This window comes from Rosa rugosa, chromosome 3, assembly GCF_958449725.1.
Source record: "Rosa rugosa chromosome 3, drRosRugo1.1, whole genome shotgun sequence".
Lineage (NCBI taxonomy): Eukaryota > Viridiplantae > Streptophyta > Magnoliopsida > Rosales > Rosaceae > Rosa > Rosa rugosa.
The window spans coordinates 21,320,554-21,463,727 of NC_084822.1; the positions used below are offsets into that span (position 1 = coordinate 21,320,554).

General features: G+C 38.1%; 10 protein-coding genes and 1 long non-coding RNA gene across 16 annotated transcripts; 7 read left to right on the forward strand and 4 right to left on the reverse strand.

Moving 5' to 3' along the window:
- Window positions 1–4,107: 4,107 nt before the first annotated feature.
- On the reverse strand, window positions 4,108–7,705 carry LOC133736400 (heat shock 70 kDa protein, mitochondrial). Its single transcript, XM_062163875.1, has 6 exons — window positions 7,546–7,705; window positions 6,728–6,792; window positions 6,539–6,617; window positions 5,875–6,441; window positions 5,172–5,792; window positions 4,108–4,948 (listed from the first exon to the last, which is right to left on the reverse strand). Exons 1-6 carry the CDS (start codon window positions 7,618–7,620, stop codon window positions 4,325–4,327), a joined length of 2,031 nt encoding a protein of 676 aa, XP_062019859.1. The 5' UTR covers window positions 7,621–7,705; the 3' UTR covers window positions 4,108–4,324.
- Window positions 7,706–15,637: 7,932 nt separating this feature from the next.
- Window positions 15,638–20,455, reverse strand: LOC133738323 (uncharacterized). The gene is made up of 6 exons (XM_062165839.1): window positions 20,191–20,455; window positions 18,977–20,066; window positions 17,252–17,331; window positions 16,501–16,765; window positions 16,104–16,389; window positions 15,638–16,016 (listed from the first exon to the last, which is right to left on the reverse strand). The coding sequence occupies exons 2-5, from the start codon at window positions 19,734–19,736 to the stop codon at window positions 16,124–16,126; spliced, it is 1,371 nt and encodes a 456-aa protein (XP_062021823.1). The 5' UTR covers window positions 19,737–20,066; window positions 20,191–20,455; the 3' UTR covers window positions 15,638–16,016; window positions 16,104–16,123.
- A 7,737-nt stretch (window positions 20,456–28,192) lies between these two features.
- On the forward strand, window positions 28,193–32,033 carry LOC133741458 (transcription initiation factor TFIID subunit 10-like). The gene is made up of 6 exons (XM_062169352.1): window positions 28,193–28,384; window positions 28,480–28,544; window positions 30,850–30,912; window positions 31,206–31,263; window positions 31,357–31,407; window positions 31,796–32,033. The coding sequence occupies exons 1-6, from the start codon at window positions 28,280–28,282 to the stop codon at window positions 31,874–31,876; spliced, it is 423 nt and encodes a 140-aa protein (XP_062025336.1). The 5' UTR covers window positions 28,193–28,279; the 3' UTR covers window positions 31,877–32,033.
- An 873-nt stretch (window positions 32,034–32,906) lies between these two features.
- Window positions 32,907–34,053, forward strand: LOC133736207 (uncharacterized). The gene is made up of 2 exons (XM_062163651.1): window positions 32,907–33,282; window positions 33,377–34,053. The coding sequence occupies exons 1-2, from the start codon at window positions 32,971–32,973 to the stop codon at window positions 33,983–33,985; spliced, it is 921 nt and encodes a 306-aa protein (XP_062019635.1). The 5' UTR covers window positions 32,907–32,970; the 3' UTR covers window positions 33,986–34,053.
- On the forward strand, window positions 34,006–35,274 carry LOC133737427 (uncharacterized). The gene is made up of 2 exons (XM_062164979.1): window positions 34,006–34,010; window positions 34,131–35,274. The coding sequence occupies exons 1-2, from the start codon at window positions 34,006–34,008 to the stop codon at window positions 35,212–35,214; spliced, it is 1,089 nt and encodes a 362-aa protein (XP_062020963.1). The 3' UTR covers window positions 35,215–35,274.
- Window positions 35,275–39,518: 4,244 nt separating this feature from the next.
- On the forward strand, window positions 39,519–43,601 carry LOC133738681 (glutamate receptor 2.8-like). The gene is made up of 5 exons (XM_062166262.1): window positions 39,519–40,094; window positions 40,190–41,541; window positions 41,942–42,254; window positions 42,377–42,783; window positions 42,902–43,601. Exons 1-5 carry the CDS (start codon window positions 39,827–39,829, stop codon window positions 43,394–43,396), a joined length of 2,835 nt encoding a protein of 944 aa, XP_062022246.1. The 5' UTR covers window positions 39,519–39,826; the 3' UTR covers window positions 43,397–43,601.
- A 14,061-nt stretch (window positions 43,602–57,662) lies between these two features.
- Window positions 57,663–60,449, reverse strand: LOC133736368 (uncharacterized). The gene is made up of 4 exons (XR_009859522.1): window positions 60,068–60,449; window positions 59,423–59,484; window positions 58,273–58,358; window positions 57,663–57,793 (listed from the first exon to the last, which is right to left on the reverse strand). It is a non-coding gene; the product is annotated as an uncharacterized LOC133736368 (long non-coding RNA).
- A 3,574-nt stretch (window positions 60,450–64,023) lies between these two features.
- Window positions 64,024–69,407, forward strand: LOC133739704 (paired amphipathic helix protein Sin3-like 2). 4 transcript variants are annotated; one of them, XM_062167493.1, is made up of 16 exons: window positions 64,024–64,148; window positions 64,245–64,326; window positions 64,695–64,838; window positions 64,934–65,197; window positions 65,290–65,553; window positions 65,646–65,820; window positions 65,912–66,010; window positions 66,112–66,282; window positions 66,380–66,677; window positions 67,174–67,310; window positions 67,533–67,608; window positions 67,755–67,936; window positions 68,017–68,109; window positions 68,189–68,343; window positions 68,626–68,753; window positions 68,856–69,407. In XM_062167493.1, the coding sequence occupies exons 1-16, from the start codon at window positions 64,139–64,141 to the stop codon at window positions 69,068–69,070; spliced, it is 2,493 nt and encodes an 830-aa protein (XP_062023477.1). In that variant the 5' UTR covers window positions 64,024–64,138; the 3' UTR covers window positions 69,071–69,407. The 4 variants fall into 4 exon arrangements, 3 of the variants coding, with proteins under 3 accessions (XP_062023477.1, XP_062023479.1, XP_062023478.1); XM_062167494.1 differs by having other exon boundaries at window positions 64,090–64,148; window positions 64,560–64,838; XR_009860761.1 differs by lacking the exon at window positions 68,856–69,407 and having other exon boundaries at window positions 68,017–68,095.
- A 1,800-nt stretch (window positions 69,408–71,207) lies between these two features.
- On the reverse strand, window positions 71,208–81,045 carry LOC133737428 (glutamate receptor 2.8-like). Its single transcript, XM_062164980.1, has 6 exons — window positions 80,713–81,045; window positions 79,039–80,387; window positions 77,573–77,885; window positions 77,044–77,450; window positions 76,395–76,940; window positions 71,208–71,264 (listed from the first exon to the last, which is right to left on the reverse strand). Exons 1-6 carry the CDS (start codon window positions 80,984–80,986, stop codon window positions 71,208–71,210), a joined length of 2,946 nt encoding a protein of 981 aa, XP_062020964.1. The 5' UTR covers window positions 80,987–81,045.
- Window positions 81,046–86,018: 4,973 nt separating this feature from the next.
- LOC133740082 (glutamate receptor 2.7-like) lies at window positions 86,019–90,430 on the forward strand. 2 transcript variants are annotated; one of them, XM_062167941.1, is made up of 5 exons: window positions 86,019–86,359; window positions 87,475–88,811; window positions 88,901–89,216; window positions 89,306–89,712; window positions 89,795–90,430. In XM_062167941.1, the coding sequence occupies exons 1-5, from the start codon at window positions 86,083–86,085 to the stop codon at window positions 90,326–90,328; spliced, it is 2,871 nt and encodes a 956-aa protein (XP_062023925.1). In that variant the 5' UTR covers window positions 86,019–86,082; the 3' UTR covers window positions 90,329–90,430. The 2 variants fall into 2 exon arrangements, with proteins under 2 accessions (XP_062023925.1, XP_062023926.1); XM_062167942.1 differs by having other exon boundaries at window positions 86,220–86,359; window positions 87,179–88,811.
- A 15,896-nt stretch (window positions 90,431–106,326) lies between these two features.
- Window positions 106,327–117,946, forward strand: LOC133735941 (glutamate receptor 2.1-like). 2 transcript variants are annotated; one of them, XM_062163382.1, is made up of 5 exons: window positions 106,327–106,801; window positions 114,767–116,115; window positions 116,209–116,545; window positions 116,880–117,286; window positions 117,392–117,946. In XM_062163382.1, exons 1-5 carry the CDS (start codon window positions 106,402–106,404, stop codon window positions 117,845–117,847), a joined length of 2,949 nt encoding a protein of 982 aa, XP_062019366.1. In that variant the 5' UTR covers window positions 106,327–106,401; the 3' UTR covers window positions 117,848–117,946. The 2 variants fall into 2 exon arrangements, with proteins under 2 accessions (XP_062019366.1, XP_062019367.1); XM_062163383.1 differs by having other exon boundaries at window positions 116,230–116,545.
- Window positions 117,947–143,174: the final 25,228 nt, after the last annotated feature.

Genomic DNA, 143,174 nt, shown 5'->3' on the forward strand with positions numbered 1-143,174 from the left:
CTTCTCTTATTCTTTTTTTGGTTGGATGGAGGCCAAAGCGGCCTAACAAAAAAGAAACTTAGCTCAGACGGCTAGAACAGTCCTACTTCTGGTAGTGTCACACAAGTCATCAAGCAGAATATCCCTGACTTGTGGAAGAGGGTGCTCAAGATAGTTTATGCAGAAATCATCCTCCAAGCAACATTTGGATAAACCATCGGCAACCATATTTTCTTCCCTATAGATATGGTGTATATCGGTTTCCAAGAAGAGACTAAGATAAGCTCTGCAACTTTTCAGAATAGAACAGAAAGGATGGAGTTTATCAGTTCCCTTAATCAAGAGAAGCATTAGGGTCTCAGAATCACACTCCACAACAATTTTCCCTCTAAATCTCTCAGAGGTCATTTTTAAACCAATGAGCATCCCCCAAGTTTCAGCCTCAATCACTTGGCCAACACCGAGGCTAGCATAGAAGCCACAAATCCAATTTCTTTTGTTATCTCTCAAAACACCACCAGCTCCTATACGACAAGACTGAGCTTTCCTAGCCCCATCAACATTGAGTTTGAACCAACCATCATCTTGACACTTCCACTTCAGCTCAATGATAGAAAAAATCAATTCATCATTCTTTTTTCCTTGAGCAGATTGCCATTCAGATGTGGCATCCACTATAATTTTCCACGGTGTAAATGGCATTTTAAATTCTTCATAAAAAATTGACTTATTTCTCAATTTCCACAAATACCAGCATGTATATATGAAGATGCTATTCCACTGCAAACCATTATAGCAATAATCATTGCAGTGAATATTTGCTGCAAACCAGCCCCACCAATTAAGGCTAAGAGCTCGACTTATCTTGTCCAAACAAATGACCTTTCTCCACACCTCCATAGCTCTAGAACAGTCCGTAAGGAGATGAATAAAAGTTTCTGGGTACTTGTGACAAATAGGGCAAGTAGACACAGTAGTAAAACATCTCTTAGTCCTCTCCACATTAGTTAAAAAATTTCCATGGGACACAAGCCAAGCAAAAGTTTTGAGTTTGGGAGGAATAGAAATACTCCAAATGCACTTCCATTTATAACTGGAGAATTCTTCCTCCTTAATAAGGGCAAGGTAAGCTGACTTGACAGAAAATTTCCCATTTGACCCTTCACCCCAAATTCTCATATCAGGACCACTATTCAAAAAACCAACAGGAATGCTGAGAATCTGGTTAACAATATCAGCATTAAAGTGACTCTTAAGAAAATTCACATCCCATCCATCTTGGTTCCAAGTATTACTAACCTTGAATTGAGAATCTATGGTAGTAGGGCCTCAAACATAACCAGCAAGATGGCCACAATGTAGCCATTTATCAAACCAGAAAGAGATTCTTTGACCATCGCCGACCCGCCAAATTAAACCCTTTCGTAATAACTCCACACCAAAAGTGATGCTCCTCCAAGTACTCGAACATCTAGATGGATTTTTGTAAGTAGGGTCAAGGCATGAATCTTTCTTCAAATACTTCATCTGTAAGACATCCTGCCACATTCCTTCTCCAGGTTGCATCAACCTCCAGCCAATTTTAGAGAGCATGGCTTGATTCATCATTGATGTCTTTTTAATACCAAGAACACCAACACTTTTAGGTCTGCAGATTAGGTCCCAATTAGCAAGGTGAACCTTCTTGTGCCCTTCAGTACTACCCCAAAGGAAGTCTCTATTAAGCTTATCAAGAGTTTCATGTGTAGACTTCGGTAACTTTGCAGTTTGCATTGTGTAGATGGGAATTGTGGAAGACACAGCCTGAATCAGTGTGAGTCTACCTGCCATATTTAGCACCTTACTTTTCCATCCAGCCAATCTGTTTTGAACATTCTCAACAACAGAGGCATAAGTGTGTTTAGTTATTCTAGAGTGAATCAATGGCATCCCCAGATACTTACCCATATCCGTAGTTAGAGTAGAGCCACAAAGTCTGCTAATTGCCAAAGCTTTTGCATTAGCCACATTAGGAGAACAATATAGAACTGATTTTTCAAAACTCACCTCTTGTCCAGAAAGTTCACAAAATAAGTCAAAACACTTTTTTAGAACTTTAGCCTGGCTGCTGCTAGCCTCAGAAAAAAGGATCAAATCATCTGCAAAGAATAGATGTGAGATAAAAGGACCGGAACCAGAAGCCCTCACTGGTTTCCACTGGCCAACATCAACTGCAGATTTAATTAGATGTGAAAGTTTTTTCATGCATAAAACAAAAAGATAAGGTGAAAGTGGGTCACCTTACCTAATACCTCTTGAAGCAGTGAAATTATCAGTTCACCATTTAAACAAACCTAGAAGCTAGTTGTAGTGATACAACTCATTACCAATTTAACAATTTCATATGGGATCAGGGCTTCATGAAGGACCTCCTCAATGAATTGCCAAATATTTAGTCTATCGTAAGCCTTTGAAAGATCAATTTTCCAAGCAAGAAACCCTTTATTGCCCACAGAGTGCTTGTATTTGTGAAGAACTTCTTAAGCAATGATAACATTATCAGAGATATGCCTTCCCAGAACAAAGCTAGCTTGATTAGGACTAATGATCGAGTTTCCTCAAGAAGGGTCTGATCCTAGCAACCACAACTTTTGAAATTACTTTATAAAGGGTGTTGCATAAACTAATGAGACGAAATAAGGCCATATTCTGGGGGCTTAAGGTTTTAGGAACAAGTGTGATTAAAGTATGATTGAGGCCAGAAGGGATGATCCCAGAAGAGAACGTACATTTCACCAAACCAATGATTTCATTACTACAAAGGTTCCAATGTTTTTGATAAAAAATTGCAGGAAAGCCATCAGCACCAGGGGATTTTAAGCCACCAATACTAAACAAAGCACTTTGAATCTCCGTATCGGAGACCCCTCTCTTCAACCATAAATTATCATGGTCATCAAGGGAAGGAAATAAATAAGCTAGGAATAACAAACCTAGACATTCTAGATGAGGAGTGAGAAAAGAGTTTTTGGATAACCTGAAGCAATGGTTTTTAAGGTGGTAGCTTCAGTACAGAGGACACCATTATCATCCAATAACCCCTCCACTTTTTTCCTTCTTCTAACCATAGTAGTAAGGTGAAAGAAACTAGTATTCCTATCACCCTCTTTCAACCACTTATCACGAGATTTTTGCTGCCAAAACATCGCTTCCTGGTCTCTAATTGTTTCATATTCTCTGATCAACTGCTCTTCAAGTTGTAGAAGAAAAGGATTATTGTTATGAGCCAAGGCGCATTGAATACCATTTAACCGAGCAAGGAGTCTTCTTTTCTTTCTAAAAACGTTCCCAAAAACATTCGAATTCCAAACTTTTAGAGCACCTGCAATATGAGACATCTTCTGCTGTAAATCACCTGCATGATTGCTCCACTGACCATTTATAAACTCAGTATAATCAGTATGTTTCAACCACATGGCTTGGAATCTGAAAGGCCTGAGGTTAGGATCCATATGCACATTAGAAGAAAGCTACAAAAGGATAGGGCAATGATCAGACTTCACCTTAGGGAGGTGATGGACAAAGCCTTCAGGAAAAGCCAATCTCCAATCTCCATTGCAGAAAGCTCTGTCCAGCCTCTCTTTTACACGTCCACTAATCCAAGTAAAGTTAGGACCTTGAAACCCAAGATCCAACATAGCACAGTTGTTAACCCGTCGTCTTAAGCCTCCAAACTTACCAATAACGGAGCCACCCTTCTTCTCTTATTCTCTTCACCTTTCTTTTGTTCATTCTTAGGACCCATTCTAGACCCATTTTCCCATTTTCTCTAGGATTCCTTCATAATCCATGAAGGGCGATCACTAACCATCGCCATCGTCAGATCAAATTATTTTGGATTTCTCTCATTTCCCCTCTCTTCTTTACGTTTTACAATGTCTTCTACGACCAGATTGCGAGTTAAGAAAATAGGTTACCCTAGCCCCATTTCTTTGTAAATACGAAAAGTGCTATATAACACCATAGACTAATCCGAGTATAGCATTCATAGTTTCGTACAGAATAAGTGACAATCTGGAACAGCCAGATAGAGTAATCCGAGTATAACACCATTCACAAACCAGGTGGATTGAATTAAGAACATTCACATAAGTCTAAATGTCAAACCTATTTCTTATTATGTTTTGTTCTTAACCAGTGAACAAATCACTACCACAAAATTTTCAATTAGTTCAAAAGACACAGGAAGTAAATAGATAACACCTCCTAATACATGAAACTCCAACACTTAGATACAGAAACCGACAAAAGAGAAGTCTGCGAGCATGAAAAACTCAGAAATATCATCTGAATCACTCGCGAGCACTCACTTCTTCACCTCTTCATAATCTGCCTCGGGAGCTTGGTCACCACCCTGTGAACCTCCAGATGATGAGTCACCGCCGGAACCACGAGACATATGCTCTCCTATCTTCGATACAGCTTTGTTAGCAGCATCAAGTTTTGCCTTGATTTCATCAACACTATCGCCTGTGGTGGCCGTTCTCAAATCTGCAATTGCATCCTCAATTTCTTTAGCAACCTCACTTGGAACCTTGTCTCGGTACTCATTCAAGCTCTTCTCAATACTGTATATGGTTGTGTCGGCACTGTTCTTGATATCAATGAGGGCTTTCCTTTCCTGATCCTTCTGAGCATGCAGCTCTGCTTCCTTGACCATCCGGTCAATCTCATCTGGCGTAAGTCCACCAGATGAAGTGATGGTAACATTTTGCTCTTTGCCAGTGGCCTTGTCCTTGGCAGAAACGTTAACAATACCGTTGGCATCAATATCAAAAGTGACTTCAATCTGAGGCATGCCCCTTGGTGCTGGAGGAATACCTACAAGCTCAAACTCTCCAAGGAGTTTGTTGTCAGAAGCCATTTCACGTTCACCCTGTAGTACCTTGATGCCAACTTGGGTTTGGTTATCAGCTGCTGTGGAAAAGACCTGCTCAGGTATAAGCAAAATTCATGAGACCCAATATAAGATTATAGCAACATTCAGGCATAAGACAGATCCAGCTAACTAGACATTTATCTCCCAGACATTCAACTCTCATCAAAACAAATTTTCAGTAACTGAATACATAGGCACTCCTACCACAGAGTCTACCCTTCCATCATAATATAGTCTTTGATCTTATTGAACACTACATGGTTTGAGGACTGACCTGGCTCTTCTTTGTTGGAATTGTTGTGTTCTTGGTAATCAATCTGGTAAAGATGCCACCCAATGTCTCAATACCAAGAGATAAAGGAGTAACATCGAGAAGAAGCAACTCTTTGACATCACCACGAAGGATACCTCCTTGGATTGCAGCTCCCATAGCAACTGCCTCATCAGGGTTTACTCCTTTGCTTGGGCTTTTACCAAATATTTCTGTAACCACCTGTTGAACCTTGGGAACGCGAGTCATCCCTCCTACTAGAAGGACCTCATCAACATCCTTAATAGAGGTGTTGGCATCCTTCAAACAATTCTTGCACGGGGCCTTTGTCCTCTCAATCAAGTGATTCACTAGACTCTCAAATTTTGATCTGGTCAGTGTAATGTTCAGATGTTTAGCACCTGAAGAATCAGCTGTAATGAAGGGCAAGTTTATCTCAGTTTGAGATGTTGACGAAAGTTCAATCTTGGCCTTCTCAGCTGCCTCCCTAAGCCTCTGCAAAGCTAGCCTATCTTTTGAAAGATCAATACTCTCACTCCTCTTGAACTCACTCACTAAAAAGTCCAGCAAAGCATTGTCAAAATCCTCTCCTCCCAAAAACGTATCACCATTTGTTGCTTTCACCTGGAGAAGTGACAGTTCTTATTGCCATTTTCCAAAATAAAGAAAAGAAGGAACATTCAACTCAATAACAAACTATGCATACCTCAAAAACACCATTGGATATCTCCAGAATGGATACATCAAACGTTCCACCACCGAGATCAAATACAGCAATTAGACCTTCCTTGTTGTTCATGCCATAGGAAAGTGCAGCAGCAGTTGGCTCATTTATGATTCTCTGTACATCTAGGCCTGCAATTCTTCCGGCATCCTTTGTTGCTTGCCTCTGGGCATCATTGAAATAGGCTGGAACAGTAATCACGGCTTTTGAGACACTCTTTCCAAGGTATGCCTCTGCAGTTTCTTTCATCTTTGTCAGAACAAAGGCTCCAATCTGGCTTGGGGAATACTGCTGTCCATTGACTTCAACCCATGCATCTCCATTTGAAGCTTTGACTATCTTGTACGGAACCATCTTCATTTCTTTTTGTGTCTGAGGATCATCAAAACGTCTACCAATCAGACGCTTGGTTCCAAAAACAGTGTTTGTTGGGTTTGTGACTGCTTGACGTTTTGCTGGAGTACCAACAAGTAGCTCTCCTTTCTGATTGAAGGCAACTACTGATGGTGTTGTCCGTGCTCCTTCAGCATTCTCAATAACTTTGGGGTTCTGCAACATTTTCACATTGATTAGACAAACCACTTGCACAAAAAGTTTTAACACGTAGTCGGTCAGGAAATCATAAGAAAATATCAATTGCCATTACCTTCCCCTCCATTACAGATACACATGAGTTGGTCGTACCCAAGTCAATCCCAATAATATCACTCCCAGCAGGTTTGGAACTGTTCAAATCATAGAATTAGCATTAGAACAAAGCCAGAAAATAAACAAAGGAAAACCAAAAACCTTCACTATTAAGAGTAACTAAATGGGCTAGGCATGTTGAAACTACCTGAAATGTCTTGCCACACTTGTCCAATTGTTACCTAAATGCGAAGACTTGGCAGAACTGGTGAACTGCACAAAGATAAAAAAAAAAAAAAAAACACAATAAATACAACTACACATCACCGTACAACTATCATATAGAGCTAGTAGCAGAGCTCCAGAACAGCCAAAGAAGTAGCATTTCCAAAAACAAACAAGGGTTCTGGTTTCAAATTAATGAATTGCAGTATACCCTTTATTCACAACTTCACACACCCAAATATCATTATAGCCCATTTCATCAATTATCCCATATCTCTGAACATAAAAGGGCCACCGCGATACAGAATTTGTTACTAATTGAAGGTAAAATGGCATAAAAATCCCATCTTGAACACAATTTACCCGTCAATAAATTCCATGTTTTAACACAAAATCAAGTATCAATCAAATATTCAATTTCTATCGACTAAAAGTCGGTCCGATTCACAATAAACAAAAGTTTTCCACTTCCTCCTTATAAGCAGCCAAAGCAAACAGTAGAAACAGATGCTACATCAAACAAATTTAAGATCTCATAGCCAAATCACACATCAGAAATTCACACAACATATAAAGAAAAAAAAATTATTCGAAATTCCCAAGGGTTATCAAAAATTGAGAAAGAGGGTACTGTAATTATCGATTCCATTTCCTCTAATCACATCAAACATACACAAAATAGCTGTGAGAAATAAACCCAAAGCAGATCAAACAGTGAAATGATCACAGCCGAGATTGAAAAAAAAAAAAAAAAGATGAAAAAGGGGGAGAGAATCTGAGAAAAGGAGGGAGGAGACGTACAGATCGGTAGGCATAAAGAGGGGCCGAAGCGAGGTCACGACGTCGCAGAGATCGGAGCAACGCAGCGGTGGCCATGGCTGCTTAGAACGGCAGAGAGAGAAGGAACACAGGAGACGACAAGAAAGAGAGGGTTAAGAGATTTAGGGTTTAGGGTTTTGTGGAGAGAGGGCCTTTTATATGTGAGGCGGAGAGTGAGTTAAAGATGGGTGTGGAACGTTCTGGATCTAGTGTGTCACTTGTTATACGACGTCGTGGGACTTTTTGTCATTTGTGGTTTCGATTTAGGCAAACGGCGTCGGTCTGTCTCGTGCTAAGTGGTAAAAGGGAGGACTTGGTTTAGCAGTGGGGCTCGTGGGCCTATTTTCCTGGATCATGTGGAACCTTTCTTCAAATTTAATGACCTCCTAGAGTCTCCCAACCAAATCCGCTTTCATTTTCTATTTCTTTAACTTTTAGGTGGTTTTATTCAGACCTCTTAATTTGCTATTTGGACATCTTTATTTTTTGCATAATTTTAAAATCAATTTTACCCCTCTACAAATATAATAAAAAAAATAAAAAAACCCTGCATCTACATCGTAGCATGCAGCTCCCCTCTTATACATTGCAGTTCTCTCTCCAATTCTCTCCCTATCGACAAAATTTAGAAAGTTAAAATTCAGACTTTGAAATAACTACTGCATCTTATTTATTTGAAATCACCATCTAATCAAAGATTAAGAAGAAGAAGAAACACGTTTTGATCAAAACTGAAAAACATGTATCATATGATCTAAGCAGTAGACGTCTCTCTTTCTCTTTAACTCTATTGTAATCCTCTCTCTATTCTCCTTCCCCTCTTCCTCACTATTCCTTCATGTCTCTCTTCTCATTTCCCTCTCTTTCTTCTTGTACCCATCTCCTAATTGGTTGTCACTGGCTCTAGGAGCTTGAGACGTTTTCATTGTTTCATCTCAAGTTTATTATTAGATTCTATAAATTATAGATTAGAAGATATTTGAAATCTTTGAATTTAAATTTATGCAATTTCAATGTCAATATATCTTTGAAATCAGAAAACAAAAACAGGGTCAAGACTAACTTTCACTGACTTTTCTCTCAACCCAAAAAGGATTGACCAAGATTCATCAAACCTAGCTGGGCAATCAAGAATTATAAGGTTCTTTAAATTGCTCCAATCGAAATCCAACTTCCACTGCATCAAGTAATGCCAAATTGTTTGAAGAAGAACACAATATGGGGTTTGAAACAAGTAATGCTAAATTGTTTGAAGAATAACATAATATGAGGCTTGAAATTGAGAGTTCAAATTAGTCGATCGTAATTACCAAAAATAGAGAAATGGTTAATCTTAAAAGATTTTTTTTTTTTTTGGTGTGCTCCCAATTGAACGTGAAAGCTAACTGGAGTCTGGAGGTGCAAAGTTTTTTTTTCTTTTATATTGGATATCGCATATATAACAGAGGTGTAAAGAGATAAAAATAGGGGTAAATCAGGAAGTTCAGTGGCAAAAAAAATGAAGAGAGGTCCAAATAGTAAATTAGGGGGTCTAAATAGACCCACCCTTAACTTTTTTAACAAAAGAAGTTATTTAATTTTTTTTCTTCCTTCCAATAAGAAAATAGACTTTCAATTTTTTTAGAGGACAATTCATTAATAGTTCAACGAGAGTACAACATAGTAAGTTGTCCTGTGTGAATGACAAAAAAAGTCACTGTCTAAGCAAGCTCACTTTTCTAGCCATAAAGTCCATTGCAGATAATCACTAAAATTTATAAAAAGCCTCAAATGACCTGGGATCTACGTGCAGACTAACGACATCTCCTTTAAGCAGAAGAGGTCAAGTCCTTCATCCATTAAAACATAAAAGGAACAAACAACAGCCCAATGCCTATTACAAAACCCTAGGCCCAATAAGAATAGTAGCAACCCTAACAATCCCAGTTCCTATTACAAAACCCTAGGCCCAATAAGAATAGTAGCAACCCTAACAATAGGTTAGGTCTAAAACCTAAGCCCAAAAGAAGGGACCATCCCTGACCCGACTTCAGCATCCTTGAGTGTTGTAGCAACACTATTTCCACTGATCATGTGTTGCATCAGTTCACATGTAGTAATACTAGTGATGGTGAGCGCTGCCTCTCGATGATTCGACGGTGAAACAAGGCACCACGTAGGGCAAAACTCTGACTGCCACTTGAGAGAGAAAAAGAAGAGAGCATGTTTGCCGGAAAAAAAAGTGTATTTTTCATTAAGTTTAAACTTTGGTACACACCTAAAGATTGATTTTAGGCTTTGGACTGGTGTTCTTGTCCAATGGTGGTTATCTACCTAGTCAATGTGTGGTGGTTGGGACCAGACAAGGTGGTTCGTTAATGGACAAATTTTAGAGTAAGATCAAAGACTTCGGCTTGGTACAAATAGGTGCGGGCGAGATTTTTGGTCTCTGATCAATGGTCAAGTTACTAAAGTGGTTGCATTGAATTGTTTGGCTGAACGGTGGAAGGGGCAGCGATATTGATTCAATGAAAATTCTCTTTTAGCCTCATTAAGCATAAAAAAGAAAATAAAACTGAAAATACATGCAAAGAATTAATGTGGCTATGATAAAAATTATGCCCAATGAAAACAGGTAAAAAAACACTGATGATACATTCAATGGGATACATCGTCCATGTAAACAAAAAAAAACAACAAGAAGATAGATCATCAATTGAAACATATCAAGCCATAGAGACCCTACTTCTAAAAAATTTAGCTCCAAAATGAGAAGATCTTTAATTAGGCTGTCACACCATTGACTTTGTCCAACCGCCCAATCTTAGTTCGCTACATGGTAATATTGCCACACTAAAGACTTGTTAATATTGCTCTATTAAAAATACAATGGTGGAAGGAAAGAGTTAATTCATTTTATACGTATTGATTAGCTTCTCTCTTAGTAACAGTCGTATCAGTTTTCTTGCATGATTTCCATAAACCTAAGAGCATCAGCAGTGAGGACCTAAATTTGGGTCCAAAAGCAAAGGAATTAGGTTGTAATGGGTCGGAAAAAAATGGACTGAAATATGCCTGAGACCCATTTGTTGGATCATATTTGGTCAAATGAAAGACCTAAATCAGTTTGGACACAAATTTCGCGCCACACCATGTGGTAAAAAATTTGCTATTGCTTGCCTTAGTTCACACTTTATAGAGTGGTCCCCACACTAATTTAAATTTTATTTTGAATAGTATGGCCCATATTCATTGCTTGATAGAATCAAACGGCCAAAAAAATAAGTCCAAAATATAAGTACCAAAAATAAGTCTTGCATCACTGCAGCACCCAATAAGAGTAAGTCTCTTTGTACGCTATTTAGATGGACTCATATCACTATTCCAGCCAATTTAGACCTAAATTTGAGTCTAAAAAGTGAGTCTCCACTAGTGGGGACTCAAATTTAGGTCCAAAAGCAAAGAAATTAGGTTGTAATGGACTCAAAAATCTGTCTGATACCCATTTGTTAGATCAGATTTGGTCCAAGGAAGGACTTGAATCAGTTTGGACTCAAATTTCGCGGCTCCCACCATGTGACAAAAAATATGTTATTGCTTGCATCAGTTCACACTTTACAGAGTGGTCCCTATACAGATTTAACTTTTGTTTCGAATTGTAAGACTAAGATTCATTGCTTGGTAGAATCAAATAGCTAAAAAATGAGTCCAAAATATAAGTCCAAAAATAAGTTTTGCACTAATGCAGCACCCAATAAAAATCAGTTTCTCTGTACACTATTCAGATGTACTCAAATCACTATGTCATCCAATTTGGACCCAAATTTGAGTCCAAAAAAGTGAGTGTCCACTGTTGATGCTCTAAGAATCTATGTCGCAGCTGCTAGCTCTTTCAAAATTACAATACGTATAATAATTGATCCTAGCCAAGTCTTTCTCATTTGCTTCCAAATTGAACATAATTTTCTGTTATTTCATGGTGATTATGGGGTGGCTTCTGTTCCTAATTCCCCATTGAGGAATCTCACAAAAAGAAGAAAAGAAATCAAAATTGAAGAAGCTTTTGTCTATGTAGCAGCGCAACTTTGGATCTTTCTTAGTGTGTTGTAGGAGTAATTTAGAGAGAGGGATATAGAATTGACTAAAAAAAAAACCTAGTTGAGCTGTTAACCTTCTCTCTCAAACCTAGGGTTAGGGTTTCTGGTTCTGCGCTTCTCCCTGTCAACAAGATGTGTTTTGTTGGTGCAATGGCTGCTAGACTAGCCTCCTCTCTTGCTATTGCTAAAGGCAAGAGATAGATTGATTTGCGACCAACGCAGGGCGAGGGTTTGCGTCAGGCAAACGTATTCTTGGTGGGTAAGCTTCTCACCGCTCGGGATTTCAAGGTCAAGTCCTTTTTGGGGATCTTTCACAACGCTTGGAGGGTTAATGGGTCGTTGTAGGTGGAGGAAGCAGAAGGGCAGAGGGTGCTCTTCACGCTGTCGGACCCGTCTGATCGTGTTCGGATCTGGCATGGGGCGCCGTGGGGATACAATCACGCACCGGTGGCACTAGCATGGTATGATGGCATCATGCCGGTGGAGAAAGTGCCTCTGACCATGGCATCATATTGGATAACTTTGCAGGGAATCCCACCGGGATTCCGGTCTGAACATGTCATGACTATGATCGGTTATACACTGGGGGATTTCCAGGAAATTGATAAGAATGCGAAGAAAGTTGGGAAGCTCCGGATTAGGGTTGAAATCCCATTGAACAAACCATTGCCATTCAAGCAGTGGTACTTGGTGGAGGATGGGCTTGAATTTCGATGCCAATTCCGATATGACAAGCTATTTGGGATATGCTCAATTTGTGGACTTATCACACATGTAGAATTGCCGTGCTTCGAGCCAGCGCTGGAGGAGGATGATGATGGAGCTGAACGTACTGTTCTGGGGGCCCAGACGGTGATGCCGGAGGTGAATGTTAGGGGCGCGTCGGTGCAAGGAGTTCTGGCGGGGTCGAGTTCTAGTAGCAACAGGTTCAATGCTGGTGTGAGTGCTAGGGTTCCAAACCCGTGCCCTCCTTTGGTATTTCGTACCCTAGATCCTGGTTCTATTGGAAAGCCATTCTTGAATGCCTTATTCCCAAGGCAAAAGCGGCAAGTTGTGGTCCGTGAGCTTCAAGAGACAGCAGGAACTCCAGAGCGCATAACTGGTAAGCGTCGGGGGCGAGAAGACAGCCTGATTATTTCTCCCAAGAAGCTGAAATTGAGTTTGGTTGTGGGCAAGAGAAATCTCATACTTGACTATGAAAATCTTGGTCTGGATCAGGCACCGGAGGTGACCCAACCTGGGAATGTGAAGCGGAAAAGAGGATGACCTATTGGTAGTGGGAATAAGTCGTCCTCTGGTGACAAGCAGTCTTGAAGAATGGTGAGGGTAAAGAGAAGAACAAGTCTCCAAAGAAGAAGCAGTTTGTGGGGAAACACTCTGTTGACACCCAAAAATCCAGCTAACAAGCCCAATTCATGCTTTAAGCCCAATTCATATTTCGAAGCAAATTACACCCGCAAACATCACGCCACGCACGTGGACCCAAGCCACATTCACGCACTTGGGGCTTACAAGAATGGGTGTGGTGTGGAAGGTAACGGAATTGCATGAGGCCCGTTATTAGTTTTAGGCTCGTTGATAATTTTGGACTTGGGACCAAAATTCGTGCCCAACGGCCTAACTCTTAATACGGGTAAGTGAAGAAGAGAGATAGCACAATTCAAGCCCAATATCTCATTAATGGGGATAAAGCCAACCAACAAGCTAAGAAACCCAAAGCCCATTGAAATAATCCTCTCACCCAAAGCCCATTGAAACCATCTTAAACTCACCACGTCCAAAACCTTGATCCCAGCAACATAACAAAATCCTAGCAGCGCAGCAGAAATCCTGGGATTGCAGTCCCAGTAGCAGATTTCAGCAGCGGGAATCCTGGAAAGGTAATCCCAGCAGCAGGATTTCTGGGATTATGATCACAGCTACACGCCAAAGACAAGGCAACAAGCTTAATGCTGCATCACACATCAACTCTCCTATAAATTAAGAGTTCTTACTATTGTGAAGGGGCATTCAGAAACAACCCCAAAGAAACCCACATGTAAAGCAAACCCAAGCAATTCCCCAATACTTATCCCAGAAATATGCAGGCAAACCCAGAAACAAAACCAAGCAGTTTCCCCCAACACCTATCCTAAAAACCCATTTCCAATCCAAAAACTCATCAACCACAATCTGAATCCAAGCTTCATGGCTGCTGCTGCAAATCTCTCATCTTCACTACAAATCATGCTTTTCTAGCTCCCACGCCACATGCATCTTGCCAAGCCTCTTTTGAAATGATCAATTCACTGCCGTGCATATACAAGGAGTTGCCGGGAAGAACACAACAGCAAGCTTCCTAGGATTCTCAGGTCCTTCGAAGTTTGCTGGGCCTAGTCTTCGCTAACTCAGACAAAGGGGATAGATTTTGGGCTCGGTCATGGTGATTTCACTGCCGTACAATCCAGATCAAAAGTGCCCCCTACACACTCTAACTTGAAAGGGAAGGAGGTAGCTCTTTTTTAAATTTCAGTATGTGGGTTAAAGCTTATGTGAGAGTGAATGGACCTCTAAGAGTCTTCTATGACGTTTCTAGCTTTTTGCTTGTACCACAATTGCGTGATTGGCAAGGAAGAGTTAGTTGAATGATTTCCTTTCCGTAGAGGGCGAGGTGTACACATTCTTAGATAGGCTTGCTTAAATGCGAGTGTCCCAGAGATTTTAATGATCTACTCTAGCTTAGATAGTTTAGTTCGGATTTTCTTGCCGAGTTTGCTTATGTAAGTTATGGTAGACTCTAGCCTATTGGCTGTTGATCTAATGAAATCAGCTTCTATTTCAAAAATTCAGAGAGAGGGATGAGAGCAATAATTATTTTAAAGAATAAATAATTTATCTATTGGAAGACAAGAGTGGTTGATTAATCTCAAATTGCTACAACTAGTAAGCCTTTGCTTTGTTTGGAGTTGGGGCCTTCTTGGCTACATCAGTTTGTCAGCATGGATTTCCATTGCGAAGTCTAGTTGGGTCAATTATCTTGTAATGATCGCCATGTTGGGGTATCGTTACAAATTGTTGTTCCACAACCCGTTGTAATCCTTTCATTATTAATGAAGTTCATTTTGATAATAATAAAAAAAAAAAAAAACTCAAATTGCTACAAGTGAGGGACAGATTTCCCCAAAATGATCTATATATGTTACTATTCTCTATGTGGTCATTCTGCCTTGGGTATTACTGGACCCCTTAACTTTTTTGAAAAGGGACTGGTGCGCTACCCTTAAGCCTTGATTAATGAGGAAAGACAGACAACATCCCGCATTTCAAAACAAAAGAAATCATCTAAAACGAAAACTAGGAATACCCAGTTTATCTCTAAAGCAAAATATTAGTAGAATTGTAGAAACATCACTGTGATAAATATATATGACAACATTCCAATGCATCCCTTTTGGGGTTAGTGAACAAATTGTAATAAAACATGCTTGAATTAATTGCGAGTGCAAAGGCTTGAGAAATGAGAATGTCTTAAACCAGAAACTCGACTTTCTCCGGGGGGGGGCTTTGATTTCTCCATTGATACTTTTCTTTTTAAGGATTTTTGCGTCACCTTTTACCATGATCTGAAAATGGCATGTGTAGAGCTTTTCTTAACCCTTCACGGAGCATCATAGCTTTAGTAACAAGAACATCTGAAGAATGGTCAATATATTTGACATAAGTAATCTTCTAACGCTAAAAGTAGACTTCCTGACTAGATAACTTGGAGGTCTCTTCTTGCTGTGTTGGAGCCTCTATCCGCCTTGTACTTTCTATGGTCGTTGTTTGAGCTTGCTGGTATGCCCTTCTTGTTGCCTGGTTCCAGCTCCTTATTCTTATGAATGAAACTGAGTTTCCCAAAAAGAACAAGAAAAAAATCTGATATTTTTATGGCATCGGTACAATTCATATTTCCGAATTAATGGTGTACCAACAAATCCCCAGCCTAAAATCTTAGCTACAATTGAAATGTCTTCGCATGAGATAATGAGGTTATCATTGAGATTTAAGTGTATAATATACAACCAAAAGGGTGGAACAAAAATACATACCACCACTACAGCAGCATTTAACATTCACATGATACAAGAGACTGTACATAATACAGGACGGTCACCAAGAAGTGAGTAAAAGAAAAAGAGGGATCATTAACCAACTAATGAAACAAAATCATTAAAAAAATAAAAAATAAAAAAAAACTATCCTCTATTGGCTTCTTTCCTCTCGCTGTCCAGTCCCCCACAAAACTCACAGAACTAGAGCAGAGTAAATGATATTAATAACCTCAACACATCTGTCCATATAGGTCATTAGAAGGTAGATAAGACCAAACCGGATGTGGAAAGCAACAAAATTATCCTGAAAAAGATTTACGACAATGATTTTAGGGAATGAATTATAATATAACATAAGCCAACTGAAGCGACAAACAAATGAGAGACATACTGCAGATATGGTCAATTTTCTCAAAGCCGAAGGTAGCCCCTTCTTTCTTGAACTCCAATTCCATGGGTTCTACTGAGAAATGACTTCCTGTTGAGGGACCAGCTTCTCCTCAAGACTCTTCTCCTTTGCCAAGTAACTATACGGGTATAAAGAGCAGGAAAACTGAAGCAGAGCAGTGCCAGAAGTAGCATAACAATGCAAAGTAACATCACATTACGGAAACCATTCTTCAACGTTGGGTCGTTTTGTCCTGTCCATGGAACTCCGCCCACATTCATGCCAAACACTGCAACAATATCTAACAAGTGTTAGTTGTTAAAAGCTTCTCACAAAAGTGGAGATACATGAGAATGTCTCCAGAAAATCCTGCAAATGAAATGTTAAAGAACAAATTTACCTCCAGTAATGATGGATAGAGGAAGGAATACGATAGAAAGGAAAGAGAGATAATATAGTTTCTTGTTTATTTGCTCAGCTTGCCAGCTGTCTAGACCAGCCTGTATTGCCGTGACACGATTTGCTATAAACCCTACATTATCCTTTAGCCTCCTCAACCGTCCAGTCAGCTCTTCAAGAGAGTTAACATCTTCACTGGAAAACCATTGTTTGGAAGAACATTTTTCTTTGACCCGAGGAAAAACTTGCTCCCCATGAGCAATCACCTGAGATCAGCAAAATAAAATGCAACAATAAGAATGTTTGTTACATAATGTTTCATACATCGAATTATAATTTTAATCCTTAGATTACCTAACACGGTTCATTGCACAATGCTTGCTAGCACTCTTTGGAGCTATAAAGAACATGAATGATATGAATACACCATTTTCAGAAAGCCCCACTGCCCATATGACTGATGGGAAAACTATCAGATGAATGGTTGATAGTGCGAATGTGAAAAAGAATATTATCTTTAAATATGTTCTAAATTTATGAAATTGGCTCTCCAAAAGGAGCTGAAGAGCAATAATTGATGTATTACAATTTGCTTTGTGCTTTGCCCCCCTTTAGTGTATGTTGTAGTATGACACAGGTAGTGCTTGTAATATTGTCACTCATTATGCAGTAATGCTTAATGTGAAATAAGTTGGAACAACTTAATTTTCTTCCTTTCACATATTATACAAAATGATGGGCTGACGAACTACCTGCAAGAGGCGCTGCAGATTTAGATGCATTTTAGGAAATCTTCTATCATCTAGCATTTGTTTCTTCAAAGCAAAACCACCTGTTGCAAATCCAACCATCAGTGAATATTAGATAGACGATTCCAAAATAAAAGTTCACTTTGTTTCTGCTTTTTGTAACACAGTATCTATATTAAAAAGGCAACAGGTAGTTGTAGAGGACCAATTAATGGTTCCAAAAGTTGGAAATGGTTTCAAGTGCAATCATATGTCACATGTAGACACATGTATAGTGTAGCAGATGCATATTCTCAAAGCATATATAAAGTTGCCATGATATGCATACCAACTAAGTTAAATAACATAAAACCAGAGCATTCTTAATGAATTATGAAACGGAACTTGTCAACTAAAACATATTCATTTGAATTATACTTTAATATATCAACCAAGTCTGATCAAGTACAGTTATCTCTACTTGATTAAGAACTAATATAACTTATATTGACAAAGACCCTGTCCTTCGGTACTTTTTGCATTCCAACAAGAGAAAATTTTCAAGTGTTCCTGTTACTATCTGGCCAATCTTCTTATTAAAAATATTCTATTAGTTTAAAAGTTCTTCGGTCAGATTACTTGCCAACTAGTGGTACTAGCTTTCCTTTAATACAGTTTCGAAAGCCTTTGTAACCAGGTTTATCATCCACAAATATCAGTAAGAATGCATAACTATAGGTAGGGGTTGGTTTACTGCAGATTGAAATGGTATATCAACCTGAACCAAGCTAATCCGGTTGAGAAACAAACAAAAAAAAGATAACCAATACCAGCAATTACCCAAGGCAACCACTTGTGTGTAAATGGTTCAGTAATCTACAATCAAATAATCCAAAAGCACACCAATAGCTTGAGATTCTTGCTCCGAAACAAAACATGTGGAACAACAATGGATCATTCAATTTATTGAAGGTACTTCAAGAGCTAAATATAATATAGATATAAAAAGTGATGAGTATTTAGTAAATTCAATGAGTACTTATGCTCAGAAAAGATACAAAAGAACAAACATAGTTGTTTATTTTTCTATATATAGACAATAGACTTAATGGTATGATCATCTGCAAAAATGTTTATGCAAGGAAAATGCCATCAGGCTTAAGAATATAACAGTCTACTTTGGTTTACAACTGACCTAAACCAAAATCTGTAATAAGTGTTGTCATTAGAGTTTGATAATCTTTCACAGCAGCACAGAAATTTTAAGTCTGCAAACTCCATGCGAGTTATTCAGTTATCCAAATATGTCTATGCAATACCGAGGCCAGCTCAAACAGTTGCTATCAAACAGGATTTCACACCAGACATTCTACCTAATATGATGTTCTATAATTGATTAATCTCAACTGTTGCTTGATCTTTATTTTTGCTACAGTTTATGTACTATGGATATAGTATAGTTATCGTACTTGAGTTTTCAAATCCTCTTCCCCAGTGATTTTGTTACTTACTGATCTCTCACCAATATTGTTGCTTACTGTGGATAAGACAATTATATATGAAGGGCAATGAAGTACAATCAAGCCTTCACCTCCTTAGAATTCCTTACAAATTAGAAGATCACTATAAGGAATTCACAAGCAAATTGTCTGAAAAGCAAATATCTATGATACGCAACAAATAGGAAGAAAAATGTGTTAAAACCAAAAATTTTTGTAAGGCAACTCGAAGGTTATAAGTGGAGCTCACCTTTATCCATCTCAAGCTCAACGGAATCCAATTCTATTTCAAGTTTAGTCACAACATCTTGGAGGTGATCAACATGCGTGTCAATAATATGAACCACAAGATTGGAGACAGATTTTGGCACAGGATTATCGGCCTCTTCAGAATGATTCATCGTCAATAAGAACTCAAGAACATGCTCCCTTATCACAATCCCACTCCTTTCCTTCTGCTCACCTCTAACATAAGAGGGACTCTCCACTCTAGGAATCTCCGAGAGAAGAGATTCGCCCACTGGCGAGAAACCCAATCTGGGGACACGGCCCAAAGACACAGTAATCACCGAGTGTTCAGTAATTCTTGCAGCAATTCTAAATGTGAAATCACTGGCAGGAGGACCTGGGGAGTTGACTCTGAATACAAGAGCCCCATCGACATGCCCACAAAAGGGTCCGTTGCTGACAAGCGAGAGAATGTCCTGTAGTTTCAAAGGCGGGCAAAGAACACCAATGAGGTGTTCTGCAGATTGAGATAGTTTCTGATTTCCTTTTGGAAGCTCTACATGATACCAACAAAACTCATTTCCTCTACCCTCTGTAAGATCCCATTCCTTATTGTAAAATTCGCCGTGCCCATCAAAAATATAGGCTTTCTTCCTCACCATGCCTCCAAAGTGGTTCCGGTAGAGATGAGGCTCTCTGCGAGGAGCCTCTGCAGACGGCTCTCTGTCCATGTCCTCTCCCTCTTCCTCTCCATTGATCTGTAGCTCATCAGCTAGCTCCATTAATCTATATACTATTCTGATATATTCACCTCAGCACTAAATTGATTCTGAAATAGATTCAAGTCTTTTCCACCAATCATATGAAATCCTACTCAACCACAATAAATTGCAGGCTTTCCAACTTCAAAACTGTATGCTTTCAATCCAATTATATAACCAATGTCTAATCTGCCCAAGTCATCTTCAACCAGACTTCCCCCAGATCAATACAGCAAAGATGCTATTAGATCCAAAAAGAACCCAAATCAATATCATTCACCAAACTTGAAACAGACCCGTTATTCCTTTTATAGAAAAGAGCAGGATTCCAAATTCACTATTCATTAATCCCTGAAAAAGAGACATCATAACCATACTCAAATTCCATGCATCCCAAGAAACCGCTAACTAACTAACATCAACAACCAGAATATAAAGAAAAGACCAAGATACTTGTGCAATGGGCAACCTTTACCTCATTGAAATCCAGCAGCAAAGTAAACCCAGATAAGAAAAAGTTCAGCAAAACCAATCCCAAAGACAGAAAACCCAGAAAAGTCGCTGAGCAGCCACAAGTTGTTGAACCATTCCAAGTAAATGAACGAATATGTTGGGAAATGAACTGCCGGAGAAAACAAGAAGACAGACACGGTTCCCCCTCTTTCTGGGAACCTTCCACCTCCAAACTCAAACTCAAACTCAAAGGGCGAGGTAATTTGTTTTTTAGTACAAAAAGAAAGGTAAGGTTACTAATATAGTGATATAAATGATATGATAACCCGATTAAAAACCTGGTTGTTTTCATCTCACATTCAGTACAGTAATTTAATAATCGTAGTTTTTGTGTTTTATTTTAGAAATTGCTATTAATCTGTGTACTGCAATTTGTTGCTTATAGGGATATTTATTTATAGAGATAAACACGGGACGATGGATTGTAGTTAGATTTTGTGAGGTGAAAAGATTGAAAATGAGGGATTCGCGGTGTGATAATGCTAAATTCAAGGAGGTTTTTCAAAACATCATTTAGCTGAAGATAATTGCGCCTCATTAATTTGCCTAGATATGGGAGGTTAAAAGTTTTTTGGAAAATTTTATTTATTTATTTATCATGTTATTAAAATTTCTTAAATTATTCAGTCTTGCTCACGTAAAAATAATTTTAAAGGACTGTGAGGGATAAATGAATATCAATCACATTAATTAAATTTAAAAGTTGACATTAATTAAATTTAAAAGTTGAAATTATACAATTATAACAACTTAAATTAAACTGCACTTTGTAACTAAAAAAAAAAAAAAATTAAACTGCACTTTGTTTTCAGCTGTTAGATTCACTTGTCTCTCATAATCTCTTTAATTTAAAACTGTTCATTTATAGCAACTTGAAACTATGCATTTATTGGTCTCTGTTTCATACCCAAAAGGGAAAAATTCGTATGGGAATTCTACTTGAACCTTTGTATCATTCCTAAACTTGAATAAGCTGAGATTTGTACAATATTATTTATGGGTTTTGCCTAAACCACGTTTGTGACTTTGGATTGATATTTGTGGCATAAGAACCAATTACATGGGTATCGTGTTCTAGAGCAGATCCGAGCAGTCAAGACTCAGGAATCTTAATCCTGTGTTGTTTATGGAGGGTTTCAGAGACATACGCTCTTGTGGTGGAAGCTCTAAGCATCTTGTCGATATTTCATTATTGATGTGGCTTCTGGTTGAGGGTGGAAGAGGTAAGAATATCTAGTGCTTGAAGGTACAAATTGGATTATGTGAGCCTGTGAGGTGCCAAATCTAGTTGCTATTTACTCCAAAAAAAAATCTAGTGGCTATTGGTTAGATACTTTTTTTTTTTTTTGAAAGATAGATAGGGGAAGCACCCCTAGTTTTGATTATTCAAGTGAGTTACTAAAGACATTAGACCTCGGAGGGGACATTAGACCTTCACTCCGGGTTACATTACAAGCTTTAATAATATCCTTATCGAGAACGTCCTGAATAATAGCAGGAGCCTTGTCTAACCAATACTCATCAACATAAGAGTAACTAGCAACATGCGCTAACCTATTGGCTACGCTGTTTGGTTCTCTAAAAATGTGCTGCACTTGTAAAGAACTGAAAGCTTGTATATAAGACTTACAATCCTCCACGAGGCGACCAATATTTGACAAATTCTCAGCTGTATGTGCAACTGCTGCTGCAAGAACTGCACAGTCACACTCTATATCTGTCACGCCCCGAATTTTGAATAATAAATTCAAATCCGAAACATGAATAATTACAATTACAAAATCCAAATCTCGAAACTTCGAGTTCATTATTACAATTCACTCTCACAAGCAATATTGTAAAGCTCAAATGAGCATAACACACCTCACAACGTACAATTGCTGTAAAACTCTAACAATTGCTCTAACCGCACGATCACCGTCCTGGTTCTCCTGTCCTGTAGGATTACCCGCTACACAATTTGAATAGTGTACCGGGAGTTGCAACAACACAAAACCCGGTAAGCTTTTTACAGCCAGTATGAGTAAACAAGAAAGAACTGTTGATTTAATAAAATACATTTCCTTTAACTCAAGTATAGAAATGTAGAAACATCACAATTACAATGATCACCACAAAACCACTTCACTTTCTCACTCTCTTATATATATAAATATTATACACTTATGAGTCACTCCCCGTTACCCTCATAAGATCACTCAACATTTGGCAGACAGACTAGAGCTCTAACTGATCGTTTCCACCTACCCGGCGCGAGGGCGTGGTTCACGATTTAATGCTATTAGTTTCCACCTACCCGGTACAAGGGCGTGGTTCACTAATAGATGCCATGGTCACCCCCGTGACCTATTGATCTCCACAGATCAATATATCTCAACAAATCAACAATTTATTGTTTCTCAACAATAAATTTAATACCTCTCACAATATTGTTGCTTTTCAACAATAAACTCAACACAACCATAACAGTACATAATATCTCACAATTTCAACAATACATATTATTTCACATAAATAATATATATATAGATAGACATTCACACAGGAATGCCCATTAATACCAACTATAGTTCATATGATTGCAAAATAAAGCAATTAATTATATTGGGTTCGTAATATGAACCACGTGAGGTTTACTCACCTCTAATCCAGCTGCGTCTTCTTAACAGCTCCATTAACAATCTCACGAATCGTCCGCCAAATAAATCCATCGATCACCTAATCCAATAATGATCTTAACTTAGCCAACAACTCAAAAGCACACATATACGGAAACCCACGGTCGGATTCTAATTTTAATGATGATCCAACGGTCAGATCGAAATTATACGATGATCCAACGGTCGGATCTGAATTTAATGATGATCCAACGGTCGGATCCTCACGGATCGCCTTTAGGATCATCCTCCAAAATTATCACGAAGACTCAGATCTTCTTGAATCACTCTAACAAACATCTCCATAAAATTATATGAAAATCCGACGGTCAGATTCTCACGAATCGCCTTCCGAATCACTATTTCTCAATTATACGAAGATCCAACGGTCGGATCTTCGCCCGTGACCTCACAAAGTCACCGGGACAGTCATACGATCAACATATCCAAAATTGAAGCAAAACCGATGGTCAGATCTTCACAGATCGTAAACCGAAGATAAACGTAAAAACGTTAAATAGTAACGTCAAAACGTAAATCCACTATTTATCAACTTTTTCTAACATGACCATGTTATATATCAAAACGCTCGTATGGATGCATAGATCATCGCCTAGATAATGAAAACTCGAAATATGGTCTGATGCGCCGCCACAAGCGGTGGTCAGTGGGCGGTCAACGCCGGTCAACCACCTCAGATGGCAAAGTGACCAACTACAAACTGGTTCAAAATGAAAGGGTGGTCGACTTTCATACCTGGAGCTAAGTCTGGTTTGGCCTAGATCGTCCTAGATCAAGCGTTGAAGTTGGATTAATCTCGTGCGTCTGATCAGATTTCAGATTAAATCAGGGACGTCGAAAAAGTCAAACCATGATCTAGCGTTCTATACACAAAATCGTGATGAAAGGCTTACATGGGGATGATCAGCATGAAGAGGAGATCACGAAAATGGGAACGATCGGCCCATGCAACGCCGGAAAAGTGGTTTTCCGGTCGGGTCGGGTTCTAGCTTCGGGGGGGCTTCGATCCACTTCTGGGGGCAGCGGCGGAGCAAGATGACACCACCAGGCGACTGGGCGTGCGGCGGCGAGTTCGGGAGGCGCCGGGTCCTGAGCTGGAGGTGGCCGGAGGGTGGTGAAAAAGCCGGGTCGGGTCGAGCTCGACCCGCCGGGTCTGAGGGTTTTCGATCGAGAGAGAGAGAGAGTCCGGGGGACTATTCCGCAAAAACAGAAAAGTTTCGTCCTTAATGAATAAATCAGAAATTTTTCCTATTTATAGAAAATTCCCAATTTTCAAATATTCATAACTTAATCATACGAACTCCGAATAATGCGTTCCACATGTCCACGAACTCGTATCGACGAGCTCTACAACTTTCATGAAGGAAGTTTTCCCAAATTTTGAACGTATAAAAAGTCAACTTTGTTGACCCCCTAAAAACGTTCGTTTTCGAAAATAAAATCGTTCGAACTAATTCCACAACTTCTCCAAGCTTCGTACTCGCTCCTACTATCGTGAAATCATTTCTAAAAATCCACGGAATTTAATTTGGATTTTTTTCCGGGGTATTACAATATCCACGTACATCATCCTATCCTTGGTGAATTGCAATGGAATCACATTCGTTGAAGGCAGCAGCCACTTTGATGAGGATAGCTTGGTCATTATGGCTTAAAAATTAACTTACCTTTGTTCATGGCCAATTTTGGCTGGAGTGTTGATAAAAGTTGGTCTTTGGTTCTAATTTAGATGAAATCAAAAACTATATGTACTAGTTATGACAAAAATTAAAGTTTGAGTATCATAGATAAAATAGAGGTTAGTTTAAGTACTATTTATAAATACCGGTAATTATTCTAAACTTTAGAAGTAAAATCATTTCAGTCTGTACTCTTTTAATTTCATCAAAAACATCCCTGCACTTTTAATTTTGATCCTATAGGTCTAATGCGTTAGTCTTCCATTAAATGAGTCTGTTAACTTACTGACGAAGCTTCTTTTTGATGATGTGTCACCTTATGATTGAATGAGTGAGTTTCACTATTAGAAGTCTATCAAGAATAAAGTTATCTAACAAATGACTCAATCATTGCTCAAATCCATGACCACTTGAATATAAGTGGCACAACAAACCACCATGCTAACCTTGCATTATTTTAAAATATCCTCAGTTTTTGCATTTATACAGGAGGATGGAGAATGCCTGCGGTGTCCCAAGGATGGAGATCCGGTCGGGTCGAGTGCACGGACTACCGAAGCAAATATGGCTTCGATGCGCTGCTGTAAGCGGCTGTTGGAGAAAGTGGAGCTCAGAAACCTCACCGGCGTAAGGAGGCACGTCAAACGAGACTGGTATGGTGGTCTAAGGTGGCCGGACGGCGATGAAATCCGCTGAGTGTTGGAGGTCGGGTATGGGAGAGAGAGTTTGAGATTAGGGTTCGACCCAAAACAGAAACTTCCCGAAATGAACTTCATAATCAATAGAGAATTCATAATCTCTGCCCATTGGAGACTCTCACAAAAGGATAGCTCAGAGGAGATTCAAACCAAGTACACCAGCTCTTAAATTGAATCTGTAATCTTCAACAATTGCTGCAGCTTCAGGTAAGTCTGTGTTCTTACATTGAGTACAATGTTCATATGCATACATTCAGTTTCATTACTTATATATGCAATGTCATCTATAAGCTTATTGTTAAGACCGTACCTTTGTTACATGCATAATGAAAAAGGTGCTGCTCTAGGTTGTTTTCCCTATACAGTGCTTTTGCGACTAAGAGAGACATTTTGGACAATGTCATGGTTGTTGGGTTTTAGTTGATGCATTATGTTAAAAGTCTCTCGAGGACAAAGATTTGGTTGCAATAGCAACAAATTGGACATGACATAGGCATATGGCAAAGTGGAATGGTGTTCTCTAGAAAATGTTAATTCGGATGGGCTTCCACTTGGAGTGGTTCAAAGGATATATACATATTGCAATCAAGCAATTTCTTTCTCGGTCCTTTGGCAGGAGCATCCTTTGCGTCACTTTGTCCCATCTCGTGGCTTACGACAAGGATGTCATTTGTCATGTTGTTGACTATGAGCACCGAAGTCTGTGTTGGAAATTTTGATTATATATTTAAAAATACTTGTGTAACTCCCAATTCATTTAAAAACTATTTACTCTAAAAACACTACTAATTTATTATGCTCATCATATTAGAGCATACTAAGGTTACGGTTGTTACAATATTTCAATAATTATTTGATTGAATTTGTCCCATATCTCTTTAAGTCTAACCATCTACTATATATATACCTATCACTTCTTGCTCTTACATACAATGAAAATTCATCATCTTTTCTAATTCTCTTCCTAGCCATTTTTCTTTTGAGTTCATACATATTTTAGAGTGAGTTTGGTTATTGATATTTTATAATGCCAAAGAAAAGAATCAAGCACTTTTAGAAGTCAAGTTTGCAAGTGTAAGCTTACAAGGATAAACAGTTGTTGTACCCTGGTAGGGCGCCATAAAACCTACACATCGAGACATTGTCTCCAAGGGGCGAAATCTACTCTTAAGGGCAGTGTTTGCAAGCCTCAACCTTAAACATTTCTCTAATCAAGTGTTCTCCACAAGTCTCATCAATCAAAGATAAGTCTTTACATTGTGTTATTTTCATCTTATTCTGGCATCATTATAAGAAATATTGTTTGTTAATAATATTATATGCTTGTGTGATTTTGTAAGAGCGTCAAAGTATGGTATAAACGCCTACCATCCATTGACTAAATTTTCTAACAGTCTGAATGTCTATTGTCAGGGGTTTACATTTCCAGATTTGCTTCTCCAATGTCACATCTTTTTTTGCTGATGGTAGTTTGTTGTTTCTTGTTGTGGATGGGATGACCCTTGGATTATGGAGGAGAATCTTCATTAGTTTGACTCATCTAGAGCTAGAATGGTTTCAGATATGTTTTTAGCTTCTGGTGTATGGAATTAACTTTTGTTAATTGATCTGTTTCCATTACATACTGTTAACAAAATTCTAGCTATTCCTCTTAGCTCATAAGTTCATGCTGATAGATGGATTTGGAATGAGGATAAGAAAAGGAAGTTCACAGTCAAGGCTACTTATCATTTAGCTACGAGCAGAATTTTGGATGAGGATCCTCATGCTGCAGCTAACCTAGTGCTGTTATCTGGAATCAAATTTGGAAAGCTCTAGTTCCGGGCAAGGTCAAGATTTGTGCATGGAAAGCTTGTTCCAATATTCTCCCTACCGCGGGCTAATGAAAGAGGTATGGATATTGATACCCAATGCCCGTTTTGTGAGGAGGAGATTCTATCACCCATTCATGCACTAAGAGATTGTCCCTATGATGCTGCTATTTTGCACTATGCTAATATTCCTAGTGCTCCTTCTACCATGAATGTTCCTAAGTGGGTCCCTTATCTCCTTTGCTTTAATACTTATGTTAATTTGGGCTACATGGAGAGACATGAATACTAAGGTGTGCGATGATGAGTTCAAACAAGCTTCTGATTAGTACCTTTGACGTTGGGTTGGTGGAAGGAGTGTAGATTGGTTTATGCATCTGCTTGTTCTGCTACCTAAGATCTAGGTCATGGGTTCGAGTCATCTATGGGGTAGGAGTGAAATCATATGATCATCTTTTAAAAAATGAAAAAAAAACATTCCAAGAATGCATAGATGGAGAGTAAGCCCTCGTTGGAATGGTGAAATTGATTGATGATGCAGCTTTTGATCTAGCTTCTAGAAGGGTTGTATTTGGTGGAGTGTTTAGGGACATGAAGGTTCATTTTTGGGAGGCTTTAGGCATTTGATGTCCATTTCTAGCTCAGCTAGACACGCTATGATGCTAGCGCTAATGACTGGGATGCAATTGACCCTTGTACATCATTTCACTCCTTTGTAAGTGGAGTTTGATCGTAAGGTTCACAACAGATTTTGGATCACTTAGAGTTGGGTTTTCTCATTCAGGACCTCAGAAGCCAATTGCAGCAAGCTTTGGTTGCAAAAACTCGATTTTGTAGGTCGTGGAGCGAGTTTAGTAGCTCATACTCTTGGTCACGAAACAAAACTAGCTTTGTTTTTCGTGAACTTTTTTAGTTTTACCCCTCCGAGTTTGGAGGATATAATTATCTTTGATTATTTTTACTAATTTATGATAATTTTGACTAAAAAGGGAAAGAGAAAGTTGAAATACAAATTTTAAACCATATAGCCATACTATACGGGTACGGGTACGGGTAGAGCGGGTTATCCACCCAATGATGAAAACTGCGATAATCCAATACGCGAGTAACTGCAGTTCAAATAAGGTCTTGAAATTCGGAATCTGGAGAGAGAGAGAGAGAGAGAGAGAAGAACCAGTGAATGAGATGAACCATAACCACCAAAGCCAGCAATCGAGCGAAGGCAGGCACGACGATGACGACGCATCTCTCTCTGAATTCCTCGCCTCCCTAATGGACTACACTCCTACCGTAACACACCCACACCACCGCTCATCAATTTCACACTCTTCCAATTTCCCGATCAAATCATAGATTTTTCTCTTCTTCTTCTTCTTCTTCTGCAGATACCCGACGAGCTTGTGGAGCATTACTTGGCCAAGAGCGGCTTCCAGTGTCCCGACGTTCGATTGTAGGTACACTCTTCTTTTCTGCAAGGTTTTCTAACTCTTCTCAATTACGGATCTCCACTGATCTAACTTATCAATTTCTGTTAGGGTTTTTTGTTTCTCCTTTTTTTTTTATTTGTTGCTATAGATGATAATGGTCTTAGGGTTTTTTGTTGGTCATAGTTGGTTTCATAGGTCAAGGGGAAAAATAATACCCAGCTTAGAAAATGAAAGCAACATCAGCAGGGAAGACTAGGATCTAAACACCCCAAGATTTAATCCAAATGAGTTAGTTAGCACCAGCAACACCATTGGTCCTCCGAGCACAAGGAAGACCGTCCCTTGATAGAACCAGAACCAAACGAGTTGGGGGCATTGGAAAGGCATATAACCTCTAAGTTCTCATTGGAAATGGTACCCATCGACCAGCTCTCCAAAAATGTTACCGTTTAGGCTGTTGACCAGGTCGAATATTACATTTTGATGATGGAAGCGAGGGCATGTTTGAGGGCAGAACAGGCTTGAGCTTCAAGTGGGGAGTTGATAGAGTGAAAGTTAGCCTTTCCATAATGATGTGACCTTGAGAATTTTGGAGAACAACTCCTAAACCTACTATCCCCTCTGTCTTCATCACATGCTCTGTTCACATTTACTTCAAATAGGGAGGAGGTGAAGGAGATCAGAGATTTAGATTAGGAGAGAAATGTGTATTAAAGTAGCAGGGTGGTGGCAGAATCTCCTTAAAAACCCCATTGCACCTAGCCTTATGTATCTCTCAAGACCCAACACAACAGCCTATAAAGTTAAGGATCCATCTCGGTCACCGATGCTCATATTGTGTGATAAGAGACTCATTACCAAACTATCAAAAGATCTGTGCTGAACTGGGGACAGTTTATAATGTATTCAACACCATCTCTTTAGGATCCATGGGAATAAGAGTAACATTTGCTGTGCTGTCTCCTCAAATCGACCTCAAAGAATGCAAGTAGGGGAGGGACTGATGAATAAGCATGCCTTATACAAGGTATCATAGGCACATGCCTGATTAAATTGAATTTTCTTTTTCTTGGGGTTTGGGGTATGGGGGAGGCTGCTGGTTCTCCAGAATCCAGATTAATTTCATGGTGATAGTGAGACAAATGGGTGGAATCTAGTTATTTGATGATTGAAGATCTTGCAGGAAATGGTAACCGGTGCAAACAGATTAATGACCATCCTTCTCATTTGGTCAAATGAGATGATCTACGTAAGGACTACCAGGCACTGCTTGGCATAGCCATAATCTTTAAAGCTTTAGAGTTGGTAATCAATTGTTGAATTGGGGCTAAAATTCCATGTCTTGGTATTAGGATCAATTAGAGAGCTCACATTAAGGAAGAAGAGAAGATTTGGCAGTATAAATAGGGAGCAGTTTACCATTCTTGAAAGGACTCCAATTAATAGACCAAACACTGACATTTCTCCCCATCCATGTATGTATATGCCATCACGATCGGATCCACCAGATGATGTCTCTTCTGGTCTTCCCTCCAATTAGGCTGCTTCAAGCCTGCGAACACCGCTTAGTGTTCATGCAGTCACAGTTTTTTGAATACCGAGCTTTGAGAATGCGGACCCATTTGCCGATTATTGGTCTTCTCCATTTTTGTTTAGCGAATAGCCCAAATCTCTAGTATAGTTCTTCCTATTATTCCCAATGGATTTTCCTCCCAGATTCATTAAGATCCCTCCAGAACTTTGCAAATGCGGAGTTGGTATAATTAGTTTGGGGGTTAGACATAATATATCTGTCTTTCCTTTTGATATTTTAAGCAATTATTCTGGACTTATTGGGGAATGAAAAGAAAATTTAAAGTAAGCAGACTTCAATATTCACCTTTTTGGAAAATACCATTAAATATTGGCAAAGTGAATTCTTGTTATAAGCAAAGTATTATTATAAACTATGCCTTTCTAGTTATTGATTCTTTAAGCACATAAAACTAGCAAAGTTGAGACATGATCTGTCTAGCAAAGTTGTATAGTTCTAGCCATAGGCAAACGTTGTTTCAGGTATGCGGTTCTCATTTTCTATCTGGGATCTTTTCCTTTTCATTTGGGCCTTTGAGATCTTATTAATGATTAAAGGGTTGTTCATTATGACTTAGGTTAGGATTGCTACTGTAGAAATCTTTTGGTATAACTTTCTGCTGTGCTGACAAATGGAAAAATACTACTATTTAGTTCTTATTTCTCTTTTTCGGTTCTATAATTTTTGAAAAGTTGTGTTAGATCTGTATTTTTTGAATATGAGTTATTGACTTGAGTTTTTTTTACCATTCACAGAATTAGGCTGGTAGCTGTTGCCACACAAAAGTTTGTCGCTGAGGTTGCAACTGATGCTCTACAGTAAGCCACTGATTTCTTTACTTTTTGCCTCGTGAGTCATGACACGAGTTCACTTGTGCACACATGCAAATTATGCACACTATATAATAAAAACCTAATCCTTCTCAGTTAGACTTCTCAGTTAGAAATGTAGGACCAAATGGCATTACCTTTTAGATGTCTCAAATATCAGAGAAGAAAAATTGTTGAACAAAAGATATTTAGTTGCACTCGTTTTTGTAGCAGTTGTAGTTAGCCAGCGCCTGAGCTGTTACAGGTTGGAAAAATATTTACATGCTTGTTCCTCTAAACAGGCAATCCAAAGCAAGACAGGCAGCAGTGGTGAAAGACAAAAGGGACAAACAGCAAAAGGTAAATAAGTTCTGGGCAGATGCTTTGTTCTTTTTTATTTTATTTTTTATTTTCTTTATATTTTGTGTAGTATTAACTTTAACATGCAAACAGGATAAGCGCCCAATATTGACTATGGAAGACCTGTCAAAGGCATTGCGTGAGGTAATCAGCATAGTATTTCAAATCACTTTAGCTTGATGGGCCAACTTTTCATGCCTTTCAGCTTCATTAATAATAGAAGATTCATAATCTTTGCTGGACTATATCAAGTGATGGAGTCCTTGATATTTTCTAATCCAAGATTTAGTTATGTCGAATTCTTGAATTTGGTTTGTATTAGAGGTCTGAATCTATAGAATCTTCAGTGCTGGTAAAGTCTTGTTAGTTGTGATTAGTTCTGAAGTGACCCACGCAAACTGATTCGAATTGCTTATGTCTACTTTGTTATTAGGATTTATCTGTAGTTTTAAGGTAAGCTTGTTTTCACTTATTGTTATTATGCTGATTTAGTTGTGTTAATTTGCTTCCCTTGTCATTCTTGATCAAGCAGTATGGCGTCAATGTGAAGCACCAAGAATATTTTGCTGACAGCCCTTCAACTGGGATGGATCCTGCATCAAGAGAGGAATAATCTGTACTTGGATTTCTTTGTTCCATGTAGTGAGATCTGTGTGGCTATAACATTACTGCTAGATGATTAGGTTATGCTCAGTCAGTATTGAAGATACTCTTGATATGAAATTCTACATTTATGTCATTATATTGCGACTTAAATACTGCAGACTGCATATCTGTTTATTTCAATGTGATGTGGAAGTCAAGACCCGAGGAAAAAAAAAAAAAAAACTGAATGTGCAGATATTTTGTTTTCGGTGAGGATGTACTCTATTCCAAAATGCATTCACTTTTATACGATTTAGGGGATCTGACCTAATGTTTGCTACTGTTTTGCTTGACAAGAAAGACATTTTCAAGTCTGAACATATTTCTGACTTCTTGTTTTCATTATCTGAATGAAGAACCCATCATTAAAAGTTTATAATACAGAAACCCTTGTACTAAGAGCATCAGCAATGGGGACCTATATTTGGGTCCAAACTCAAAATTTGAGTCCAAAGTGTAGGAATTGAGCTGCAGTGGGTCGGAAAAAATTGGACCTACTATTGCCGGAGACCCAAATGTGAGAGCAAATATGAGCCAGTCTTGGACCCAAAAAAATTTGGACCCAAATTTGTGGGACCCGCCACGTTCTGTTTGCTTATGCATGCAAGGACATGCAAGTGAGGTTTGGAGACAGAAAAGCTGCAGCACGTGGCCTATGGGATCAGAAAAAAATGGGACCCACACTTATTTGAACCCAACGGCTCTTTCTGTGTTTAATTAAAGGCCAAGATTGAATGTTTAATTCAATCTAACGGCCAGAAATAGATTCAATTAATTATATATAAATTTGTTTTACAGTTTTTTTTTTTTTTTTTTTGAGAAACGTAAAATTTTGATTTTTAATGATAAAGTAGCCGTTTTGCAACGGCTTTGTGATGAATTTTTTTTTTTTTTTTTAGTTGCAACGGTAAGTTTAGAAAAAAAAAATTAATTACTTTTTCTATATAAACTCATTTTACTTCACCATTTTTCTCACCCACTTTCACTTCTTCATTTTAGTGATCATTTGCCTCTTTCATTCATTACTCTCACTCTATTGTTCTTCAAAAAAAAAATTTCAATATGGAGAATTCTGAAAAGACAATAAGAGGGCTTGCATTCTCCGGTCCAGAAGACGACGCACTATGCAAGGCATTTTTGTATGTAAGTCAAGATTCTGCTATTGGGTCCGGGCAAACAAAGATTGTATTTTGGCAACGAATTCATGCAAAATGGGAAGAATTGTATGTTGCAGAAACAGGGCTTGTCCCAAAGAGAAATCCAGGTAGCCTCCGTTCTCGATTCAAAACTATAAAAACTCAGTGTACTAAATATGCTGCAAGAGTAACAGAGACAAAACGAAGACGGATTAGCGGTTTTACTGAAGCCGACATTGTGAGTTTTGTTCATCCACAATATTTTAATTTATCGTTCATTGTTTTTGTTTGTTAGTAATTAGTGTTGATATGTGTCTATATTTTTTTGGTAGATGGAACAAGCAAATATAAGTTTTAAAAATAAGGAGAAAACTGTGTTTGGTCATCATCATTGTTGGAGATATTTGAAAGATGCTATTACATGGAAAATTCCCGCGGAAACCAACAACAACTCACTCCATGGCAATTCATCGTCGCAGTTTACCGAAACAGAAGAAACACACACTTCACTTGATGGAGATGGAGATGAAGAGCCGCCGGTTAGTATTCCGGCCCCTAACCCCAATCAAAGGCCCATCGGGAAAAAGGCTGCAAAGAGGAAGATTATTGAAGAGGGGCAAGCTTCTGATATGGCTCAAGAACTTCGGCGATATAATAACATCATGGAAGCTGAAGCTATTAGGAAGAAAGAGAAGGACAAACATATGCTACGAGTATTTCAAGAGTCCGCAAGACGGGAAGAAGAAAAGGCAGATTTGGAGTATTTGAAAATAGATACCACCTATATGCCTCAAGAGCAGAGAGAATTCTTCGAGCATAAGAAAACTGAGATTTATAATAAAATGAGATTCCGTGGCTCCGATTCCTCAAGCTCCGGTAACCCATCAGTAACCTCAGACTTCGATACGTCATCGGACTATCATGTTGATCCGAATCCCTAGTCCATATTGAGTCTTAATATATGTTGTTTATTTTTATTGCTTATTTTATGAATTAAATAAATGGTTAATTTTGGCTGAAAGATAAATGAATTTTTATTGTGAAATTTTATATAAAACGTGTAGAATCTCAATCATTTGGCTATAGACGCTCCCTTTTTGATCGCATTCTTGAAGAGGTAACTAATGCTAACAATTACTTTCAACAGAGAGCAGATTGCAGAGGTCAACCTGGGTTTAGTCCTCATCAAAAGGTTACCGCAGCAATGAGGATGTTAGCGTATGGCAATGCTGCTGATGCGCTTGATGAATACCTTCGAATGGGAGAGAGCACTGCAAGGGAGTGTTTGAAGAAATTCTGTGACACTGTCGTGCGCATCTATGAAGCAGAATTTCTTAGAAAACCAACACAAGAGGACATTGACAGGCTCCTACGAAAAGGTGAGTCTCGTGGCTTTCCTGGTATGCTTGGTTCATTAGATTGTATGCATTGGGAATGGAAAAATTGTCCTAGTGGTTGGCAAGGACAATTTGTTGGGCATTACCACCGTCCAACTATTGGTAATGCCCAACAAATTGTCCTCGAGGCAGTAGCCTCGTATGACACTTGGATTTGGCATGCATTCTTTGGAATGCCTGGTTCCCACAATGATATATCTGTCCTGGATTGCTCTCATTTGTTTGATGAACTTGCTGAAGGTCATGGTCCTATTGTTAACTATTTTCTTAATCAAAAGCCACATACAATCGGATATTATCTTACAGATGGTATATATCCCGCATGGGGTACGATTGTGAAATCAATATCTCAGCCTCAAACTAGAAAGCTCAAGTACTTTGCTACTAAACAAGAAAAATATCGCAAGGACGTGGAGAGAGCTTTTGGGGTTCTCCAAGCTCGATTTGCTATTATAAAGGGACCTGCTCGAACTTGGCAGTTAGATTTTCTTGGCAAGATAATGAAGACATGTATAATTTTACACAACATGATTGTTGAAGATGAACGTCCATCAGAGGAAGTATCATTATGTGATGTGCCCGAAAATAGTACGAGAAGGAATGAAGAAGATGAGTACGAATCTCTACCCGATGCTGAAGATGTGCATCGACTTCCAGCGGACTTAGATGTTTTCTTGGCTCGTTACACTCAGCTCAGGAGTAGCCGACGCCACGACGAACTCAAACAAGATCTTATTGATCATTTATGGAATCTTAGAGGCGGTCGACCTTAAGCAGTTCTCATTTTTCAAGTGTATTATTGTTTTTATTAGTGTTGGTTGTGTTATGTTTCTTTAAATAAAATAGGCGCAAGGACGGCCTCCTAGCTTAAGCGGGTTTCGGTCCTCGTTTTTTTTTATATTGTAATGAATAAATTTAATGAATGTTATGTTTAATGTTTGATGATTAACTTTTATTTATACTAATTTGTTAGGCTTTTTTTTTTTAATGTAAGTTATATATGTGTGTGTGTGTCTATATATATGTATATATATATATATATATATATATATATATTAAAACAAACATAAAGTAGAAGACTCAAATATGAAACTGTTCCACAGTGGCAAGATTTGTGTTTTGGACCCAAATTTGAGTCTAAAAAAATGAGTCCAAAATATGGGTCCTAAAATAAGTCCTGCACCACTGCAGCACCCAATAAAAGTAAGTCCTTTTGTACACTATTCAGATGGACTCAAATTACTATTCCAGCTTATTTGGATCCAAATTTGAGTCCAAAAAATGAGTCTCCACTGCTGATGCTCTAAGTGAACCTGACCTGACTTCTTTCCTGTTTGAATTCATCTCCAAATAATGCTGAAGGTGTCATTTTCAATTTCATGTTTTTAGTAATTACATCCAAATTTACAAGATGGTCTTGTTACTTGCGGATCAAAACAACTTGGAAAGCTGAGTCCATGTGGATGAAGTCATCATACCTTTTTTTTTTTTTTTTTCTTTCTTTCTTTTTTAAGGGACTGAAATTCATATTTCTCATTTTAGAATTCTTTTAAAATTCACATTATATTTTTTTTAGTAATTTAAATTGGGAGCTTCTATTCATACCTCCAAAATTGGCATTTGGACCTCTTTCTTTTTTCAAGTGATAGTTGACTTTGTCAACTCATGTCAAATTACCAATAAAGACACAAAAGAGAAAAAACAAAAATTTAAAAAAGTCTTTTCCCTTTTAGAGGTATGAAATCAACAAATATTCATCGTCATGCCATTTTTTCCCTTTTGTTTTTGTTATGATCTTCATCCTTACCAAGCAGCGGAGAAATCAACAGACCAGTTCCTTACTTTGCAGTTCCTCGAGTCAATTTCGGATATGCAATATTCTCTAACCAAAACACCAACAGACCACTTTCGCTTAAAATCATACTCATCCATTGGAGCGTACTGTTTGAGCTAATATATGAAATGAGGGAATCTTAGGAAGTTGAAAAAATGAACTGCTCTTAGCCTCTAAAGATGCGTATGCCTACAAAATACAACAATAAGCAGGGGGGGGGGGAGAGAGCTATCAATTGAAAGATTTTTTTTTTTTTTTTCAGCTTAGTTATATCAAGAGTAAAATAATATTGTGAAACGTTCAAAAATTGATGGAGGTCTAACTACCGATTTTGGAGGTATATGAATAGAACACTCTAAAAAAAAGTTTTTATTGATATTATTGGATGATGGGTATTATGGGAAAATTAGGGAGGTGTAGATAAGCATATTGGTTATTTGTAAAAGTAAGTTGGAGGTCTAAATATCAATTTTAGAGGTATGAATAGAAGCTCCCTTCATTCAAAACGGAGAGAAACAAAGAATGATTGTACAAAACCGAGACTAGTCATATACGCAATTACGCATCCCCAGCAATAGTCATATAAGTTGTGCTGGGTCAACTTCTATCATGATGTAAGACAAAGACTAGTAATCAATGAAGAAAGAACCATTTTCCAAATTTTGCCAATCAAGTCAACCAATTTCCAGAGACTTGCTTTGGAATGGACTGAAGCAATTCCGTTGCTGTTTCCATGATTATACATACGTAGCTTCCAAAATCCTTTTGCTTCAACTATGTTGACTTTAGAGCTATCAATTGAAAGATTTTTTTTTTTTTTTTTTTTTCAGCTTAGTTATATCAACAGTAAAATAATATTGTGAAACGTTCAAAAATTGATGGAGGTCTAACTACCGATTTTGGAGGTATATGAATAGAACACTCTAAAAAAAAGTTTTTATTGATATTATTGGATGATGGGTATTATGGGAAAATTAGGGAGGTGTAGATAGCATATTAGTTATTTGTAAAAGTAAGTTGGAGGTCTATTAAGTGAGGAGGTCTAAATACCAATTTTGGAGGTATGAATAGAACCTTCCATTTAAATTTTGTCTTTTTTATCAGAAGTTAAATAAAAAAAGAAAGAAGTGTGGATTACAAATTTAGAGAGTGAAATTCTTTCACATTTTTTTACTAGAAATGATAATTTTATTGAATAATATGGTAGTACTACAAGAAACTTGTCAAGGTCATGGCCTTGAATAAATAAGTCATCATACATAACATTATACTAATACAATGAAGCTTTAAAAAATCATAGAAATTCAGAGTAAGTTAAAAAATATAAACCAACCTCCATACCCAATTTAACTATGTGAACACCATTACTACGTTGAAACTTATGACTGAGTCTCCTTATATTTGAGTGCTACTCCTTTTTCTTTACAACCTATTTTTCGTGAAGCAAACTGTGTTGTCCATAGATTGGCACATCCTCCTATTTTTCCATAGCAATGTGTTAAAGTGTTTGAAAGCTTTTCCAAGCGATATTGAGAAACGTTTGCTATGACCAACCCTAGGTCGATATTGAAAATTTGGGTTCAAGAAATGTACTACAAACAAGAGACCAACAAGTTATCTGGTATATATCTAACTAAGTAATTATCAAGTTATAAACGTATTTCGAGATAGAGAAATAATACCCGCTGCATGCAATGGATGACTAAATGCTTTATCGCATCGATTATTGATCATGTTAGGCACCCATTGTTCCATCATGAATTCTCCACCCAGATTTGTCTTTAGGAAATTTCTTCTCATTAGGATTCCACTCCTCACTCGGATTTCCCTCAAAGGGACTCTTCACCAGATTTGCTTTGAGGAGATTTCTCCCCACCCATATTCGCCTTGAGGAGATCTCTTCTCCCACAGATTTGCATTTAGAGAATTACTTCTCACCTAGATTCTCTTTGAGAGGATTTCTCCTCACCCAGATTCGACTTGAGGGGATTTCGCTTTACCCAAATCTACATTCAGAGGTTTTACTTCGAGGTATTTTTCCCAATCAAGTTAATTTGCCTCTTTATTAGGCCATATACTAACTAGAAAGTAGAACCGTTGTTAGAATTTTACAACCTGACATAACCTTCATATTTCGTAATGTATGTTTCTCTGTGAATAACTGAGTTTTTTTGTTTTGTTTTTTGTTTTGTTGTTTTTCGTTTTTTCCATAAAATTTTACAGACATTTCTTCATATTATCGAGATATATCATAAATATCTTATATATAGAGGATATTTGACGATATCGGAGAAATTTTGCAGAAACGATGGAAGATAGATATTTTCCTTCTATAATATATTGATCCCTCCAAAAAGGAGATATCGGGGAATATATTGGAAATATCGTAGATATTTCAATCCTTGGTTCTTGATTTGATGAGGGTTAAGCAACTCTGAAAGATGAGAATTTTCTTAAGTCACTCTTAGAGTTTCAAATAAAAAATTGAAGACCAAAAGAGAGATTCACAGACCCTTACTCTACCCTCAATCGGACACCCGTTGTGCGTGTTGATCTTTGATTCAATCGGCTTTGCTTTCTTTGCTTATATTTTGATTGTCTTTTGATCTAGTTGTTTCTTTAAAGGGGTCTTAACTTCAGGTCTCTCTCTCATGTGCGATCTTTTTTATTTAATAAATTATTTCAATTGCATATATATATATATATATATATATATATATATATATATATATATATATATATATATATATATATTCTAATTTGTCAATTCTAGTTTTCATCTCTTGACTTGATTTCATTGACTACCCAAACGAAGAACCCGTCAAACCCATCAAATAAAACATTATACAACAGATTAAGCAAGTTAGACCTGACTTCGTTCAATGAATTCCTCTCCAAGAAATGTGCAATGTTTCCTTTCCCCGATTCAGAAGATGGTGATGGTCCAGTTGCCTAAATTATCTGAGTTTTCTGCACCGTGGAAATAACTTGGAAGCTGAGTAGAGTCAGCTCATGAAGTCATAATCAGATAAGTTGGATATTTTATAACATTTTCTGAATAGTTGGGTGTTATTAACATGCCGGATCTTCAAATTATTACAAGTTGCTGTCATTGTTTATCATTATTAATCTTCTTGATTATGAGGCTGACATTTCATACCCCAAAAAGCTGACTCTACTATGGAATTAAAAATCACAACTTATTGGATTATATGTAATAACATACTTGGAGGACGTTAAAGTATGTTATACACAAAAATCACGTAGGCTTTGATTTGGTCAAGGTAAACAGAATTTGCAGACTTTGTATTCGCTTCTGGTACTCTCCACAAAAAGGATGATGATATCTCTGAGCTACTCATTATGAAGAGAATTAAGTATAACAAGACATCGTTTCAGATACTTGATCATGTATTTTAAACCAAATTTTGCGTCTGTTACAATCAGCACACTGAGTCTTGTATTTTGGTCAGCCATACCATTCATTTCATATAAGTTTCTTCACAGAACAATGAGTAGTACTATCATCCAATAGCTTGCAAAAGATAAACATGGAGAACAGGAAACTATCAAAACCTGTTTGTTTTTTGATTCTTTGTTCAAGTATTTCCCTGGTCATGGCAATGGGAGAGAACACAAGCATCTCAGTGAATGTGGGTGTTATTCTTGACCTTGATAATTCACTGAATACAAAAGTTTGGTTGAGCTGCATAAAGATGGCAATCTCAGACTTTTATACTTCTCATGGTCCCTCTAAGACGAGACTGGTTTTGAACATTAAGGACTCCAGAAGTGAAGTTGTGGATGCCGCTGCAGCAGGTTCCCTAATTTTTTCTCTTTTCAATGCTTCAATTAGATTAATTTGCAATAGTTCTTAGTAATTATTTTTCTTGTTTGCTATTGATCAAACACAGCTTTGGACCTGATAAAGAATGTTCAAGTGGAAGCAATAATAGGACCCAAATCTTCAATGCAAGCCAACTTTGTAATTGATCTTGGAGACAAAGCTCAGGTGCCCATAATCTCATTTTCAGCAACAAGTCCTTCCCTTACCTCCCTTCAAAGTTCGTTTTTTTTCCGAGCTGCACAAAATGATTCCTCTCAAGTCAAAGCCATTAGTGCAATTATTAAAGCTTTTGGATGGAGAGTAGCTATACCCATCTATGTAGAAAATGCTTACGGCGAGGGGGTGCTACCATCCTTAGTTGATGCCTTGCAAGACGTTCGAGTCCGTGTCCCTTACAGAAGTGCCATTCCTCCGACAGCCACAGATGACCAACTTGCCCAGGAACTTTACAAGTTAATGACGATGCAAACAAGAGTCTTTATCGTGCATATGTACCCCTCGATTGGGTCTCGGCTTTTCGCCAAAGCAGATGAGATAGGGATGATGAAGGAAGGCTACGTTTGGATCATGACCAATGGGTTAACTAATCACTTGAGTTCAACAAATGCTTCAATCATCAATTCAATGCAAGGGGCACTAGGTTTGAGGACTTTCGTACCAAAGACGGAAGAGCTTATTGATTTTAGAAGTCGTTGGAAAAGGCAGTTCCAACATGAAAATCCAACCATCATTGATGTTGAGTTGGATGTGTTTGGACTCTGGGCTTATGATGCTGCTTACGCATTAGCCATGGCAGTTGAGAGTGTTCGCACTACCAGATCACTCTTTGGCTCCCAAACCACAAATGCTTCCATCAACTCATCAACAGATCTCGAAACTCTCAGGGTCTCTCCGAGTGGTCGTGAACTTTCTCACTCCTTGTCAAGTACTAGGTTCAGAGGCCTTGCGGGAGATTTCAGTTTCTTCAATGGGCAGTTGCAATCTTCGGTGTTTGAAATAGTGAATGTGAATGGTGACGGAGCAAGAGGAATTGGGTTTTGGTCACCACAGTGTGGACTTATGAAAGATATGAGCAAAAAAATAGATGCAAACAGTTCATACTCAACTTCTAAATCTGACATGGGACCGATAATATGGCCAGGAGATTCTTCCTCAACTCCAAAGGGATGGGAACTTCCCACAAATAGCAAAAGGTTGAGAGTAGGCGTTCCTGTGAAAGTTGGTTCTCCTGAGTTTGTGAAGGTGGTGCATGATCCTGTCACTAACAGAATAGATGTCACTGGGTTCTGTATTGACATGTTCAATGCTGTAATGGAAGGGTTACCGTACGCTGTTACATATGATTTCATTCCCTTTGCAAAGCCAGATGGTACTAGTGCTGGCACATACAATGATATGGTCCATCAAGTTTTTCTTGGGGTAAAATCTTTCGAATTAATCTCATTATCATTATGACTATTTTAGAGTACATATTTTTTGGTCGAAAGTTATAGAATTAAGTTGGGTATCTTAAGTTCTCTGTCACCATATATTAGGTCTGCATCTGACCACGTACTCACTGGCTGTGGTTTTTGGAACTTCTATATGTTATCATAGCAAGCAATCCATGTTTTAGATCACTTTTGAATTAACTCTATGCCATGTAGGCTTTAGAAGTAGTCTGTATTATTCTGGATTTTCACCATACAGTTCAGGGCTCGATTTTGAGATTATAGAATCAGAGATGGCCGGAGAGGGGAGTTTGATCACTTTCTATAGATACTAATGAGTCGATTTTAATCTGTTAGAATTTTGAAATGACCTTAATTCATTTGAACAGAATTTCGATGCTTTGGCCGCAGCTACAACAATTAGAGCGATCAGATCTTTGTATGTTGACTTCACATTGCCATACACAGATTCAGGTGTAGTAATGGTAGTGCCTATGAAAGACAGCAAGAGCCGCAATGCATGGATTTTTCTAAAGCCTTTGACATGGGACCTCTGGCTTACCAGTTCTTGCTCTTTCATCTTCATTGGTTTTGTGATTTGGGTTCTTGAACACCGGATTAATGACGATTTTCGTGGGCCTCCATCTCACCAAGTTGGCACAAGCATATGGTTTTCTTTCTCAACAATGGTTTTTGCACAGCGTAAGTAGTACAAAATTAGGACCATCAGCCTACTTTTAAATTTGATTTTATTTGAGTTGATTATATCTTGCCTCCCCCCTCACATGTACATCCAAAATCATTTATGCCTTATCAATTTGCAGGGGAAAAGGTTGTTAGCAACTTGGGTAGGTCTGTGGTGATAGTGTGGGCCTTTGTGGTGCTGATACTGACTCAAAGTTACACAGCTAGTCTGACATCGCTATTAACACTCAAACATCTGCAGCCAACTTGTACGGATATAAATGAGCTTTTAAAAAATAAGGAGTCTGTGGGATACCCGAAGGGTTCTTTTGTCCGTGATCTTTTGATAGAAAAAGGTTTTGATCGTTCTAGGATTAAGTCTTATACATCACCAGATGAATGTGACCAACTTTTGGAACACGGAAGCGCAAAAGGTGGTATTGCTGCTGCTATAGATGAAACGCCCAACTTGAAGCTTTTTCTTGCAAAGTACTGCACCAAATACACCATGGTTGGCCCAATTTTTAAAACCGATGGCTTTGCCTTTGTAAGTCTCTCTCTCTCTCTGCTCTCTCTCTCTCTCAATGTTATAGAGCTCTTTACCGATGTTAATGGATCATACTACATACAGTCTTACTTTTGTTTTGGTGTATGTATGTAAACAGGTTTTCCCCAAAGGTTCGCCTCTCGTTCCAGATGTTTCAAGGTCGATTTTGAACGTGACTGAGGGAGAGGAAATGAAGAACATCGAAAATAAATGGTTTGGAAAAAAGGCCACTTGTTCAGTTACCAACCCAATGCTCTCGGATTCCAGTAGCCTTGGGGTTGATAGTTTTTGGGGTCTTTTCCTCATTTCCGGGTTCTCTTCATGTTTAGCTTTGATCTTATTTGCAACATCTTTCTTTTTTAGGCATAGACACATCCTTATAACAATTCGAGGCTCCTCTATTTGCAGAAAAGTTGGAGTCCTGTTTAGAGTCTTTGACGAAAAAGACATCACCTCCCATACTTTTAGAAACAAGAATTTAGGTCGTGTTGAACCCTCGGCCTCACCATGCAGTATTTGCCAACCAAGTCCATCAAGCCAGCATTCAAACCATACAGATATACAAGAGTCCCCTTTCTTCAGAGAAGAAAGAGCACTTGTTGGTCAAATTTGAACCAATACTCTTTGATATCAAGAAAACAATTAATACAAGGTAAAAGTAATTTTCACAATTTTTATACAATACTGAATTTTCTGATTTTGTCATGTCATCCATGATACCCATGACACTGTAATATAACAGTAGCATATAATTTGTGGTTGATGTTGTTCTCGTAAATTCGAGAATACATATAGGACGACGTCCTCTCTAGAAGGAGATTGTATATATATATATATATATATGATTTTTCTCAGGTAAGGATGTCCTTACCTAAGGTTTAGGTACGGATTTGGTGTTTTCACCCACTTTCCGATCACATTTTTACATCTTAACCGTTCAGTTTTTAGGTCCTAATGTATAGATCACCTCTGCAAAATTTCAGCCAAATTGGTAATCGTTAAAGGGTCCAAAACTGTAATTTACACGAACGGACCGAATCTGTCGAACCAGAACCGTTCGTATTTATAATGGTAAATTGCTGTTTTTGATGCCTTAACGATCACCAAATTGGCTGAAATTTTGCAGAGGTGATCTATACATTAGGACCTAAAAACTGAACGGTTAAGATGTGAAAATGTGATCGGAAAGTGGGTGAAAACCGGAAATCCGTACCTAAGGCTAGGTAAGGACGTCCTTAGTGTAGCCGGACTGATATAGGATTTTTCTCAGGTAAGGATGTCCTTATATATATATCTCTAACTTATGTGTGTGTGTGTGTGTGTCTATATATATATATGATCAAAGAGAAAAATTCAGTCACCGTCCCCAAACTATGCTGCCAAGGCCAATTTGATACCCGAACTCTCAAAAGTATCAATGTGATACCCAAAGACCTATTTTGACATCAACGTGATACTTCCGTCCAAAATATTTGACTGTGCCGTCAACTTGATGACGTGGCAAGGGTAAAATTGTCTTTCTTTACTAATTAATTATAAAAAATAAAAAAAGAATAAAAAAAAACAAAGCAAAACAGATGAGCTCTCTCTCTCTCTCTCTTCCTTTCCCAATCTGATCCGCTCTCCTTTCTATCACTGGGAATGGATTTTTGGATTTATGAAGAACAGCCGAAATGGAGAAATTTTTTTTTTTTATCAAAAGTGTTTGTGGCTTATGAAGAACAGTCGGAGTAGCGAGAATCGCTGCTGATGTCGGTGACAAGGAGGAGACTCTGGGCCAGAGAGCTGAGGTGGAGGTGGAGGTGGACGAAGTACTGGTCAGAGCTGGTGGAGGAGAGAGAAGCCGGACGAAGTCGAAGTCAATCTCTCCAAAAACAAGTTCGGCGGCAGCTTCGGGTTTGATAACGGTTCGGTTTCCTCAGTCCAGAAGCTCATCTCTCCAGCAACAGGTTCACCAACTCAGGGAAGGAACCAGAAAATTAAATTGAGGGGGGCTAAATCTTAGGTTGCCAAGTTCTTCCTCAAGTTTTTTTTTGGGTTCTTTTGGAAGATTTGTCTTCGCTAAATCTTAGGTCGCCAAGTTCTTTTGGAACCAGAAAATTAAATTGAGGGATAAAAAATAACGAAGACAAATTGGACTCTGTCTGTTCTGCTGTGTTTTTTGGGTTCTTTTGGTTAATACAGATCGGGTTATTTTGGTTCTTTGTCTGTTCCTCTGTGTTCTATTGGCCGATTAATCTTTGTGTTCTTTTGTTCAATTAATCGGTTTCAGGGCGACCTCGTCTTTGGTATCCCGCCAGCACCATCTTCCTCTTCCACCACTCAAACAGAAATCCATCTTTTAGAAATCCATCAAACAGAAATCCATTTCCCAAATTCCAACACCAAAAGCTATCCATTTCCCAAATTCCAACACCAAATTTGCACAAACAATCACAAACCAGTTTGAAATCTACAACTTACACCCAAATTTGCTCCGTCACCACTCTGCTCTGTTACCGTCGATTCCTCCAACCGGCCCGGCTCGCCACCGAACGGCCAAATCTCTGCCAGGCTGTACCCCGCCGGGTTCATCGCCAAGAAAGAAGCGTCGTTAATCAGTGGAGGATCCATAGGAAAGCAGAGAGTGTAGTGTGTTTCCTGTGTGAAGTGAGCTGATTTTGGGGAGAGGAGGAGATGACATAAAAGAGAAGAAAACAGAAGAAAAGGTGAGGAGAATAGGGAGGAAAAGATGAGGATGGCCGACAGAAAAGAGAAGAAAGAGATGAGGAGAAAAAGACAGAAAATATGAAGAGGGGATGACAGAAAAGAGAAGAAAAGTGCAGAAAAGGTGGATTTCCTTATGGATTTGAAGATCAAATTGCAGTGGGTTTGGTTGAGGTGGAGAGGATCTTGGCAGCGTTGGTGATGGTTTGGGCGAAGGAGAAGGAGAGGAGAGAGAAGAAGAAGGAGACTGAGGTTTAAGAAGAAGCAGAAGCCATTTTCTTTGATTTCTTGAGAGGAGGAAAAGGAGCGAAGCTTGCGGCGGAAAAAAATCCCATAAGAAGAAGAAGAAGAACAAGAAGAAGAAGAAGAAGAAAATAGAAGAAAAAGAAATGAAAAGAAGAAGAAAAAAATTAACAAAAAAAAAGGGTAAATTGGTCATTTCATTTTTTTTAAGGACTCACGTGCTTGCCACGTCATCAAGTTGACGGCACCGTCAGAGATTTTGGACGGAAGTATCACGTTGATGTCAAAATAGGTCTTTGGGTATCACATTGATACTTTTGAGAATTCGGGTATCAAATTGGCCTTGGCAGCATAGTTTGGGGACGGTGACTGAATTTTTCTCATGATCAAAAGCAAACAAGATCCAATGGAGAGGGAGAAATCCCTTAAACAACCAACAACTAATTTGTTTAAAAGAAAAGCAGTTGCAGCTGACAAAGGAAGAAAATTGTTCCAGGTTGCAAAATCTACTGATCGATGATCTCTTGCTGCAATTGCGACATCTGCAAAATTAGCCTCCCTTAAAACAAGCTTGAAATGAACAACTTCAACTTCCTTAAGAAGGATATAATTCCTTCACCAGGAATTTAAATCTCCAAGGCCCTTGGATTTTGCCAATGACACTACTTGAACCCCATGTAACCATTTGAAACTGCTCGGTAATTTGGTAGAACCCTTCCCTTTATGCAACACAGCTAGCTTCAACCACCACCACATCTGCATATATAACCAATATTTTAGAAGAAGCTTACAAAATAGAAAGCACGTTTAAAGGATTGAACATGCTTTGATACCAAAGTAGAATAAGAGAATTCAATATTCAGGATTGTTTTCGATATATTATTCTTCTCACAATTAGAGTTATATATATGAGTGCTTCTATTCATTTTTTTTTAGAGTAATAGTCAACCATTTTATTAAAAATAATAATAAGAAAAATTACAACTTGCAGACGTAGAAACTACATCAAAATATAAAATGATAAGAAAAATACTAGATGCGACAAAGCATCGGAAATAAAACCTAGCAAGGATACTAAGAGATGCAATTAAGCATTTGATGAAGCACCAGACAGAATCCGGGCTATGTAAAACGGTACTAATAGTATGGTCGACCATACTTCCACGCAAACAAATGCGTCGAATAGAGGGTAACCTTCTATCAAGGCAACCGGCGGTAGTGTGATCGACCTTGCCTACTCCACGCAAATTAATACGTTGAATAGAGAGCCATCTTTTATCTACGTAACCAACACACCAAATCAAATAAGCAGAAGTATTTATGGCCCTTAAAAAGTCTCCTGGATCCCAAATGCGAACCCCAACAACATCGGGTTCATACACAAATTGCAAAATCTCAAGAGGATAGGCCCAAACCCTGCTTGAGAAATCCAAAATGGCAGAGGCCCAGGTCCACGGGAAACTCCTATGGACACCCAAAATTCTGGACACCCAACCCCTCCCTGACCTCTGCCCCGACCGCTGTTCCACCACCCTTCGCCGGAGACTGACTTTCTCAGCCCCATCTGATTGACACCAAGCGCCGCCCTCCACGCCGGTCTGCCTCGACACTGTCAACATCTTGATTGTTGCGCCGCCATCACCTTCTAACAGCTGCACTTCCATCATTCGCTGGAGACAATCCGAACCCATTCTGACCAGATCTGGGACGCGCCGAGCGCCAGCAACTCTTCCCCATTCACACCGCCATGCCAACCCTAGCCACAACCCCACCAAACCAGACCCAGATCCGTTTAAATCCAATTTCAGCCGTGCCCTTCTTGGACGGAGATGGCTAATTCTCGGCGTCATTCCGATCCAGCCCAATCGCGCATCCTCTTCTCCACCCAGACAAGAGCCACCACGAAAAGACAAAATCTGAGAACACGAAGATGTCGCCGGCAAGAATGCGAGCCATGGACGATTAGGGGACACGGTATGAACCGTGCGCAAAGATAACGACGCCGAGATCGGTGCCGGAAAGGTACTCCATTGATGATGGAGAAAGGTACAGAGAGGCCAAGAACGACGCTCTCCCAACCCTAGCAGAGCGCTAGGTATTTTAATCAAAAATGCTGAACAAGTGCTTCTATTCATACCTCCTCATTTAGTTTTTAGACCTCCTCTGATTTTTGTAAAATTTTTAATCTCCATTTTACCCTGTGTGAAAAAGGAAAAAAAAAAATTATTCCAATATAGTCGTCTCTCTACCCTTGGTATGCAACTTTGATCACAATGAAGAAAGCTCAAACGGGTGGCACCATACGAATTGCATTTCCTATAGCAAAGCAAGATACATAAGTCTAGATGCATTGATTGTTTTGTATTGGATCTGATATCGTGAAGACTGGGAAAAACTAGAATATGGATTTCTTTGTTTCTATGCCTTTTGTGAAATGAGAGAGAGAGAGAGTGTGTCACACCCCGAATTTAGAATAAAGATATTCGAATTCGAAACGCGACAGTTTGGTATCAGAGCGTAAGGTACATATTTGGTGACAGTCAGTACTACTCGAGTGATGACCCGTCTGCAGCGGATCCCCATCATATACTCTTCGGTATTGACATAGTCATTGGGTATGTGGAGTGTTAGGTGTCATCTAGAGCGTTAAGTCGTCAGAGCATAGGTCGGCTCTGTAGGAGAAGTGTAGGAGTTTTGTGTAGCTTCTTTGAGTTGTAGTCTTTGGGGGAATGAGAACCTCTGGATTGAACTCTGATTGAGTCGGCAATGAATGTTTCATGGAAGTGATGTCCTTTTGTACGATTGAAGTTGGTTGGTTAGGGTCATGGCGTTTGACCTATGCTTGTATCTAAAGTTGGTACGAGTATTTGACCAGTAGTTGTTGTCATTTTCTTGAGTTGGATCGGCAAATGTTTTGGGTTGGAAGGCACTTTGCGGTTATTGGTTGATTGGTGATAGTGTTGTGATATTTGACTCTAGAGAACGAGTCGGTGTTGACATTGTAAGTTCAGTTTGTTTGTTGCTTAGTCTAAATGAAAAATTTTATGTTTATTCTTCTTGTGCTTGTTGAGTTTCGCGTTTCGGATTTGAATTTATTTATTCAAAATTCGGGGCGTGACAGAGAGAGAGAGAGAGGAAGCCTTCTACAATTTGATTTTTTTCTTCTTCTTGATCCATTGCAATCTGATATTTTTTTTCTTCATGATCCATTTGAGGGAAGAGAGAGATGACGACTGGTGCAATCTAATTTTATTTCATTTTTAATTTTGTTGATTATAAGGGTAAAATGGTGATTCAGTTTTTACAAAAATTGAAAGAAGTCTAAAGACTAAACGAAGAGGTATGAATAGAAGCACTCTATATATATAAGCACAAGTGATATTCTAATAAGAAACAATCTTCCTATAATTACAAGATATTCTAAATAAATAAGGATCCCTACAATAAATACATGATATTCTAATTAAATAAGGATCCCTACAATATAGCGATTTTACAAATTAGGGTTTCAAAGTTTCAAATTTAGGGTTTTGACTTTTAGGTTTCAGGGTTAAGGCTCGTGCTGATAAACGTGTTTTAGGAAATAGAAATATGAAGGAGAATTATTTATACTTTCATTGACAATATGGGTCTTTTTATATAGAAAATTACAAACAAAGAATCTGCATCTTACAAGGAAACTGAATCATACAATGATTGAAATATCTCAATAGATATCCGCAAAACTAATCATATTACAACTCTAACAAGTAATTAAACTTTAGACCATACACACAAATTAGATGTCCTTAAACAATGAAAACAATAAAATTGCTAACCGTACAACAGTACAAAAAACATAAAAAGTTTTTTGCTTCGATTCAGTTTTCAGCTTGGTTGTTTTTTCAATTTTGCAAACTCACCTCTACATAAAACCATTGTCACAATTTATTAAAATAAAGATAATATTAGAAAGTTATAGTCAAAAGGCAAAAAATCACAAATAGTCACTAAGTTATGACTCATTTGACACTTAACTCACTGTATTTTCAACAATATCACTTAACTCACTCATTTTTACATCCGTCTTTCACTTAACTCACTGCCGTTAATTCTACCGTTAGAAGCCGTTAAAATTGAGGGTATATTTGTCAAACCGCTTAAAATACATTTTTAATTTCAAAAAAATTCTAAATTTATTAGATTTTTTTTCAATTTTTTTTTTAATTTCTGAAATTTCTAATAAAATTTTTTTATTTTAATTTAAGTATAATTTGAAAAAAAAATTGTCTTTTTTTTTTTTCAGATTTTTTTTTAAATTTAGAAATGCATTTTTTTTAGTGTTTAGAAAAATATACCCTTAATTTTAATAGCTTTTAACGATAGAAAGACGGATGTAAAAGTGAGTGAGTTAAGTGATATTGTTGAAAATACAGTGAGTTAAGTGTCGAATGGGTCATAACTCAGTGATCATTTGTGATATTTTCCCGGGGAAATGCTCATACACCCTAAAATCACCAACATACTTCCCATACACCCCACGAACTTATTTTTATGGGAAAAAAATATAAACAGTACCAAACCTATGGGCCACTCCGAATTTCTGTACCCAAGTTTCCGAAACTATCACAATGGTACCCCAAATACCCAGCCTGACCTAACAATTGTACCTGCCGTATTTTTAGGGGTAAAACCGTCCCTTCATATTGAGAAGCTCTACCCTTGAAGCTGTTGAAGCTCCAAAAGCCGCCCTCTATCATCTCCTCCATCACTCTCTTGGGCATTCCATGTTTCACCACCTACAAGTACAAATTAAGGGATTAGCTTGACAGAAAGAGGAAGAGGTCCTCTCATGGCTGAGACGGTGTTTGCCCGGGCATTTTTTAAAGGTGGGTTATAATGCGGTCCTCTCATGGCCAAAACCCGATATTCAAGCTAGATATATTCAGAGAAAAATTGAACGAAATGGTACTATGAAAGATGGGATTCATCGGTTGCCTTTGGATTTTATCACCAAGTGGAGAGACCTCATAGATTGATGACTTGAAAATCTCAGACCACATTTGCTTTACAGAATCAGCGACCCTAGAGACATCTATGAAAGGGTTCCACATATTTCCCCCAGGACCGGTGAGAACCCATTTAACTTTTGTTGGTGGGCTGCCATTAGTGAGCTCTGTGGGTCTATTGGTCTCCCCAGAAATATTTTTCTTCGGAGAACTAGAATGCTTCGCAGGCTGAAAAGGAACATAACTGGAAGTCAATAATGGTAATTACAAGGCAAGCTTATCATTAGAAGACTAGTTATTAGTTTATTCAACTCACTGTAGAAACAGAGAAATGTATGATTCTTGTGTTAATAAGAAACAGAGAGAAAAAACAAGAAGAAGAAGGAGGAGGAGGAAGCTGACCGGGAGTGCAAAACCAGGTGTGGTCGTCGACGAGGTTGTCATTGGGGTTCAAGAAATCAAACCACTTGGGGGCGTTGATCTGCTTGTAGGCTTTGTCCTCTACGAATGTCCATTCCAAGTTTTTCCAATAAATTTTTGCAGGTTTCATTACACTTGATTACACACACAAACACCCGACTGCCTTCTTCTTTCCGATCACCCCGCTGCCATCTCTGGCCTCCTCCAGTCAAAATTTTTACCGTTTTCTTCCTCTCTTAAAGAGAAACACACTCATATAGGTTCCGCTGTCTATCACCCACGGTATACAACGAATCGAAGAGAGAGAATCGGAGACCAAAGAGGCGATGAGAGGAGGGAGATGGGATCTGTGATTCTGCTTTGGTGGAGGAGATAGATATGGAAATGACCCGAATACCCACTAAAATTAGCACGAGGCATGATAGTTAACGCCGTCAGGAACGGCAGGTACGAAAGCTGGGTCGAGCTAACTATTTGGGGGGGGGGGTACTATTGTGATAGTTTCAGAAACTTGGGTATAGAAATTAGGCCTTAGGTCAGGTACTGTTTGTATTTTTTTCCCTATTTTTATTCCCACTCACTATTTATCCCATCAATACCCTTTTCCTTTCATCACCTTTTCTTATTTATGTTTTCACTATTAATATGAATAGTACTTTACCTTTTTGATGAAACGTGGTGGGTCCATCTTGAAATTATTTGTTTAGATAATAATTACAGTTAGACTTCATCCTCTATATTCAAAGGTAAACAGTTAAATTTTTAATATCCATAATCGCATATCTAGAACCTATTCTGTCTAGATTAGATTTACTTGCAAACTGTCAAAGATTCGGTAAAGAATTAGCAGAAGAACAAGAAAAGCTGAGAAAAGCAAAAGACTACAGGGCTAGACTCAGTAGAAGAACTCCAGATTATTGGGATAGAATATTCCTAGTACAAAAACATATTTATAGAATGACTAAATTCAGTTTGCCCCCTTCAACTTTGGGGCAAACATCAGTTTGGCCCTTGACCTTTTTTTTAATCATGATGGTCCTTGCACTTTTATTTTTCATCACGCACGTCCAAAATTTAAATTCGGATCGAAAGATGACGTCACAAGCTGAGCTGGCCCCGACATGGGGGCCCACTTTTCATATTTAGAAGGGCAAAATGGACATTTCTAAATTAATCTAATTTCTCTCTCTCTCTCTCTCTCTCTCTCTCGGGTTCACACCTCACACGCTCCCACTATCCACTGAAATTCTCCACCAAACTCCGGTCGACGGCGGCGCTTGCAGATGTTTCACCAAAGCTGGAACCGCACCGCCTGCAACGATGACATTCACTACGTCCTCTGCCGCCGGACGTCTCGACTGGAGCTTCACCAGCAGCACTTCCAAACCGAAATGGCCGGCCCCCAAATCTTCTCTCTACACCCAAAACCTCTTCTTTCTGGGCACATCCAAATCACAGGCCTCCCAAAAGAACAGACTTCCCAACAGATAACGAAACCAACAGAGCACGTCTCTGTGATTGTTTACCTGAGGATGGATCAGAGATCTGCGGCGGCTATCGGAAGGGAAGCGATCGGAGGGCAGGAATGCCCCACCTGCAGGCATAACCGCTGCTGCTAGGGCTCTCTGGCCCGTCGGCCTCCAGCTCCGATTTGGTCCTCGCCCACAGCTCCAATTTGGCCCTCGCTCGATTCCTTCACTTTGCAATCTGGTTGGGCTTCAGGTCGAAGTTTTCGTCACCGGAGCTCGACTCGGAGGTCATGGAGAAAGTAACTGAGGGTGACATTTGATAGAATTGAGTGAATATGAGAAATTAGGGCTTTAATCGGGTTTGGGGATATAGAGAGAAGGTTGTGCCTACGCCACCGATTCTGATCAAGGAGGAGGACGAGGAGTGAGACGGCGTGGTGTGGAGCATCAGATCGAAGGGAGGTGGAGGTGGAAGTGGTAGAAAGGTTTTCGTGGTCGTCGATCTAGAGAGGAAGAAGAGAGAGAGAGAGAGAGAGAGAGAGAGAGAGAGAGAGAGAGAGAGAGAGAGAGAGAGAGAGAGAGAGAGAGAGAGAGAGAGAGAGAGAGAAGAAAATAGAGAAAATTAGAGAAAAAAAAATAGAGAAAATTAGAGAAAAAAAATAGAAAAAATTAGAGAAAAAAAATTAGAATTTAGATTAATTTAGAAATGTCCATTTTGCCCTTCTAAATCTGAAAAGTGGGCCCCCATGTCGAGGCCAGCTCAGCTTGTGACGTCATCTTTCGATCCGAATTTAAATTTTGGACGTGCGTGATGAAAAATAAAAGTGCAAGGACCATCATGATTAAAAAAAAAGGTTAGGGACCAAACTGATGTTTGCCCCAAAGTTGAAGGGGGCAAACTGAATTTAGTCCTTTATAGAATTGAGAAAAATATTGAAGAATTGAAATTCATTCTTAAAGAGGAACAAAAACCTCTTGATTATTTGAGCATCGGTTAGATCCGCACATCACTGGTATCAGAGCTTGCTGAAAAACCTCAAAAGGGGAATCCGGAATCCCCAATGGGGACAATGTCTGAATTGATATTAGAGAAGTTGAATTTTCTACTAAAATCTTCTGATGAGAAACATCAGAATCTGATACAAGAAGTATCTAGATGTCGAGATCATCTAGAAAAACTACCAGATATAATCTACCAATTAAAAAAATTGGAAAACAAAATAGATTATATCAAAGAACTTCCTAAAAGGGAAGGAGAACAGCTAACAAGTGTTGGCAGAAAAATCAATTAACAGCGAGAAATGCTGGATTCTATGAAAAATATACTGAAGGATAAGAAAAAGCCTCCAGTAAAATCAAAGAATGCTAATGGATTCAAACCATTAGAAAAAACTGAGAAGAATCCTGTTCCAAACATGATTTTTCTAGAGCCTTCTACTAGTCTGACTAGTATCAAATATGAAAAGCCAAAACACTTGGTAGCAAGAGAAGTCAAGATGATGAGCATATTTGGAAAAAAGAAAGGAGTACAACTCCTAAATGCAAAAGAATTTGAATACAATGAAATTGAACAGGAGGTAAAAAACTCCGCAATTCCAAAATTAGATTTTAAACAAATTTATAAGAGAGGAAAGTTTGAACTGATGGATAGCCATCACTTCAAATTATTGGAATTTACAACTCCCTCTACTACAGGAGAAACAGATCTCTTAATGATCAGTCCTCAAGAAGTTGCCAGAGCAAAGACAAAAAATTATCAATTTATGCATATTGGAGCAATCCAAGTAGGCATAAAATTGCTTGCCCGAGAAGGCATAAACTGTTCAGTTCTATGTGTCTTACAAGACAATAGACTACATATTTTCAAGCTAGTCTGTTGGGAACACTTGAAGCATCTTTATGTAATCAAGTGGCATATTTCAACTGTTTCCCAAATTTGTCAACCAGCTTGAAAGATGCAGCTCACTGTCTAAGACTAAGAGTCAAGACAGATGGTATATCAATGAAAGAAAATATGCAAGAACTTGCAATAGTATACAAAATATACTATAAACTGATGAGTACCACAGTAGAACCAAAGACAAAGATATCAAATATCCCAGGTCTTCCTACTGGATTCCTCACCAGTTAGAAGAATCATTCACAACAAATTCACAAGGTTACTGGGAATTAAGTAACTTTTTCAACAGAATGGAAATTATCTGGTCTAAAGAAACCACCAGAAAATGCCAAAGCGGCAATATATGAAAGCAGAAAGACTGGAGATATTAGTCTAAAATTTGACGATCACAGAAAAAGTGACGTATGTCCTGAAAATGTCAGGATAAACAAAAATCATCTCAGAAGATTCTACAGCACTAGAGAAGCTAGTGTTAGTGGTACCAAATTCACTGTTGAAGAACCAACAGATCCTATTACTGAAGAAGAATTAGAGGCTGATCTAAATAGACCAGTAAATATGCTTACAACAAAAAAGCTCTATGAACTCTATGAGGAAGCAGAATCTTGCGAAAATACTGAATGATTAGAACAACTAATCGAAGAAATGAAAATTTTCAAAACAGGAAAGGTAAGAAAAATCCTTCCTTATCAAGATATAGAAATGGAAGACGGAGAAAGCTCCAATTCCAAAACTTTCATCATTAGAGAAAAGGGAAAACTGAAACTCTCTGTGCAGAAAGCTCCTACAGGCAGAAAAGAAGAAAAAAATTCTCAAAGATTTGTCCCGGAAGACAATATGCCTAGGGTGCCAATCACAAATTATGGTATATGGCTAAATCTAGACAAGGCTCTAGATAAAAGAAAAGCTATTGACCAATGGGTAGATGGCCTCATGATGGCTTCTGCTCTTATCCTTAGAAAATTTGAAGCACCAGATCTTCAGGTGTACTATGAAACTACTCTCACCGAAGTAGCCAAAAAGTACTATCTGTCTTTTAAAGAGACTGCCATAGGAAGAGACTGGATAGAAGAAATAAAAAATTCAAAATCTCCGTATGATTTTGCAGTACCCCTGTACGATCAATTCTATGGAGATCTATCAAATTTGAGTGAAAAGGCTAAAGAAACGGCCAAATCAAATATCTATGCTCTCAAAATTTGTGACATGAGATATTTTGAAGAATACTTGAATGAGTTTCAAGAATACTACTGTACAATAGGTGAACTAGAGAATACTGATCTAGTAAACTTATTACATAGAAAACTCCCTGAACTATGGAGAACAGTTGTGAGAGAAAGCATAGCTAAAAAACCAATTGAAAGATTTTCAGTTGGAGGAATTGCCGACAGAATCAGGCAATTACTAAAAGAGCAATGCGAGGCAAATCTCAGAGCCAAAATGGCCAAGAAACAGCTCAAAGGAGTAGAAAACTTCTGTTACGGAATACTGGACATGCCAACCAACTGGGGATATCATGAATCCAAGTTTCGTAAGAAAAAAGAAAAGCATTACTCAAAACGGTTCAGAAAAAATGAACACAAAAAAGATTGGAAGTTTAAGAAAAGCTCCAATAAACAAGATGGAGATCCAAAAAAGAAATTCTTCAAGAAAAAGAAGAATAATCATCAAAATAACCATCAGAATAAACAACCAGGCAAGAAAGCCTGCAGATGTTGGTTATGCAAAGCTGAAGGGCACTATGCCAATGAATGCCCCGAAAAGGGTAAAAGATCTACTAAAGCTCTGTTCGAAGAGTATGAGCCCATAGTAGAAACAGCAAATATGAAGGGCTACGAAATAGCCTATTCTGATGAAGAAGATGACAGGTCAGTTTACTCTGTCTGGTCTGAAGAAAAAGAATCATCTGACTATGAAACAGATTCTGAAGTAGAATACTTGGAATCTAGACAGATGAATGTTCTAAAAGTCAAAAACTAGGAAGAAAGTAAGACAGAAGCAATAATGTCTTCTTATCAGGTGAACCTTGGTACATTCGTTTGTGACTAATGCCTATGTCATGAAAAGAATGGCCTTCCTATGTTTTGCGAAGAGTCAAAAAAGACTTATCACAAATAATGTTTCATAGCTGAAGCAAGAAGGAAAACCAAGAATGGCCTTATCAGCCAATTGGTAGAACAAGAATATGAAGAATATTTCAGTGAACAAAAAGAGAAAGAAGTAGAAACTTTGTTCCAAGAAATTGTTGAATCTTCCTCAAAAATAAAGGAAGAAAAAATCATTGAAGAAAAGATCGATGAAAATATAGAACTGGTTGAACCACTAGAAAACAATCCAGAAGAATGCAAACCATTCATCCCACAAGAACAAGCTCAAGAAAATGAGCTTCAACAATCGAAAATCATCTCTACTAGTAGATACAGCAACTACATAGAGATTGGATTAAAATTCCCTGATCACAAGAAATATCATCTACATGCATTTGTAGATAATGGATCAGGATTCACAGTTGCAAAGAGATTTGCAATTCCAGAAGAACTCTAGAAAGAAGATAATAAAAGAATAGCTACTGGTGTCCAGTTTGATGGAAGCCATTCAACCATGAAAAAGGTAGCTAGAGATGTTCATATCACCATTGGTGGAGGAACATTTATCATCAATACTCTTTGGCAATCTGAAGGCCAAGGATTAGATTTATTGTTGGGAAATGATTTCCTTCTCCAACAGAGATTTGTTCAAGATGAAGAAGCAATGGGCTTCAGAAAATGAGATAGAATGTTTTGGGCAGACAAACTTACACAAGCAAAAAGTGTAGTAGGTCCAAACTTTACTACTCAATATCAAAGATCGCAACAAAATAGTGGTGATCCTAAGCCCTACAAGCCCAGATTTGAACCTGTGCTACAAATAAAACAACAAGAAGAATTACTTGTTGAAGAATCTTCTTCTTCTGAAGAAGAAACTAGTGAAGATGAAGAAGCTAGTTTCATCCATGAACATAACCTCAAACACTTTCAGAATAAGCTTGAGTCTCAGAAAATTCATACTCTTGATAAAATCAAGAAAATGCTCGAACAAAATATAGATATCGATCCTCAGAAATTTTGGGAAAAAGACCCAGTGGTCTGTGAATTAAGATTACATGATATGAATGTTATATGCCATGTCAAAGCCATTGCTCAATATAAAGAGGAACATAAAAAAGAATTCAGAAAAGATATTGAAGATCTCCTGAACAAGAGATTAATTCTACCATCCACTAGCCCTCATCATGCTCCAACATTCTACGTGAGAAATCATGTAGAAAATGTTAGAGAAAAAACTAGAATGGTAATTGACTACATAGATGTCAATAAGAAGACAGTTAAAGACGGCTATCAAATTGCTCAAGTACGAGTACTGATCAACCAGCTCAGAGGAGCTAAAGTCTTTTCAAAATTCGATGCAAAGTCGGGTTTTTGGCAAGTCAAGATGTGACAGGACCCACCCCCGAATTTCATCCTGAAATCCGAAGTGGCCCTGCGGGGTCCACCTTAGAAGAAATTCTTCCAAAAATTTGGCAGAACTTCCCCTAAAATGGACTACCCAAAACCTGTAGAAAGGAAATTTACACTTCTAAATCACTCATCCTTATTCTCCTGGAGCCACCCTGCTCCCCAAATCACAATATCGTCCAATTCACATAACACCAAAACGCAACTTGAATAACATTAATCCCACAGGTAATCAGAGCAATTCTAATAGAAAGGTAAACAAGAAAAACCTAATTCAAGGGCAAACGCGGAAGCCATGCTGTTGACTATGCCTCAATTCTATGTACGCCCGACCTCAACTAATTTCGCCTGCAAACTGGGCATTTGAAACCGAAGGGCCCAGGGGAAAGTATAAAAAAAAACATGTTAGTGTGAGTGGACAAAAATAAATAATTAAGATGATTTAAATGAAGCAAACTTGAATACTCTCCCACTTATTTAAATTTATAAAACCTCGATGCATGCAACGTTTATAAAACATATTTCTTTAAACTCAAAATCTCGTGAAAACATACCAGCCCCGCTGGTTAAGAGATATCGGACTAGGCCCCGCTAGTCAAGTAATAATAGGATATGGGGAAGAGATATCACCATACGGGTAAAGGAGCCCCTTAGGCTCTACCTACCCTCGACTGCCACCCACACATAGATTGTGTGAGGAAGAGAACTAATAACCTCGACTACCACTCACGTGAGGAGGAGAATAAATCACCTCGACTGCCACTCACAAACACAAAGTAAGTGAGGAGGAGACCTAATCGAATGACCCGAGTATGGTGAGGAAAAACAATCGAAAACCAGTAAATCAGTAAGGTTTCCCCAACCTCGCAACAAAACACGAGTATGAATCCCATCCATACTCGGAAAATCTCAAGAAAATATATTCTCCAATGACGTGGCCCCGCACGCCAAAATATTCTAGAATTCATAAACCATTAGGCGAGAAATAATCGATAAAATAAATCAATCGAAAATCCCATTTTCGAAAAATATTCCAAAAAATCTCAATATCGACGAATAAAGTATATTAATAAATTCCGGAAATCACCTCGGAAAGTAATTCGTCGAAAATCACTTAAATCATGATTTCAAATAAAAGCCATATATCGGAGATACTTATCAAAGGCTCAAAATCCATTCCCGAATCATAATTGAAAATAAATTATAATTAATCTCCGAAAATTTAATCATATTCCGAAAACAAATCATAAAATCCAAATCTGAGCATAATAGATTCGTATATGAAATTCATATGGAAAAACAATGCCAAAATTATAATCCAAGGCAAAATATTATGCTCGATAATAAAATGATAAATAAATTATTATTTCGGGAAACATAAATGCATGCATCATTCTTTAAAAATAAAAGTCCACTCACTGTACTATTCAGGCGATCACGCATACGAATTCCTTCGTCGAGCAATAACTCGGTACGTCGCCCTGTACACAATTATTTTCCGTGAATAACTATTCAACAATTAAATACGATTCCCAAAATCAAATCCTCATAAATCATCTCTCCATTTCTTCTCGGATTCAACCCAAATTTTACCTCTAATATCAATTCGTTATCTTAAGGGTTCCAAGTCAGAACCGAGAGATATCCGACGGTCGGATTCTCGTAAATCGATAATCGAAATCCTAAATTTTCAGAAATTCATAATCGATTAAAAACTTCTCCAATTCCAACCAAATTCACATATTCAATCTCTACAAAATTATAGGATTTAACTAGCTAAAAAAAATAGAATTTAAATTCTGTTTTAAACGCCAACACTGTTCACGCGCGCGGTCAACTCCTCCGATGGTCACCAAATTTTGGCAGCAGCTTCATCTCAACCCCCCTAGCATTTTTCTCAACTACACCAAGTTCAGAAAACAACTAGAGCTGCCTCAACAATTAAGAAAACAGTAAACCCCAATTTGTGAATAGTGGCCGGATTTCAATCTCAAAAATCCTCCAATAAATCTATGCAATATTATACTTAAAAGAAAACCCATGAGGTAAGGAAGAGATTGATACCATTTTTGCTGCCGGAAATTGCCGGAATCGGCACCGGAAGATCTCTCTCTCTCTCTCTCTCTCTCTCTCTCTCTCTCTCTCTCTCTCTCTCTCTCTCTCTCTCTCTCTCTCTCTCTCTCTCTCTCTCTCTCTCTCTCTCTCTCTCTCTCTCTCTCTCTCTCTCTCTCTCTCTCTCTCTCTCTCTCTCTCTCTCTCTCTCTCTCTCTCTTTTTCTTTCTGGTTTCTGTCGTAAGGGATGGGGAGAATGGCTGGAAATGGGGCTGATCAGCCCCTTATAATTAAGGTGTGATGAAATGACCAAAATACCTCTCACACGAAAATACCCATAACTTTGGCATACGAACTCCGATTTTTACGCACCACATATGCACGCGCTCCGTTTAATGTCCTCTACGATTTTCATGAAGAAAGTTTCCTCAAATTCTGACCCGAAGAAAAAGTCATCTTTTAGGACCACTAAAAGTATCAAAACGACAGTAAAAGTGAAAGTAAGGATCGTTTACCGTCCAAATGACTAATAAATCGGTAAATTCAGGTTCGGGACGTTATAAGATGCATCCAGATAGTGTTCCCCTCACTGCATTCGGAACACCACAAGGTCATTACGAATAGTTAGTAATGCCCTTTGGCCTAAAACAAGCCCCTTCAATCTTCAAAAGAAAGATGGATGACATCTTCAAACATGTTGCTGAATTCTGTGTCGTCTATATTGATGACATCCTGGTCTTCTCCAAAAACAGAGAAGAACACATGAAACACCTCTTTGAGGTTGTAAAGCTGATAGTTCAGCATGGAATCATCCTAGGAGAAAAGAAAATCTTCTTTATCCTAGATGAAGTTGATTTCCTTGGAATAAACATCAAGAATGGAGTGATAAAACTCCAACCCCACATCCTTGAGAAAATCTGGAAATTCCCAGACAGAATTCCTGATGCTAAGAGTCTAGAAAGATTCTTAGGAGTCATTAATTATGGGAGAGATTTCATTCCCAAAATCTCAGGACTAACAGCAATGTGATCTCCTAAAACAAGTTCAAAAAGAAAATGGAACTTTACAGAAGATGATGAAAAAATTGTGAAGCAGGTAAAAGCTCTCTGCAAAAATCTCACTCCTCTCCAACAACCAGAGGAAAATGATGAAATCATTCTCCAAACAGATGCTAGTGATAATTACTGGTCCGGTGTTGTTCTGGCAAAAACGCCTGGAACTAACATTGAAAAGATCTGCAAATTTTGTAGTGGCAAGTTCAGCCCTGCAGAACAAAATTATCCAACAGGGGAAAAAGAAATTTTAGCTGTCAAGAAAACAATTTTAAATTCTCCAGCTTTTCTTGGAAAACCCTTTACTGTACGCACCAATTGTGCTAGGGTAAAGAATTTTAAAAATTTTAAATTTGATAAAGCTGCTGACAGAGGAAGATTAGCAAATTGGCAATTATTTCTTAACCAATATGATTATAATGTTGAATTAATTGCAGGAAACAAGAACTATCTTCCAGATGCCTTAACTAGAGGAATGACAATGTTCAGCCGAAGAAATGACGACGAAGGTTGCAATCCCAGAAACAGAAGAACTGGGAAAGAACCTGAAAATACTGAGGAATCAAAAGAAAAAATCCTCAAAAGATTCTTACTAAGTCCAAAAGGACTAGCCACAACTGATCAATCGTAGAGTAAATGATTGGCTAGCCCGTCTCAAACGGCAGACGGTAAAGGCTCATCAAGACCATTGAAGGTTGTTGCTTTGCCAAAAAGCAAACCAACTCTATCTGGAGTAATAAATGTTTTAAATTATGAATTGAAAACCTTTGAAGAACCTGTGTTCAGAACTGGCAGGAGATTAGCATATCACCAGAAAGCTATTCTAGATAACCTTTTATATGCTTTTCAAGAAAGAAACAGTGGTCTCATGTTCCCAACTTTGTTTGCTTAGCTGAAGAACTCCATGAAAATGCCAGACCACAGTTCGAAGAAGTTTATGAAAATACACAGCAGAATGCTGTCCAGAATGAGAAAATCTAGTATCTTGAAGATCCTGAGAGTGCTAAAATTCCTGTTTTAGTACTAAAAGAATCCGAATGGTTTGACTTTCATAATCTTATTGGAAGTAAGAATTCTGACTCATGTCTGCCTCCAACTCTCTTCACTGTCCCTGGACCTTATGTTGGAAGATATGTGGTCAATGTTCAGAGTAAACATCCTCAAGAACACAAGCTTTGGCTTGTTGAAAATGGTTTTATCCACAATCTCTGGACCAAAACAAATGATGATCTCAAGGGACTGCCACCCCTCATAGTCAACACAGTCAAGAACGTCAGAAAAAATGACTGCATCCTCAGATTAAAGTTTAGATCTACTCCACCAGAGTGAATTCAGAAGAACAATGGGGAGGTTGATTATATTTCTCCATACCATTATGTGAGAATCATTCAAGGGAAGTATCTTCACCCTGCATGTGTTGGATACAATGGCCAACCAAATTCCTTGGATGAAGGCCATGTCATTAGAATATATCAAAAAGATCATCGAAGAAGATGTAGAAAATACATTCCTGGCAGCAAGAGAAAAAATTATTGTTACTGCATACGATCATCCTGAGGTTATTAGCCGTGACCTTTTCCTATCTCTTAAGAGAAAAGAGATAGACTCCACGTTAGCTTGTTTTCAGTGGATCGAAAAAATTGAAAACGACAACCACTATAAGATGTACGAAGATATAGACGTGGAAGAAAACAGAACTAAAGCTAGGATGGAAAACAGCTCTTTTTTGCTATGCCACAATTCTGAACCAGATGAAAACATGTGAAGCAGCAGGTGTAAAACCACACCGAAAGCAACTTTGGCTTTTTCTAAAGATGCTTTTTGCTTTTCAAAAAGAAGAAGGTGGAAAAACATTTCACCTAAAGGAATTTACTTTTCTTCAATCGACCTCAATCTCCGGAGCACTCAAGAAAGCAGAAAATAATGGAGCTGTCCTGTACATTTTTATGTTTTGAATTCCAGTTTGAGTTCCGCTTCTTATAAAAGGAGCCTTAAGTTCAGTGTGTAAGGCATCAGAAAATTGAGCAGAATCATTTTCTCTCAAGAAGTAAGAAAGCCATAGTAGCAGTGTGCTCTTTCCTTCCTGTTTAGTGTGGAGTAGTGTGCTTTCATTCTCAAGTAAGTATCTGTAATCATTCTCATGGATAGCTAAACAACTTTTTAGCTGTTTACCTAAGAATGAGGCTCTGAATTTCTAGCTTGTAGTTATGTTTGAATAAATAAATTCAGATTTCTCATCCACCTCGTCAGTTTTTCAAACTTTTCATGTTATTTTGTTATTATTGTTTAAGCCTAATTCATGTACTACCTCTAAGTCTAGATTTTATGTTTCTAAGAAAGATTTGCCTCAGCTTATGATAGAAACTAGCAGCAGTGATTCCGCCTGTTAAAGTAACCGTTAGGTGAAAAACTTGGGCATGTTGAAGGTTAGTTTTGTTTTTCTCAAAATATTGAACAAGTTTTTCTAAGAAAAAGTAGATTTTGGACCTAAAAGTCAGCATATGATACATTAGACACTACTTTAGAAATGACTACCCTTATGAGTCTTTTCCTTTAAGATTTGTGTAAATGGGCACAATACAAACTTGTTGGTACAAATTGGCAAAATACTAAAGATTTCTGAGTATACGGGAAATAACCCTATTTTCCCTACTCAAAATTTATTTTGTTGGGTGTGTTTAGATATTTACCTGTACAAATAGTTAAGAGAAGGTCTTACGTACGGCACCCGCACCACGTGGCAGTGGGGCGGGCCAATCATACCCCAAGTAGGGGGGTATTTTAGGTATTGCATATTAAAAATCAGGGGCAGTTTCGGAAAAGAGAGAAAAGTTTGATAATTTTGATTGGAGGGCCGCACGGCCGCACCACGTGGCAGCCCCTACCCAACACTTTTTCAATAGTTAAATAGTTAACTTGAGCTCTCCTCCTCTCGGCCTCCAAAAAAATTCTGTTCTTCTTCTTCTTCTTCTTCTCCGTGTGAGCGATTAGAGTTAATTTTGTTACCGGGAAGAGATCTGTGAGCAGTAAAATGGAAGAAAGTAACTATTTTGAACAATTCATTTGCAGAAAAATGGCTTCTTAGTTGTTTTGGTTTAATTGTTGTGATTTGAGTCTGTGTTTTGGTGGTTTGGTAGGGATGAAGAGAATGAAGAGAATAACAGACGAAGCGTTCGCTTCTTTTCAATCATTGCCGCTTGCTTCTTCGCGCGGTGACTCGTGAGTCTCAATCTCTCTCTCTCTCTCTCTCTTTTTGTGCTCTATTGCATGATTTTTGAAGTGTTGAATTGTTTGGGTTCATGCTTGGTTTTGTGGTTTGATGACGTTGATCATTAGCTTATTTTGGTCAGAGAGAGAGTGTTAATGTTCCTGTACCGAAGAAAAAGAGAGTTAATCTTCCATCGGTTTTATCCTTTTTCTTCTCAGAGTTCATTATGTTTGTGTTGTTGTAGGCGATTAGCCTTGAGCAAATAATTATCAAGAGCATGTTGGTAGCATATGCACTATAGGAAGAAGTTCTATGTACAGATATAACTGCATTGACATTTTTGATGTGCCATGTATTTCGGCGATTATGTTGTTGCTAGCGTTGGAGTAGGTGCCTCACAGAAATTGCCGATGAATGATGCTCTTACATACATCAAAGAAGTGGAGGACGCATTTCAAGACCAAAGAGAAAAGTATAATATGTTTCTTGAGATCTTGAAGGATTTCCCCTTCAAGCCTCAAAGGTAACACTATACCGGTAATTTGTTCCGTTTGTAATAGATAGCTTGGTGATTTAGCTGCTGATGGATTTTTTTGCTAATATTACTGTCTCTTTCAGAACTGACATGGTAGGTGTCATTGCAAGAGTAAGGGAATTGTTTAAAGGGCATACCAAGTTACTTTTGGGGTTTAATACCTTCTTGCCAAAGGGTTTTGAGATAACTCTTGAGGAAGTGGAACCAATAAAGACAGCTTCACAGAAATTGTCGATGAATGATGCTCGTACATACATCAAAGAAGTGGAGGACACGTTCCAAAACCAAAGAGAGAAGTATAATATGTTTCTTGAGGTCTTGAAGGATTTCCTCTTGAAGCCTCAAAGGTAACACTATACCCGTAACTTGTTCCGTTGTAATAGATAGCTTGGTGATTTAGCTGCTGATGGATTTTTGCTAATATTACCGTCTCTTTCAGAAATGACTTGGTAGGTGTCATTGCAAGAGTAAGGGAATTGTTTAAAGGGCATACCAAGTTACTTTTGGGGTTTAATACCTTCTTGCCAAAGGGTTTTGAGATAACTCTTGAGGAAGTGGAACCAATAAAGACAGCTTCACAGAAATTGTCGATGAATGATGCTCGTACATACATCAAAGAAGTGGAGGACACGTTTCAAGACCAAAGAGAAAAGTATAATATGTTTCTTGAGGTCTTGAAGGATTTCCTTTTGAAGCCTGAAAGGTAACACCATACCCGTAATTTGTTCCGTTGTAATAGATAGCTTGGTGATTTAGCTGCTGATGGAGTTTTGCTAATATTACCGTCTCTTTCAGAAATGACATGGTAGGTGTCATTGCAAGAGTAATGGAATTGTTTAAAGGGCATACCAAGTTACTTTTGGGGTTTAATACCTTCTTGCCAAAGGGTTTGGAGATAATTGTTCGGAAAGTGGAACCAATAAGGACAGTTAAGTCCGGACAAGCTATCAGTTTTTTAAACAAGATGAAGGTGAATATATAGTATGGTGTTTCTCTCTTTCCCTAAATCACCTACTAAGATTTATTACTTACTGTTTGATTGAGGGATATCTGTCCTGCAGAAACGTTTCCAAAATGATGAGCGGGTATACAAGTCATTCGTCAACATAGTGAATATGTATGTAAAGGAGCACAAGGACGTAAATGAGGTTTACCAGGAGGTAAAATTTGATTGTTTAATGGTGCTGAGTCATTGCCCTATTCTTTTTGACGCGTGGAAATATTCCTCCCCATGTTCTTAGTAGTTTATGTGAACTTTCAGGTTGCTTCTCTATTTGATGACCAACCAGATTTGCTGGATGAGTTCACTGGATTTTTACCACCAGATATGTCAGCAACAACTTCAACTAATCAGGGGCAATATGGTTGCATTGCATATCTCTGTTTTAATAAGCAGAGCTCTGCTATACCCACTCCAATGCCTATTGGCACGGTAATTACATTGTACTTTATCTTATTTTCTGTTTCTGTTTTACTTAGTCATTTTTAATGGTAGTCATTTTTAATGGTTTGCTGGCTTCTTTTTACAGCAACATAGGCTGGATAAGATTACTTCTCATGGTGATCATGATATTAGTGTTGATCGTCCTGAGCTGGATGATGACAACGGAATGATGAAAGTACTGAAGGAGCAGAGAAAGCGTTTTTCTGAGATGGAGAATAGGGATAGGAGAAATCATGACCATGAAGATAGAGAACTGGAGACTGATAACAACAGAGACTACAACTTGCAGCGTTTTCCAGAGAAAATAAAATCTTCCAGGAATGTTGAAGGTTTTGGATTGAATGCTAACTTTACTCCTAATGATGACAAAGACACCTTGAAGAGTGAGTGAGTAGGTCATGCTACACAAATGTTTGCATTCAGTAATTGACAAACATTTTCTAAAATTTGTTGCATTTTTTGTTTGTTAGTTGTTGACATATTATAGGTTAGACGAGGTGTGTTCTTGATGATTATTGTACGATGAATGTCTACAAAAGTTCAAAAACAAAATGCACGTTATTTGTTTTTTTTTGGGTGCAAGAAAAATTCCGCTGGGAAAAAGATGCCTAAAATGTGGAACTGATGCTTGGTCTGAAAGTTCTTCAATAGGATTGTCTGCTTGTTTGAATATTTGTTCATAAACCAGGACAAGCTTTTATTTTCCCGTTTTGTGTTGGTAAGAGCAGAAATTTTTCAAATGGCAAGTTGATGTTCCTTGTTTGCTTACTTTTATTAAATCTCAGTGCACCATCAGGTGGCGGTTTTTAAAAGTTCTAACAATTTTAGCATCTTTTCATAAAGAAACTGTGCTTATGGTGGTCTCTTGTTTTATGTCAGGCAAGTACAGCCAGGAATTCGGTTTCTGTGAGAAAGTTAATGAGCGTTTGTGCAGCCAAGATGACTACCAGGAATTTTTGAAGTGCCTCCGCAGTTATAGCAATGGGATTATTACAAGGAATGATTTACAAAATTTGGTATGTGCTACTATGCTATACCCAATAGCTTGATGCTTCTAAAGTCACACATCATCTGCTTACACTTTGATCACACTATCCCTGATCTATTTTGATACAGCACTGTCTTTTAGCCAAAGAAAATATTATCCGTGATGATATATTGCTTCGATTTTAAGTTGTTGTTGTTGTTGTTGCTGGCATTTTTTTTTTTTTGGTGGGGTAAACCCCTGCTCATCTCAGGTGACTGATTTATTGGGAAAATATCCAGATCTTATGGAGGAATTTAATGATTCCTTGGAGCGCTGTGAGAATATTGGTAACTTTCAAAATACCATTACATAGAAGTGGTTTTCTATGTAATGGCATTTTCTAAATGGCATATATGAGTTGCCATGTGATTTATTAGGACGTTCTGTTTCTTCGGTAATCTGAGAACCTTAATGGCTAAAATGTTCATTGCAGAATCTCTGAGTAGTGATGGTCATGTATTGCGATCAGTGAAGGACAAAGAGCCAAAGCGTAAAATGGAGGGAGTGAAAGAAAAGGAAAGATACAGGGGGAAGTATTGGACAAAATCTATTCAAGAGCTTGACCTCTCTAACTGTGAACGTAGTACTCCAAGCTATCGCCTTCTTCCGGAAGATGTATGACTTAGTTGTATTTTCATATAGGATTATATATCAAATCTTTGGTGGGCAACTCATTGGTGCTTGTCATTTTGCAGTATCCAATACCCTCAGCAAGCCTGAGATCAGAACTTGCTGCTCAGGTTTTGAATGACCATTGGGTATCTGTGAAATCAGGTCTTCCAGAAGATGTATGACTTGGTTATATTTCATATAGGATTATATATCATATCTTTGGTGGGCAACTCATTGGTGCTTGTCACTTTGCAGTATCCAATACCTTCAGAAAGCCAGAGATCAGAAGTTGCTGCTCAGGTCTTGAATGACCATTGGGTATCTGTGACTTCAAGAAGTGAAGATAACTCTGTTAAACATAAGCGCAGAAATCAGTATGAAGAAAGTCTTTGCCGTTGTGAAGATGATAGGTAATTTTGGTATATGTCTGTTTTTGTTAAAATTTTTGGATTTCACAATATACGGTGATAAAGTACAAGTGAATTTGTAACCTTTCATGCTCAACCTTTTAGTATATATATTTTCACGATGATGAGCTTGCATACAATTTCTATTACACATTGATGTAAATCTGTTTTGATTTTGTAATATATATTTTTTATAGCTCATTTTATGTATCGCCAACTTGATAATGGTGGCATGTTCTCTCTCGTATGGAAACTCATCTTGGATTTGATGTTTGGAAATTTTAGGTTTGAGCTAGATATGCTGTTGGAGTCAATGAGCTCAACTTCTAAGCGAGCAGAGGAACTGTCGAACAGCATGAATGAAAATAAACTCAGTATGGAAACTCAAATTCATATTGAAGACCACTTTACTGGTTTGTGTCTCTAAGCTGTTCTATAATTCCTTAAATGTTGAGCGCATATAATTTTGGTATTCATGGGCGCTGGTTTTTATTTTATTTTATACTCTATTGTAGCTCAAAACTTGAGGTGCATTGAACGTTTATATGGTGACCATGGTCTTAATGTGGTGGACATACTGCGGAAAAGTCCAACGACCGCTCTGCCTGTCATATTAACCCGCCTGAAACAGAAACAAGAGGAATGGACAAGGTGTAGAGCGGATTTCAACAAGGTTTGGGCTGATATATATGCTAAGAACCATGACAAATCACTTGATCACTGTGCTTGATTCTCTTAGGTTCAGGCCTTATTGCTTGTAAAAAACGTTTTGGCCGAGATAGCCAAGGGACTAGGAACAAACGGGGTCATTTTTGATGAGTGACTTGCGCGGGGTGCCAGCACATGGCCGAGAGGCCAAGTGTGCAATTGTAGATGTAGTGTGCGAGCGCGAGCGATTGAAAGCCGAGGAAGGAACAAATCCTGGCTAAGGGTTTGATGCCTTGGGGACAATGACTTTTGGGTTATTCAATGGATGGGTCACGAATGGTGATTGGTAACTGAACAATTATGTCAAACTACTCCTTGTGCAAACGAGTAAAATGTAGAGCTAAAAGGTAAGACAGTAAGCTAAGACCAAGGTTGGGAAAGTAAAGAGCAATAAGGTAACTGAGCGATAACGTAAAGAGCATAAAATAAATGGCATTAAAGATTTAAAGTAAACAACTGGAATATAAAACTATCAACTATCACCAAAAGTAGCAATGAAAATAATTGAAATCGTACTAGGTTACAAGGGAAACAAAGTAAATTGGCTTGAAATTAGTAGAGCAAACAACTAAGGAACAACATTGAAACTAATCTGGAGCTAAGAAAATAATGGAGTTTTGATTGGGGTTGTGTGCGTCCCCTCTTATTTTTATGTCAATGCTTCTTTATATGGAGGTTAAATTGCTGGACGAGCAAACTGAGATGAAGTCTTTCTCTTTTTGAACTAAAAAACTCTCTGTATTTATCCAAGTAGGCTACGACTTCTTTAACTGACTTAATTAGGCCGTCTCTAATAAGAGGGCCATATTGAGTTGCTAAACTATGGGCTCCAATAACAAAAAGTCCAAAGGGCTGTCTAAAGGAAGGTGGTCTAAAAATATCCATATCAGCGGTCTTTTGACTTTTGTGAGACCCACAGAAAACCAACATCAATTATGTCAATTATGCTTGGCTTCTGATGCAATGCATGGATTGCATGTATTTAAAAACAAATCCTAAGAGCTCATAATAAATAACCGTTGTAATCCAACGGTATATAATCAAGAGCTTAATTAACACATGCATGGGGCTGACTAGTCTTTTTTTTTTTTAATCTTTTTATATGTATTCCTAACGTTAAGTATTACCAAGAAAAAAGACGATAATTTTTTCCCCATTTTACCTATATATACACATTCTATCTTCCTAATTTCTCACACTTTCTACCTTCTCTTTTAACATTTCTACTTATTTGAAGCATGTCTACTCCTTTTCTCAAAGGTGTGAATTGTACAAGAAAAGAATATGAAGCTCTTTGTGTTGCATATATGAAAGTCTCTGAAAATTCTACGAAGGGATTAGGCAAAAAGGGAAACGACATTTGGAAATAAGTGGAGCAAAAATTAATTGATGGCTTCAATGTCAATCCTCCAAATACAAGATCGGATGAAAGTTATCAATGACATAAATACCTTATCCAAGTATACCCCTTAAAAAGTATTTCTTTTTTTCAAAAATTAATTTTAGTCTAAATGAAAATATTATTAAAATAAAATAAAATCATAAAAATTGAAAATCATAATGTAAAATCATAAAATACTTCAAAGGGCTAAAATTTAGCCATGCCTTACTAGAGATGGTTCACTTATTCATGAATAAAATAAAGAATAGTATTTATGGGGGCAAAATTATAACCCTCACCCCAATATTGCTCTCTCCTACTGGAGATGGCCTTAGCACCAGATGAATAAGAAAGCTAGCTAATTATATAAGTTGCATGTCCGTGGCTTCATTTACATCCCTTGTTCAAAGTCTCACTTCATGTATAAGTCTTGTGAATCATTTATCAATATAACAACCTAGCAGCTCGTTTAACCCACTTTCTTATCCAATTTAACGAATCAATGCATAAGCGCACTCCTTAATCGTTGCAAATACTATCCAAGCAACATCAAAGAGATAAAATCTCTTCATGAAGCACTTATCCTCCAAATTAAGATAATTATCATCAAAAGTAATTAATAAACTACCAATAATTATCTCAATTTCTTCAATTCATCAAATGGCCACCATGTGATAGGCCGATATATATGCTAATACTGGGTACAAACAGGTCTTATAATTCTCTATTTTGTTCATTTGCTCCTTTGGACCCAAAAACCTTGGTTAGTCAAATCAGTTTACTTCAATTCCTTTGAAAAATCATGCACGTTTTGCATACTATTACAAATTATTGTCTGCCTTAGATAGTTTATACTGTAGAATCGCTATAAATCTGTATGTAATTAGGATTCTTATTTATTTAGGTTATCCTGTAATTATAGGAAGGATTGTTTCCTGTTAGAGTTAGACTACTCTTTTATGTCCTTGTATATATACCCCTTTGTGGGATGAATAGAATTAATACATTGAAAACCCTAAATCGAAGAACTCTTTTCTACTTGGTATCAAAGCAGGTTCAATCCTTTGAACTTGCCCGCATCCTTTGAATCTCGAATCTTGAATCCCAAAGCACACCACAAACCGCTGCGTACCACCACCATTAAAATCAAGCCATCCCTGAAGTTCAAAACCACCAATTTTTTGAAACCCTAGAAAAACCAATCCTGAAAAAAAATCCCAAATTCCTCCATGGCCGGACCTGAAATTGAAGGCGAACAGTCAAGTCCCGAGAAGGCGATGGTGCCATCCTCACAAATCATCCATCACCACTACACCACCCAACAAGACAACTCTGCTTTCCCCACAAGTGTTGTCTTGAATGAATCCAACTACACCATATAGGCTCCTCTTATGCGAACGCGCATTGGAGCACGAGGGAAGGTTGGTTATCTGATCGGAGTAAAGGCTGAACCCTCCATGAATTCTGCAGAGTATGAAGCTTGGGCCACGGACAATGAAAAGGTGAAAAGTTGGCTTATTGACTCCATGGAATCCTATCTTATGAACCGGTATATTCGTCTTCCTACTGCAAAAGATATTTGGGAAGCTATAGAGAAAACCTTTTATGATGATTCTGATGAAACCCGAATCTTTGAGTTGAACAAAAAGTGTTTTGAAGCAAAGCAGAATGGACGGCCCATTCCGACCTACTACAATGAGTTAGTGGCAATGTTCTAGGAGATTGATCAAAGGGTGGCCTCTCAAAATGATAATGTTGCAGCTGTAGTTCAAGAAACTTCAGCAATGTCCCGGATGCGTGTTCACATGTTTTTGAGTGGACTTGACCCAGAGTATGATCAGGTGCGTGGAGAAATCCTGCGCAAGGAGCCTAAATTCTCCTTGGAGCAGAGCTATGCTTACATTCGCAAGGTGCAATCAGAGAAACAAGCTATGGGGCGTTCGGTACCTACCGAATCTTCTGTTATGGCTGTTCAACGCAAACCGAGTCCTCTTCCAGGCTTCTCAGGTCTTTCTCCACGCCGTCCTCAAGGTAAACCAAATCCATTTGCAAACAAAAAATGCGTTATCTGTGGGGAATTAGGTCATAGCAAGGAGCGGTGCTATGAAGTGATTGGCTACCCTGATTGGTAGGACTTCACCAAGAAACCGCGAAAGAATCTGGGCAAGGCGGCCATTGCTACTATAGAGGAAGAGCATCTAGAAAATGCCTCCGCTAATGTAGCGCAGTCAGGTATGAAGGGTAAGGTTACTTTGAATAATACATGGATAATTGATACAGGTGCATCTGATCATATGACCAATGACCCTAATCTTGTGAAAAACCTTAGACATTCCCCTCAAAATGTTGTCTCTACTGCTGATGGTACTCCAACTCCGGTCACCGGAGAAGGTTCTATTGCTTTATCTGATACCTTAACCCTTGAATCTGTCCTAGTTGTTCCATCACTAGCTTATAATCTCCTATCTGTTGGTCAAATTATTTTAGCACTTGCATGTATTGTGACCTTCTATCCATCTGTCTGTGTGTTTCAGGACATTCTGACTCGGCGGATTCTTGGTTATGATGTTAGAAGGGGAAAATTATACTACCTGGATCTGACAGAGACTGGAGAGAACCAGAAGCATCTTTTGGGACAAGCTAATCAGATTAATGGGGTAGAGAATGCAAAGAAAGCTGTATGGTTATGGCATCGCCATTTAGGTCATCTATCTTTTAGTTATCTTAAGAAGCTGCAACCTCATTTATTTTCGGTTGTCAGTAATTTGGATTTCCATTGTGATATTTGTGAACTGGCCAAAAGCCACCGTATTTCATATTCACCAAGTCTTAATAAAAGTCGTATTCCTTTTATGAAAATTCACTCTGATGTCTGGGGTCCTGCAAAAATCCCTTCTCTTTCTGGAGCTCGATATTAAGTCACATTTATTGATGATTGCACTCGCATGACGTGGGTGTCATTACTGAAGAATAAGAGTGAAGTATTTGGGATGTTTACCGAATTTCACAAAATGGTGACAACTCAGTATCAACAATCCATCATAGTGTTTCAATCTGACAATGGTGGAGAGTTTGTGAATGGCCCTATGATTGAGTTTTGCCGGTCACATGGGATTCGTCATCAAACCTCCAACTCTTATGCTCCTTAACAAAATGGTTTGGCAGAACGAAAGAACAGGCAGTTGCTGGAAGTTGTTTGAGCTTCCTTGTCTGGCATGAATGTACCTCGGTCCTATTGGGGAGAAGCAGTGAAGTCAGCATCATATCTCATCAACCGTACTCCTTCACGGGTAATTGAGTTTCAGAATCCGCGTCAAAAGCTTCATACACTTTTGACCATCCCCTCTATGCCTAATTTGGAGCCCCGAGTGTTTGGGTGCACAGCTTATGTTCATATACCAAAGCCACACCGTAGCAAACTTGATCCCCGTGCAAAGAAGTGTATTTTTGTGGGTTATGCCGAGTTTCAGAAGGGCTACAGATGTTATGACCCGCTCACCAACACAGTACATCTATCTCTTGATGTCTCGTTCCGTGAATCTGAGCTATATTACTCATGGGGAGCTTCTCAGTCTTCCCTTCAGGGGGAGAGAGGTTGTGAAGGGAATCCTTGTCCTATTGTTGATTTTGATGTCTTTGAAGACTTGGAAAATTTGGAGGAACGATTTGAAGGAAGAGATTTTGAAACAGCCAAAAACGATCGATCGTTTGACCCTGACGATCGATCGTTTCGAGAGACGGAAACTTCCAGTGGACAAAACGTTCGATCGTTCGGGTCTAACGATCGATCGTTTCCTAAGGCAGAAGCAGACGACACAAACGATCGATCCTTTGAAGCTAACGATCGATTGTTTCAACAGGCAGAGACTAAGGCAGAAGCAGACGATGCAAACGATCGATTGTTTCCTGAGACGACCTGTTTGGATAGTTTGAATCAAAATCCAGACATATCTGAAGCTCACACACAAGCGATTTCCCCTTCTACATCACTAACTGAAGATTTCGCTCAGAATGATCCACCTTAGGTACCCCTAAATTTTAATGAGTCTTCTGGGTTAGAAAGTGTTGAACCTAGGAAATCACAAAGGGCTACCAGGGGAATTCCTAAGAAACAATATGAACCAGATATCAAAGCTAAAGCTAAATACCCTATAGCTAGCTTTATGTCTAACCATAGGATTTCCGGGTCACATGCACTTGTTGTTGATCAATTATCTATTGTATCTATTCCTAGTAACGTGCAGGATGCATTGACGGATCCAAAATGGGCAAGGGCGATGCATGAAGAATTGGAAGCTCTTTAGAAGAATGCAACATGGGAGTTAGTACCTATGCCGGTTGGAAAGAAAACTGTAGGATGTCGTTGGGTGTTTACTGTGAAGCTTAATGCCAATGGAACTATTGATAGATACAAGGTGAGGTTGGTTGCCAAGGGATACACACAACGCTATGAGATTGATTATGAAGAGACTTTTGCACCGGTGGCAAAGATCAATACTGTCCGGATTCTAATCTCACTTGCAGCAAACAAAGATTGGCCATTGCACCAGTTTGATGTGAAGAATGCGTTTCTTAATGGGAATTTAGAGGAAGAAGTGTACATGGATGTGCCCCCAGGTGTTAAGAATTACCCAAGTGAAGTTGGCAAGGTGTGTAAGTTGAGGAAATCTTTGTATGGCCTGAAGCAGTCTCCAAGAGCTTGGTTTGGAAGATTTTCAAAGTCCATGAGAGCTTTTGGATACAAATAGAGCAATTCTGACCATACCTTGTTTATCAAGCGCAAGAATGGCAAGATTACAACTCTTATTGTGTATGTTGATGACATGATTGTTATAGGGGATGATCCGAAAGAGATGAATGAGTTGCAAAAGTATCTGTCAAAGGAGTTTGAAATGAAGGATCTGGGACAACTGAAGTATTTTCTGGGTATTGAAGTTGCGAGGTCCAAGAAGGGGATTTCATTGTCACAGAGGAAGTATGTTCTTGACTTACTTGCTGAAACGGGGATGCTGGACTGCAGTCCAATCGAGACACCCATTGAGATGAATCACAGACTTGCTATTTATCCTGATCAAGTTCCAACTGATAAAGGAAGGTATCAACGTCTTGTAGGAAGGTTGATTTATCTTTCACATACTAGACCTGATATTGCTTATGCTGTGAGTGTTGTCAGTCAGTTTATGCATTGTCCTAGTGAAGAGCATATGGATGCATTCTTTCGGATTTTGAGGTACTTGAAGATGGCGCCGGGTAAAGGGTTACTGTTTGAGAAAAAGGATGAATTGGAAGTTGTTGGATACACAGATGCAGATTGGGCTGGTGATAAAACTGACAGGCGTTCTACATTTGGGTACTTCACTTTTGTAGGAGGGAATCTTGTCACTTGGCGTAGCAAGAAACAGAAAGTCGTTGCCAGATCAAGTGCAGAAGCTGAATTTCGAGGTATGACACATGGAGTCTGTGAAATGTTATGGATTCGTAATGTCCTGAAAGATCTAGGTTACAAGCTTAAACAACCCATGGATTTGCATTGTGATAATAAAGCTGCCATTGAGATTGCACATAATCCAGTTTAGCATGATAGAACAAAGCATGTGGAGGTTGACCATCATTTTATTAAAGAAAATCTTGTCAGAAAGGTTATTCGTTTTCCATTTGTAAACTCATAAGAGCAGTTAGCTGACGTTCTTACTAAAGGAGTGTCCAGGAAGATATTCGATAGCTCGGTTGACAAGTTGGGCATGATAGATATCTATGCACCAACTTGAGGGGGAGTGTAGAATCACTGTAAATCTGTATGTAATTAGGATTCTTATTTATTTAGGTTATCCTATAATTATAGGAAGGATTGTTTCCTATTAGAGTTAGACTACTCTTTTATATCCACAAATATATACCCCTTTGTGGGATGAATAGAATTAATACATTGAAAACCCTAAATCAAAGTACTCTTTTCTACTTATACAAGAGTAGTTGCTTGGATTTCTTGAATTGTAATAGCAACCTCAGTGGCTACTTCTATCGAGTCTTGATCAGTTGATGGTATTTCTTGTTCTTCAAAAGATACGGAATGTATCTCTGTCTGGTTTGAATTGTAGTCGACTACTTCGAAGGTGTTACTTACTGGGGCTTGAACTGAATCTCGTTGTCGACTTGTTTTAAAAGTATGAGAGTCAAGGTCCTTTTGATTGAAGATTTCGAACATGATCTGCAACCTTCTCCATCTAGAGGCACCCGAGTCAGAGGGAATCATATTTCTATGCTCGTAAAGAAAGCAAACTATAAAGATGATGAGTGCGAGTATGGAAGCCAGCCCCACAATCAAGAATAAACCCCAAAAGCTGGCAAGCCCAAGACTGTTGCTGGAAACTGGTTGGGTACTAGAGTCTTGACAATTGCTTTCTTGTTTATTGAACCATTTGTTTTCAATGTTCAATATCTTCTCTCCTTCGGTCACGTTTAGCACTGCTTGTGATACGTCAGGTACAAGAGGGGAACGTTTTGGGAACACCTATACAAAAACGCGCCAACAAATACATTACAAAACAAGATAAAAAAGAAGTTTTTTTTTTATTCCTTAGATATAAGGAGCTCGAGAGAATGAGAGATCTTACAAAGCCAAACCCAACAGTTTTGAAGATAGGTCCAACCATGGTAAATTTCAAACAATATTTGGCTACAAGAAGCTTCGTGTATGGGGTTTCGTCAACAAAAGCAGAAATACCACCATTTGGGCTCCCTTTTGAAAGAGCTTCCTGAATTTCTTCAACAGTAGTAAAGCCTTTAAGCTTGGAATCGCCAAAACCTACTTGTTTCAATAGATCATAAGTATAAGCAGTACTCCTATATCCCACGTTTTCTCCCTTCCTTAAAAGATCTTTTATATCGGTAACAGTTGGTTGAAGTTGTTGGACTGTTAATAGTGAAGCTAGACTAGCCGTGTAACTTTGTGTCAGTATTAACAAAACAAATACCCATATTATCATCACAAATCTTCCCAAGTTGCTGACCACTCTCTCTCCTGTACATTGAACAAGTAAATGGTCAATTACGTACAAGTATTACAAAATACGAATGAGTAACATATAGACTCGCAAACTTTTAGTATGTAATTTAAAATTAGAGAGAATGATGGAGAATTACTTTGTGAAAACACCATGGTTGAGAAGGAGAACCAGACGCTAGTGCCAACTTGATGTGAGGGAGGGCCACGAAAATCTTCATTGATTCGATGTTCAAGAACCCAAACCACGAAACCGATTAAAACAAAGAAACATGATGTTGTTAGCCATAGATCCCATGTCAAAGGTTTCAAGAATACCCATGCATTGTTGGTCCAAGTGTCGAAGATTGGCACAACCATTACTATGCCCGATTCTGTGTATGGCATTGTAAAGTCCACGTATAATGATCTATTTGCTCTGATTGTTACATCTCCCACCACGGCATCAAAGTTCTGTGTAATGAACATGTTTGCATATATAATTGTACATAAAATCTGAGCCAAACAAATTAAGAGTTTTATTGTACTTTCTAAATGTACCCAGTAAATTTCTATCTAGACCCAGCAAGTTTTTTACCCTCAATAAAAAAATAGAATTTATAATTGTACTCAGCAACTTTTCCAACAATACCCTTAGCAAAACTCACACCCAGCAAAAGTCATACCTAGCAAATCTCACACCCAGCAAAACTTGGATTATCTCCGCATCAATTTTTGATGTTGAAGTGACTGGCTGTGCTTTGATACTATGCTTCACCTTCTGTGTAACAGGTCGTAGTTCCAAAAGAATTGAAGGTGAAAAAGTTCCCACATTTCATGGAGAAGAAACCCCTAGATTCCTACCGTTCAATTTCCATTTTGGGATCAATTTATGATAAAGATGGATGAATATGAAACAGAAGACAGATCTCTCAAAGGTGATGAAAATTCTCTATTGTTTGCTTGTTCTTAAGTCCATTTTGATTAATAAAACAACAGTTTGAGCACGCACTTCCTCTGTGCAGAAATTCAGAAACTTCCTCTTTTTGAAGTTGACGTTCCTGAGGCTTGAAAGAAAGGAAGAATCAGGCAGCCAATATCGTCATAAGAAAGTATAAAGAGGTGCTCTTTGACCTTTGTATATTTAATGCTTCTTAATAATGAATGACATCTAAGTTCTCTAACTGCATTTTCTATCTTAGATCCTATACATCAAAAATTGATGCGGAAATAATCCAAGTTTTGCTGGGTGTGAGATTTGCTGGGTATGACTTTTGCTGGGTGTGAGTTTTGCTAAGGGTATTGTTGGAAAAGTTGTTGAGTACAATTATAAATTCTATTTTTTTATTCGGTGTAAAAAACTTGCTGGGTCTACATAGAAATTTGCTGGGTACATTTAGAAAGACCCTTATTAATTTAGAAACGAGTATTGCATACTTAATTAATTTGTTGGCAAATTTTGGTTCTTCATTTATTCAAATTAATAGTTTATTTCAAACTTCATTTATTACTAATAAATAAGATATATGTATACATATATGTCCACATCATTTGGTAGTACCTTTAGACAAATGTTCATTTATAAATATATGATCACTATAGCCGACTATAGAGAAAAGAAATTTACCCCAAGATATACTTGATAGCACAAATCGTTGTAAGTTGCGGCAATGGAGCCAGTAGGATTTTCAAAGGGAATGAACTCATACGGAAGAGAATATGGCAATACCTCTATTGCAGCCTTAAAGACGTCAATAGAAAACCCTGTGACTTCAGTTGTATGTGTGCTTGGATCTTTTGTGACCTTAACAAACTCAGGAACACCGACATTAACAGGAACTCCTATTCTCAACTTTCTGCCTTTTGTTGGGATCTCCCATCCCTTGGGAAAAGAGAGAGAATCTCCAGGCCATATAACACTAGCTTTAAGGTTGGACTTCGAATTAGTTGAAAGTGTGCTTGTGTTTGCCGAATTCAATTTGTTCACGAGTCCATTTTGTGGTGTCCAAAATCCAATATCTCTTGCTCCATCCTCATTTATATTCACTATACGAAAGGTTGATGACTGAAGTTGACCATCAACAATGTAGAAATTTCCAGCCATGCCTTCAAATCTAGTCATCGAAAGGGCTCGGCAGAGGTCCGTACCATACTTGGAAATCTCAATGTTCTCAAGATCTATCAAATTGAAGGAGGATTTTTTCTTTCGGAATAAGTCGACAGTACTTGTGATCCCCACTTCTTCGATTGCCATGGCTAGTGCGAAAGCTGCATCATAAGCCCATAGTGCTAAGATATCCAATTCAGCATCAATGAGAGTTGGATGGTCTTGCAGGAATTGTTGCTTCCACCGGAAGTTGAATTCTTCAAGCTCCATTGTCTGAGCAAAGTATGTTTGCACACCTAGTGCACCTTGCATGGAATTTATGACTGTAGAATTCATCGATGTTAACCGATTGGCTAACCCATTAGTCATGATCCAGACATATCCTTGACTCATCATTCCAATCTCTTTTGCCTTGGCAAAGAGCCTAGAACCTAGATTCGGATTCATATGCACAATGAAGACTCTAGTTTGCATTGTCATTAACTTGTATAGTTCTTGAAGAATTTGATCATCGGTGGCTAATGGGGAAATTGCACTTCGATAGGTGACACCAACATCAACCTCTTGCAATGCATCAGTTAGAAAAGGTATGACTCCTTCCCCGTATTCTGTGTCTACATAGATGGCTACAACTTGTCTCCATCCAAAATTGTGAACGATAGCACTTATGGCATTCACCTGGGATGAGTCAACCTGTGTAATTTGGAAAAAGTAGGAGCTGCGGAGTGAAGTAAGAGATGGGCTTGATGCAGAAAATGAAATAATTGGCACTTGAGCTTGGTCGCCCAGATTAATAACAAAGCTCGCATCCATCGATGTCACGGGTCCTAAAATGGCTTCCACTTGTGTATTCTTTATCAAATCTAGAGCTACATCACAATGTAAAAGAGGAAATCATTATAACAAAGACATTATAATCTATGGAAATTAAAAAGAGATTGACATGTTGAGTTCGTCTATAGTATATTAATATATCCATACATCTAGTAGTTTAGTTCGATACAGAGATGCAGTGGTTCGAGACTAGTCTACTAATACATGGAATCAATCTACTTGCCTTAGTGTACCGTTAGAATTTTCTCAATATGGGATCCTAACTTAAATTAAGTTCTTCACAACAAGAGATATTAATACAATCAGTAGCTGAAATATGAAATTCAGGTCACTTAGAAGATAGAGCTAAGTAGAATGAACCTGCATCAGCTGCTCGTACAACGTTGTTCTCGGAGTCCCTAATGTTCAAGACCAGCCTTGTTTTGTAGTGAGCATGAGATGCATAGAAGTCTGAGAGCGCCAGTTTGATGCAACTCAACCAAATCTTCCCATAGTCCTGATTTATATCAAGAACAACACCTACATTCACTGGTATTATAGTAGTGGTTTTGTTTTGTGCCATGGCCAAGCAAATCCATGAAGAAAGAAACAGAAAAAAGACAGAAAGAACAAGATTGCGGGGTTTCTTGAGCATATTTGAATCCTAATTGGAAAGCTAGATGGTTAAACTTTTTGAATCACCTACACTGATGATTCATATTAGTTAGTTAATATATATTGGCCGGCTTGGTGGTGGTGGAATAGTCTGAAAATTCTGACATGGTAAACAATCTATCACATACGGTACTATCAGAATATATAATATTTTATAGTGGAATGATCAATGTTATGATAATTATAAAAGGACCTAAACAATCACAATCAAAAGAAATTGACTTTCCACAGATCTGGAATCTATTGCAAGCAAAACAGGTCGTAAGGATGCAAATTCATACTCTATCGTACAAGACAAACTAGGGTTCTAATTTTCATTTTTTTATTGGACCAATAACTAGGGTTCTAATTAAGCTTCAGTAATCATCACAAGGATATACCAAAAAACAATCCTTTTAAAAAGAGTAGGAATTAAATTGATTCAGAAAATAAGTAAAACTAATTAAGGTGCTGGTCAGGTCAACGAGAATTCAAGTCTTAATAAGGCGGCAAAAACGAATATTGACCGGAGGCAATCTTGATTTCAAGTCTTACCAAAATGTCCCATCATTTATTTATGCACGCGACAATTGATGAATGCTATAAAGTTGAGTCTTACGCATTGATGAAGGCTGATTGAAAGGGAATTGAATTCCTGGTTTAGTCTAGTCTTAGCATAATTTTCACCCTCTTACCACTCCAGCTAAATAAAGCGCATGGTTTTAAATATGGGAAACTTTTGCAAACAATACACTAACTAAAGGTCACTAATAATTTCTATAAATAAAGTTCTAAACCGAGCATTTTGGTATACGAAATTTGAAGACCGACCCAAGGTTTTAAATATCTGCGTTAAAACCTTATCTTCTACTGTTTCTGCGAAATTTCTCCGATATTGTCAAATATCCCCGATATATTAGATATTTGGGATATATCCCCGATAAAGTGAGGAAATATCTGTAAAATCTGATGAAAAAAAAAAACAAAAAAAAAGAAAAAAAAAATCAGTAATTCTCTAAATACAAATCTGTGTGAAGAGAGATCTCCTCAAGGCAAATTTGAGTGAAGAGAAATCCCCTCAAGGCGAATTTAGGTGAGTAGAAAATCCCCTCAAGGCGAAGCTAGGTGAGGAGAAATATATACTTTCAAGGCGATTCTGGGTGAGAAGTAATTCTCTAAATGCAAATCTGTGTGAGGAGAGATTTGGTACTGTGTAGTCTGTGACTGTGTTTGTAACTCTGTATGTAATCTGAAGCGTGGGGTGGTATAGTAACTCTAGATAGTTCTGATGATGGTGGAGAGGGTGGAAGAGGAACAGGTGGTGGAGGTGAAAGATATGAATATGGACAATCTTCTATGGGTGGAGGATTAAACCAATTTACCTGTGAAGGTAATTTTGATCATACCACCCAAGATGAAGACCATGGAGTTAGAACAGCTGGTCATGGTACTCAAGAGAAGACCCGATATGGGAGGAGGACTAGAGGTGCAACTGATGATCAAAGTACCCCATCTGATGTTTCTTCAATTGCCTTAAGTTTTGACTTTATCAATTTAGGCACAAAGCGCAGTAGGACCTCAAATGAATCTCATGAAGGCAACAATCAATTTGGCTATAACGCTTATGGATATAATCAATATGGAGATGTATATGATCAGTCATCCAGTTGGATTCATCCTTATTATCCCTTTATAAGGGAAATAGTTAGCAGCTCTAAAGATATCTATAACTATCATGTTCATCATTACAATTCGTACTATATAGGTCATATATCTTGGTCAGATTATTGCATTTTCGTAGACTAGCAAGCAGCTTTTCAACCACCTAGAGACTCTTTTTGGATGTAGATCAAGTTGACATTCATACATATTTATATGTAATTCTAATAAATTGACTATTTTAAAAACGATATATTTCCTCCTATATCCCTGATATTTCCGATATCTCCCTTTTTCAAAGTCCCGATAGATATAAAGATACCGATATTTAAAACCTTGGAGCTGATCGGGATTGGGAGGGGGGAAGAGAGATGTGTGGCCATAGAGAGAGAGAGAGAGAGAGAGAGAGATAAGAGAGAAAAAGCCAGGTGCTCAGAGTAAAAACCTAAAGAGACCAAATTACCCCTCAAATTAGGTCAGATAACACTGAAACTAACGGCGTTATTGACGTCGTGTCTAGATAGTAGGTCGGTCCAAGGTTTTAAATATCGGTATCTTCATATCTATCGGGACTTTGAAAAAGGGAGATATCAAAAATATCGGGGATATAGGAGAAAATATATCGTTTTTAAAATAGTCAATTTATTAGAATTACATATAAATATATATGAATGTCAACTTGATCTACATCAAAAAAGAGACTCTAGGTGATTGAAAAGCTGCTCGCTAGTCTACGAAAATGCAATAATCTGACCAAGATATATGACCTATATAGTACGAATTGTAACGATGAACATGATAGTTATAGATATCTTTAGAGCTACTAACTATTTCCCTTATAAAGGGATAATAAGGATGAATCCAACTGGATGACTGATCATATACATCTCCATATTGATTATATCCATAAGCGTTATAGCCAAATTGATTGTTGCCCTCATGAGATTCATTTGAGGTCCTACTACGCTCTGTGCCTAAACTGATAAAGTCAAAACTTAAGGCAATTGAAGAAACATCAGATGAGGTATTTTGATCATCAGTTGCACCTCTAGTCCTCCTCCCATATCGAGTCTTCTCTTGAGTACCATGACCAGCTGTTCTAACTCTGTGGTCTTCATCTTGGGTGGTATGATCAAAATTACCTTCACAGGTAAATTGGTTTAATCCTCCACCCATAGAAGATTGTCCATATTCATATCTTTCATATCTATCCGGCCAAAGTGAATAAGCAGTTGTAAGGGCTACACCTAAAGAGTAACCGACATCTTAATTGTTGATGTATGCTGGCTATGATGCCACTAAATTATTGTGCGCGAGTTAGGCACGATATGAGTAAGAGAAAAAAATGGTGACCATAAGAGGCATAATTGTAGTGTCATCACCAGACCGTTATATATTATTGATGTTTTGGTGGGAAGAAAATTAGCACATCATAAATAATAACATGAGGAGAAGTTTTAAATACACACCCCTAATTACTTAATACACACTCCATACTTAATACACCACCCATTTAATTTCTCATTCTAATAATTTACTAAATACACAACCCAAAGTACCTAAAATACCCTTAATCTAAAAAATCATGAAATATCATACTTTTTGACTATATTAAGGTTACTATTTAATATGATTAGTATATTCTAGTATATTGACATTTATTACTTGTGTTAGTTATTGAGAAATCCATAAAGATTTATTATTGTTCCCTTTAAATAGATGCATATAAATAGACTTTGTGTTATTTGAGCTCGCATCCACCAAACACCATGTTAATCAAGTATAAAATTATGAGTTGAACATTCAACCAAAACTATACCAGTAGTTTCTCCATAGTGGCGGAACTAAATAGTTGTCATTAGGGGCCAAACAAATTAACAATTACAAAGTTTTTTCACCTGTAATGTTTTATATTAGAAAATAAATTGATTAATCATAACTCTTAGAACAAAAAAGGAAATTAACTAAAAAATGGGAGTAAAGCGATATGTTTAAAAATATTTAATGCCATTAATTTTGAAATTCTAAATATTATGGTCTCTAACCTCATCTAATTACAATTTATTAAAGGAAAAATTAAATTAGATAGTTTCTAACTTTATTCTTGTATTAAATTGGGAGGCCATGTATAGAAATTTGTTGAGTTTATCTAACTATTTATACATAAATAGAATAATATAAGGAAAATATGACTATTTTTTTCTTCTTCTAATGCATAGATGTCTGTTTTGGTCATTTAATCTACCTACAAAATCTAATTTGAAGTATAAAATAATAGGGATGTGTATTAAGTGATTAGGAGTATGTATTTAAAATTTCTCTAACATGAGCCTTATTAAAATTTAAAAGATGAACTAACAAGACAAAAAATTAACGCTAAACCCTATGAGTCACACTATTCGCTTTGCAATATATATAGCAAAAGACAATGCCATTAATAGCACTGATAAAATTTAGGTGACTTGGTGAGTGTTGTGAAACGATAAGTTCTTAATTAGACGTTATTTTCTAAACTTAAATTTTGCTCCATTCTTGAATTCGTTTGTTTAAAATTGAAACTCTACAAAAATCTAGATATGTATGAGATTCTTATGTCTTAAATTAAGTTAAAATTTACATTCTATACTCCGTTTTCTATCGAGTGTCCAAAAAAAAATTCTTCACAAAAGTAGAAAGAAGCAAATGAAAGTAACATAATCATATGATAAACAAAGTCAATGACTAGACCTAGCGTTCAATCATACAATCAAAACATACAATCAAAACAAGCTTGAGATTCCTGACAAGGAAGCTGATAAGATTGATTGTACAAATCTAGCTATTGAGTACATCTATAACCATCCAATTAATGGCTGGGTAACTATCTTTAGCAGCAGGCTTGTCTCATTACATGAGCTGTTGAAACATATTTTTGTTATCGATCATGTGACATTTGTAGGAATTTATTCAACCTGAGGGTTGGAAATAATTTGCATCTATCTGAAAGAGAGTATTCTTCTTGGAACTGTTGTTAAACATATTTGCAATGTTACAATCAAAAACAGTGAAATGTTCTATAAAAAAAAAAAAAATCATACAATCAAAACAGGCAGAAACAAAGAAATAAGGTATTGAGGTTTCACCGTTGAATAAATCCCTATAAAGAAGTTCAAAAAAATAGTGATCGGTGAGTACTTTCCTAAAAGTATTTCTAAGTCGTAATATAATATAGTACTTTGATTTGGTCAAGGTAAACGGATTAACTCTTCAATTAGTATTTTTGAATTAATATATCTTTGAGTTTGAGACACTCCAACACATTATGACGAGCATGGAGCACTAACTACTCTTTCAATTAATAACTATTCACGTACAATCATATATCTGAGCCAGGTATTACCAATATATACAGTTAAAGGAAAGTCTTCTGAAAGCTTGGGAATCAAAGGTACAAACACGATGAAGAAGAAGATGAGTACATCAACCTTCGTCTTTTCTTCCTTAATCGTCTTCTCTCTATCGTCAAGTATTTTGTTGGTGATGGGACAGAAGACGAGTGTCTCAGTGAATGTTGGTGTGATTCTTGATGACCTTGAGTCTGTAAGTTCAAAAGTTAGGCTGAGCTGCATCGAATCGGCCATCTCAGACTTTTATAGCTCTCGTGGAAACACTCAAACGAGGCTGGTTCTGAGCATTAGGGACTCCAGAGGTGATGTTGTCGATGCCGCTGCTGCAGGTATCTCTCTAGTTCCCTTTCCTTTCATTTACGTACATTCATTTGCAATAATTTTGTGATTTTGTGGATTGTAGCCCGTGTGGATGCAAGATCATATATTAGTTCATAATTAACCACACCATACAACGTACAACTCTTCTTTCCTGTAAAGCTAACCTATAATTCAAATTGTTTAAAGCTTGAAAGCTTTGAAATTATTTCAAATTAGTGGGTTTAGCAGGTATTGTTTTTCTAAGTTTAGTAGGATCTATGATTATTTGATTTTCTATATAGGTTGTGTCAGTAAGGTTATTATATTTGCGATGGTCATGACGATCATTTATATGAATTTAGATTGGGTTCTGTAATTTTAGAGAGCTAACAGTACTAATGTAGTTTACATTTTAAAAATCTTAGAGCAAAAATTTAGGATCTTCGATAGTCCTTCGGAGTATTAAAATTCCGGAGTCGGGAGTCAGGAGTCGTTAGATTAACTCATTGTATGTGGCACAATACTCCGGAGTTTGGAGTCCAGAGCACTATAGAATTTTTGCAAAAATTGACATGAAAAAATTATAAACTATATGATGATCCTGATTTTTGGATATATATAGCTAAATTCTGAAACTGCAGTTAAAGATCCTAAAAGAAATATCCTTTGGGACCTTTGGTTGTCCCTCCTTGGTTAATGAACTGTTTTCTCCTTTAAATTGAACTATATTCTCTCCAAGGGTGGAAAGAAAGAATTTATTTTTGAACGGATTTGCTTTTTACCATTGAATTTGGACCGAGGAAGGTTTCTTGACCACCAGTTACTGATCGGGATGACTTGGTCTCCAGGCAGACGTTGGTCGGGTTTGTAGAGTTCGGCGATGTAGTTCGATGCGTGATTAAATTCCCGAAGTTATATGTGGAACGTACACTGACAGAAGAAACATTATGTCAAAGGGAAAATGATAGAAGAAAAAAAAGTTCAAAATAAATGAATGTGATATTGACAGAGTCAAAAGTCTAACGTTATAATCCAATACTACAAGTTTGAATCTTGAAAGTTTAATAATTTTGATGTTTGGTGCTTCTTTTTTTTATTTAATTTAATTTTTTATATTTTTTTTACCGATTATTCAAACATACAGCTTTGGATCTAATAAAGAATGTTCAAGTGCAAGCAATCTTGGGACCGAAATCATCAATGCAAACCAACTTTGTAATTGATCTTGGAGAAAAAGCACGAGTTCCCATAATCTCATTTTCAGCAACAAGTCCTTCCCTCACTTCCCTTCCAAGTACATATTTTTTCCGAGCTACACAGATTGATTCCTCTCAAGTCAAAGCCATAGGGGCAATTATCAAAGCTTTTGGATGGAGAGAAGCTGTGCCTATCTATATTGACAATGAATACGGCAACGGAGTATTACCATACCTGATCGACGCCTTGCAGATTGTTGAAGCTCGTGTCCCTTATCGAAGTGCCATTTCCGGGTCAGCAACGGATGATCAAATTGAAAAGGAGCTTTTCAAGTTGATGACAATGCAAACTAGAGTCTTCATTGTGCACATGCCCGGCCCTCTAGGCTCTCGGCTTTTTGCTAAAGCACAAAAGCTAGGGATGATGAATGAAGGCTATGTATGGATCATGACAGATGGTTTGAGCAATATTTTAAGTTCAATAAATGCTTCAGTCATCAGTTCAATGCAGGGCGCACTGGGGGTGAGGACCTATGTGCCGAAAACAAAAGAAATTGTCACTTTTAGAGATCGATGGAAAAAGCAGTTCCACCAACAAAATCCAACCATCATCGATGTTGAACTAGATGTATTTGCACTTTGGGCATATGATGCTGCTTATGCATTAGCCATGGCGGTTGAAGAACTTGGGACTTCAAGCTTTGTCTTCCAAACCACCATTTCTTCCACAAACTCATCATCAGATCTAGAGACTTTGGGGGTATCGCAAAATGGTTATCAGCTTAGCCGGTCCTTGGCAAAGACAAAATTTAGAGGTCTTGCTGGAAATTTCAGTTTTGATAATGGACAGTTACAATCTTCCATCTTTGAAATATTGAATGTGATTGGTGCTGGAGCAAGAGCAATTGGATTTTGGACACCTGAAAATGGACTGGTGAGAAATCTGATCATCAATTTGACAAACACGTCTGTACCAAATTTAGGCTTCGTCATATGGCCCGGAGAGCATGGCTCCATTCCTAAGGGATGGGAGATCCCGACAAATGGAAAAAAGTTAAGAGTTGGAGTTCCAGTGAAATATGGTTTTACAGAGTTTGTTAAGGTGGTAGATGATAATAGCACTAATACAACACCAGATGTTATTACTGGATTCTGTATCGACGTCTTTAATGCTGCAATGGAAGGATTACCATATGCAGTTACTTATGAGTTCATTCCCTTTGCATATTTAAATGGCAGTTCTGCGGGCACTTATGATGATTTGGTCTATCAGGTTTTCCTTGGGGTATGTACACAGAAATTAAATTAACTTCTTTTTCTGTTACTTTCTCTCCCTTATAAATTGATGATGGCGCATATCTTTGTAATCTACAGGATTATGATGCTTTGGCAGCAGATTCAACAATTAGAGCAAACAGGTCACTGTATGTGGACTTTACATTGCCATATACTGAATCTGGTGTAGTAATGGTAGTGCCAATGAAAGATAAAAACCGGATTAAAAATGCATGGATTTTCTTGAAGCCTTTGACATGGGACTTGTGGCTTGCGAGTTTCTTTTCCTTTGTCTTCATTGGTTTTGTGGTTTGGCTTCTTGAACACCGTGTAAATGAAGATTTTCGTGGGCCTCCCTCACATCAAGTTGGCACTGGCCTCTGGTTCTCTTTCTCAACAATGGTTTTTGCACAGCGTAAGTTATATACGTACATACATGATGCAACACATAATTAATCGTACTATTTTCTTCATTAATTTTTTCCTTGATCGATTATTTTACAGGGGAGAGAGTCGTTAGCAACTTGTCTAGGTTTGTGGTGATAGTATGGGTATTTGTGGTGCTCATACTGACTCAAAGTTACACAGCGAGTCTGACTTCACTGCTAACTGTGCAAAAGCTTGAGCCAACTTATACAAATATAAGCCATCTGATAAGCAATACTAAGGAGTATGTGGGCTGCCTGGATGGCTCTTTTGTCTGCGACCTTTTACAACAAGGTTTCCATGCTTCCAATATTAGGAAGTATAAATCTGCACAAGAATGTAACCAACTTTTGATAAACGGGAGTCAAAACGGGGGTATTGCTGCAGCCATTGACGAAACTCCAAACATGAAGCTTTTTCTTGCAAATTATTGCTCCAATTATACCATGATTGGTCCCATAATTAAAACTGATGGATTTGCCTTTGTAAGATTTCTCTCTTCCCACAGTACACTCTCACAAGCACTTTATTAAACACGTTGCTAATATATCTTTTCCACGTATACAGGTTTTTCCTAAAGGTTCGCCTCTTGTACCAGATGTATCAAGGTCGATTCTGCAATTCACCGAGGGAGACTTGATGAAGGAACTTGAACGCAAATGGTTCGGGAACGAAACAGCTTGTTCAGTTAGCAACCCCATGGTGTCTGATTCTAGCAGTCTTAGCCTTGATAGGTTTTGGGGTCTGTTTCTGATTGCTGGCGTCACTTCGTTATTAGCCCTCATCATATTTGTAGCCTCATTTATATGGAGTTATCAGCACAAAGGAATTAGGGTTATGCTCGAAGTGTTTGACTGTAAAGACCTGAGCTCCCATACTTTTAAGAAGAAGAGTTTGGGTGATCAGTTTGAGCGGTCACCAAGCTGCAGCAGCTACTCAATAAGCCCCTCTAATTTTAGCCATTCAAACCGTACAGATATTACAGAGATGGGGGAACAAGCAATATTGCATGCTGGTCAAGTTGAATTTCCAGCTAGTGTGCTTGATCTTCCAAACTCAAAAATTCCAACAGCTCCTCAAAGTATTCAAGAGAACAATTAATATATATCATTTTCACAATGTACGTTGAATTGTAAGACAATCTTAATAGCACTTAATTCATCCCTCTTTTTGGGGATAAGAATAGTATCGTATAAAATCACGTTTTTATGAGAGATTTCTCCGCGTTTCTAGTGTCTGTGCCACCTGGCAGTCGAGTCCTCAGCACTCGAAAATTGTGGTTGCAACCATTCCTCATCTTCTTGGTATTAAATCGGACCGAGTTCGTGTGGTACTCTGTGAGGATGACCGGCGGTGGCTTGCTGGATTGGGAGACTGCGATTTGGGATCCCAGATCCGACCTTCTTTCCTCATGGTAGGCCTCATCATATGGCCCTTGGGCTCAAAGCCCGCCAGGCCCGGCCCTTCCACTAGGGCGGGCCGGCCCGACCCTTTCGCAATTAGGATAGGGTATGGGTCATACAAACGAAACCCCGCCCTACCTTACGGCCCGGCCCCTACCCAGCACTAAAATTTATATTTTATTTTTGTTTTTTTCTATTATATGTGTATAAAACTATAGAACTTGTATTAAATTATTTGAATCTGTTATATCAGAAAATGGGTCTTTAATCTTGAGTCTGTCCATTTGAGGCTCAAAGGTATGAAGCCCAGCTCTAAGAATCCAACTATCCAAACCCAACTCAAGTCTCCAATAGGGCAAAAGCCGCAAAACCTAGACTCTATCGAGGACTCAAGGTCTTCAGAAGACCAAATCCACCTCCCTCTCAAAACCCTCTCTTCCTTCAGACAGCAAAAGTAAACCTATACTCCTCCGCCGTTGGTAAACAACTCTGTCTCGGGTGTGGACGCTCTACATTGTCGGGAGCAGGTTACCGGTCATCGTCGCGTTGTTGAAGGTTCCCGGTCATCGCTCTGCTGATATTCATTTTGCTCTCGTTGCTGATCTGACCATGTCTCTCTGTCTGATTTTGCAGTCCCCATGTTTCTCGTCTCTCCAGCAATGATGGCACTGATCCAAAACTCTTCTCAGCAGCTGAATGCGGAGCAGAGCAAGGGCTGGTGGATCAAAAGCAAATATGTCCAAAACTCAGGTATTCAACTCTTGCTCTCTTTTGTCATTTTCTTTTATGTCAGTTAATTATATTGATGTTGTTGTGAAGATGGCGTGTGGCTTTGGAGGAAGAGAAGAAAAAACAGAGGACTTTGACGGATGGGGTGACGTCGGCGCTGGTTAACACCTATCCACTTAGCATTTATTTTGTTTGTGTTAAAATTGAGGTTTCAGGTTCTTTGTTTGGTTGCCATGAAAGATAGAACTGATGATGACAGGACCCGCCCCGGATTTCACCCTGAAATCCGAAGTGGCTCTGCGGGGCCCACCTTAGAAGAAATTCTACCAAAAATTTGGCGAAACTTCCTCTAAAAATGGACTACCCAAAACCTGTAGAAAGACATTTTGCACTTCCAAACCATCCATCCTTATTCTCCTGGAGCCACCATGCTCCCCAAATCTCAACATCTCCCATTTACAAGTACAAATCTCAACTTAATAACATTAATTCCACGGTTATCAGAGCAATTCTAAAACAAAAGGTGTAATAAAATAAAAAGTAAAGAGGGTAAGGATCGATAAATCCTACAATGCGGAAGCAGTGACAACTATGCCTCAACTCCATGTACGCCCGATCTCAACTAATCTAGCTTGCAAACTGGGCATTTGAAACCGAATGGCCCAGGGGAAAAGTATTGAAAAACACGTTAGTGTGAGTGGATAAAAATAAATAAATAAGATAATTTTAAAGAATCAAACTTGAATACTTTCCCACGTATTTAAACTTATAAAACCTCGATGCATGCAACGTTTAAAAAAAAACGTATTTCTTTAAACTCAAAATCTCATGAAAACATGCCAATCTCGCTGGTTAAGAGAAATCGGACTAGCCCCACTAGTCAAGTAATAATAGGATATGGGGAAGAAGAAATCACCATACGGGTATAGGAGCCCCTTAGGCTCTACCTACCCTCGACTGCCACTTACACATAGATTGTGTGAGGAGGAGAACTAATAACCTCAACTACCACTCACGTGAGGAGAATCCTCGACTGCCACTCACAAACACAAAGTAAGTGAGGAGGAGACACTATAGAACGACCCCAGTATGGTGAAGAAAATAATCGAAAACCAGTAAATCCATAAATCCATAAAGTTTCCCCAATATCTCACGAGAAAAAGATATCTTCCAATGACGTGGCCCCGCACGCCAAAACATTCTCGAAGTCATAAACAAATAGGCGAGAAATAATAAATATAACAATCCTTACAAAAACCTCCAGTCCAATAATATGGCAGAAATCTCAAAATCGACGAATAAATATATTACTAAGGGTAAAGCTATGGTATGTTAACATTTCTCATACATCAACTATTTTTACCACTTTAAGGACTCATGTTACCACTTTGAGGGCTAATATTACTATTTTGAGGACTCATATGGTAAACTAACAAAATTTACCACTTTAAGGACTCATGTTACCACTTTGAGGACTAATATTACTATTTTGAGGACTCTTGTGGTAACTAAGAAAATTTACCACTTTAAGGACTCATGTTACAACTTTGAGGACTAATATTACTATTTTGAGGACTCAAATTACCACTTTTAAGGCAATTGTATGCATGTCATACGTTAACATTTTGTAGAATTTTCCTATTACTAAATTCCAGAAATCACCTCGGAAAATAATTTTTCGAGAATCACATAAATCAGATTTCAATTGAAAACATATATCGGAGATAAACTATCGAAGGCTCAAAATCTATTTCCGAAACATAATTGAAATAAATCATAATTAATCTCCGAAAATTAAATCATATTCCCGAAAATAAATCATAACTCCAAATCCGAGCATAATAAATTCGTATCCAAAATTCATATGGAAAAACAACGCCAAAATTATAATCCAAAGCAAAATTTTATGCTCGAAAAATAAAATGATAAATAAATTATTATTTCGGAAAAAATAAAGGCATGCATCATTCTTTGAAAATAAAAGTCCACTCACAGTACTATATAGGCGATCACGCATACAAGTTCCTTCATCGAAGAATAGTTTGGTACGTCTGTACACAATTATATTTCGTGAATAACAATTCAGTAATTAAATACGAATCCCAAAATCAATCCTCTCAAGCCAACATCTCTATTTCCTTTTCCGATCCAACCCAAACTTTACCACTAACACCATTCCAATAATTTACAAGTTCTAGGGCAGATTCGAGAGAAATCCGACGGTCGGATTCTTGTAAATCGATAATTGAAATTCTAAGTCTTCGAAAATTTATAATCAACACAAAACTCCTCCAATTCTAACCGAATTCATATAAACAATTTCTACATCAATTATAGGATTTAAATGGGCTACAACAGGAATTAAAAACTTGCCCTACGCGCCTCCACGCGCCACCAGCCACCACCCCCGATGGCCACTAAATTTTGGCAGTAGCTTCGTCTCAACCATATGCACAACTTTCTCAACTACAACAAATCCAGAAAACGACATGAAGCACCTCAACAATTAAGGAGAAGTTTGAACCCGAATCGTGAATAGTGACCCGTAGCTTCCATTCGTCAGTTCTTCCTCCACATTTCAATTCTCGGCAAAAGCTTTGGGGAGGATGGTCTACGTCTCAAGCCACTTCTGATCGGCCAAGTTTGGCCGGTTGTGGTGGCCGGAAATTGGAGAATGAGGCGTTGACCGAAATCGGCATCGTGGTGTTCTCGGCCTTGGGTCTTCGTTTTCCGGCCAAGACGCCGTGATCTAGCACCTTGGGGAGGTCGGGTACTGGCAGAGGAGTTGAACGGTGCCGGCCACACGCTTCCAGGTGGCCGGAGGACGAAGTTGCAGAGGTGAGGCTGAAGAGAGAGAGTGACGCAACGCGGGGAAGGAGAGAGAGAAAGAAAAAGTTACTGGCCATGGTGAAAGATTCAAATATATACTATATATCTACCATGAACAATAACTTCCATTTTCCGCTTATAACTTTTGTATACGAACTCCAATTTTTACGTATCACATATGCACGCGCTCAGTTTAACGTCCTCTACAACTTTCATGAAGGAAATTTTCTCAAATTTTGACCCGAACAAAAAGTCAACTTTTAGGTTCACTAAAAGTATCAAAACAGAGTAAAAAGTGGAAGTAGTTGTCGTTTACCGTCCAAATGACTAGTAAACGGATAATTTAAGATATGGGACGTTACAAATGAAGTCATGAAGACATGATCAGTTTTTGTATCAAAATGTCAAACATTGCTTCATTTTTATAGCCTCAATGGCTTAGTGCCTCTTTGCAATTTCATTTCAATTTCAAGTCTACTGGTAGACACCAAAAATTTAATGAAAATAAAATTCATTAAATAATTTGGTCAACACTTGAAATTATGACCGAGCAAACTTAGTCGACATGTGGTTCCTACAAAATGTGCATGTGGCTTGTGAGTAAGCAAAATCACGTAGACTCAGAGAATGAAACTTGGCAACACATGAAAGGCCCGACAACAATAAATGAATTCGTTCCGGTTAAATCAATTGATATTAAAGCGGATCAATCAAATTAAATCAATTGATTCCGAGTCAAATCAAGTATTAAATTTCGTCTGCTGATTAGATGTCAATTTATTTAAATTGATAATCAAGATGAAAATCAGCCATCAAATTGATTAGCTAATTCCTTAATAGTCGTGATTAAATCAATTAATTAAAGCTGATTAATTTAATTATGCTATTAATGAAATACAATTAAAATCAGCCATCAAATTGATTGGCTAATTCCTTAATAGTCGTGATTAAATCAGTTAATTAAAACTGATTGATTTGATTATGTTATTAAGGAAAAACAATTAAATCAACCATCAAATTGATTGGCTAATTCCTTAATGGACGTGATTAAATCAGTTAATTAAGGCTGATTGATTTGATTATGTTATTAAGGAAAATGTAATTAATTACGTGTCATCAAGGCATTCCAAATTAAGAGAGACGCCGACACTATAAATACCCCCTCTCAAATCAAGATGGGGAGAGGACGACAGACAGAGGGACGCAAGCAGACGGAAGAAACCTCTCCAAAGCTCAGAAGTCTCCCAAGCTCGTGAAGAACCATCAAGCTGCCAAATAGCCGGTCTCTTCACCTCACCAACTTCAGACAAACAATGGAAATCACCTGCAAGCTCAGAAGTTGTCAAACTTGCGGAAAATCAACAAGCACCAAGCAAACGTGCCGATTCATCCGCCATCAAAGCCATACTCGCCACGTGACACCGCTCGTGGTTCAAATCTGATCAAGTTCAAGCCTCTGCAGCCCTTGATCATTTGTCGTCTTCAAGTCGTCAACCAAGCAAAGCTTTTGCCAAGTTCTTCATCAAGCTCGTGGATAATCAACAAGCACTAAGCACACGTGCCGATTCATTCACCATCAAAGCTAAAGAACACTCGCTACGTGACACCTCTCGTGGTTCAAGTCTGATCAAGATCAAGCCTCTACAGCCCTTAATCATCCGTCGAAAGTAAATCCTCTACAAGTTCTTCATCAAACTCGTGGAGAATTAACAAGCACCAAACACACGTGTTGGTTCATCCCCTACCAAAGCCGAAGAACGCCCACCACGTGACACCACTCGTGGCCTAAATCCGATCAAGATCAAGCTTCTACAGCCCTTGGTCAATCGTCTTCCTCAAATCGTCAACATAGCAAGAAGTTCACACTACAACCGTTCGATTCAAGATCAAGTGCTCGCCACCCTTGGATCGAATCAATGTTAGAGATCAAATCAGAGGAGATTCTTGTTTAAGAGCATCTACAAAGATTGTAACCCTCAAATTCATTAATATAAAATATATTATTTTGTACACGTGTCCTTCTTTCATTCGTTGTAGGATTTTTCGTGTTTACACTACTACTTGATCAGTAAGAATTTAATTAGTTTATGCATGTGGGATTTGTAGATATTTGTAATTAAATCAGGTTCTCAAATCTCAAGTATTCAGTTTCATATATATATGTTTTTTTTTTTTTTTTTTGTTCTTTCAGTTTGAGTTTAAAAGCTCAGCTCGGCCCTATTTGAAAAGGGCTGGCCCTTTCGGCCCTTGTGGAATGGGCCTTAAGGGTGGGTAAGGGCTTACGTATTGAAGCCTCGGCCCGGCCCGACCCGACCCTAAGTTTCGTTGACTTGGTCAAAGCCCGGCCCGGCCCTACCCTAAGCCCTAAAATTTTGGGTGGGCTGGCCCTAACACAGCCCATGATGAGACATACCTCATGGCAGCGCGTGCAGGTGGTCTATCTCAGCGACGCTCTGACTAGTTCTTGGATGCGTGGCAAGGCGAAGGCTAGGCTTTGGGTAAGAGATCGTGTAGTTTTAGGTGTCAGGCTATGGGTCATATCCTGATTTCGGGCTGATCCCCGCTACATGTTGTGGTTTGGAGCACTCATCTTGTTCATTTCAGGGTAGGTAGCATTGCTGGTGGTGGCGGTAGCCGATTTGGAGAATGGGATGGAGGACGGAGTGGAGGCTTGGGGGCCTTGAGAAATTTCTCATGGGTGTGTGTTCTTGATGTGATTATGTCGGTTGTCGTTCATCGGCCAAGACATTGTTGGATTCTTGTTTGGGATTCATGAGTATTTCACATAGATATTTGGGCTCAGATGACTTACGACCCAAGATTTTAGATTTGGTTACGAATTAATTACGGTTTCATTCTAACCCTAGTATTGTTAGGATACTGGTTACTTAGTGCTTTATTTTATGGTCATGTTAGTTTAATTTGCTTTAGAGATACCTAAATGTAGTTTAACCTTATTCTTGTTTTTTTTTTTTTTTTAAATCTAATTTATTTATAAAACACATATATTTATGCTATTATTAAGAGAAGAGACTTTATTAGCCAAAATAGAAAAAATGTACCAAAATGACCCTAAAATATTAAAAAACTATACAACTCATTAAACAGATAGGGGTGATATAGTAAAATTACAAAATAAACAGAAAATATAAAAAAAAAAAGGTGAAAATGATAAATAGATAATCAAACTACCCATTTCTATCATTCCATGAAAAGCTACATACTCCTGTAATTCTGTAAATAACTTCCCACTCTCTATTAAAAAAAAATATATATTCAATTTTCACACACATAGTGTGTGGGGCCATCTAGTATATATAAAAATCATAAATGATCACTGAGTTATGACCCGTTCAACACTTAGGTGGGTGTATTGTATTTGGATTTGTGTAGATTTTTTTTAAATGACAGACTTTTTGAAAAGTCCACAGGTTCTTTAAAAAGTTGATAGACTGTTATGGATTTCTTAAAACCATTGATTTTAGCAACAGACTTTTATTGATTCATGAAAATCTATATACTTTATTATGAATGACTTCTAAAGATTTCCTAGCATGTACAAAATATAAAAACAAAAAAACAAAACAAATACAGCCCAAACACAAAACAAGATAATAACTCGTTGTCTCTTCAATGCTCAAGTATCTTCTAATAGAAATTGACTCAAATGAATGATCGTCAGTCTGTCTATCGAGTTTGTTCTCATTCCTAATCTCCCAACAACATAAATATGCAATATAGATCACTTGATGTTTATGGTTAATTATTCTCATCAATTTTGTTTTCGCCGATTAACATATATTGTAGCAATATTGGTCAATGTCTTGATCTATAATCAATCAATTGAAATTCAATTGTTCAACCTTTCTTTGAACCATAATATAAATTCAAATTAATGAGAATAATTAATTAATAAGAAAAAATTTAGTATGTCATAGCAACACTATTCAAGGTCTTAGGGATAGACCACAATATTTGGGTTTTAGGGTTTCATAAATCATTTTTATTGCTATTAGGGTTCGAAGTATCACAATTGAAAAAAAAAAAAACAAAAAAAACAAAAATCACATTCAAGAACTACACTATGTTGGGTACCAAAAAACCGTTGATATCATAAAAGATTAGAGAGAAAACAAAAAATTAAGAAAGAGAGATGATGAAGGACCAACTTCTTCGTGCGTAGAGAGAAGAACTTTGATAGACTTTTTTTTTTTTTTTTTAAGAGGAAACTTTGATAGACTTTTTCAAATCTTTGGTCTAGAGGCTGAAAAATTATTGGAGTTTGGTATGTATAGTTAACACTATAAAGTCCATGATTATCCATGATTTTCTAATTCCATAAGTATGAATAATATTTTGAATATCTCTGTACTTTTATTTATTTTTAAAAGTACTAATTGAATACCCCTAGATTTTGGTGGAATTCATGAAGTCTTTAAGAGTGCGTTTGGATGAGAAAATTATAAAATCCGTAGGAATTTATAAATGATGGAATCTTTAACTCCATCAATTTAAAATTCTATTAATTGCAATTTCTATTGTTTGGTTGCATCTATTTAGGATTTGAAATGTGTAATAAATTAAGAAAGATAAAATAGAAAAAACTCTTGTTTTGGAAATAAAAATTGAATACTGCAAAGGAATTCGTAAACGACACCTATTTTGGTGGAAATTGAAGTGAGGAATTTAAATAATGAATTCCTTCATTTTTTTCCACAGAGAAATTTAAAATTACCAATCTAATAATGCCAAACGAGGGAATTGGCTTTTAGGAATTATGAAATCCTCACTTTCAATTAAATTCCATCATTTTTCCCTCATCCAAACACACTGTAAAAATCCTAATTGAATACCTCAAGACTTTCATGGACTGTTAAAAGTCTATATTGAATACACCTAGACTTTTAAATTCCATAGATTTCTTTAAAATTTCCACAAATTCCATATGCAATAGACCCCGCTTAACTTACTGACTTTTAAAAATATCACTTAACTCCTTAAAAAAAAAAAAAAAACATATATATATATATATATATATATATATATATATATATATATATAAGACCTTGTTAATTCCTAAATGTTATTAATTCCGCTTGGAAATTTGTTATTAATTCCTAAATGTTTCCTGGGATTAATAAAGTGTTCGTTTGTACGATTTTGTGGTTCGAGGGTGGAGTGGAATTATTTTCGGACGAATAATTATTCGAAGTGCACGTTTTAGGGGGCTCACAAAGGTTGACTTTTTATACATTAGGAATCTGTGGAAAATTCCTTCACGGAAATCGTAGAGCGCGTCGATACGAGTTCGTGGACATGTGGAACGTGGAAATCGGATTTCGTATGAGAAAGTTATGAACGATTGAAATTTGGGGAAAGTTCTATAAATATAAGAAAATTCTGGATTTTTTCATAAATCCCAAAAGTTCTGAAAATCTCATTTTCTCCTCCAGAATTCTCTCTGTTCTCTCTCCTCCGCGCGACCCGACCCGAGACGAAACCCGGTTCCCGACCCGACTCATTCTCTCTCCTCCGGCCACCTCCGACGATGGGACAAGGCAAGGAACATTCAGACCATCATCGTGAGCCGCCTTGTGGTGGTGGTTTGCGCCGTGGTTCGTCGGAAACAGCGGATCGGAGCGCCCAAAGTTTATGCTTTCGGGATCCGACCGGTTTTCAGATCTCCGACGACTTCCCGGCCGATTTCTTCACAGTTTTGGAATGTCCTCTTCCTGCTGATCATCCCCATATAGGCCTTGCATCACGATTTGGTGTGTGGAGCAAAAGATCAAGGTGTGAAGCTTTCGACGGCTCTGGTTGAATCTGGAAACGTGATCAGACGACCAAGATTGATCCAACTTCCAAGCTTGATCTAGGACGATCTAGACCGAATCTCACTTAGCTCCAGGTATGAAAGTGGCTCATCTCTTCATTTTGAACATGTTTGTAGTTGACGACTTTTGCATCGGAGGTGGTTGACTCGTCGTTGACCACCGCCGTTGACCGCCTGCTGACCCGTCGCTTGTGGCAGCGCGTGGCGGCGCGTCATGCCATATTTTTGTGTTCTGTTTTCAGTTTATGCATCTACGCATCGATACGGTCGTTTTGATATATTATAAGGTTATTTTGGAGAAAGTTGATGCATGTTAGGGTTTTCGATTCGTTTCGGTTTTCGATCCGTGAGGATTTGGCCGTCCGATCGACTTGTAGTTTTGATTTGTTGATCGTAGAAGTGTTCTGAAGACGTTGGATGGTCTCGGATGAGGATCCGACTGTTGGATCGTCGTATAATTGTGTTTTGTGAATTGTGTGCTTCATGTTGTATTGAGTGTGGCCTTGATTTGGTTAGGTGATTGATAGTTTGAGTTGGTGGACGATTGTGAATTGTATCTTGGCTGTTAGAGAAGACGCAGCAGGATTTGGAGGTGAGTAAATCTCACGGTGTTTCGGTTGATAATTAGTTATGTTTTATTTTAGTAGATTTAATTGTTAGCATGCAAAATAAATTATTTGTTTTAAAATATATGAACTTGATCGACAACGGTTCATGGGTAAGTTAAAACAATGTTTTGATATAAAATGATTTTCGAGTAGTTAATTTATAAAACTATAGTTGGTATTAGTGGTCATTCCTGCGTGAATGACTACGTATATATATATTTACGTGGAATATATATATGGATGGAGTGGCGTTGTGATATGTATATGTTTGATGGTTATATTGTTGAAAGAGTGAATTGAAAATGTGATGTGACATTGTGAGTCGTGTGGGATTTCCTTAAAAAGGTTTTATTCTGAGGACCGAAAGGTCTGAAGTGTGAAGGTTACAGTGGTAACCTGGATTTCTATTCTGAGGACCGAAGGGTCTGAAGTTTGAAGGTTACAGTGGTAACCTGGATTTCTATTGACAGGACCCGCCCCGAATTTCACCCTGAAATCCGAGGTGGCCCTGCGGGGCCCACCTTAGAGATAACCCTACCGAGAACTGGTCGAGTCACCCCTAAAGTGGACTACCCAAAACAGTAAGCTACGATAGATCAGAGCCAAACAAAGAAGTGCGGAAGCTATTCATCAACTATGCCTCGAACCATGTATGCCCGACCTCAACTAATAGCGCCTGCAAACTGGGCATTAGAAACTGAAGGGCCCAGGGGAAAGTAGACGAAAAACGTTAGCGTGAGTGGACAAAAATAAACAATTTAAAAGAAAAAGGATTTCATACTTTCCCACATTTATTCTCTTTAAAAAAAACGATGCATGCAACAATTAGGAAACACATTTAGCTTTAAATCCAAGGATTTCAAAACGATAAACCGACTAGCCTCGCTAGTCAAAACATTCGAAAATAATGTATCGTAAAACCGAAATCTCGTTTCTCAAGAAAATAAGACCAGCCCCGCTGGCTACAGTGAAAATCGGACTAGCCCCGCTAGTCAAGCAACGATAAAATATGGGGAAGAAGTTTCACCATACGAAAGAAGGGAGCCTCCCAGGCTCGGGTCGGAGTGTCCCACACTCTGGAGCATCCCATGCTCTGCTCTTACTCACCCACAAACACATAGTAAGCAGGGAGGAGTACTAATAGGCTAGCTAGCAATAAATATGACGACCCAGGTATGGCGGGTAAAAACTATTAAAATCCAGTAAATCTATAAGGCTTCCCCATGTCCCACGAATAAAGAAAACACGGGTACGATTCCCAACCGTACCCGGAAATTCTCGTAAAAGTCGTATAAAGCAACAGCGTGTCCCACACGCTAAAAGAATAACTAGATTAACAATAAGGCATTCCCAATGCCAAAATCGAAAGTCAATAAATAACAAGAAATATAATTCCATCGAAATCCCATTTCGAAAAATATTCCAGAAATCTCAATATCGACGAATAACATATAATAATAAATTCCGGAAATCACCTCGGAAAAATAATTCGTCGAAAATCACTTAAATCACAAGTTCAAATCCGAGCGAATAAAACTCACGTTCCAAAAATCATGATGGAAAATCCAAGCAATATTCCAAAACCGAAATCATATCCGAAACTAAAATAATATGATAATTAATAAAACATTAATTCGAAAAATAAATGCATGCATCAATATTCAAAAACAAACGTCCACTCACAGTACTAGTTGGCGACCACGCAAACGAGTCCCTTCATCTAGCTGTAGCTCGCAACATTGCCCTGTACACAATTATATTTCCGTAAACGCCAATCCGATAAAATAAATACGAACCTAAACGAAACCCGAAAATCTCTATCTCCAATACTTCTCAAATTCCACAACACCAATTCCTCAATCTACATATTCCACAATGAAAACGAGGGAAATCCAACGGTCGGATTTCCAACAATTCCACCACAAAACACCGAACTTCGAAAAATCACAAACAATTCCAAACTCCTCCAAAATTCACCAAACTTCACATACAAGCTCTATGATAATTATAGGATTTAATGGACTAAAAACTGGAATTAAATGTCAGCCCCACGTGCCACCACGCGCCACCCACAGTGGCGGCGAGTGGAGCCCACGCGCCGGCGGCCACCACCTCCGATGGCCACCAAATTTGGACAGTAGCTTCTACTCAACAAACCCAACCATTCATTCAACTACAACAAGTTCCAATTTTACCTGAAAGAGCTCCAATTCGACCGGTGAAAAATTTCCAGAAATTCCAAGAACCCTAGAAATTGCAAATCGTTAATTCGACCTCTACACTGCAAATTGAAATGAAAGACCTTAGGGGAAATGATCTATGTCAAAAACCGAACCTTCGATGTCAATTTCGTGGCCGGAAACGGCCGGAATCGGAAGAATCGCCGGAAAACCCCAATCTGCTACAGTGAAGTTCACGGCTCCAAATCGAGCTCCACCGGTCGAGCCACCGCAAAACACCACCCCAGGCGTGTCAAGGGAGAGAAGGCGAGCCAGCTGATGTCCGGATTCCATCGTGGATCGGCCGGAGGAGGAAGAAATCGGAGGAGGAAGAAATCGGGCCGAAGAGGAGAAAGGATCGGGGGAGAGGAGAGAGAAAAGCCGGTAAGTTTCCAAAATGGAAACTTACCACAGTAACTTGGCTATTTATAGAAACTTACCATGAACAGTAACCGTAAACAGTAACTTTACTATTTCGCTTATAACTTTCGCATACGAGCTCCGATTTTTACGTACCACATATGCACGCGCTCGGTTTAACATCCTCTACAACTTTCATGAAGAACATTTTCTCAAATTTTGACTCGAACAAAAAGTCAATTTTTAGGGCCACTAAAAGTACTAAAACGACAGTAAAAGTGAAAGTAAAGGTCGTTTACCGTCCAAATGACTAGTAAACCGGTAAATTCAGGTTCGGGACGTTACATCTATTCTGAGGACCGATGGGTCTGAAGTTTGAAGGTTACATTGGTAACCTGGATTTCTATTATGAGAACCGAAGGGTCTGAAGTTTGGTCGTAAGGTTGAACCTCGGCAGAGGTGACAGGTTACGATTCAGTTGAGCTCGAGTCTGTCGTAGTTCAGAGAAGGTTTTTGGGGTTTTTCGTTTGTGTTTACTTGAGATTGAGATTTCTATGAATTCTATTGTTTTCTTTAAATATAATCTCCAGAACTAAGTTATATGCTGGGATTACTACCTTTTGAATTGTTTGTTTTTATGTAATCTCCTGAACTAAGTTATATGCAGGGATTACTGTCTTTTGAATTGTTTGTTTTAATGTAATCTCCTGAACTAAGTTATATGTAGGGATTACCACTTTTTGTATTGTTTGTTTTAATGTAAATTCCTGAACTAAACTCTATGCAGGGATTTATATGATTTCTTTTGTTTGTTTTCATGTGATCTCCTGAACTAAGTTTCTATGCAGGGATTACTGATTTTGCTTAATTCTTATTGTGGGTATAGTTGTGGGTTGTGATCTGTAGTGATTGGGAAATGAGTTGTGAGGTCATCCTTTTGACAAATGCTTTATGTTGAAGAGAAGTGAGTGTGATTTGTCGTTGTGATGATATGATATGATATGAACTTGATGTTTGGTTGTGTTTTGTGGAATTAAATATTGTTGCTTTAATTATCTCACGAGCTGAGAAATTATAAGCATGAGTGACGTGAGTCACTTTAATTGAGTTTACTCATACGGGCTGAAAGGCTTACCGGGTTTGTTTTGTTCAATCCCGGTGCACTATTCTATGGTGTAAGGTTTATTTTGTGCAGGTTTGAATATCGAGTGATCATTATCAAAGCTGAGGTGTATGTTCGATGGCGTGGACGTGGAAGGGTGCTCTTTGTTTTAAGTTTTCCGCTGGGTAGTGAGTTGTGGTGGGTGTGTTTACTTATTGAATTGTCATTCAGTTTGATTTGTAAACTATCTGTAATGTAATATGTGACTCTAAAGAACGAGTCGGTATTGACATTGTGAGTTCAGTTTGTTTGTTGCTTAGTTTAAATGAAAAAAATTTCTACATGTGTTTTCTTGTGTTTGTTCTCGCGTTTCGGATTTGAATTTTCTTTATTCAAAATTCGGGGTGTGACAATATATATATATCACTTAACTCCTTTCAAATTAAAAATATCACTTAATGCACTCACGTTTATATCTGTTTTTCACATGACTCACTCCAGTCTAACGACATCTATTGTGTGATTAAAAATTAGTATGGAGAGGGTCATTTTCATCAAATTACATATAAATATTTGAAAAAGAGATATTAATAAAAAAATGAATTATTTGAAGAAATTTATCAGATTTCTGTTTCAATTTTCTGATAATTTCTAATAAAAAAGGAATTTTTAGAAATATATGAATTTTAATTTGACAAAATTTTTTTTTGTCTTATTATTATTTTTTAAAGTTGGAAATGTATTATTTAGTATTTGGACAAATATACATTTAGTTTTAACGGCTTCTAACAGAAGATTTAACGGCAGTGATTTAAGTAGAATATAATGATAAAATGTGAGTGAGTTAAGTAATATTTTTGAAAAGTTAGTGATTTAAGTGTCAAATAGGTCATAACTCAGTGATGATTGGTGATTTTTTGCCTTTAAGAAATTACTTTTTCTGTCCCTTCATGCTTCTTATAATAAAGGGCCCTTCCGATAAGGGATCCTTTTTTTGGCAATTTAAGGGATCCTTTGCGGGACTCTTTTCGATCACATATCAGCATCTCGACTGTTCAGTTCTTAAGACTCCATGAATATATCACATTTGCAAATTTTCAGCCAAATTAATGATCGTTAAGATACCGAACTCGATCAAATCAATAGACGAATCAAATCTGTCCAACCTAAACCTTTCATATTTATAATTATAAATCACAGTTTTGAATGCTTTAACGATGATCCATTTGGTTGAAAATATGCAGAAGTGATGTACTCATATAGACTTAAAAACTGAACGGTCGACATTCCCACATGTGATCGAAAAGTTGGTATAATAAATGATCCCTTAAAATGCCAAAAAAAAAAAAAAAAACTGGTCCACTCACTAGAAGGGTCCTGTCAATTAATATAATGGCCACAAGTGTGAATAAAATTTTAAGTTCAAATCTCTCGTGTAAAATGTAGTGACTATCTGAACTGCCATCATTTAACCCGGAAAAAAAAGGTAAGGAGAGAGTAGCAATCACACTCAACAATGTAAAGAGCAGTCCATTAGTGGATTTCTTCAGCAAATTAAATGACACACCTGCTCTAATCTCTAAGAGCTAGCGATCGAGAGCTTCAAATATCAAGTTTGCCTTCCAGCTCTACAAGTCTATAAATTTTCTAACTTTCCTTATGTAAGCATTTTTTTTCCTTTCGTCTTGATCTAATATAAACATATGTAATGATGTATATTCAAATGCTGGACGATGAGTTAGGTTCACTATCAGCTGATAATAGCAAATACTAGTTAACGTGTTCCCACACCCATTGGTGCCATTTTTAATTATGAAGTCCACCATTGTAAATTTCTTCCGAAGGTTAACACCAATTGCTAGTTTAAGCTTGCTGACTATTTGACTATCTAATATTTTTCATATCCCAATTGCATTAGAAAAACAAATTCAAAATCACATTCCCGTAGTACGCACTATGCACATTACAAATGCTTAATTTGATTTCGTCAAAGTAAACGAAACTTACGTACTCAGCTATGCCTTACTTCTTTCAATCAATTGTTTCTGACAATTAATTGAAGCAACACATGTATTTTATACCAATACATGCATGTGTTTCCGAGCTAGAATCAGAATTTCCGGGTCAGCCGGCTGTTTGGCACCCATCCTAGCTTTGTATAAATGTCATCTTAGAATCTTGCAGAGGATCACAATTAGAAATAACATGAAGAAGACGAAACCAACCAACTACCTAACTTGTTCTTTCTTACTCTTCCTTGTATCTCTTAATTTTTCCTTGGCCACAGCCGTTGAGCAGAACACAAGTACTATCGCAGTTAATGTCGGTGTAATTCTTGATGATCTTGATTCAATAACTGCAAAAGTTTGGTTAAGCTGCATCAACATGGCCCTCTCAGACTTTCATACCTCTCCTGATTCCAGTAAGTCGACGAGGCTGGTTTTGAACATTCGGGACTCTAGAGCAGATGTTGTGGATGCAGCTGCTGCAGGTGCTTCTCTTTCTCCATCTCGTGTTAATTTGAGTTTCATTCAGACTTTTTGCAATGACTTTTGCGCTGAATTTCTAGTTAGCTAAAGCTTGGTGTCCAGTTTTAACTCTTTCACTTGTATAATACTGTATAATTTAAGCTATCTCTTCATTTAGTTGGTGGCACAAAGTTGCAACTTGTTATGTCCTATTTCTCTTTGGATTAATTACAAAATGTACCCCGATCTATGAGGTCATTTTCACTTGAGAAAAATATACAAGAGAAAATTAGAAAAAAAAAACTCAAAAAATGAAGCTCTTATTAGGAAAAATTCATTCCTATATTTTATTTTAATCTAAACCCATCTACATAATTTTTTTTTGAAAGGATTTGATTTAATTAGATATCAAAACCATGAAAACAAGTCAGAGTCTAACAGAACTTACATAAGAAGAGCCGGAACAAACCGGATATCCTATCTAAGTCACACCTAAACTCATTAAAGTCTAAATGGTCGCTCGCTGAAACAGCAAGCTAACAAACTAAGCAAGAATAATCTCACTTCCTAAGGTAAAATCATTCATCTAGTCTAATCTGCCAGCACTCAATTGTGGTACACATATCAACTAGAAACATCTTAGAAAGTATATAGAGGTCACTCCCACTTGAGAAGGCTTGAAGTTCAGAATGTCTTGAAATTTTGTACCTTAAGCAAGTACCTTCTCCTTCCCCTGGGGGTCGGAGTTGGTCCCTGTCTCAGGCTCCTCAGCATCCAACAACCTCAGGTTGGTCTTTTTGCTCTCCAGCTCTCCATCTTGAGACTTTGGCTTATTCCAACGACCCTTTGGTCGACCCTTTTTCTTCGGAGTCTTCCCAACATTAATTGGGACCTCCACAAGTTCACCAAGATGAAATTCATGAGGGATCTCCGCCAAGATTGGCTTATGTCGCTTCTCCATACTCCATTCACCACGGCACCATTTGCGTATCCCCAAAGTTTTTGGGTAGATAGCCTCTGTCCCATGTGACCCAAGTGCAGTTGACCCACCAACATTCCCATCCAAAGTCAAAGCAGACCCACGGTCAACGAGCCCATCCCCAGGTTGGAGCCCAACAACCTTACCCAGCCAACCACTTTGCGCAGTCAACTCTGGCCTCGAGGTCAACCCTAATTTGAAGTGATGGTTTCCCGCCGAAAACACCGGGGCCTCCAAACTTGCAGCAGCCGCTAGTTCCGCCTCCGGTCTATCTGCCCTCTCCGGCCCAACCATCACCACCGCCTCTGCTGGTTTCTCCGAGGCCAGGGAACCCAAGTCCGGGTTCGGTTGCAGCGTCTCCGGCACCAGCGACACCGCCACAGGCATCGGCAACAGCCCCTTGTCACAGGCACCACCACCATGACCAAACAACCCACAATCCGGGCATATGCCATGACATTTCTCATACCTGAATTCCAGCAGAACAGAAACCTCCGGCGAGAAATAGTACGTACGTCGTGCCCAAATCCTCCGACGCACGTCATGGACAACCCGGATCCGTTGGACGGGATCCTTCCGCTTCAACGCTGCCGCATCTACCTTCACCAAGGCCCCCAGATCATTCCCGATTAGAGTTAAAGCTCGCTCATTGCGCATAGCAACTCGAAGCCCTGTCACGGCTATCCAAAGTTCCAAGGATTGAAGGGAGACTGCCTCGACCGATCCAATGTCGTCGTAGTCAGCCAAGAAAAGCATAGAACCACTGAAGAACCAAGGACCACCGTGAAGAACGCGGTCCTTCTCCTCCAATGCCTTAAATTGAAATACGAAGACCCCTGCCTTCTCTTCACGAATCAAAACCCTTTCCTTGAGTCGCCACACTCCTGAAAGCGCCGCCGCAAACGATGGGACGGCCACGGGACGTTTTGGAGCTAGTAGCCGGCCACAAAGATAAAAGTAGGGATCCTGGAGTGCTTCTTCGCCCCCAATCAGGCTCACCACGGCCTCCTCCGCCAGGGCAAGCGTCGACGCCGCTTCCCCCGCCGCCATCACGAAGCTGTTCTCGATCAGTTTCTCAGCCAGAGAGAAACCCTAGCAGAGAGAAAAAGCCGACTTTTTAACCCATTTACATAATTAAACATTCCTTATAGATTTTAATTCTATAATTATGATTTTTTAGTTTGACTATTTTACCCTTCTGATTGAATAGGAATATTTTACCTCAAATATAGCTGTTGACTTTTTAGTAAAATATTCATTTCACCTCATTTACCGGAAATGAAATAGAATAATCCAACACCATTGTCATTAACTTTCACTTGTTAATTTTGGTATTTCTAGATGAAGCATAGGCCTAACTGTATAATTTTTCCTATCGTACATACAGGTGTTAAATATCATGTGAGTTTTAACATAAGCAAATAATTTATGTACCTATCATTCAGGAGTTCACAATTTGTACCTATTAATCAGGGAATAACTTAGGTAGAATGAACCATTGGTAAAATTGCATAATTTTGTCTATCATTCAGGTGTTAAACATCGTGTGGGTTTTAACATAAGCAAATGATTTAGGTACCTATCATTCAGGGAGTTCACAATTTGTATCTAAATCATTCAGAGAATGACTTAGGCACCTATAATTCTAGCTTTTGAATGTGGAGATTACATAACCTCCAACCCAGGTATTGATTTCAATTGCTGGAATCAAGAGTTGATTAATTTTGGGCAATGTCTTTGCGCAACCGTTTCAAGACTTGCATCTGCAGAAAATTTGGGGATGGTGACAGCTTTAGTAATTCTTAACAACAATGGGTTTTAATATTTATCCTATTTAATAGGTTTTTTTTTTTATAGATAAACCTAATTAATAGGTTTGGGTGTATATTAAAACAATCTTATAGATGGGTTTAATCTAAAAGGTGTGTGTGAATTTGGTTGTAGAATCAAATTCCTGAATATACAAACAGTACCCGAACTAAGGCCCACTCTTAACTTCAGTACCCGACTATGCAAAATTATCATTTTGGTACCTCAAATTTGAAGCCCGACTCAAGAATGGTACACACCGTCCATAACAACGTTAAGTCTTTTGTCATGTGTCATATTTTGAGGGGTAATTGGGTCACTCCATCTTAACCTAGACTTTTTATTTTTATTTTTTTCCTCTCTCTCTATTTCTTATACATAGCAGCTTGATCTCTCTCTCCCTCATTGTTCACCTCTCTCTCATTCTCTATGTGCAACCTCCAACTCATCTCACCGAATGACGAGATCAAGGTCATGGATGCGATCGATCGTCTTCATATTATGTTAGAATGAAGGAGACACGCCACCCTCACCCATTCATATAATTCCTTTCTCCTTTCTCTCGCGACACATCTGAGACCCATCAATTATCCATTCCTTTTCCCTCCCTTTTCTAGTTCAATTTTCACATAGAATCTCATAGTCATTAAGATTTGTGATACTTAAACTTACCATTTGCACCGGATATGACTCAGTCCTTCCCATAATGATATCAAAACGTTGTCAAGGTTTATTCATACTCAAAGTTCATTCATATCAGAACCTGACCTTCTGGACTTTTACTTATGAAATTCATATGGCTCTTGATTGTGCTTATGTTGAGATTTTAGTTCATAAACCTAGGCATGTCAAGCATTCATCACCAATTGGTTTGATGTCAATCGGAGTCAAAATGAATTTTTGACAAATTTCCCAAGTTGATAGAATGCTGCTCGAATTTTTAGGAAAACTGCACAGTTTAGTTTGTTTTCATCCATCTTTTCCCATACTTTCCGAACTCCAATTTGCTTGAAATTTTAGTATGTTGTACCTTAACATATCAACTTTGCATCTGGAAAGTTTTAAGTTCATTTATCTTAAAATGAATTTTTACTAATTTTCTAAACATGAGACGTTCCTACCCTTATATATCTCTTTATCCTGTGTTCTTCTTTGATAGTCCTTGATTTTGTTGAATCGGTTTCCAATGGTGAACATCAGCCACCCCATTAACTCATCTCTCCCTTGAAAACAGAGCACCGCCACCACTCATTAGTCATTACCATCTCTCAACCTCACCCATTTTTTCACTTCTACCTAAACCCAAATCTTTGAGGAAATGATGAAATTTGAGCGAGCAATGAGGATGAACAATTGATAGAAGAGTAAGGGATGAGGAGGTGGTGGTGTGTTCGAAGCTAGAGAGAATGAGAGTGAGGAAGAGGTTGGTTGGCTACTATTTTTGGAAGGAAGAAAATGGGTGTGGTGAGATTGATGGGTGGGTACGCAGAGAATAGGTGAAGGAGATAGATGGGTATCAAAATGACCCAATTACCCCTCATGGTTTGCCACGTGGCTTGAGACTTAACTCTGTTAAGGACGGTGTGTACCATTATTGGGTCGGACTTCAAACTTGGGGTGCCAAAGTAATAGTTTTGCATAGTCGGGTACTGAAGTTAAGAATGACCCTTAGTTCGGGTACCATTTGTATATTTTTCTCTTTTCATTTTCATACCCTACTATTACATTTTTGCATTTGCATACCTTAAGTCTCATACAGTTAACAATTTGATACCTTGACCACTAACACCATTAAATTTTTTAGGGCATTTTTGTCACTTTAATAAAATTATGACTTTTACCATTTACTTTAAATAATATATATTTTTTTGAAGTTACCAAATATTAATTTTTTTTTTTGAAGTAAAGATGAAATTGTATTAATGATTTATACAATTACAATCGTACTGTAGGGCATCCAGAATAGACTCTGGAGCTTGAAAGAACCATTCCATATGAATGTCAGAATCAAAACCAAAACTTGCTAATCTATGAGCAATATGGTTAGCAGTTCTATAAGTATGATTAACACCTATAGAATGCAATTCACCTAACAAACCTTTAATTTCTTCAACAATAGTGCCCAAAGGAGAAAAATCTTGGTCGTCTGCTGTCACATCCTTAACAACCTCTAAACAATCACTCATTAAAGCAACATTTGTTATACCAAGTGCCTAGATGATCTCCAACCCAGATTTAATAGCAAGCAACTCAGTATGATAAGCAGAAGACACATTAGGCACCCTATAAGCAAAGCCAACAATAAACTCACCCTTCTCATTATGCAGAACACCTCCAATGCCTCCATGCTGTAATGAAGGAACATAAGCACCATCAACATTCAAACACAACATACCAACCATGGGAGGGGACCAGGATGCATTAGCTTTCGTCCTCTTGCAGGTTACCGGTGTCATGCTTCTATTAGCTTGAAGAAACTTTTCATACCAAGCCATAGTGCAAGCAACAATTACTGGTGCTTGTTTAGCATTATCATTCCACAATTTATCATTCCTATTTTTCCAAAGCCCCCATAGGATCATTAGCATCTTAGAAAAAATTTCAGATGAGAGACTGGATGCCTGTTCCAGTAACCATTCCTTGAAAATAAAAGAAGGAGTAATGGGAACCTGAATAGAGAAAGGAGGAGCTGCAAGGATTTCCTGCGCAGTAGGACAACCACATAGCACATGTCCAAAACTCTATACCTGGGGTGAGCAAAGCAGACAACCCATATCACTAGTATAGCCCTTCTTACTTAAACTCTCTCTTGTTGGTAGCACGTTAAGACTTGCTCTCCAAATACAGATAGAAACCTTCCCGGGGATATTAGCTTTCCATAATGTCTTCCAATCAGTACTGAAAGGGTCACTAAGAGAGGAAGAAGCAAAGAAATCCCCCATCACCAAATCCCTAGCTGCAAAATAGGCGGATTTAGTAGAAAACCTGCCTCTCTTCTCAAACTTCCAACTCAAGCGGTCTCTCCTATTTCTGCTACTGAGAGGAATACACATAATAGCATCAACAGCTTCCTGAGAAAAGAGAAGGTGCAAAACATCCACCCTCCAACTCCTAGTATTTGCATCAATCAAAGAAGAGACAGACTCAATGTCACAAGCAGTCGGTCTGCGCAATTGATGATAAGAGATATTTGGAATCCACTGGTCATTCCAAATATTGATTGAGGTGCCAATGCCAACCTGCCAACGTAAACCAACCTGAAGCACAGTTCTAGCTTCCATAATGCTTCTCCATGCAAAGTAAGGGGAATCCCCCATATCTGCATCCAAAAAAGAATCATTCAGAAAGTATCTAGCTTTAAGCAATTTAGACAATAATGAGTTAGTATTAGTGATCAGCCTCCACCCCTGTTTTGCAAGCATAGATATATTATGGGCATGCAGATTCTTGAAGCCTAAGCCTCCCTCACTTTTAGACAGACACATCCTTTCCCAAGACCTCCAATGAATTTTGCGATTAGAATCTGAACCTCCCCAAAAGAATTGAGCATAGAGTTGATGCATGTCATCACAGAGACCTTTAGGAAGCATATAACAGCTCATAACATAATTTGGAATAACTTGTGCCACAGCCTTAATTAGAATCTCCTTACCAGCAGAACTCAAGATTTTGGTACGCCAGCTGATCAACTTCTTTGTCAGTCGTTCTTTTAAGTAAGAGAAAATTGCTGTTTTTGATTTCCCAACATGAAAGGGTAGCCCTAGATATATATCTGTCATGATCCTCAACGCACTGCACCCCTAAAATAGCAGCTAAATTAGCTTTAAAATCAGGATGCACATTCTTACTGAAGACAACACTGCTCTTTTCCAGGTTAATCTTTTGACCAGAAGCACACTCATAAACATTCAGGATGGACTTGAGAGTAGCACATTCTGAAACAGATGCTTCTCCAAATATTAATAGTTTGTGAAAATATTCAACAAACACTTGCACTATATTTTTTGAAACATAAATTATTATGGATGAAAATGATTAGAAATATTTGCATATGTCCAATACCATTTGGTCTAGTGGCATAGTCTCTCCATCGTAAGTGGGAGGTTATGGGCTCGAATCACGAAATACTAGTTGTAGCATTTGAGTTGTTTATTTGATAAAAAAAAAATATTTGCATATACTTTTTTGGTATTTTAACAAGATAATAAAAGATGACCAAATACTAAAGTAATTAAATAAATTAGAAGCCAAGAAACAAAAAATTCAATCACAAAAACTCCTTGGTCATGGCATACCTTGAACAAGCGTTCTCGGGTTTGAGAAATCCAAGAAAAAATCCTAAAAAAATTTAATAACAAAGTTCAATGAAGAAATTTTATTTAATTATATAAAATGGTGAATTGACAAAAATGCCCTTGAATATCAGCAATATTATTATTATTATTATTTTTTGAAATGGGGCTGGTGCGGCTGCCCTCAAGCCTTCATTAATGAAATTGCATGTAATACAAAGGGCGCTGCCGGGGCGGGGGGGGGGGGGGGGGGGGGGGGAACGTAGAGCCTGAGCCCAATATTACAATAAGCATCAAGAAAACATCCTGAAATAATATCAAAAGTCTCCACTAAGTCTATATTCTAACAAGCACCAATTAGCGAAGAGTGCAACAGGCTACTCCATTTGCTTTAACTAAAGCGGTGACATAACGGAAAGATTACTCTATTACGAAAAAACATAATTGCAAATAACACAGCTTTCCTACTATGTTGCTGTATGGATACAAATCCAGCGATACTCCATTTCATCCTGCCACTAGGAGGTTGTGTCCATTTGATCAAGTAAATGACTCGCCGCCCCGCTAGGCCAAACAAGGCACACTGAGTGTGCATACTGGAACCAAGCTCACGTCGCCCTATCATATAGAGATAGGATCGGACCTATTGCTGGCAATAAGCCACATCTAATTAAACATAAAAAGCAATAAAACATAAAATAAAGCATAACATAAAACCAGTTGGGACCTGAGCCCATGCCCAATATCAGCAAAATTTAACAGTGTTAGTAGTTAAGGTATCAAAATACTAACGCAGTGAAATTTAAGGTAGGCAAATGCAAAAATTGAGTAGTTGAAAATAAAAATAGTCTCATAATTTGAGAGGTATTTTGCAATTAATCCTTTCTCTTTTTTATATGGAAAACCAGGTTTGGATTTAATAAAGAATGTTCAAGTGCAAGCAATAATTGGACCAAAATCATCAATGCAAGCCAACTTTCTAATTGATCTTGGAGACAAAGCTCAGGTTCCCTTAATCTCTTTTTTGGCAACAAGTCCTTCCCTTAGTTCGAAAGGTAGTCCATATTTTTTTCGAGCAACAGAAATTGATTCCTCTCAAGTAAGAGCCATAAGTAATATCATCAAAAATTTTGGATGGAGAGAAGCTGTGCCAATCTATGTAGACAATCAGTTTGGAGAGGGAGTATTACCTTACTTGGTTGATGCCTTGCAACAAGTCAAGGCTCGTATCCCTTACCGAAGTGTCATACCCCCAATGGCCACTGATGATCAACTTGTTGCAGAGCTTTACAAATTGATGACAATGCAAACTCGAGTCTTCATTGTCCACATGTCTTATGATCTTGGTTCTCGAGTTTTTGGCAAAGCACGAGAGCTAGGAATGATGAATGAAGGCTATGTTTGGATCATGACTGATGGATTAACCAATTATTTAAGTACATTGAATGATTCAGTCATGAATTCCATGGAAGGCTCATTAGGAGTGAGGCCTTATGTGCCAAGAACAAAAGAACTCATCGACTTTCGAGTACGATGGAGAAGGAAATTCCAACAGGAAAATCCAGCCATTGATACTGCCGAATTAGATTTCTTTGGACTTTGGGCTTATGATGCTACTTATGCCTTAGCCACGGCAATTGAAAATGTTGGCACTACAATATTTGGCTTCCAAAACACTACCAGTAATACCTCCATGATCAACTCATCAATTGATCTTGAAACTTTTAGGGTCTCCCAAAGTGGCCAACTACTTCGCCAATCCTTGTCACGTACTAGATTTAAAGGTCTAACTGGAGATTTCAGTTTTGTTAATGGGGAGTTACAATCTTCAGCATTCGAAATAGTGAATGTGAATGGTGATGGAGCAGTAAGAACTATTGGATTTTGGACATCACAGGGTGGACTTTTGAAAAAGATTTCACTCAATTCTACAAACGCAAACAATGTGGGATTAAGATCTATTATATGGCCCGGAGATTCTACCTCTATTCCAAAGGGATGGGAGATCCCCACAAATGGGAAAAAGTTGAGAGTAGGAGTTCCTGTGGATAATGGTTTTCCTGAATTTGTTAAGGTGGTACTTGATCCCATCACAAATACAACAGAAGCAACTGGTTCGTGTATAGACATATTTAATGCTGCAATACAAAAATTACCATATGCTGTTACTTATGACTTCATTCCCTTTGCTTTGAGCAAGCCTGACGGGACTCCTGCTAGCACATATAATGATTTGGTTCAGCAAGTTTTTCTTGGGGTAAGTAGTACTTGAATTATCAGCTCTCAAAATTTCATTTCTTATGATTGCATCAAAGTTAATTTCTAGAACTCAATGAAACGAAATTAGCAGTTCACTTTTGCACGTTGGCAGAACTTCGACGCTGTAGTAGCAGCGACGACAATTAGAGGAAACAGGTCTTTGTATGTGGACTTCACATTGCCTTTCACCGAATCAGGAGTAGGGATGTTGGTGCCAATGAAAGATCAGAACAAGAGTAAAAACGCGTGGTTCTTCTTGCAACCTTTGGCCAAGGACCTTTGGCTCTCAACTGTTTGCTGTTTTATCTTCATAGCTTTTGTGATTTGGTTTCTGGAACATCGTATTAATGGAGACTTTCGCGGAAATCCTTGGCGTCAAATCAGCACAAGCTTTTGGTTTTCATTCTCAACAATCACTTTCTCGCAAAGTAAGTAAAATATATACTCCAGGAAAATATGACATTTAACATGTGTGAAAAAGATTTTATTCTTAAATGTCAAATCTGGAATTTCTACCACTAAACGGTTTAACACAAGTAAAGCATTTTTATGTCGACTATTGCTCCTGTCAAAGCTTCCTAGGACTCTGTCGCAAAGTATATATATGTTTTGTGAACTTGATAGATATTGATTTTTATATGTGCATGACCGAATTGCATGACTGAAACTTAGCTATGTACTTCATCTTGAAACTCTAATGGTTATCGTACATGTAGAGAGAGCTTGTATTGGCAAACTTAAAATTTTGACATCAATATACAGGAGAGAGAGTGGTTAGCAATTCGGCAAGGTTTGTGGTGCTCATCTGGGTGTTTGTTATAATGATATTGACACAAAGCTACACGGCTAGTCTAACGTCACGATTAACTATCCAACAACTCCAGCCAACTTATACCGACATAAACGAGCTTATAAACAACAAGGAGTATGTGGGCTACCCGGAGGGTTCTTTTGTATATGAGCTTTTGATACAAAGTGGTTTTGATCCTTCCATGATTAGGGTTTATAAATCGATAGATGAGTGTGATGATCTTTTGACAAAAGGGAGCAGAAAAGGTGGTATTTCCGCTGCCATTGACGAAACACCCTTGATTAGGCTTTTTCTTGCAAAATTTTGCTCAAAATATACCATGGTTGGGCCAATATTTAAAACTGATGGTTTTGCCTTCGTAAGATCTCCCTCTCAAATTTATTAATACAAAGTAGTACTACTCTATTAAATTTAAACTAATTTGGAATGCTTTTTAATTTTCTCCTTTTCTATTATTTTATAGGTATTTCGTAAAGGTTCTCCTCTTGCACCTGATATTTCAAGGGCAATTTTGAACGTGACCGAGGGAGACGAGATGAAAGAAATTGAAAAAAAATGGTTCAGTAAACAAACTGAGTGTTCAACTACTAAACCAATGGTCTCTGAGTCCAAGAAGCTTGGGCTTGATACCTTTTGGGGTCTATTTTCAGTTGTCGGGGCCGCTTCACTATTTGCTCTCCTCATATCAACACTTTACTTTTGTACACATGATGATGATAGTGTAATTGTTACTGGCACCCCGCCAAATGACGCATCTAACTCAGATTTCAACGACTCACTAGGTGAACAAGGAACAGCAGTTGATCAACGATCTTTGATAATACCAATGCATATTGGCACTGAGTCGGATAGTTTGAACCATCAAATACTAGCGAACACTAGTCCTCAACATGAAGGAGCTGAAGAAAACAATGCATGAAAATAAATTTAGATCTTCACCTTTTCTTTTCTTTTTTCCTTTTTCCTTCCCTTTGTAAGATATTGAATAGTCAAGATAAATTATATCTACACTCTTTCATTTCCTTTTTTACAATAGGAGGTCAAGCTTTTTATAGAACTAAATGTAGGTAACAACAAACATGACCTGCCCGCAAGGGCCAAGTCAATATTAAGTCATGCCAGGCTACCCTAAAACAACCTAAATGCTATAACCATAGTAATAAGCACCAAAAACCGAAGAACCAAGACAAAGTAAGGGCAAAAGAAGAGGACCACCCTAACTTATTCAACGACCCAGGGACCACTCTATGCAGAGGAGGCTTCCCAGGGTTCAAGTAAAAAATAGACTATACTATTAATGTGAAGAGCTCAAGGCTCAGTGACAAGCCCAAGACTCAAAAGAAATAGCTTCCAAGCCCAACTGACAAAATCCTCCAAGCCCAGCTCACCACTAGCCTTCATAACCAAAGAGGCCTACAAACAAGGCCTAAGAGCTAGCGTCTCCAAGCCCAACATCTGTAGAGACCCTAACTCTAAACCCTTGCCCTTTCCAACACCTAGAGACCACGTCGGCAGTCCAAATTCGCCGGAATTGTCCTACACGATCTGACTACCTCCAAAGTTACCACTCCAGCCAATATCCAGTGCCGGCGAGCCACAATCGTTTTCCCCAAAGTCTCCTGCCTCGCCACAAGCTACCTCAACCTTACTGAGACCAGTGGAGAACAAGCCGCCACCATTGCCTCCCATCTTCAAAGATGAAGCCGCCGACCCCTCCTCAGTCATCGCACGCCACTAACCAGGACCAAAGTCCACCCCATTGGCCTTGCAACCTAGGATTGTGCCCGCATGCGCAATTGTAATCGCCTTGCCTGGCACATTGCCCCTGTGCAAACGTCCACCAAATCCCATCGCCCAGTGAGAACTAGAATCATCCAACCTACCTATGACTAGAAGAAGACCAAGCAGGTCAAGACCCACCCGAAACTCTATGAGAATGGAGATGCTTGACCAATTTCACATCTAAGGAAGAAACCCTAGCAGAGCACTCTTTCAATTCTGGACTACACCTTCCATTTCCTTCTCGTTCTTTGAACAATTAAATTTTACAAGATACGCTTGAGAGAGAGAGAGAGAGAGAGAGAGAGAGAGAGAGAGAGAGAGAGAGAGAGAGAGAGAGAGAGAGAGAGAGAGAGAGAGAGAGTTGGTTGAACTTCCTAATTGGAAATGGTTTATGTCAACGTTTTTTCCAATCAGGAATAAGATATTTCTCTCATACAAGAAATTGATTTATCTTACGACCTATTGAATTATAATGGGGTGCCTATATATAGAGGGCAGGGTAGAAAACTTAAGGCATAGTTGATATGGTCATTGGCCATAAATACTACTACATGATTATGCACAATTTTTATTGCATATATTCAAATTAAATACTACTACATGTTTTGCAATCAAAAGCATGTATAGTTTTTTTTTTTTTTTGAAATAAGGGCTGGTGCAGCTGCCCTCAAGCCTTCATTAATGAAACTGCTGAATACAAAGGGGGGGACGTAAAGCCTAAACCTCGAACAATTAGTAACGAGAGAATATCCCGAATAATAACAGGAACTCCCACTGATCCTATGTATTCAAACATGCACCAACTAGCAAGGGTTGACATACTAGATAACTGGGCAACGCCATTTGCTTCACAATAGTGACATACCGGAAAGATAAAGCTCATATAAAGCCATAAAACAATAAAAACTGCTTTCCCACTATGCTGTTGACCAGAACTTTTGAGGACACTTTGTTTCATCCTGCCACTAGGAGGTTGCGCCCATTTGATAAAGACTCGCCTCCTCTCTAGGGCTGACAAGGCACTGAGAGTGCACACTAAGGCAAAAAGCCCAACCCGCCCTACCAGTATATTGTAGGGATTTATTACTAACAAAAAGCAGGAAAATAAAAAAAAGAAATAAAAAGCCCATAAGAAAACCCTAGCAGCTTTCCAACAGAGGCCCAACACAAACTGGCGTCTCCTCGACAATGACACTCAACAGCCATCCCGAGCGCCACCAGATCGGAACCACCGCCATATCACCCTGCTGCGACCTGCGTATAACTCCGGCTGACGATGACGACGACTTGACCACGAAGCACACCAGATCCAAAGCAGATCCAGATCGTACCACAGGTCGATATGTCGATCTTCCGTCAGAACTTCATGAATCCCTTGTCACAACGAGAGAGAACGTTGCAACAGACTGCCCTACCAGCAGCCACAAACCCATGAGCCGGTGGTCAGCTATCACCTAACAGGCCGTGCTAAAACTCCATGGCGATCCGAGCCGGGATCGCAAAAGATCTGCAGCAACCGTTGTCATTGCTGGCATCCCAACACCTCCAACCCATTGCCAATGTCGATCGACCCCTCGGAGAAACCTCGAACCATATGGGCCCGTCCGACGACGACGTCACAAGGACGCGCCGCCGGACGGAACATCACAACCCCAGAAACCCCGCTCTTTAGTACAGAGAGAGAGAGAGATGACTTACAATATAATTTAGTTAATCACAAAATTTGAAAAAATTGGGCCTGGTAAGCATGTATAGTTTATTGTGATTAGCTGATAATGAATCAAAATTTTGTTTCATTATTGCTATTGCATATATTCAAATTGAGTGTGCTACTGATTAGCAATAAAATTAATTCTTGTTTACCTACCTGAACTTTCACTCATTCTTCATGTTAGTCCCTGAACTTCCAATTTCATCAACAACACCCTTGAACTCCTAATTTTCATCAGCTCTGTCCAATTTCTTGAGCTCTGTCCAAATTGGATGTTAAATATGAAGTGCAGGCCTACGATAAGGGCTAAAATGGACATTTCAACAACAACAAAAAAAGATTGGACAATTTACAAGATTTTTCCTCCAAACACTAAATTCTTCCCGATCTTCCTCACCTTCGTCTCTCTATCTGCAAGCCCTCCACATACCACTGGTCAACCCATTTGTGTAGTACACTGACACAGCGGAGCCCAACCACCCTACACCGACTCACCGCAACTCGCTTGTTGGGTCCACGAGTCACAAGCTTGTCTCTTCTGTCCAGTCGGGTTGCGGTGACTCTACCAAACCCAAGGGCTGCTCTCCCTCGCCGACTAGGTCAGTGGAGGAGGAGCTTGGTTGTAGCAAAACAATGATGGAAAAAAAGAAAAGAAAAATAGAGTCCTCTAGCTTATGGCACCGGTTGGTCCTCATGTCTCGTCTATCGCCGGCTCTCGCTCCGGCTGAGTAGCATTAGCAGGCTGGGTTTCCGGTGAGGGAGCTCGATCAACGGGCTCATTTGGGGCTCCACGTGGGCCTTTATGCCGATCCACAGTGCAGAGCTAGGAGCTTGAATTTCTACAAAGTCGCCATCTTCTGAGGTTTATTACCGCTGCAAACTACCATCTCTACATGTGATTATATATATAGGGTTAAGAAAAGATAGAAAATTTTATATTGGATTTTGCTGGGATTTGATTTAATACTCAAATCAAATTTGAGGCTTTAATTTGTGAAGAAATTAGAAGAACCCAGATAAGGAATTGGGTATATTTCACAACCCAAATCAGAGTTTTTTTAGGTTCTTTTGAAAAAACCCAGATGAGATTTTGTGCTACCTAAGGTGTTTTTGTATTTTCTTTTGATAGAAATTGTATTCTCTAGGGTTTGGTATCAGAGGAGCCAAAGAGAGAGAAAGCGATGCAAACAAACTGAGAAAGAAATTAAGTGGGCTGGGGAGAAAGAGGTGGAGAAGGAGCGGACAAGGTCGATTTCGAGGAGCGAGGTGTGTGTGTGTGTCTATATATATATATATATATACATAAATATATATATATATATATATGTTCTTTTAATTCATAATGCCATTTTAAAATCCAAGGGAGTTTGTATTTGGCCATAAAATGCAATGTGACTGGGAAATTTGTGCCATAGTTTGTGAAGTTCCCGACTGTTGAGAAATAGGTGACTGCATCTTTTATAGGTTGCGGTGGAAGATCAAATGGGCATCCATGAGCCCTCCTAAAAAAACTATTGAACAAAATAATTATACAAACCAAAGCCTAGTAACTATAGGAAATCAACTAGACAAAATAGAAACAAAAGTAGATAACATTTTTTCAAAAGTAAGCATCCTATGCCAAAAACAATCAGAAACACCATTAATTCACTTCAGTGAAATAAATAAACCCGATCTCAAGCCTATCTCCACTACACAAAAAATTGAACAAATGTTAAAAGAGCTAAAGACAAAAGCTGAACCAAGTAAACTTGCAGTCATCCATATCCATGAATCATCTTCAGAATCTTCCTTCCATTCTGACAATGATTCTAGTACGATTTCAAAAATAGATCAAAAATTTAGAGATCTCCAAATACACAGAATAGCTCTTCCAAAAAGAAGAAATTTCAAAAATTGGACAGAACACCCTCTACCATTAGATATTCAACCCAATACATATCCTAGTAATCAGTTTTCAGTCTCTTCCGATAAAATGTACGAATGGAGCATTGATAATTTATCTGAACAAGAAATATTAAATAAATTACATCATATGTCCATGGCGGCCAATAGCTGTGTCACCAAACATAATTTTAGCCAGCCTGAAATTATTGACATCCTTTCCATAGGATTCACAGGAATACTTCATTCCTGGTGGGAGAAACATCTCACACTTGATTCTAGAGCAGTCATTAAACAAGTAGTTAAACATGACAAGGATGGACTTCCAATCTTCGATGAAAACATTGGGATGAGCATTTCTGATGCTATCAACACTTTATTTTACACAATCATTCAACATTTCATCGGCACACCTAGTCATATTACCTCCAGAATCCATGATCAACTTAGCTTCCTCAGATATATATATATATATATATATATATATATATACAGATCCTATCCAGAGCGAGGCCTCGTTCTGAAATTAAAGTGCGAGGTTAGAGTTTAGGGTCACTTTTCGGTCGCATATCCACATCTCGACCGTTCAGTTTTTAGATACTGATATATAGATCATCTCTGCAAAATTTCAGCCAAATTGATGATCTTTAAGGTATCTAACTCGCTTAAACCAATGGATGAACTGAATCTGTCAAACCTGAACCGTACTAGCTTTAAGGCAGTTATCAATGCCTTAACGACTATCAATTTAGCTGAAATTTTGCAGAGATGATCTATATATCAGTACCTAAAAACTGAACGGTCGAGATGTGGATATGCGACCGAAAAGTGACCCTAAACTCCAACCTTGCACTTTAATTTCAGAGCGAGGCCTCGCTCTGGATAGCATCTGTATATATATATATATATATATATATATATATATATATATATATATATATATATATATATATCAAGAAGATAAGAAAAACTTCTCAATTTTAAAGATGAATTCCAACTTAAGATCTTATATATAGATACTAAACTCACCAACACCACCAACTTGCAAAACCAGTGATGCTCCAAATCATGACCTAATCAGAACTCCGCTGTCAGGCCACCTCAGGCCGGCGGTCGACGATGACGACGTCGTTTTCTGGGAGGGAATGGACGCTCGAATTGGACTATCGAGGTGGCTGCAGTGGGTCCAGATCATGGTTGTGGAGCTCGTGGTGGAAATGGGGGTGGTGGTGCTATTTGGGTACTTAGAATCTGAAACAAAAAGAAAAGAAAATTGAATGGAGTTGAACTGCAAAGAGGAGGATGGCATGGGGATGAAGAAGCAGAGGTAAAATGATGTCAGATTAGCCCCTAAAGTGGTATTACTATTTTTTGTTCTATTTTTTTTTTTGCGTTGAATTGACCATTTTAGCCCTTACAGTGGGCCCGAACGTCAGGTTTAACGTCCAATTTGGACAGAGCTTAAGAAATTGGACACAGCTGATGAAAATTCAGAGTTTAAGGGTGTTGTTGATGAAATTGGAAGTTCAGGGACTAACATGAATAATGAGTGAAAGTTCATGTAGGTAAACAGGAATTAATCCCAATAAGAACTATGCATAATTTATATTGATCAAAATAGTAGAAGGTACTTGCTAATGCATTAATTATTCAATTGATGATGGTGCTACTACATCCTTATCGTTATTGCTAATATTGCATCCCTGTTTGGTTTTGATATTGTTAATAGAGGTCAGAAATAGCATATACATCAATTTCACAATTGGATCATTTTTCTAAAACAAACAAACAAATAAATACCTATTAAAACATTTCTTAAACTACCAGCATTTTCAGGGTGTCCTGAATTTGGATAATGAATTTCTCAAGGTTCTAAAAAACGGCCTAGGCGGCTCCATCCCGTTCCTATTATGGCCTAGTCGATCGAGCAGGGCGTGAGGGTGAGAGTCGGCCGCCTAGGAGGTTTAGGCAGTTCCTAGGTGGGCTGGGCGGATTTGACTAGGCGCTGGGCAGTCGACCATTCGGCATTTTATTTTTATTTTTTATTTTTTATTTTTTTTAACTCGTCCTAAAACTATACCCAATCAGAATTCAGAAACCTAAACACAAACTAAACCTCGCCTCTCTCTCCCTCTCTCTCTTCTCACTCTCTCTACCTGGCACGGCCGCACAGACTCCTTTTTTCTCTTCAACGGTGACGTCGTGACGAACTGACGGTGGTAAGTTTTCAATCTTCTAGAAACACCGAGATAACAAAATCAAAACTTTGGTGAATTGTATAACAGAGAAAAGAAGAAATACGAATTGAGATTTTATTTTGGTTTCTGGGTGTTTGAAATTTCAAATAGAGCACTGCAAAGATTGAAAGTTTATGATGAGGGAAAGAGAATATGGATTAGGTTTTGTTTTATTTGAGATAAGGAGTTCTGGGTAGGCTACTGAGATGGCGTTGGGGATTTGAAATTGAAAGATGGCACTGCAAAGGTTTGAGCTTTCCAGGAAGAACATGAGAGAGAGAGAGAGAGAGGTGGTGTGTTTGCTTTTGCTTTTTCGACTTAACAGGGTATAAAGGGAGATTGGAAGTTCTGATTATTTGGTGGGCCAAGGGAGTTAAGGGCTAATTATAGTCTTATGGATGAGAGGTCCGGTTTAATTAGATGGAGGAGTTATTTTTTTTATCTACTTTGACTATTTTTAATTAATTGTTGGACTTTAAATATATTTATTTATATAATTGTATATCATAAAAATAATTAAAAATTAAAAACTGCCTAGTCCCCGCCTAGGCTCCCACCTAGGCCTCTAGGCACTAGTCCCTGGGTCACCGCCCAACTAGCGTCTAGCGTTTTTTAGAACCTTGGAATTTCTGCAGCCCCTTAATATCTTGACCAAGAGATGAAGTCCAACTCTGGAGTTTATTCTGATTCTCCCTCAACTACAGAAATTGCTGAAGCTGGTTTTGATGACAGTTTGCTCCTATCTTCTCCAGAAGGACGTCTTGGTTTAGGTTCCAAGCCAAACCCATTGCCAAGTTGGTTACACGGTCGGTCTGGTAAGATAGGGTAATGACTGGAGAGTCATTCTAATCTTGTTGCAGCATTAACTGTCCTGTTGTGGTAGTTCCCGTCAGTGGGTTGTTTCCTTGTGATTCCAAAGCATTTAACTGTTCTTTGCCCCTATAATGAGAGTTAGCCTTTGAATTTCTCTCTCAACGAGAACACTAATTTGTAAGAGATCGGAATCCTCGAGATCCATATACGATTTCATATAACCTGCAAAATAGAAGCCGAGCCTAGTGTGGTACCGAACTTAGACGATCGATTCAATAACAACTCAAGCAGTAGGCGTGAGCTAGGTTAGAATTCATTACCAAAGATGCTTGATTGTGCCTCCTTATATAGGAGAATACAAGTATTGTATAATGGTCTAAGAGTAATCCGAACCCTAGTCGGATTACGTGTCTTTTAAGTAAAGAAGATTGAGAAGGATTATCTTTCCATATTTAGAATACTCGAGGTTAACTCGAATATCACAAGCATTAATAGTGGTCATATGTAGGCCCAACCCATCCTTCTGCAGAAGGTGCCCTTCGGGGTATTAATATGTATTCTACTAGGACTCTTCTCTCTTCAAGTTCATATACATGCTGAGTCGAGTATCATGGATACTTCATTATGACCATATCCAGACCCTATATCCTTTGTGATCCCCTTAGGATTTCTTTCCCTTTTAGGATACTATATAAGATATTTCATTTATCATGACCATGTAGCCTCTCTGATATTCTTTCGTGTGGACCTCCCCCGAGGCTTACTGATATACGAAGTATACTGCCTCAAGTAGCCTATTTCAGGCATCCTAGGCTATTAGTTAAGTGTATACGTATGGTAAAGTTCATGCTCCCACAACAAGTACTGATAGGAAAAACTAGTTTTACCTTCTGCACCACTGGTTCTTTAGTGAATTTGACGGTTTTTTGATGATACAAGTCTTTGCGTGTTTGCGAGGACACCTATTTTATGCCTATGTGGGCACCTGTTTTATGTCTGCGTGGATACTTGTTTTATGTCATTTCCAAAGAGGGCATCGGGTTAATGTTTGCGAGAACACGTTGTTTGCCTCTTTCGAAGATGACATCAGTTTAATGCTTGTGAGGACACGTTGTATGCCGCCTCTGAATATGGCATTAATTTAATGTTGCAAGGACACATTCTGTTTAATGTTTGCAAGGACACATTATGTTTAATGTTAGTAAGTACACCATCTATCTGTGAGGACACAATGTGTTTAATCTCAGTGATGACGCGATATGTTTAACATCGCGAGGACGCAGTCTATTTAATGTCGCAAAGACGCGATTTGTTTAACGTCGAGAGGACGCAGTCTGTTTAACATCACGAGAACGCCGTCTGTTTAACGTCATGAGGACACACTTTGTTTAACGTCGCAAGGACACATTCTGTTTAAGGTCGTGAGGACTCAGTTTGTGCCATTTCATCAATCGTTTTGCAATGGCAAAAAGTTTTTATTCCACTAAATGTTTAATACACACAAAAATATGAAACATGAAGGAAATGTAATGAAAACATCAACGTTGTCTGTCACAAACAGCGACGCTGCCTTTTATTGGAAGAAGAATGCATTATAAATTGAAAATATCTTTACCTTGATAGAGTAAGATTTGCGACGACTTGATTGTGAATCGGGTCTGCACGCTTGATACGCTAAAAACAAGCGTGCAATTTAACCCTGCGCAGGTCAATTTTCAGTATAGAATAAATAGGGATCGTTCATGCCGACGATTGAGGGTACACAATTAATGACGAAAAATAAACTTACTAAAATACAAAACAAAAATAAATGAAAACAAATTTTGGGGGTTTTAGGGTTTTTACGAAAAATAGAAAGAAAGTAAGAAAACAAAATCGGTTTTTAGGGTTTTGAAGAGATAATGATGAAGATGTTATAGACTCAGTTTTCCACCACCAATTACGATCAAACATAGTTAAGTTAATCTAGTTTCAATTACTAAGGTGTGAAACAGAAACCAACCAAGAAACAAGTCGGAGCAGATCATGTCCCTTATTATTGTTTCCCTAAGCATTTAGTATACGTGAACGCACAATAGCTAAACCTATCAAACATGCAATCAAGGTATAAAACACTATCCTATCAACAACACATATAGTGTCAACATGTTTGAAGCATTAAGATCTCATGGAAACGATTGATTATAGAGTTACATCCTAGTGTGAAACACCTACCTAGCACGCTCATCTAGTTGTTTAAAACATCAGCTTTTGTCCAAAGTCTTGCATACTTGTAGATTAGAAAACAAGACGCTTAGGTGAATTATTTTCTAAATCCTAGCTCCAGTTACGTGCATATATCCTAAGTGTCGACCCAAAGAACATAAACACATAAAAGTTTTCAATCAACCAGAAATAAACAACCAATTTCACGCCAACGTTCAAGAAACTAAATTAACCAAAACACATGTGCTACATAATCGGGGCTTCAAACCTCGCCTCTAACAAAAAGAATGTCAGTTACACATTATTTTAAAAACTAAAATAAAACAAATAGAGAAAAAGAAGAAAAAGATTGTTAGAACTAGATGGAGAATACACACGTACTCAATATTATGGAAGGGAGAAATTTCACTACAATGCATACATGGTTACATGCAACTCATGCAATATATAGGACACTAACAATAATTCTAGACTCTATAACGTCCAGAACTGACGTCTAACTTATTAACTCATAACTCTATATCATAATCACCCACTACACCATGAATGGCCACTAACTTATATAATGGAAATACTCATTATTTCATGCACTACACCCACTAACTCATGCATGTAACTCACACATTAAACTTCTGATTAAACACCAAATAACAACTAATTAAAGACATGTTTATTTTCCAACATCCCCCCTTAAACATGACTTTTATGTTTTGGACCGACTCTAAGTGAAACTCTCAATTTGCTAAACGTCTCCATCTTCAACAGTTTTGTGAAGATGTCAGCAATCTGGTTGGCTGACTTGACAAACTTTAGCTGAATCTCCTTCTTGTTCACAAATTCTCTAATTTTGTGATACCTTGTGTCAATGTGCTTGCTCTTTTTAATGGAACATTGGATTCTTGGCCAAAGCTATTGTAGACTTGTTGTCAATGCATATTTCAGTAGATTTTTTTGTGAGCCAAGTTATGCTCTTTCAACAAATTTCTAAGCCAAATAGCATGAAAAACACATGATGTTGCAGCAACATATTCCACCTCACAAGTATAAAGTGTCACAATGGGTTGCATCTTTGAAGTCCATGTGAAAGCTGCATCTCCCATATAAAAAACAAATCTAGTGGTACTCTTTCTATCATCAATATCTCCAGCCTAGTCACTAGCTATTACTATAACCCACAAACTTCAAATCATTTGCTGGTGAATAAAGTAAACCAAAATCAATTGTACCTTTGAGGTAACGAAGAATTCTTTTGGCTGTCTTCATGTGGGTGCTAGTTGGCTCCTTTATATAACGACTAACTCTATAAAGAATATCAGGTCTAGTGCCTGTTAGATATCTCAAACTTCCAACTAAACTCTTGAAAGTAGTTGGATTCACCTTTTCAGCAACATCATATTTGGATAACTTCACTCCACACACTATAGGTGTGATTGCAAGATTGCACTTATCCATCTTGAATTGTTGGAGGACTTCTCTTGCATAGCTCTCTTGTGAAATGAAAATTCCTTCCTTCATTTGCTTCACTTCAATGCCAAGATAGTATGACATGAGCCTAATATCAGTCATCTCGGATTCTCTGGTCATTGCTTTCTTGAAATCTTCAAACATTCTTGAATTATTGCCTGTAAAAGAGCATGTTTATGTGGGCACTTCTTGAAACCATCATCTTGAAAATACTTGTCAATTCTGCTATTCCATGCTCTTGGTACTTGCTTGAGTTCATAAAGAGACTTCTTGAGATGAAGCACTTTATCTTCATGCCCTTTTACCACATACCCCATGGGTTGATCAATATAGACTTCCTCTTCTAACATTCCATTCAAGAAAGCAGACTTCACATCTAATTGATAATCTTCCATTTATTTTGCACAGCCAAATAAATAATCAATCTTATGGTTTTCAATCTAGCAACAGGAGCAAATACCTTATCATAGTCGATGTCAGGTCTTTGGTTGTAACCCTTAGCATCAAGCCTTGCTTTGTACCTCTTCACTTCTCCAATTGCATTCTTCTTGGCCTAGACCCATTTTACTTTAATGGTCTTTTGGCCATGTGGCAAGGCAGCAAGCTCCCACGTATTATTGTTCTTGATTGCTTCAATCTCCTTATCCATTGCTTTCATCCACTTCTTTTCTTGAACAGCAGCTTTAAATCTTATTGGCTCACATTTAGCAAATAAGCAAAATAAACTAACATCATCAACCGGTAAAGCTACCTCATAGATTTCATTCAAGCTCTTCTTTCCTTGCGGTCCTGTATTTGGTGGTGAATCATCTTGAATTGATGATGGAGGGGGAGTGTGTGGTGGTGATGGAGGAGGAGTTTGTTGTAACTTTTCATGAGTATATGCAATACTCTCAAATGGAACACATTGGGCTACATTGGGCTTTCTTCCACTCCATGCTTCTTGGGGTGTTTGATTCCATAAGCTTCTAGTAGGACACCGATTGGAAAGATAAACTGCACACTCTACAGCTTCAGCCCAAAATTCTTTTGGCATGCCCTTGCTCTTCATCATGCTTCGAGCCATATTGAGAATTGATCTATTTTTTCTCTCCACTACGCCATTTTGTTGAGTATGGCACCGTTAGGAAGCGACGAATTCCATTATTGTCACAAAATTTTTGGAATTCATTTGAAGTGAATTCCCCTCCTCGATCAGATCTCAATGCCTTGATCTTGCAGCCACTCATATTTTCAACAACAGCCACTCAAACGATCAGGGGAAGTATAGAAGAGCTTGAGCTAGCATCAGATTTTTTGGAACTCATAGCTGCTAAGTTTAAGGAAAGTGAAAAAGCAAAAGCAGCTAGGTTAACCAAGGAGTTTCATGACTTAAAGTACACGGGTTCAAGGGGAGTTAGAGAGCATATTATGAAGATGATCAACATAAATAGTAGACTCAGGGAGCTCTTGATGGAGGTTAGGGATGAGCAGGTAGTGCATTATGCATTACATTCCTTGCCTAACAGTTTTAGCCACCTTAGAACCAGTTATAATACTCAAAAGGGAAACTGGACTTTAGATGAACTCATATCCATTTGTGTGGATGAGGAAGACAAGATCAATAAAGAGAAAGAGCCTGCCACAACCATCAATCTCATAGAGAAGCCTAAGAAGAAAAAGCCACAGAACAAGCTCAATCCTACCAAAGCCATAACCAAGAGTTCAATAGCTGCAATGGCCAAGGAAAACAAGCCATTTAGGTTCAAGTGCTACTTTTGCAAAAGAGTAGGACACATGAAAAAGGACTACACTGGCTACAAGAACTAGTTAGCCAAAAAGGGTAGGATTTTTTCTAATACAGTATTTTCTTTAGAAATTAATCTTATAAATGTTGAACCACAGTCTTGCTGGATAGATTCAGGCCCACCTATTCATATTACTAATTCTTTGCAGGGATTTATAAGGAGGAGAATCCCAAAAAGTGATGAAGTGAACCTGTGTGTGGGAAATGGCATGAGAGTGGCAGTCAAGGCTATTGGCACCTTTAGCATCTTTAGCAATGCTAACCATTTTTGAGTTAAATTTTAGCTAAAGTAGCTAAAAAGTTATTTTAGCTAGCCACTTTAGAATTACATCTGCATCAATGCTCTCTATTTTAGCTAGTTTTGAATTTATATTATTTTTTAAATGAAGATTAAATAGTTTAAATGTATTTATAAATTACATAAAATAACTTAAAAGGAATGTTTTAAATTATAGAGAGCCTCATCCCGCTCTCTATATTTAGGAGCGAGATAGCTAAAAGTTATAATAGAGAGCCACTTAGGAGTCTGGTGCAGCTGCTAAAATAGATATAAAGCTAAACATTCTCTCCAAAATAGCTAAGGAGCCAAAATAGAAAGTCTGCTAAAGATGCTCTAAAGCTCGATCTAGGATTAGGAAAATTGTTAGTTTTGGACAATGCTTTTTATGTACCTTCCATGAGAAGGAATTTGGTTTTAGTTTCTCTCTTAGTCAAATCCGGTTGTAAACTTGTTATTGATAGTAATTGAATTATTATTTCTAAAAATTCTGTTCATTTTGGTTCTGGTGTTATTATGAATGATTATTTACAGTTAAATTGTTCAATGGCTCAACAAGAAATTTTACTTAATGAAAATAACACAAACAGTACTAGCACTTTAACAGGTGTTAAAAGAACCAAACTAAATGAAAAGTCTGCATTTTTGTGGCATAGAAGACTCGGCCATGTTTCAAAAGAGAGACTGAAAATTTTGGTGAAAAACAAAATCCTAAATGAACTTGATTTTTCTGATCTAACAGACTGTGTGGAATACTTTAAGGGAAAAATAACTAATACTAGAAAGAAGACTGCATATAGAAGCCAAAATTTACTAGAACTCATACACACTGATATATGTGGTCCATTTAGGCATCAAACTATCTGTGGGAATGTGTATTTTATCACATTCATTGATGATTTTTCTACATACAGTTATGTTTATCTACTTTCAGAAAAGGCACAAGCTTTGAAAGCCTTTCAAATCTTTAAGTCTGAGGTAGAAAATCAACTAGAAAAGAAAATCAAAACAGTGAGATCAGATAGAGGTGGTGAGTTCTATGACAAGTATACTGAATCCGGCCAACAAAAGGGTCCATTTGCCTTGTTTTTGCAAGACAATGGCATTAAAGCTCATACACAACACCCTATAATCCACAACAGAATGGTGTTGCAGAGAGAAAGAATAAGACTCTTTCGAACATGGTTAGACGCATGATGTATACAACTGGTTTGCCAAAATTTCTGTGGGGTGAGGCTTAAAAACTGCAAATTATATTTGTAACAGGACACCTAGTAAAGCCATAGAAAAGACTGCTTTTGAGCTTTGGTGTGGCAGGAAACCTAGTCTTCATCACTGCCATGTTTGGGGATGCCATGCAGAAGCTAGGATTTATAATCTAAGCTTGAATAAACTTGACCCTAAAACTGTTAGTTGCTATTTTATAGATTATCCAGATAAATCTAAAGGCTATAAATTATATTCTGCTCATCATTCACCTAGAATTTTTGAAACACATCAAGTAAAGTTTCTAAGTGAAAAAGTTCACAATATAAACTTTGAGGATTTAACCTCAGATTTTGAGGAAATTGTGTCAGATGAGAATATAAGTGTAGCATTGCCTTTAGAACAAGAACCATTAGCAATAGAAATTGTTACAGAAAATCAAGATGCACAAGATCAAATGCCTGATCAAGAAATGTATCTTGATGATCATCAAGTTGAACCAATCCCTGATGCAGAACCTCAAAATCCTCAAGTAGCTCAACCTAACCCTGAAAATCCTCAACCTAGAAGATCACAGAGAGCAAGAAAATCAACTTATTGGGGGGGGGGGGGGGAGAAGAGAGTGACTACATTGTTTATCTGTAAGAAGCAGAAATTGAAATGGACTGTGCAGAGGACCATGATCCAACTACATTTAATCAGGCCATTGAAAGTAGTGAATCCCATCAATGGCAGTTGGCAATGGAAGCAGAAATTGATTCAATGAGCCAAAATGCAGTTTGAGAATTAGTTGAGCCTGACCCCAATCAAAAGCCTATAGGTTGTAAATGAGTTTTCAAAACCAAAAGAGATGCAAATGGCAATGTAGAGAGACATAAGGCAAGGTTAGTTGCCAAAGGTTTCACACAAAAGGAGGGCATTGACTTTATTGAGACTTTTTCTCCAGTTTCTACAAAAGACTCGTTTAGGATAATCATGGCTTTAGTTGCTCATTTTGATATGGAGCTGCACCAGATGGATGTTAAAACAGCTTTCTTGAATGGTGAACTAGATGAAGTGATTTATATGAGGCAGCCAGAAGGTTTTGTACAAGCTGGAAGTGAAAACTTAGTGTGCAAGTTAAGAAAATCTATTTATCGCCTAAAACAAGCTTCTAGACAGTGGTACAAGAAATTTGATTATGTGATTTCTACTTTTGGATTTACAGAAAAGCTTGTGGATGAATGTGTTTATTTGAAGACAGTTGGGAACAATTTTATTTTCCTAGTTCTTTATGTGGATGATATACTTTTTGTCACGCCCCTGATTTTTAACACAAATAAAAATCGATATATAATCCCATAATTATACATGCGTGATCGTTCAGTCATCAATACAAATACATGAAAAACTTTTTCCCTTTAAACTAAATATATATTGATGCCCTGAACCCACTATGTCAATATACACTCGCCCCTCAGAGTTATATACAACAAAAGCTTACGAATTAAATTGTCAACAACAAAATAAAACGTAAGTACTCATCAGAGTTTACTACATAGCGGAAGTAACACAATGGCAAAGCCAACAAAATTTGCTTCCTACCCGTTCTGCTGCCAACCAGCTACCTCACCTTCAGCTACGATTATCCTAACCTGCAGGATTAACCCCTACACCGTTTGAATGGTGCACCAAGTTGTCACACAACAAACCCGGTAAGCTTTTGCAAGCCCGTATGATCGAGTAACTCAAAAACAACTCACACCAAAATCACGGGATGAACCCCGCACATTTAAATCAAGAAACCAAATAACGCTTGAATCCCTTAAAACACGAAATAAAGGAGAATAACTCACACTCTAATTTCCATTCAAATCAAAATAAAAGAAAGCAACTTACACCTTGGTTCCTTTTAAAACGAAACATAGAAAACAACTCACTCCTTGGTTTCTATCAATTGTACCAAAATCGTACCATAGAAAACAAACCACACTTGAATTCTATCAGTGAAACATAGAAAGCAACTCACTCCTTGATTTCTATCAAATATAACATAGAAAACAACTCAGACCTTGAATTCTATCAATTGTACCATAATCGTACCATAGAAAGCAAACCACATTCCTTGATTTCTATCAAATCGTTAATAAGGAAAACAACTTGCACCTTGTCCCCTTAGAAACCGTTAATAAGGAAGCAACTCACACCTTGTTCCCTAAAAACACGTAATGTCATGAGTTATCAATAACCAATTCCCGTTACCCCATGAATTACCTATATGGCAGACAGACTAGTGCTCTACTGAAATCGTAACCACTTGTCCTGCCAAGGACGTGATTACCTTTTTCCTGCCGTGGTCACCATCTGCGGCCTATCACCATCTGTGACATATGATTTCAGACCCCGTCTGGTCATAAAATCAAACATCAAGGTCACAATCTGCGACCTGTCACCATCTGTGACATATGATCTTTAGACCCCATCTAGTCTCAAAGTCAAATGTCAAGTAAGTCACAACTGACCTAAAAACGTTACAAACATCTAGTTTCGGCTTTCCTTATCCATGCTCACCATCTGTGACCCTTGGTACAAAGACCAATACATTTAAAATGAGTCACGCTTGACTCAAAAACGTGTCACGCCTCTGATTTTTAACACAAATAAAAATCGATATATAATCCCATAATTATACATGCGTGAACGTTCAGCCATCAATACCAAATACCTGGAAAACTTTTTCCCTTATACAATATACATATTGATGCCCTGAACCCACTATGTCAATATTGACCCGCCTACAGAGTCATATATTACATAAGCTTACGAATTAAATTGTCAACAACAAAGTAAAACGTAGAAGCTTCTCAGAGTTTACTACATAGCGGAAGTCGTAACAATGACAAAGCCAAACAAGTTTGCTTCCTACCAGTTCTGCTGCCAACAAGCTACCTCTGCTTCAGCCCCGATTATCCTACCCTGCAGGATTAACCCCTACACCATTGGAATGGTGCACCGGGTTGTCACACAACAAACCCGGTAAGCTTTTGCAAGCCCATATGAGTAACTCAAAACAACTCGCACAAAACTACGGGATAAAAGCCCGCACGTTTCGATCGAGGAAACAACTCACACAAATCACGTTTAAATCAATAAACAAAGCACGGGATAAACCCACACAAATCACGTTTAAATCAATAAACAAATCACGGGATAAACCCACACAAATCACGAGATAAACTCACACAAATCACGTTTAAATCAATAAACAAATCACGGGATAAACCCACACAAATCACGAGATAAACTCACACAAATCACGTTTAAATTAATAAACAAATCACGGGATAAACCCACACAAATCACGAGATAAACTCACACAAATTACGAGATAAATTCACACAAATCACGTTTCAATCAAGAAACAAAGCACGGCAGACAGACTAGAGTTCTATTGAAATCGTAATCACTCGTCCTACCAAGGACGTGATTACCTATTTCCTGCCTTGGTCACCATCTGCGACCTGTCACCATCTGTGACATATGATTTCAGACCCCGTCTGATCATGAAATCAAACATCAAGGTCGCCATCTACAACCTGTCACCATCTGTGACATATGTTCTTTAGACCCCGTCTGGTCTCAAAGTCAAACGTTAAGTAAGTCACACCTGACCTAAAACGTTACAAATATCTAATTTCGACTTCCCTATCCCTGCTCACCATCTGTGACCCTTGGTACAAAGACCAATACATTTAAATGAGTCACGCTTGACTCAAAAATGTAACATCAAACTCAATACATTTCAACAATAGAAAACATTTTTTTCCACAATATTGTTTCCATGAAAAGTCACATTCAACAATAATATAAGCATCATCATGCATATTATTCATCAAATACCATCCACAAGAATATATATATTTCACGTAAATATATATATACGTAGTCATTCGCTCAGGAATGCCTACTAATACCAACTATAGTTTGGAGTTAATTAATTAACGCCAAAACAATAATGGTACTTCTGTTCATAAAGATCCTTGTGAGATTACTCACCTCGAAACTCCCGCTGCGTCTTCAATACAGAACAAAGCAGCCAATCACAATAGCCGTCCAAAGAATACTTCGTCAAGTACCTTAGAACAAACCGGACTGATTGAAACCCTAGAATTTCAAAGCTTCGATTCGTCCTCCACAAGTGAAATCGTCCCAAGCCGCTTTGGGAGAAGCATCAACGTCCTATGGGCTTCAAAAGCCCTCAAGAATCACCGGCAAAGGTGGCCGGAATCGGAAGTTCACACCTGGGTCCGACGCAGCTCCGTCACCAAACTTCTCGTCCTTGCACCACCCTCCACAGCTCGTTTCATGCTCCAATTCTTCCACATACCTCAAGAGGAGATTGAGGCGAAGAGAACCCACTTTGAATCGCGTCCTATGGTGGCCGGAGGAGGGAGAACGAAGCCGGCGAAAATGGAGAGGCGACTCGGGCTCGGGGAGAGAGAAAACAGAGCTGGGTTTCCCAAAATGCAAACCTGGCCTTTTTTGCAATTTCCGGAATTTTTGTCCTTTTATACCAAAATGGAAAGTTTTTCCGAAGCCCATAACTTCTTCATACGAACTCCAATTCTCGCGTTCCGCATGTCCACGAACTCGTATCGACGCGCTCAACAACTTTCGTGAAGGAAGTTTTCGGAGAATCTCAACGTATCAAAAGTCAACCTTAGCAACCCCCCTAAAGTCATACTGTTCGAATACAAATTCATCCGAAACACTTCCGCTCCATCCACGAGCCACGAAACCTTCCAACAACCACTAATTAAATTCCAGAAAATCCTCAGAAAATAAATACGAATTTCCGGGGCATCACAAAACGTAACATCAAACTCAACACTTTTCAAACAATAGAAAACATCTTTTTCCACAATATTGTATCCATGAAAAGTCACATTCAACAATAATATGAACATCATCATGCATATTATTCCATCACACATCACTCACCTGAATATATATATTTCATGTATATATATATATATAGTCATTCGCTCAGGAATGCCTACCAATACCAACTATCTCTGAGGTGGCCGGAAACCACCGGAAAACACCACCACAGTTGCGGCGCCGCCGCCGGCCCAAAGTCGGAAATTGACAAAACTCCCAACACCAAAGTTCTTCATCTCAACTCCAATTTAAACTTTCATAACTACACCAAAGTCCAAATATGAACCAATCGATCAAATTTTACCTTAGAACAAAACAGCTCGATTGAAACCCTAGAATTTCAATTCCAAAATTCGACCTCCATGAGTTGAATCGATGCAAGCCACCTTGTGGGAAGCATCTACGTCATCCGAGCTCCAAAAGCCCTCAAGAATCACCGGCAAAGGTGGCCAGAATCTCCAGTTCCGACGAAGGCGATTTCGTCCCCGACGAGGCTTCTTCTCGACCTTGCAGCGTCCACCACAGCTCAAATCGTGAAGAATCACTTCCACAGACGTGTAGAGGGGATTAAGGCGAAGAAAGCCCACTTGGAATCGCGTCCGATGGTGGCCGGAGGAGGGAGAACGACGCCGGCGAAAATGGAGGCTGTGCACGGGCTCGGGAGAGAAGAGGAAAGCTTGGGTTTCCATTTTGGGAAATCTGGGCTTTTCTGCAATTTTCCCAAAAATTCGTCCTTTTATACAAAAATGGAAAGTTTTTCCGAAGCCCATAACTTCCTCATACAAACTCCAATTCTCGCGTTCCGCATGTCCACGAACTCGTATTCTCGCTTTCCGCATGTCCACGAACTCGTATTGACGCGCTCTACGACTTTCGTGAAGGAAGTTTTCGGAGAATCCCAACGTATAAAAAGTCAACCTTTGCACTCCCCCCTAATTCCACACTTTTCAAATAACAATTCGTCTGAAACACTTCCGCTCCATCCACGAGCCACGAAATCGTCCAATAACCACTAATTAAATTCCGGAAAATCCTCGGAAAATAAATACAAATTTCCGGGGCATCACACTTTTGGCTAGCAGTAACCTAAAACTGCTTAAAGATACCAACAGCTTTTTGTCAAAGAATTTTGACATGAAAGACTTAGGAGAAGCATCCTATGTACTAGGTATTGAGATTAAAAGAGATTGGGTGATACGCTCAAAGCAAGCGCATAATTTAACCCTGAAAATATCGTTAGTAGTATAAGCAAATAGGGATCGTTCTATTCCGGGGATTGAGGGTACACCTGTCATTGTCAAACAATTAAACAATTAAAATTAAAACAAAGTATAATATTCACAAAGACATTTACACTTATAAACATTGTACACGAAAAAGGGGGATTTTGTTTTGGTTTTCAAAAATAACTAAGTAAAACATAAAAACAGAAAAACTTAAAAACACGAATGGAATGAGAGAACAAAGATCAAAACCGAAACTATGATTAAAATTGATTCAAACCCTAATATTGTTCATCTAAGTCATGAGAAAGGAGTTGATCATGTGAAATATTTGAAAGCAAATAATTTTCCATTTTTTACTTTTCAATGCTAATTAACCTAAGTGAAAGCACCTAGATTAATCCTATCAAACATGTAATCAAACCCTAGAAAGCTAGTCAATCATGACATGTTTAACGCATTAGACATAGAGAAAGGCTATCAACTCAAGTGTACAACTTTGTATGGAAAAGTCCACCTAATTGCAGTCCTCGTTAATTAAATTCGATCTTTGTACAAAACCTTTACTACTTTGATTCAAGTTTACACAAAACAAAAAGTTGATTTCATGTTCTTAAACCTAGCAACAATTATATCAAAACCCTAAGTGTTTCGAACCACATAAGATTAAAATACAAAAGATATCTATAACGCAAATTTAATTAAACAAACTCACATAAGCAACTCTCGAATCACAATATATGAAACTGAAAATTCTCAATTAATCATAAAAATTCCAGAAATTAATATTTGTTCAAACATATATGTCAACTAGAACAAAACCAACGAAATCAAACAAGGTTACAAAGAAAGAGGTTGAATTACACCGTGAGATGGAGATGGGGATGGAAGATAAAACGTATGGAGTCTTGAATCTCGAAAGCAAGCTTCAAGGTGGAGAATGGATGATGATGCTCACGGCTTGGTTCTTCTTCTTCCTTGGCCTTGCTTGAACTTCGTGGCTTGCTCTAGAGGATGGAGAAACTCACGGCTATGCTAATGAACTTTTCTGATTTTTTCTAAAGTTAAAACGTCAAAAGAGAGGAACCCTCGACGTTGAGAAAGAGGGAGTATATATAGGGGACGGCCTCCTTGCTCTCCAAGCCGTGTGCTTCCTCAAAATTCTCACGGCAACAATGTGATAACTCCACATAATTTCCTCCAATGCTTGCTTGCCACATAAGCCCTATGAGGTGGTTCAACCAATCACAAAATTCTCTTTTAATTCCCTAAAATTCTTGGCCGAAATACCTTGAGATAATTTCTGATTTTTATAGTTCAAATTCGGCCAAACTTCCTTTAGGGAATTAAGGAATGTATCTAGACTTCTTTTGAGCTTTTCTTGGTCTCCACACATATTTTCTTTCCTTAAAACTCTCTAGAGGATATCTCTTTGCCGAAATCTTTTATTTTCTCTTTGATTTTCACGCCAACTTTCTCTTCTCCCCTTGGTATTTCACGGCAAAACCTCTAGATAAGTCTCCAAGTATATTTTCTTTCCATAAAAAATTCCCTAGAAAATCTCAACCGAAATCTTCTTTTAATTTCTGATTTTTCACGCCATCTCCCTTGTTTCTCTCTTGGCATTGGACGGCAAAAAGATCTCTAGGGTTTAATCTTGCGTCACAAACCCTAGTTGCATGGGCTTTTATGGGCTTTTATCCAAATTGCCGAAAATCCAATTCATTCTTGAGAGTTCTTGGGCCTTGTTGCTTCAACTTCAAGCCTTGTCACCTTCCAACTTCATAACACTTCATTTTTCCATTTCTTTTTCATGGTAACGTTGGAAACTTCATTGGTAAGCTTTCCTCCTTTTCGCAGGGTTTCCTGGTTGAAACAGGAAAACTTCTTTTCTTCATTTCTGCTCATTTCTGTGGCTCATTGTTTCTCATTTTTGCTCCCCTTAATGTTTGCAAGCTCCTCTTTCCATTTGTGAGTTCATTTCCACTTTTTAGCTCCGAGGTCCTGAAAATAGAAACTAGTAAGAAAAATAGAAACTTTCCTAAAATGAAAAATGGCAACTTTCCTAAACTGAAAATGGAAACTTTCCAAAAATGAAAAATAGAAACTACAAAATAGAAACTTTCTACAAATAGGAACTTTCCCAATCAAAGAATGGAAACTTTCCTAAACAGAGTTTTATTAAGGAAATAACACAGAAAATGTAGGGAAATGCAGTTAAAACGTCGCATTAAAATGCTCCTATCATTGGGCACAGAGACTACTTGGTTTGTCTCAACAGAATTATGTTACCAAAATTTTAAAGAGATTTGGTATGGAGAAGTGTGCAGCTGTAGAAGTTCCCATGTCCAAAGGAGATAAACTAACCTAGAAGCAAAGTCCCAAAAGTGATATTGAGAAAGAAAATATGGAGTCAAAGCCTTATGCCAGACTTGTAGGAAGTCTCATGTATGCATAAGTGTGCACTAGGCCAGACTTGTCTTTTGCAGTAGGGATTTTATCAAGATTTCAATCCAATCCAGGCCATGAACATTGGGTAGCTAGGAAGAAAGTGTTGAGGTACCAGTAGAGAACCAAGAATTACATGCTAGTGTATAGGCAAGTGGAGGATCTGAAACTCATTGGATTTTCATACTCTGATTTTACAGGGAATTATCCGGACTCCAAGAAGTCAACTTGTGGATATGTATTCATGCTTGCAGGAGGTGCCATTGCTTGGAAAACCATGAAGCAAACTCTGGTCTCAACCTCCACCATGCAAGCTGAATTTATTGCAGTGTATGAGACTATGTGTGAAGGACTTTGGATCAGGAATTTCTTGATGCAGACCAAGGTGTTAAGTCACATTGTAGCTGGAACACTTGCGATTTATTGTGATAATGAAGCAGCTTTTGTCTTTAGCAAGAACAGTAAAAGTCAAATAATTCTAAACACATTGATTTAAAGTATTACAGTGTTAGAGAAAGGGTAAAGCATGGTGAGATAGCTGTTTTGAATATTGACACAAATTCACAGCTAGCAGATCCTTTCACCAAGGCATTGTCAGTGGCTGCATTCCAGAAGCATACAATAAGCATTGGAGTTTTGGCTAGCTTAGATGTTTAGATTCAGTGAGAGTTAGTCCAGTTGGAGCATTTAAAATTCTGAGGTTTTTGAGTTCTTGTGTTTTTAGTTGTGATCTTTTAGTTTTGTTTATCACAACTTATTTGTAATGACAGTTTAAAGTTATCAATGAAAGTTTGAGGTATTTTTCAGATTTTGGTTATTGCTGCAGCTTTGTTAATTGTTCTGAAAATTGTCGATTTTTATACTTGCTATCAGATGGCTTAAATCATGTATAGTATGATGTTATGGTTCAAGCAATAATTTTAAGCCATCAGTGTTCAAAAAATTTGCTTGAGTTTCTGGTTTAAGAAACATAAAGTAGGACCTGGTATATGCCTTCTTGTTGATACACATTAGCATATATCGTATCAGTTCTGGTTTGACATATGTGGATTGCAGAAGCTTGTGTTTGTGGTTTTGAAACTCTGCATTTTTGTTAAAATGTATACTGTTTCTTGCTCTGCATAAGTAATTGTGATCTGACCATGTTGGAATGGATTTTTGGTTTGTTTTGTTGTTTGGCGCGCACTACAGTAAGTTGAGTAGTTTTCTGACATTTTCTGGTGCAAATTATCAAGCTTAATATGTGTCAGTCCAAGGGAGAGATTGTTAGAATCATTATGGACTTGTCACACATTAACATGGAGTAAATTGATAATTAGCTTAATGTCAAAACTAGTTCAACATGGACACAAACTATAAACCAATAATTGTAACTTAATGAAAGAGTGTATCAATTCATTAAGGTTAATAATCCAATTCTTAGTCTGCAAGAAATTAATACTACAATGAAGTGTTGCATTAAGGATCTAACTAGGAGACCTAATCCGATATGAACTGCTTTAATGAGAAGCTTCTTGAGGTTTAAGTCACCTATATAAATAGATGAATTGGTCCCTGTTGCTACCATGATTTATTGCATTAGTTCTGTCCATTGAGAAGCAAGTTGGTAAGCAACAGAAGGCTATATTCAAGTGATCAAGTTTTGTAGCTGCATAAGATGGAATCCATGCCTGTAATTGCTGAAGGTAAGAGAGTTAATGTGCATATGATTGTGAGCGTGAATATATGATTTTACATTTGAGATATTTGTCAGTGTACGTATACTAAACAAATTTGTTCCAAAAAGTTGATATGTAATAAAAAATGACTCGGAGATTAACACGGTACAGGTTTGTTTTTATAAGCGCAAGTTGTTTGGTTTTGGTCAAGCCACCGGCAGATGAAATGTGAGTAAGTTCGAAGTTCACTCGGTTTACAGGAAAAACACTAGCAGAAGTGAGTAAGAGCTAGGGACAAGTTTATAATTCTATATCATACAAGTCAATTGAATTTATAGCTAGAAAGACTTGAGTCTTCAGACAAAAAATAAAAAAATAGACCCAGGACTCCTGTTACACGGTTCTGCTTTGAGTCATGGCCACACTGTTTTTTATGCTAATTTGATCACATTAAAATAAGTAATAGTTTGTTTGATTCTGTTTGTACCGTATGGATTAGGTGCTACTTGCTAGTGCTAAAAGACTAATCCTTTAATTTCCCGGGACTTTCAGTTCCTGTTTTCACTCCTTGTATAAATAGAGTTAAAACGTTTAAATGAAAATACAATTAAAGCTCAGAAGAATAATCTCCT

What these genes read in the sequence shown, in the direction of transcription:
- LOC133739704 (XM_062167493.1), top strand. An exon ending in TAAATGAGGTTTACCAGGAG is followed by an intron (nt 66,011 to 66,111) that starts GTAAAATTTGAT and finishes GTGAACTTTCAG; the next exon opens with GTTGCTTCTCTATTTGATGA. An exon ending in ATCGCCTTCTTCCGGAAGAT is followed by an intron (nt 67,937 to 68,016) that starts GTATGACTTAGT and finishes GTCATTTTGCAG; the next exon opens with TATCCAATACCCTCAGCAAG.
- LOC133735941 (XM_062163382.1), top strand. Translation starts at nt 106,402, where the DNA reads ATGTGTTTCCGAGCTAGAATCAGAATTTCCGGGTCAGCCGGCTGTTTG. An exon ending in TGTGGATGCAGCTGCTGCAG is followed by an intron (nt 106,802 to 114,766) that starts GTGCTTCTCTTT and finishes ATGGAAAACCAG; the next exon opens with GTTTGGATTTAATAAAGAAT. An exon ending in AAACTGATGGTTTTGCCTTC is followed by an intron (nt 117,287 to 117,391) that starts GTAAGATCTCCC and finishes ATTATTTTATAG; the next exon opens with GTATTTCGTAAAGGTTCTCC.
- LOC133738323 (XM_062165839.1), bottom strand. Translation starts at nt 19,736, where the DNA reads ATGGAGCTAGCTGATGAGCTACAGATCAATGGAGAGGAAGAGGGAGAG. An exon ending in ATCTGCAGCGCCTCTTGCAG is followed by an intron (nt 16,766 to 17,251) that starts GTAGTTCGTCAG and finishes TGCTGATCTCAG; the next exon opens with GTGATTGCTCATGGGGAGCA. An exon ending in TCTATCCATCATTACTGGAG is followed by an intron (nt 16,390 to 16,500) that starts GTAAATTTGTTC and finishes ATATTGTTGCAG; the next exon opens with TGTTTGGCATGAATGTGGGC.
- LOC133736207 (XM_062163651.1), top strand. Translation starts at nt 32,971, where the DNA reads ATGGAGAATTCTGAAAAGACAATAAGAGGGCTTGCATTCTCCGGTCCA. An exon ending in GTTTTACTGAAGCCGACATT is followed by an intron (nt 33,283 to 33,376) that starts GTGAGTTTTGTT and finishes TTTTTTTGGTAG; the next exon opens with ATGGAACAAGCAAATATAAG.
- LOC133738681 (XM_062166262.1), top strand. Translation starts at nt 39,827, where the DNA reads ATGGAGAACAGGAAACTATCAAAACCTGTTTGTTTTTTGATTCTTTGT. An exon ending in TCCATCAAGTTTTTCTTGGG is followed by an intron (nt 41,542 to 41,941) that starts GTAAAATCTTTC and finishes TCATTTGAACAG; the next exon opens with AATTTCGATGCTTTGGCCGC. An exon ending in AAACCGATGGCTTTGCCTTT is followed by an intron (nt 42,784 to 42,901) that starts GTAAGTCTCTCT and finishes GTATGTAAACAG; the next exon opens with GTTTTCCCCAAAGGTTCGCC.
- LOC133741458 (XM_062169352.1), top strand. Translation starts at nt 28,280, where the DNA reads ATGAACCATAACCACCAAAGCCAGCAATCGAGCGAAGGCAGGCACGAC. An exon ending in CAGTGTCCCGACGTTCGATT is followed by an intron (nt 28,545 to 30,849) that starts GTAGGTACACTC and finishes TACCATTCACAG; the next exon opens with AATTAGGCTGGTAGCTGTTG. An exon ending in TGTCAAAGGCATTGCGTGAG is followed by an intron (nt 31,408 to 31,795) that starts GTAATCAGCATA and finishes TTGATCAAGCAG; the next exon opens with TATGGCGTCAATGTGAAGCA.
- LOC133736400 (XM_062163875.1), bottom strand. Translation starts at nt 7,620, where the DNA reads ATGGCCACCGCTGCGTTGCTCCGATCTCTGCGACGTCGTGACCTCGCT. An exon ending in AGTGTGGCAAGACATTTCAG is followed by an intron (nt 6,618 to 6,727) that starts GTAGTTTCAACA and finishes TGATTTGAACAG; the next exon opens with TTCCAAACCTGCTGGGAGTG. An exon ending in TATCCAATGGTGTTTTTGAG is followed by an intron (nt 5,793 to 5,874) that starts GTATGCATAGTT and finishes TCACTTCTCCAG; the next exon opens with GTGAAAGCAACAAATGGTGA.
- LOC133740082 (XM_062167941.1), top strand. Translation starts at nt 86,083, where the DNA reads ATGAAGAAGAAGATGAGTACATCAACCTTCGTCTTTTCTTCCTTAATC. An exon ending in TGTCGATGCCGCTGCTGCAG is followed by an intron (nt 86,360 to 87,474) that starts GTATCTCTCTAG and finishes TCAAACATACAG; the next exon opens with CTTTGGATCTAATAAAGAAT. An exon ending in AAACTGATGGATTTGCCTTT is followed by an intron (nt 89,713 to 89,794) that starts GTAAGATTTCTC and finishes CCACGTATACAG; the next exon opens with GTTTTTCCTAAAGGTTCGCC.
- LOC133737428 (XM_062164980.1), bottom strand. Translation starts at nt 80,986, where the DNA reads ATGCTCAAGAAACCCCGCAATCTTGTTCTTTCTGTCTTTTTTCTGTTT. An exon ending in TGTACGAGCAGCTGATGCAG is followed by an intron (nt 80,388 to 80,712) that starts GTTCATTCTACT and finishes ATTGTGATGTAG; the next exon opens with CTCTAGATTTGATAAAGAAT. An exon ending in AAACTGTTGGGTTTGGCTTT is followed by an intron (nt 76,941 to 77,043) that starts GTAAGATCTCTC and finishes GTTTTTGTATAG; the next exon opens with GTGTTCCCAAAACGTTCCCC.